Below are 144,179 nucleotides of genomic sequence, written 5' to 3'. Positions count from 1 at the left end.
GACGTACGGTATCTCGTAACCTGGCTTTTCTCCGTTCGGGTTTGAGCTGAGAGAAGTGAGTTTGTGTTGATGTTTCTTCCTGTGCCAGCACACCTCCATATGACCGTGATGTTCTGTTCCGTACCGCGACGTCCAATGTCAGTCGACCATCATACACGTGCAACTCACTGCACCATATCCCAAACATTTTTACCCGCTCACCCCTTTGATTTCCACAGCTGTTCCTGCCATCGGAGTTTCTTTTCAAATGGCTCTAAGCACTATGGGACTTAACATCTGAGGTCATCAGTCCCCTAGCCTTAGAACTACTTAAACCTAACTAACCTAAGGACATCACACACATCCATGCCCGAGGCAGGATTCGAACCTGCGACCGTAGCGGTCGCGCGGTTCCAGACTGAAGCGCCTGGAACCGCTCGGCCACTCCGGCCGGCAAAAAAAGAACTCGACGCACCACGAAGAATTATCCGAATGGGACGGAACGACGCACCATTAATGTGTGACGCTGCAGCGTTATTTCACCGCGGAGCTGGCTGGCAAGGATAGTAAACAGAGTACATGTCGGTACCAGGGTATGAAGCCTTTGCGAAGGTCATTTCGTGTACTCAGATGGTCCGCAGCTCGTGGTGGTGCGGTAGCGTTCTCGCTTCCTGCGCCCGGGTTCCCGGGTACAATTCCCGGCGGTGTCAGGGATTTTCTCTGCTCGTGATGACTGGGTGTTGTGTGGTGTCCTTAGGATAGTTAGGTTTAAGTAGTTCTAAGTTCTAGGGGACTGATGACCATAGATGTTAAGTCCCATAGTGTTCACAAGGCAACCTCCCCTTCGCACCCCCCTCAGATTTAGTTATAAGTTGGCGCAGTGGATAGGCCTTGAAAAAGTGAACACAGATCAATCGAGAAAACAGGAAGAAGTTGTGTGAATCTATGAAAAAAATTAGTAAAATATCCAAACTAAGTAGTCCATTTCAAGATAGGCAACATCAAGGAGACTGGGAGTCAAGGAGCGCCGTGGTCCCGTGGTTAGCGAGAGCAGCTACGGAACGAGAGGTCCTAGGTTCAAGTATTCCCTCGAGTGAAAAGTTAATTTTTTTATTTTCGGTTTATGTGACAAACTCTTACGTTTTCATCATTTTTTTTTGGGAGTAATTATCACATCTACAAGAAAACCTAAATCGGGCAAGGTAGAAGAATCTTTTTACCCATTCGCTACGTGTATAAGTTACATGTGCCGACAACATATTCCTGTCATGTGACGCACATGCCGTCACCAGTGTCGTATATAATATATCAGACGTCTTTTCCTGTGGAGGAATCGGTTGACCTATTACCTTGCGATCAAATGTCATAACTTTGCGAAAATAAAGAAAGTAAAATGTTCAGTCGGGGGAAGACTTGAACTAAGGACCTCTCGCTGCGCAGCTACTCGCGCTAACCACGGGACCACGACGCTGCTGAGCTCAGATTTTCCTAAATGTTGCCTATGTTACGCATGGACTACTCAGTTTGTATATTTTATTATTTTTTTCATAGTTCCATACAACTTCTTCCTGTTTTCTCGATTGATATGTGTTCAGTTTTTCAAGGCCTATCCACTGTGCCAACTTATAACTAAATCTGAAGGGGGTGCGATGGGGAGGTTCCCCTGTCAGAACCATTTGAACCATTTTTTTGTGTACTCAGATGGACAGTAACTACGGCTCCCCCAGGCTCGTGAACAATATACGGAGAGGTCTGCATTTGACAGAGGACGTTTACATGGGCTCAAAGAAGCCGGTTGGAGCAATCGGCGAATCGCTCGACATTTGAGTAGGAGCTATGCCACTATTCGACGATGTTGGCAGGAATGGATGGACCATGGCCGAACAAAGAGTCAAGAAAGAAGACAGAACGTGAGGACCGAGCAATCGTCAAAGAGGCACTAACAAGGGGAGGCCACGACGTTTGGAACACGGATTTACTGCAGACTTTCTACACTCATAGCACTCCGTTAGGACAACAAAATGTGTAAGCAGTAGCGCGTACTTCTCAATTGTTATTGAGAAAATCGCAACATATATATCTGTGCGTTGCCATTTTCACCATGAAGCGGCGGCATCCGAGTGGTTAGCGTTCAAGCCCCATAATCGCTGGATCGAGTCCCGTTCGTCAGGTTTTTTTTTTCCAACACAGTAATATTCTTTACTATCTATATTACAGTTGATATAATGGGAAAATTCGTGTAATCGGATGAACTTTTATTAAATTTACAATGTTATTTGGGAGTCTACAAATTTTTATTATCACTAATAATATAATATTCATAACTATAGACTAGTAAACGACAAAACGCATAAAATGATACTGAAAATGTATGCTTGTTCGTGACCTGGAAGGAGCCCGAAACTACTTGTTACCAGCAAGTTTTGACCGGCACAGACGGCTTTCGAAAGATGCACAAGTAATCGTCGCTTTCGACATTAAGAGTACAAGTTGCAGGATGGCTATTTCTTCCCGGTACATAAGCAAGGTCTCACCGCTATGCGAGTTAACCGTCAAATGATCGCCATTCCATCCCGGCTCGGGCCTGGCCCTCCCCTCGTTCTTCGAAAGCCGTGCGTGCCGGTCAAAACTTGCAGGTAACAAGTAGTTTCTGGCTCCTTCCAGGTACAAGGGATTTCTCAAATCACTGACAAGCATACATTTTCAGTATCATTTTATGCGTTTGGTCGTTTACTAGTCGATAGTTATGAATATTATATTATTTGTGATAATAAAAATTTGTAGACTCCCAAATAACATTGTAAATTTAATAAAAGTTCATGCGATTACACTTATTTTTCCCATTATTTCAGTTGTAATATACATACTAAATAATATGACTGTGTTGGAAAAAAAAGAAAACCTGACGAACGGGACTCGATCCAGCGATTACGGGGCTTGAACGCTAACCACTTTTTTTCTGCCACTTTGTTCTATATTGTTCGTTGACTTTGTTCGTGGCGGACGTCCTATGACACTTGTTCTGGTTGTTCGTTGATCCGTTCACTCAATTTTTTTTATTACAGAGGGTAGCTATTATATATATATATATATATATATATATATATATATATATATATATATATATATATATCGTTCGTTGAATTTGTTCGGAGCTGACGTCCGATGACACTCGTTTAGGTTCTATGTTGATCCATGCACTCAGTTTTTTGTTACAAAGGGTGTCTAACCCTCTGACCCAACATGCTGAGCTACCATGCCGGCGACCGGCGACCTTTCGGCTGCCGCCGCTTCATGGTAAAACTGGCAACGCACTGGTATATATTTGACGACCGAAATTATGTTGCGATTTTCTCAATAACGCTTGAGAAGTACGCGCTACTGCTTACACATTTTGTTGCCCTAATGAAGTACTACGAGTGTACGAAGTTTGAAGTGAATCCGCGTTCCAAACGTCGTGGCCACCCCTTGTAAGAGCTCCTGATTCATCATTGGTATCGATACGAAGTGCTTCGCTGACCAAATGACCATCAATAGAAAGGGGTCTGCGTTCACAACGCCCCTTGCGCCGAATACCATTATCTCTGTACGCCAACAAGCATGTTTGCAGTGGTATCGGCCACATTCGGCCTGGAATCTAATTGAATGGAGTAAAATTGTCTTCAGTGGTGAATCCCGCTTTGAACTGAGCTCCGATGATCAGCGAACCTGTGTCTGGAAGTTTCCTGGACAACCGTGGGATACGAACCTGACTGTCACGCGCAGCTAGGAGTGCCACTTCAATTCATTGCACAATCACTTCGGTTTTCAACCGTGGCAGCTTACAGCACAGCGGTACGTCGACGATGTTTTGTGGTCATTCATGGCAAGCCATCCTGGGCTTACATTTCAGCAAGATAATGCACACCCTAACACTGGGAGAGTTTCTCCTCCTTATCTTCGTGCTTGCTAAACCCTACCAGGGCCAGCAAGGTCACCAGGTCTCTCCCCAATTGAGAACGTTCGGAGCACTACGGACAGGGCGTTCCAACTAGCTCGGGATTTTGACGATCTAACGCCCCAATTGTACAGAATACGGCACGATATCCCTCAAAAGGACATACAACAGTTCTATCAATCAATGTCAAGCTTAATAACTGCTTGCACAACAGCCAGAGTTGGACCAACCCGTTATTGACTGCTCAGTTTGTGAAGCTCTTTCTCTTGAATAAATCATCCAGTTTTTTCTGAAATTGTAATCGTTTGCTTGTCTGTACATGTACGTCACATCTACCGATTTCCGTCCCATTTGGTAGATTCCTTTGCGGTGCGTCATTTTTTTCCACAGACAGTTTTTTATAGCTAAATTTTTATGTGAGAGTGGTCAGTTCTGATAGAGGTATATTACCTGTTCCGTTACCGCCTAGATCCCATACACTACTTCAATAATCTAGGATTGGACGTACGAGTATTTTGTAAGTAATCTCCTTTGTAGACATTGCATTTTGCCAGCATCCACCCAATGAACCAAAGGCTGGCATCTGCTTCACAGCCTACGTAATCTTTCATGTACACCTACATCTACATGGATACTCTGCAAATCACATTTAAGTGCCTGGCAGAGGGTTCATCGAACCACCTTCACAATTCTCCATTGTTCCAATCCCATATGGCGCGCGGAAAGAATGAACACCTATATCTTTCCGTACGAGTTCTGATTTCCCCTTATTTTATCTTGGTGACCGTTCCTCCCTATGTAGGTAGGTGTCAACAAAATATTTTCGCATTCGGAGGAGAAAGTTGGTGATTGGAATTGCGTGAGAAGATTCCGTCGCAACGAAAAAAGCCTTTCTTTTAATGATGTCCAGCCCAAATCCTGCATCATTTCTGTAACACTCTCTCCCATATTTCGCATTAATACAAAACGTGCTGCCTTTCTTTGAACTTTTTCGATGTACTCCGTCAGTCCTATCTGGTAAGGATCCCACACCGCGCAGCAGTATTGTAAAAGAGGACGTACAAGCGTAGTGTAGGCAGTCTCCTTACTAGGTCTAGGTCTAGAAAGTTGGTGATTGGAATTGCGTGAGAAGATTCCGTCGCAACGAAAAAAGCCTTTCTTTTAATGTTGTCCAGCCCAAATCCTGCATCATTTCTGTAACACTCTCTCCCATATTTCGCATTAATACAAAACGTGCTGCCTTTCTTTGAACTTTTTCGATGTACTCCGTCAGTCCTATCTGGTAAGGATCCCACACCGCGCAGCAGTATTGTAAAAGAGGACGTACAAGCGTAGTGTAGGCAGTCTCCTTACTAGGTCTGTTACATTTTCGAAGTGTTCTGCCGATAAAACGTAGTCTTTGATTAGCCTTCACCACAACATTTTCTATGTGTTCCTTCCAATTTAAGTTGTTCGTAATTGTAAAACCTAAGTATTTAGTTGAATTTACGGCTTTTAGATTAGACTGATTTATCGTGTAAAAGAAGTTTAACGAGTTCCTTTTAGCACTCATGTGGATGACCTCACAGTTTTCGTTATTTAGGGTCAACTACCACTTTTCGCACCATTCGGATATCTTTCATAAATCGTTTTGCAGTTTGTTTTGATCTTCTGATGACTTTATTAGTCGATAAACGACAGCGTCATCTGCAAAAAACCGAAGACGGCTGCTCAGATTGTCTCCGAAATTGTTTATACAGATAAGGAACAGCAAAGGACCTATAACACTACCTTGGGGAACGCCAGAAACCACTTCTGTTTTCCTCGATGACTTTCCGTCAATTACTACGAACTGTGACCTCCATTCCATATCCCCATAAATTATTACATCCAGGTATTTGTGGAAGTTGACTAATTCAAACTGGTACCCTTTGATATCGTAGTCGTAGTATACTACATCTTCGTTTTGTGAAATGCACTATTTTACATTTTTGAACATTAAGAGAAGGTTGTCAAACTTTCGACTATTATAAAGATTTGACTGAATACTTGTGCATTTTTTTACGTATTTCATTATAGATAACTACGTAATCTGAGAAAAAGTCTGAGTTTACCATTAATATTGCCTACTAGATGATTAACATACAACATGAGCCGCAAGGGTCGCACCAGAATATACGTAGGTCAGTCTTATGAACGTACTTATGTTAACGTACGTTGGGGTGGTGCCGAATATGATGTTTTTTTTCGGAAGACAAGAATCATTATATTCACTTGACTGCCTTCATCCATTGCTTTCAGTATGTGATGTTAGAAAATCACGATGTGGGTTTCACAAGACCGATGTTTGGTAACGAGGAGCTCATGCTGCTCGAGATATCTCATTACGTCTGAGCGCAGAATATTTTCTAAGATTTTAGAACGGATGGATGCCAAAGAAATTCGACAGTAGTTTTGTTGAACATTTCTGCTATCCCTTCTTTAGATGTGTGTGGCGTGTGATTTCTACTGCTCGACGTAGTTTCTTTTATTCCAGAGGTCTACGGTATGTTACGTTTAAAAGGGGAGCTAACTCAGCCGCAAGTTGTTTGTAGAATCTAACACGAGTCCCATCGGGTCTTGGGGCTTGGTTCAGTATAGATGTCACCCCTCTCTGAAGTGGGGAAGAATTAATTGGGACAGTATTCCTGGATTTTTCTTTGTAAAGGCTCATTAGAAAATGGAGTTCGGCATTTCTACTTTTGCTTTATTACCCTCAATTTCAGTTTTATGTCGTCCATGAGGAATTGAACACTAATTTTGGTACAACGTGTACGGTATTCAAATTATAAAAAGTTCCACTTTTTTACAATAATTTTATCTTGAAACAATTCTATTGGTCCGTATTAGCACACAAAAACAACAATACGGGATTGTAGGTCCGCCTTGATGCAAAACACTTTTGTTATTATTATTTATTTATTTATTCCCAAGCTAGTTTGCCGGCCGAAGTGGCCGTGCGGTTAAAGGCGCTGCAGTCTGGAACCGCAAGACCGCTACGGTCGCAGGTTCGAATCCTGCCTCGGGCATGGATGTTTGTGATGTCCTTAGGTTCGTTAGGTTTAACTAGTTCTAAGTTCTAGGGGACTAATGACCTCAGCAGTTGAGTCCCATAGTGCTCAGAGCCATTTGAACCAAGCTAGTTTCAGCGACAAATATCGACACCACCAGTTGGTTCATTGATTCTAAAACATACAGAAACAGCATATTTATAAAACACTGTAAAATGTTATTACATTTTTATTGTTTGGTCCCAGAATTGCTTTCTGTCACTAATTTCGTAGCACCATATTTACTATACATCAAAGCATCGTTTCACGATTGTTGCTGCTGTTTCCTTCATATTATCTGCGTTTTTTGTTGCCGTTGTTCTCGGCATGGACCATGTTTACTAACAGCCATTTATACAGTTGCGGATGACAAGATGTGTGAGTGGCTGTTATTAAACATGTTGTATGCCGAGAAAAACAGCATAAAAACCGCACATTGTTCTCGGCATAGATCATGTTTACTAACAGCTATTTATATGGTGCAAATGGCTCTGAGCACTATGGGTTAACATCTGAGGTCATCAGTCCCCTAGAACTTAGAACTACTTAAACCTAACTAACATAAGGACATCACACACATCCATGCCCGAGGCAGGATTCGAACCTGCGACCGTAGCGGTCGCGCGGTTCCAGACTGTAGCGCCTAGAACCGCTCGGCCAATACAGTCGGCCAGCCATTTATACAGTTGCAGATGACATGTTGTATGAGTGGCTGTGAGTAAACATGTTGTACTTCGAGAAAAACAGCATAAAAAAACCGCACATAATATGCCAGAAAGAGCGGCAACAATCGTAAAATCATGCTGTGACGTATAGTAAATGAGGTATTATCAAATTATTCACAGAAAACAATTTTGGAACCAAACATAATGTTTTACAGTGTTTCATAAGTTAGCTTTTTCTGCATGTTTTAGGATCATGGAACCCACTGATGAGGGCGATATGGCGAGATTTGTCGCAGAAACTAGTTTGGGAATAAATAAATAACAAAAGTGTTTTGCGTCAAGGCGGACCCACAATCCCATATTGTTGTTTATTTTTTACGTTCTGACGCACACCGCGCCACGCCTAAGCAAACGTTTTACGCAATGTCTTGCGGCCCGCACCAGGCAGCGAAAGACGCAAGCGTGTTCGCAGCGCGTTGCGATAAACTTCCCCACCTAGGAATACGTAGCTGTAGGCTACTGTCGACGCGCCGCGCTTTTCTTGTGAAGTTTTCCACAACGGTCTTAGGCGTGGGGCGGTGTGCGTCAGAACGTAAAAAATAAACAATAATATGGGATTGTGGGTCCGCCTTGACGCAAAACACTTTTGTTATTTATTTATTTATTCCCAAACTAGTTTCAGCAACAAATATCGCCATATCGCCATCATCAGTGGGTTCTATGATCCTAAAACATGCAGAAGTAGCTAACTTATAAAACACTGTTAAATATTAATACATGTTTGGTCCGCTGTTATTTTCTATCTCCATAAATGATCTTTTGGATAGGGTGGATAGCAATGTGCGGCTGTTTGCTGAGGATGCTGTGGTGTACGGGAAGGTGTCGTTGCTGAGTGACTGTAGGAGGATACAAGATAACTTGGACAGGATTTGTTATTGGTGTAAAGAATGGCAGCTAACTCTAAATATAGATAAATGTAAATTCATGCAGATGAATAGGAAAAAGAGTCCTACTCCATTAGTAGTGTAGCGCTTGACACAGTCACTTCGATTAAATATTTGAGCGTAACATCGCAGAGCGATATGAAGTGGGACAAGCATGTAAAGGCAGTTGTGGGGAAGGCGGATGGTCGTCTTCGGTTCATTGGTAGAATTTTGGGGAGGTATGGTTCATCTGTAAAGGAGACCGCTTAAAAAACACTAATACGACCTATTCTTGAGTACTGCTCGAGCGTTTGGGATCCCTATCAGGTCGGATTGAGGGAGAACATAGAAGAAATTGAGAGTCGGGCTGCTAGATTTGTTACTGGTAGGTTTGATCATCACGCGAGGGTTACGGAAATGCTTCAGGAACTCGGTGGGAGTCTGTGGAGGAAAGGAGGCGTTCTTTTCGTGAATCGCTACTGTGGGAATTTAGAGAACCAGCATTTGAGGCTGCCTGCAGTACAATTTTACTGCCGCCAACTTATATTTCGCGGAAAGACCACAAAGATAAGATAAGAGAGATTAGGGCTCGTACATAGGCATATAGGCAGTCATTTTTCCCTCGTTCTGTTTGGGAGTGGAACAGGGAGAGAAGATGCTAGTTGTGGTACGAGGTAGCCTCCGCCACGCACCGTATGGTGGACTGCGGCGTATGTATGTAGATGTAGAACATTTCTGCGACACTCTCGCTCTGACTAAATGGAATCTTTAACGAAGGGCAGGCACTGCTGGTCGGTCAGCAGCTGCCAATGCCCGCTAGAGTCGGGGAGGTCAGGCAGGTTGCATCAGCGGTGAGGTGCGGCGCTCAGCCACGTGGTCCAGGGTACAGAGGTCGCTTTTCCCGCTGGCCGCACGAGGCCGTCACGCACAGCTGCGGCTCAAAGTCCGATCCGTCGCTCAACACGCCACCCAGGGCCACGTCACGTCCACGTAGTAGGGAAGCAGCGGTGCCGGGAGCGGCCGCCACCTGTTGCAGGCCACTGCGGCGACACCTGCGCGCGCTTGACGTCACACCCGCTCGTCACGGACTGCGGCTGCGCCGTTTGTAGGTCTGGGCCATCTCTCCCACAGTGCTGACCTTGTTTAGTTAATGCACGCGCCGTACGTGGCGCGACTGAGAAGGCTGACGTGTCTATGGTACTGCCATTTCAACAACCCAACACACAACGAGCGACGGATACCAGCAATCCGTCGCCAGATCGTGCAATCTGCCCCCAGTTCTACAGTGTGTTTCACAATTCATGTTACACACCTCTAGAGGTTGTAGAGGAGTCTTGGTAGATCAAGTTTTATATGGGGACCCATGTCCAGAGACGTCATCCAGCGATGCGACAGAGCGTCTAAGATAAAGGCACCAGCGCTCGTAAATGTGTGATTCCGTGATGATGTTACAGACTTTATAGGATGATGTGAACGGTTAATTACTTGTACCAATTTCAAATAATGGTCCCTATACCGGAAACGAGTGAGTCGAAAGTTATGAGCGAAAATCGTTCTGATACCTCTGACAGTGGAATATATGCATTGGTACTGTTGTTGGTTAGACTGTAGGGTAAGCAACTTTCAGAGGTGGTAGTATGGAGCAAAACAAAGAAAAAATGTCCAATAAACATGGGCTCTAAAATGTATCGTTTAAGAGCTATGAGCACTTGTTAATAGAAATATGTTTCACAGTAGCGGAGATGAACAAGCGCTCATCGTTCTTCAGGTATGCAGATTACTGCCCATGTTTACTGGACACTTTTTCCTTGTTTTGGTTCATAATATCACCTCTGAAAGTTGTCTACATCTACATCTACATTTATACTCCGCAAGCCACCCAACGGTGTGTGGCGGAGGGCACTTTACGTGCCACTGTCATTACCTCCTTTTTCTGTTCCAGTCGCGTATGCTTCGCGGGATGAACGACTGCCGGAAAGCCTCCGTGCGCGCTCGAATCTCTCTAATTTTACATTCGTGATCTCCTCGGGAGGTATAAGTAGGGGGAAGCAATACGAAGTGCATACAAGTTCTAAGGCCTCCGATTTTTTTTCTAATTTACTACTCACCCGAAATCGATGAAACTGGCGTTACTTCTCGACGTAATCGCCCTGCAGACGTACACATTTTTCACAACGCTGACGCCATGATTCCATGGCAGCGGCGAAGGCTTCTTTAGGAGTCTGTTTTGACCACTGGAAAATCGCTGAGGCAATAGCAGCACGGCTGGTGAATGTGCGGCCACGGAGAGTGTCTTTCATTGTTGGAAAAAGCCAAAAGTCACTAGGAGCCAGGTCAGGTGAGTAGGGAGCATGAGGAATCACTTCAAAGTTGTTATCACGAAGAAACTGTTGCGTAACGTTAGCTCGATGTGCGGGTGTGTTGTCTTGGTGAAACAGCATACGCGCAGCCCTTCCCGGAGGTTTTTGTTGCAGTGCAGGAAGGAATTTGTTCTTCAAAACATTTTCGTAGGATTCACCTGTTACTGTAGTGCCCTTTGGAATGCAATGGGTAAGGATTACGCCCTCGCTGTCCCAGTCCATGGACACCATCATTTTTTCAGCACTGGCGGTTACCCGAAATTTTTTTGGTGGCGGTGAATGTTTGCTTCCATTGAGCTGACTGGCGCTTTGTTTCTGGATTGAAAAATGGCATCCACGTCTCATCCATTGTCACAACCGACGAAAAGAAAGTCCCATTCATGCTGTCGTTGCACGTCAACATTGCTTAGCAACATGCCACACGGGCAGCCGTGTGGTCGTCCGTCAGCATTCGTGGCACCCACCTGGATGACACTTTTCGCATTTTCAGGTCGTCATGCAGGATTGTGTGCACAGAATCCACAGAAATGCCAACTCTGAAGGCGATCTGTTCAACAGTCATTCGTCGATCCCCCAAAACAATTCTCTCCACTCTCTCGATCATGTCGTCAGACCGGCTTGTGCGAGCCTGAGGTTGTTTTGGTTTGTTGTCACATGATGTTCTGCCTTCATTAAACTGTCGCACCCACGAATGCACTTTCAACACATCCATAACTCCATCACCACATGTCTCCTTCAACTGTCGATGAATTTCAATTGGTTTCACACCACGCAAATTCAGAAAACGAATGATTGCACGCTGTTCAAGTAAGGAAAACGTCGCCATTTTAAGTATTTAAAACAGTTCTCATTCTCGGCGCTGGCGCTAAAATTCTATCTGCCATATGGTGCTGCCATCTGTGGGACGTATTGACCATGAACGCGGCCTCATTTTAAAACAATGCGCATGTTTCTATCTCTTTCCAGTCTGGAGAAAAAAAATCGGAGGCCTTAAAACTTGAATGCACCTCGTATATTCGACACCTCATCCAGAAACGCACTCTCTCGAAACCTGGACAGCAAGCTACACCGCGATGCAGAGCGCCTCTCTTGCAGAGTCTGCCACTTGAGTTTCCTAAACATCTCCGTAACGCTACCACGCTTACCAAATAACCCTGTGACGAAACGCGCCGCTCTTCTTTGGATCTTCTCTATCTCCTCCGTCAACCCGACCTGGTACGGATCCCACAATGATGAGCAATACTGAAGTATAGGTCGAACGAGTGTTTTGTAAGCCACCTCCTTTGTTGATGGACTACATTTTCTAAGGACTCTCCCAATGAATCTCAACCTCGTACCCACCTTACCAACAATTAATTTTATTTGATCATTCCACTTCAAATCGTTCCGCACGCATACTCCCAGATATTTTACAGAAGTAACTGCTACCAGTGTTTGTTCCGCTATCATATAATCATACAATAAAGGATCCTTCTTTCTATGTATTTGCAATACATTACATTTGTCTATGTTAAGGGTCAGTTGCCACTCCCTGCACCAAGTGCCTATCCACTGCATATCTTCCTGCATTTCGCTACAATTTTCTAATGCTGCAACTTCTCTGTATACTACAGCATCATCCGCAAAAGGCCGCATGGAACTTCCGACACTATCTACTAGGTCATTTATATATATTGCGAAAAGCAATGGTCCCATAACACTCCCCTGTGGCACGCCAGAGGTAACTTTAACGTCTGTCCATTGAGAACAACATGCTGTGTTCTGTTTGCTAAAAACTTTTCAATCCAGCCACAGCTTTATAGTGTCTACCCTACAGTGTTAGTAATAACAGAATGTTCAAAAATGTGTGAAATCTTATGGGACATAACTGCTAAGATCATCAGTCCCTAAGCTTACACACTCCTTAACCTAAATTATCCTAAGAACAAACACACACACCCATGCCCGAGGGAGAACTCGAATCTCCGCCAGGACCAGCCGCACAGTCCACGACTGCAGCGCCTAAGACCGCTCGGCTAATCCCGCGCGGGTTTACTAATAACAGTACCAATACATGTATTCCACTGTTAGGACGGTTTTCGCTTACAACTTTCGACTCGATCGTTTCCAGTGTAGGGACCCTTATTTCAAATTGATACATTTATCTATCCTTCTCTATCACGGAATCACCGTGTATACAGGGTGGTCCAATTATAGTGACCGGGCCAAATATCTCACGAAATAAGCATCAAACGAAGAAACTGCAAAGAACGAACTCGTCTAGCTTCAAGGGGGAAACCAGATGGCGCTATGGTTGGCCCGTTAGATGGCGCCGCCATAAGTCAAACGGATATCAACTGCGTTTTTTTTTTAAATAGGAACCCCCATTTTTATTACCTATTCGTGTAGTACGTAAAGAAATATGAATGTTTTAGTTGGACCACTTTTTTCGCTTTGTGATAGATGGCGCTGTAATATTCACAAACGTACAAGTACGTGGTATCACGTAACATTCCGCTAGTGCGGACTGTATTTGCTCGTGATACATTACCCGTGTTAAAATGGACCGTTTACCAATTGCGGAAAAGGTCGATATCGTGTTGATGTGTGGCTATTGTGATCAAAAAGTCCAACAGGCGAATGCTATGTATGCTGCTCGGTATCCTGGACGACATCATCCAAGTGTCCGGACCGTTCGCCGGATAGTTACGTTATTTAAGGAAACCGGAAGTGTTCAGCCACATGTAAAAGGTCAACCACGACCTGCAACAAATGATGATGCCCAAGTAGGTGTTTTAGCTGCTGTCGCGGCTAATCCGCATATCAGTAGCAGACAAATTGCACGAGAATCGGGAATCTCAAAAACGTCGGTGCTCAGAATGCTACATCAACATCGGTTGCACCCGTACCATATTTCTATGCACCAGGAAGTGCATGGCGACGACTCTGAACGTCGTATACAATTCTGCCACTGGGCACAAGAGAAATTACGGGACGATGACAGATTTTCTGCACGCGCTCTATTTAGCGACGAAGCGTCATTCACCAACGGCGTTAACGTTAACCGGCATAATATGCACTATTGGGCAACGGAAAATCCACGATGGCTGCGACAAGTGGAACGTCAGCGACCTTGGCGGGTTAATGTATGGTGCGGCATTATGGGAGGAAGGATAATTGGCCCCCATTTTATCGATGACAATATAAATGGTGCAATGTATGCTGATTTCCGACGTAATGTTGTACCGATGCTACTACAAGGTGTTTTACTGCATGACAGAGTGGCGATGTACTTCCAACATGATGGATGTCCGGCACATAGCTCGCGTGCAGTTGAAGCGGTATTGAATAGCGTATTTCATGACAGGTGGATTGGTCGTCGAAGCACCATACCATGGCCCGCACGTTCACCGGATCAGACGTCCCCGGATTTCTTTCTGTGGGGAAAGTTGAAGGATATTTACTATTGTGATCCACCGACAACGCCTGACAACATGCGTCAGCGCATTGTCAATGCATGTACGAACATTACGGAAGGCGAACTACTCGCTGTTGAGAGGAATGTCGTTACATGTATTGCCAAATGCATTGAGGTTGACGGACATCATTTTGAGCATTTATTGCATTAATGTGGTTTTTACAGGTAATCACGCTGTAACGATATGCGTTCTCAGAAATGATAAGTTCACAAAGGTACATGTATCACATTGGAACAACCGAAATAAAATGTTCGTACCTATGTTCTATATTTTAATTTAAAAAACCTTCATCTAAAATTGTGAGCCATGTGTTTGTGACTATTACAGCGCAATCTGTCACAAAGCGAAAAAAGTTGTCCAACTAAAACATTCATATTTCTTTACATACTACACGAATATGTAATAAAAATGGGGTTCCTATTTTAAAAAAAAGGCAGTTGATATCCATTTGACGTATGGCAGCGCCATCTGGCGGGCCAACCAGTATTTGAATTTGGATGCGATGTTGGCACTTATTGTTTCTGGTAAAAGTTCACCCATCCCATTAATAAAACTATCAATTTGGCACAAGGGTCCAAAGCCTGGGTTGTTGTTTAAAATATTTTAAACTTCTCTTTAAGTTTTCTTGGGAATACCCCCGGCAATGAGGAGTTCACTAGAATAATTTTATTCATTAACTGAATAAATTCATTCAACGCTAAACCTTGAATTTCAAGATTTTTAATACTTACAGGTAAATGGGAAAAACGAGTGCTAATTACAGCAATGTCCTATTTAATACCGGAATCATTAAAATCTTCCTTGCACTGGCAAACTGCCAAAGCCTCTGCAGTGTCGAAATCTTTTTCTACCCCTCTGATGGCCTCGAAATGTTCTTTGTAAGACAACACAGCTTCGACCCACGTACCCCAACGAGTCACCACTGGTTCGGCAGGTAAAGACACATTTGGTAGTTTTTCTTTGTAGGTCTGGATGCGAACAAGAGCCTTTAGAAACACTTTCTTTGCCGATGAAATCAGTTCATTTACATTCACAACCGTGGAACGTACTTCTTCAGCAAGATACACAAAATTGTGCGTGAGTTAATATCCTGTTCGAACAATAAATATATATAGTCAACTTCCTGTAGTGGTTAATCCGACTGAGAATCAACGTTCGTCACATGTGTTTGTGCTAACAAAAGTGTTTTGATGACTATACCTAAGAAAATAGACATATCTGAAGTCACAAGAGAGGAAGATTTTACTTATACAGTTAGCTTTCCCTTGTTTGAGGAAGATTATGATCAGGATTGGCCGAGAGCAGATCGTGTCATCGGTTGCAGCCGAACCTCTTTGGCACAAAAAGCCGAATTGTTAGTTTAATTGATGTTCTGGTACCGCGCGCCGCGGAATTTGAATCCCCGCCAGACGTCATGGACGTCGAAGACCCCTAGAGGTCTCTGCACCATCGCGCCGTAAGCTGTGGCGGCGCGCGCCTCCTGGCCCGCATTTAGTGTGAGGGCGCCACAGTGGAACACGTGGTTCCAGGGGCCAATAGCGGCGCCCTCGATAGAGTATTTAAGGGCCTGCCTCTCGCTCAGCCAGCTTGACCTTTTTGCTGCATGGTGTAACCAGTGGCTCCTGAAAATCAATCCTTCCAAGACCCAGGCAATCATCGTAGGTCTTACCACTCGCTCCTTCCGGCTCCTGGATTTCTCCCTTACTGTCTGCGCCCGTCCTGTCCGCCTCACCCCCACCCTCACCTACCTTGGCCTCACCATTGACCGTCACCTCACCTGGATCCCTCATCTCCGCTCCATCCAATCCAAAGCCCACAACCGCCTCCGACTCCTCAAACTCCTCTCCGGCCGGACATGGGGGTTGCACCCCTCTACCATCCTCCACACCTACAAATCCTTAATCCGTCCCATCCTCTGTTATGCCAGTCCTGCCTGGATATCTGCCCCCCCCCCCCCAAATTCTTTAAGTCCCTCCAGACCCTTGAGCGTCATGCACTCCGCCTCGCCTTCCATATACGCCTCCCGTCCCTCACGCGGATCCTCTATGATCTCATTCCTTTCCCCCATCTGCTCCTATTCCTCGAACATATCCGTATCCTCTGCACCTCCCGCCGTCTTGAACCCCGTCACCCCCTGGTTGCTCCTCTCCTCTCCGATCCCCGCCCCCTGCCACGTCTTCACCGTTGTGTCCCCCCTACCCTCCATCTCTACACCCTACATCTCCTTTCCCAAGGTGGCTTCCATCAACTCCCCCTCTCGGATAATGCCCTCTCTCCCTCCATTTACCCCTCCTATCAACTCTGATCCTCACTCCCCCTCCTTTCCTCTGTCCTTTTCCCGGGCTCCCTCTCCCCCCCTTCCATCCTCTTTCTTCCCCACCTCCCCTCTCTTTGCCCCCTTCTCTCCCCCATGTCCTTTTCCATTTCCCTCCTCTGCCTCCTCTCATTCCCTCTCACGTCTGCCCTTCTCCCCCTTTATTAGTCCTCTCCCTCCTTGGTTCCCCCCCCCTTTTCGTTTTTTCCTCTCCTCCCTCCTTGTTTTTCCCCCTCCTCCAGGTCCCCCCCCCCCATCTACCTTTGGCTCAGGAGTGTCGTCTTTGTGCTGCCACTTTCGTGCAGTGTTTTACAGTGCGTGTTTTACAGTGAGTGTTCCGTGTTGTGTTTTTTGGGACTGGTTGCGAACGGCCATCATACTGTCGCTGGGTGTGCCTTTTATCTCTTGCGAACAGAAACCAGACTGTCGCCATGTTTTTTAATTGTGTGACTACTATGTTACTTGTCTGATTCCTGTGTATTTTATCTACATTGCCAACCCCTTTTGCTTTCTGTTTTTAACTTTCCGAAATTTTACGCCATTTTACACTTTAAATCACCATTTTATCGCCTGTTTTTCCTTGTTTCTTTCTTCTTCCTTTATTTAAAAAAACGTATGTAGGCTGTAGAGCAGTGTAGTAAGCTGCTGCCAGCCCGCCCCCTTCGGGGGGAATTGAAAATCAATAAAGAAAAAAAAAAAACATGATACCTCTGACAGTGAAATATATGTATTGGGTCTGGGGTCTGTTGTTGGTAAGACTGTAGGGCAGGCAATTTTCAGAGGTGGTAGTATGGGCCAAAATAAGGAAAAATGTCCAGTAATCATGGGCTCTAAAGTATATGCTTTGAGACCTATGAGCACTTGTTCAACAGAAATATGTTTCACAGTAGCGGAGATGAACAAGTGCTAATCGTTCTTCAGGTATGTAGTTTACTGCCAATGTTTACTGGACACTTTTTCCTTTTTTTTGGTCCATAATATCACCTCTGAAAGTTGCCTACCCTACAGTCTTAGTAACAACAGTACCAATACATGTATTCCATTGTCAGAAGTATCAGGACGGTTTTCGCTTACAACTTTCGACTCGTTCGTTTCCGGTGTAGAGACCCTTATTTCAAATTGATCCATTTATCCTTCTCTATCACGGAATCACTGTGTATATACGTACGTTTAGGGCTATAACTTTGTCGCTCTGTAGCGTCGTTGGATGGTTATGGGTTGCTGTGTAAAACTTTGTCTACTACGTCCCCTCTACAACCTCTAGAAGAGTGTAACATGAACTGTGAAACACCCCGTACACCTACATAAGTATGCGGGGTGTTCGGAAATTCCCGTTACAAACTTCTAGTATTTGTGGAGGGGAGTGTAAACATAATATTTTGAATAGGAACCTGTGTCCGGATAGTTCAGATGTTCAACTCATCCACTTCTGCCTGAGGAATTAAATTAGGCGTGACGCAGTACAATTATTAGGTAAGAACCGGAAAGGAAACATAACGAAACATACATTCATCACTTTAGCACATTGGTTTGTATTGATAGTTTTTTTGTAAATAACTTTCCTGATAACTGTCATGCCTTTCCTTTATTCATATTTAACACGACGCGTTTCGGGAAATAATTCCCATTTTCAAATGCGTTTTCACTTAGTACTATGCCATTTTTACGTAATGTTTTTGATGTGTGAGGTTCTGTTTGGTTTTGTTGACTTTACTGCAATATATAAAAAACGCGCAGTTTTTAGTTAGTTATCGGTTTTTACATATAGTTAGTGGCGAAATTTTGAAGAACATGTACTTTCAGTTTTCTTATGGACCTTTTGTGCAGTCTCATACGTGTTAAACACCACACACAGTTTTCGGTGTACAGTATACATCGAGAATAACATATATAAACAAACAGTTACAAAGATCAGATTTTCACTCTGCAGCGGAGTGTGCGCTGATATGAAACTTCCTGGCAGATTAAAATCTGCCAGGAAGTTTCATATCAGCGCACACTCCGCTGCAGAGTGAAAATCTCATTCTGGAAACATCTCCCAGGCTGTGGCTAAGCCATGTCTCTGCTACATCCGTTCTTTCAGGAGTGCTAGTTCCGCAAGGTTCGCAGGAGAGCTTCTGTAAAGTTTGGAAGGTAGGAGACGAGATACTGGCAGAAGTAAAGCTGTGAGTACCGGGCATGAGTCGTGCTTCGGTAGCTCAAATGGTAGAGCACTTGCCCGCGAAAGGCAAAGGTCCCGAATTCGAGTCTCGGTCGGGCACACAGTTTTAATCTGACAGGAAGTTTCAGTTACAAAGATGTTTCTGTGTGTAGTTGACAGAGGTAATGTAACAGTTCTTCCAGAGAGTATGATATGCTTTTGTACAGAGGGTATTTATCTTAACAATATAAATAATAATTTGCTTAGCCGGCCGGAGTGGCCGAACGGTTCTAGGCGCTTCAGTCTGGAACCGCGCGACCGCTACGATCGCTGGTTCGAATCCTGCCTCGTGCATGGATGTGTGTGATGTCCTTAGGTTAGTTAGGTTTAAGTAGTTCTAAGTTATAGGGGACTGATGACCTCAGCTGTTAAGTCCCATAGTGCTCAGTACCATTTGAACCATAATTTGCTTATATCTATTTTACAGTTGTGCTTATTTGTACGTGTTACTACTTTTATTGAAGTATATTGTCAAAGCATCCGAAGAAATTCACTGATTCACTTTCAAGTATTTCGTTTAACATTTTATATTCATATTTTCTGTTATGTGAATATATTTCCATTTCTTCTAACAAATCCACTTTATGCCCCGTATTTCATCAATGCAGTACGTTGACGTTTTGCTCTGCTTTTCCAAATTGGTTATACGTGTGTCGCTATTGCTGATGTTTTGTGTCGGTTGTGTGTGTACGCTTTAATGTGCTCTCAGGAGCTGGTGTTGAAATTTCGTCCTGTTTGTCCCAGGTAGAGCATGGAGCATTCCTTGCATGTTACTTTGTATATTCTACAGTCTGAGTATGGATCATTAACACTTAAACATTACGTGTTGACATTATTCCAAAACAAAAAAGAGCCCAGCATACTGTACATACAGATTAGTACTGACGAATTACACCGGCGGCTCGATGTGGCGACAACCAACGTCGCCACAGACATTGTACTTAACGAAGCGTGTTCTGGTACACACTTTCTGTTTGTAGCGCAGTGGCCGGAACTCTTGCCAGCAAATCTACCTGCCTTTGCAGGAGTGCCGTAAATTAAACTTTGCATACGACTCCACGAGGAGTAGGCCATTGGAGTGCCCGATCGCGGCGGGCGTGCCGTTGGACCACCTCGACTGCCCATCTTTCATTCAGCAGACGTGGACGCGTTACACGCCTGAGCTGAGACCGTAGTAGAACTAAAACGGCGCGTTTCCAAATATTGATTCCTATTCAAAATATTACGTACTCACTACCCTCTACAAGTCCCAGGCCTTCGCGACGGAAATTTCCGAACGCCACTGTATAGCGCAAGGCGGATGGTGTAGCATAACAATGTTATCGATTTTCTGTCCTACTGCCTTCAGGTACGCGTGGGAAAAATGTCTTGTTTATGTGCCTAATCGCCTTCGTATTATTCTCACGATCCCTGCGCGAGATATAAACTGGTTGCGACACATTTGTCACACATTCTTTCTCTACTCAGTATTTGATAGGGATGTCAACTGTAATTTCTTGAATGACTTCATTATGCTGCAGTTGGAAGAACCTGTAATTTTTTATCTTATCATCACATCCATGACATAAGTGTCAACATTAGCAGCTGATTTCATTTGTAATCTAACAAAAGGCACACTGGACTGGGAAGCTGTGCCTTGAAACAACAGAAATTACTGCGCCTCTGCCTCGTTGTTATTGGTGTTCGTATTATTGCTAGCAGTGATTGCATGATATAACATAGGCTTCGTTTGAATGGTTGTCAGTGAACACCCGGGAACAAGTTATTGCGCATATGTAGTAGCTACGATGACACAGGAAACTCGTGCTTATTGTTTGCTCTGCTCATACGCTTGTCGTCGCATTTCTGTTTGGAAATTCGAGCGTCCTGAGGCATCACTTGACCATGTGCAGCACTGCGGCATGTTGTTCAAAGGGCGCATGCGGAGTTACTGTACTTGGGGAATAGTTTTGTCATTCCTATCCAGAAAGGAATGCAAAATAAGGAAGCAGTTCTTGGCATAACATTCATTTCAAAACTAGACTCTACAGCACAGCTACGTGTTGACTTTAACACACATTATTTTATTCATGCTTTGCAATACAGTTATGCAGCATTTCCAGTCAGGTTTAGATCTATACAGCACTGCAAAAATCTTGTTAGAGGGACCACAAAATTCTCGCATAAATAAAACAAACTGTTTCCAGAATGAGATTTTCACTCTGCAGCGGAGTGTGCGCTGATATGGAACTTCCAGGCAGTTTAAAACTGTGTGCCGGGCCGAGACTCGAATTCGGGACCTTTGCATTTCGCGGGCAAGTGCTCTACCATTTGAGCTACCGAAGCACGACTCATGCCCGGTACTCACAGCTTTACTTCTGCCAGTACCTCGTCCCCGTACCTTCCAAACTTTACTGAAGCTCTCCTGCGAACCTTGCAGAACTAGCACTCCTGAAAGAAAGGATATTGCGGAGACATGGCTTAGCCACAGCCTGGGGGATGTTTCCGGAATGAGATTATCAATCTGCATGGAAGTGTGCGCTGATATGAAACTTCCTGGCAGATTAAAACTGTGTGCTGGACCGAGACTCGAACTCGGGACCTTTGCCTTTCGCAGGCAAGTGCTCTACCAACTTTTTTTTTTTAAATCTCATTTTGTTCGTTTATCGTTCGTCGTATCTGCTCGTGGCGGACGTCGCAAGACACCCGTTTCAGTTCGTCGTTGATCCATTAACTCAGTTTTTTTTTTTATTACAGAGGGCAGCTAACCCTCTGACCGAACACGCTGAATTACCGTGCCGGCTCCAACTGAACCAACCAAGCACGACTCACGCCCCGTCCTCACTGCTTTACTTCTACCAGTACCTCGTCTCCTACCTTCCAAACTTTACAGAAGCTCTCCTGCGAACTGGTAGAGCACCTGCCCGCGAAAGGCAAAGGTCCTGAGTTCGAGTCTCGGTCCGGCACACAGTTTTAACCTGCCAGGAAGTTTCAAAACAAACAGTTGATTGTGTACACCAGAACTAAGGACAATAAGTTATTTTATGACTATTTCAAACTGTATAAAAGATTATCAAGGTTATCTGTGAAGTCAAGAAACTGTACAATTTGAGGTCTACACCGATGATTGGACTGGATTGTTTGGGGGAGGAGACCAGACAGCGAGGTCATCGGTCCTATGGGGTTAGGGAAGGACGGGGAAATAAGCCGGCCGTGTCCTTTCAAAGGAACCATCCCGGCATTTGCATAAAGCGATTTAGGAAAATCACGGAAAACCTAAATCAGGATGGCCGGACGCGCGATTGAACCATCGTCCTCCCGAATGCGAGTCCAGTGTGCTAGCCATTGCGCCACCTCGCTCGGTACACCGATGGGCCAAAACAATTATGATCACCTGCTTAACAGCTTGTTAGTCCGTATTTGGAATGAAATACGCCACTGATACTGCGAATCAGGGAACCGACAGTTTGTTGGTGGGTTTTTAGAGGTGTGTGGCATTAGATGTCTACGCACAGATCATGTAATTCGCGTAAATAACGGGCTGCTGATTTGCGTCCGCGGTGATGGCGCCCGATAGCGATCGGGATGGGTTCCACAGGATTTACATCAGGCGAATTTGATCACCGAGACATCAACGTGAGTTCAGAATAAAGCTCCTCAAATCACCGTAGCACGGTTGTGCCTCCGAGACACGGACCGAGCGAGGTGGCGCAGTGGTTAGCCCACTGGACTCTCATTCGGGAGGACGACTGTTCAATCTCGCGTCTGGCCATCTTGATTTAGGTTTTCCGTTATTTCCCTAAATCGCTTCAGGCAAATGCCGGGATGGTTCCTTTGAAAGGGCACGGCCGAATTCCTTCCCCATCTTTCCCTAATCTGATGAGACCGATGACCTCGCAGTTTGGTCTCTTCCCCCCCCTCCCCCCCCAAATCAACCCAACCCCTCTGAGACACGGACAGTTGTACTGCTGAAAGATGACATCGCTGTCGTGGAAGACATCAAGCATGAATGGAAGCAGGTGGTTCGCAGCTTTCAGCGTGTCATCGATCACTACCACAGGTCCCATGCAAGTGCAGGAGAATGTCTCCCTATAGCATAATACTACTCCCACCAGCCTGCGCCCGAAGCGTGCTGCACGTTTCGATCCGCCGTTCACCTCGATGACGGCGTTTGTGGAGACGACACTCGACCTAGTGTAGCAAAAATGTGATTCACACGAAGAGCCAACGCGCTTCCATTGATTGACTATCGAGCCCCGATCGTTCCGTATCCTCTGCAGTCTTAAGGGGAGGATTATTATCTTTTGGTTAAAAAAATCAGTTTTTTTAAAAGTGCATTTTTGGATCCATAAAAGTACAGGGTTATTACAAATGATTGAAGCGATTTCACAGCTCTACAATAACTTTATTATTTGAGATACACTCCTGGAAATTGAAATAAGAACACCGTGAATTCATTGTCCCAGGAAGGGGAAACTTTATTGACACATTCCTGGGGTTAGATACATCACATGATCACACTGACAGAACCACAGGCACATAGACACAGGCAACAGAGCATGCACAATGTCGGCACTAGTACAGTGTATATCCACCTTTCGCAGCAATGCAGGCTGCTATTCTCCCATGGAGGCGATCGTAGAGATGCTGGATGTAGTCCTGTGGAACGGCTTGCCATGCCATTTCCACCTGACGCCTCAGTTGGACCAGCGTTCGTGCTGGACGTGCAGACCGCGTGAGACGACGCTTCATCCAGTCCCAAACATGCTCAATGGGGGACAGATCCGGAGATCTTGCTGGCCAGGGTAGTTGACTTACACCTTCTAGAGCACGTTGGGTGGCACGGGATACATGCGGACGTGAATTGTCCTGTTGGAACAGCAAGTTCCCTTGCCGGTCTAGGAATGGTAGAACGATGGGTTCGATGACGGTTTGGATGTACCGTGCACTATTCAGTGTCCCCTCGACGATCACCAGTGGTGTACGGCCAGTGTAGGAGATCGCTCCCCACACCATGATGCCGGGTGTTGGCCCTGTGTGCCTCGGTCGTATGCAGTCCTGATTGTGGCGCTCACCTGCACGGCGCCAAACACGCATACGACCATCGTTGGCACCAAGGCAGAAGCGACTCTCATCGCTGAAGACGACACGTCTCCGTTCGTCTCTCCATTCACGCCTGTCGCGACACCACTGGAGGCGGGCTGCACGATGTTGGGGCGTGAGCGGAAGACGGCCTAACGGTGTGCGGGACCGTAGCCCAGCTTCATGGAGACGGTTGCGAATGGTCCTCGCCGATACCCCAGGAGCAACAGTGTCCCTAATTTGCTGGGAAGTGGCGGTGCGGTCCCCTACGGCACTGCGTAGGATCCTATGGTCTTGGCGTGCATCTGTGCGTCGCTGCGGTCCGGTCCCAGGTCGACGGGCACGTGCACCTTCCGCCGACCACTGGCGACAACATCGATGTACTGTGGAGACCTCACGCCCCACGTGTTGAGCAATTCGGCGGTACGTCCACCCGGCCTCCCGCATGCCCACTATACGCCCTCGCTCAAAGTCCGTCAACTGCACATACGGTTCACGTCCACGCTGTCGCGGCATGCTACCAGTGTTAAAGACTGCGATGGAGCTCCGTATGCCACGGCAAACTGGCTGACACTGACGGCGGCGGTGCACAAATGCTGCGCAGCTAGCGCCATTCGACGGCCGACACCGCGGTTCCTGGTGTGTCCGCTGTGCCGTGTGTGTGATCATTGCTTGTACAGCCCTCTTGCAGTGTCCGGAGCAAGTATGGTGGGTCTGACACACTGGTGTCAATGTGTTCTTTTTTCCATTTCCAGGAGTGTATTTTCACAATGCTTTGCACACACATACAAAAACTCAAAAAGTTTCTTTAGGCATTCACAAATGTTCGATATGTGCCCCTTCAGTGATTCGGCAGACATCAAGCCGATAATCAAGTTCCTCCCACACTCGGCGCAGCATGTCCCCATCAATGAGTTCGAAAGCATCATTGATGCGAGCTCGCAGTTCTGGCACGTTTCTTGGTAGAGGAGGTTTAAACACTGAATCTTTCACATAACCCCACAGAAAGAAATCGCATGGGGTTAAGTCGGCAGAGCGTGGAGGCCATGACATGAATTGCTGATCACGATCTCCACCATGACGGATCCATCGGTTTTCCAATCTCATGTTTAAGAAACGCCGAACATCATGATGGAAGTGCGGTGGAGCACCATCCTGTTGAAAGATGAAGTCGGCGCTGTCGGTCTCCAGTTGTGGCATGAGTCAATTTTCCAGCATGTCCAGATACACGTGTTCTGTAACGTTTTTTTCGCAGAAGAAAAAGGGGCCGTAAACTTTAAACCGTGAGATTGCACAAAACACGTTAACTTTTGGTGAATTGCGAATTTGCTGCACGAATGCGTGAGGATTCTCTACCGCCCAGATTCCCACATTGTGTCTGTTCACTTCACCATTAAGAAAAAATGTTGCTTCATCACCGAAAACAAGTTTCGCACTGAACGCATCCTTTTCCATGACTGTTGCAACCGTGCCGAAAATTCCAAGCGTTTGACTTTGTCATTGGGTGTCAGGGCTTGTAGCAATTGTAAACGGTAAGGCTTCTGCTTTAGCCTTTTCCGAAAGATTTTCCAAACCGTCGGCTGTGGTACTTTTAGCTCCCTGCTTGCTTTATTCGTCGACTTCCGCGGGCTACGCGTGAAATTTGCCCGCACACGTTCAACCGTTTCTTCGCTCACTGCAGGCCGACCCGTTGATTTCCCCTTACAGAGGCATCCAGAAGCTTTAAACTGCGCATACCATCGCCGAATGGAGTTAGCAGTTGGTGGATCTTTGTTGAACTTCGTCCTGAAGTGTCGTTGCACTGTTATGACTGACTGATGTGAGTGCATTTCAAGCACGACATTCGCTTTCTCGGCTCCTGTCGCCATTTTGTCTCACTGCGCTCTCGAGCGCTCTGGCGGCAGAAACCTGAAGTGCGGCTTCTGCCGAACAAAACTTTATGAGTTTTTCTACGTATCTGTAGTGTGTCGTGACCATATGTCAATGAATGGAGCTACTGTAAATTTATGAAATCGCTTCAATCATTTGTAATAGCCCTGTATTTATAATCCACCTCTGAAACGGTTTTTCCGAACACGGAACGGAAATGTTTGTTATTCTTTGGTGAACAAAAAAAGTGCCCCTGCCTGAAATCGGCCTTTTTCACGCACCAGTTTTTTTCTTTCGGACGACGAGTTATTGTACCGGTGCTTGGGAGGGAACACGCAAAATTCAATTTAAAGTTTGAACGCGTGTGTTTGGAAATTAGACCCCAAGCATTTGCATTCTGGTGCGAAGACTGTGGAGATTGCGACTTTCCTAGCAGTGAGCAGCTTCAAACGAAGGGTATTCAGCAATTCTGAAGACCATGACAACGATGGACGTCACCCTTGGACTCTATTCGATACAGTTCGCCAAACATTCGGAAGACCACCGGATTCAAGCGGCCGAAAACCGCTTGTCACCGGCCGTACGAGCGGCTCTGGAGCAGCACAGGATCGCCTAGATCGAGCAGAACGCCCTCTATGAGGAAGAGGAGGGACTAGTTTATGGACCGGAATAGCAGATTGAACGTAAGTTACATATATTGCATTTATATGTAGTCAAAACTTCAAACGCGTTTTTCTCGAAATGACTTTTTTTATCGCGCGGTGTGGTAACTTCAAATCTACTGAACCGATTGGCTTGATTCTTTGTTTCCGACGGAGCTAAGTAAATTGTCTATGATTTGTACCACTTTTATTCCGATCCATCAACTATAAATATTTTTACTTGGCCGACGAAGTCGAAAAATCGATGGAAAAACCCCTATTTTTCAAATGGCCGCCATTTTGTTTCCTATGGTCCAAATAACTTAAGCGACGTACGGATTCCCAAGGAATCTTATATACATCGCTAACGTCAACTCAATTCTGATTTCAGACGAGTCGGCTGACCTGTGACATATCGCGCGTGGAGGTCTACATCGAAACTTTGTTCAGTTCCGACGGCACTTCCGCCTTTGCTCTTCGACATTCCCGGTCGAAAAAATTCCATTTTGTAGAGCACATATCAACAAAAACATTTTGACCAAATTTGACATTGATATCTATAACATATCCCGAGAAAAAAATTCTCAAAGAACATGCTTTTTTCGTGCCAAAGATAATAAACCTCCCCTTAACTGACGATGTCGTTGATTCAACATGCGAACAAGTAGGTGTGTTCTGCTGCGGAGCTCCATGTTCAACAATGTACGATGAACGCTTTGCTCCGGAATACTTGTGCGTGCACCAGCATTGCGCTCTTTCGGCAGAGATGCCACAGATCACCATCCATCCTACTTTACAGAGCAGACAAGCGTCTGAACCCCACGTTCTGTGAAGAGTCGTGGACGTCCAACATTTAACGCCGAGAGATAGTTTTACTGTCCTTCTACCTCTTTCCCTACATGCCCACGACAGTAGCACGTGGACATTCTACCAGCTTCACCGTTCTCGAAATATTCGTTCACAGGCTGTGCGTATTAATAATCTGCCCATTGCCTAAGTAGCTTATCTCAATGAATTTCCCCATTTGCAGTCCATATCTTTTCTAGTGTGATTTCCTGACCGAGTTTGCTGTGCCTATATACTTTTGTTACCGCGTCACGTGGCCGCAACGCCACCAGGCGGAATCCAACGTCGCGTTGGGCAGTGGTCATAATGTCTTGGCTTATCAGTGTGTATTCTACTCCAGGAGTAAATATAAAGCCGTGTGGGGAGTTAAAACTATAAAACGTGGTATGCTCCCATGTATAATTTAGCAGAGAATAGCACTTAAGACTTACAACAGTAATTAAGAAATAACGTCAAGCCTAAAGGACTTAACAGACAAATGTCCTCTAATAGAAAAACATTGTGTTTCACAGAGGGCACATTTGTAAAAGCCTGTTAAAGCTATCAATATATCTGAAACAAAATATTTTATTTAATACTACTGACAAAATCTACCTGCTTAGTTATCTTCAAGTGAACGTTTATGTATGTTCGTATGTGTACAGAAGTAAGAGACCATACATTAAGGCATAACGGAAACGGAACATCAGAGAATACACCAAGAGCTGCAGAATTTCGTAAACCATACTAAAATGCATGATTTAGCTTACACTGCACATTCGCATGTCCAGATTCGCACTGAAGTAAGTGGTATTGAGCTTCTCAGTATGGTTTTCGGGTTGCCAATGTTCTTGGAGTACCAGAACTATATTCTCATGTTTTTTTCTTCATTATGGCATAACAACGCCATGCGTGCCAGAAAATGAAAACGTTAGTGAACAATCGAAAGTAACCAATAGTGTGGAACGAAACACTTTTTTTCAAATAAATTGATTGCCTCTAAGGAAAAAATTAATAAAAGCCACGTTTCCTTAGGAAACCGACAAAAACAACTTCAATGTTTTGCGAGACGATTAACGCTTGATTGATAGTAACATGGTAATAAAAAATGGTTCAAATGGCTCTGAGCACTATGGGACTTAACTTCTGAGGTCATCAGTCCCCTAGAACTTAGAACTACTTAAACCTAACTAACCTAAGGACATCACACACATCCATGCCCGATGCAGGATTCGAACTTGATACCCTAGCGGTCGCGCGGTTCCGGACTGTAGCGCCTAGAACCGCTCGGCCACCTCAGCCGGCCATGGTAATAAAGCCAGAAAACTGAAATTAATAACATATTTTAGTCTTCTGTGATTACGTGTATGTATTTTAATTCATTTGATAGCTCCCAGATACAGAAATCCGTTTTGTTTTCATTTGACGTGAGAGCTGTAATCGAAGAGATAGCAGCAAAATCACTAAACATAAACACAGGTCACGTGCAGACTACCCCCCCCCCCCCTTTCCCGGCGGGGTCAGGGATTTTCTCTGCCTCGTGATGACTGGGTGTTGTGTGATGTCCTTAGGTTAGTTAGGTTTAAGTAGTTCTAAGTTCTAGGGGACTGATGACCATAGATGTTAAGTCCCATAATGCTCAGAGCCATTTGAACCATTTGAACCCCCCACCCCCCACTACAACTCTGACTATTCTGCGCATGTGCGAATCTGGCAGCTTGGACGCGCCAGTAAAATTTTTCCGGGTAGCACCTGGCTGCTTGCTGCTACTGCGCTTACAACCAACACCCACACGTCAAATAGCCGGAAGTGGGAGAAGAGGAAGCTCATACGCGACTTCGGCTATGCGCATGCTCGTAAGCCAGCTTGCAACTGCTCAAACCAACTTATATACACAACAGCGGGCCAGACAAGCAAACCAACGCGTGGACAACATAAACTTCCTGGCATATTAAAACTGTGTGCCCGACCGAGACTCGAACTCGGGACCTTTGCCTTTCGCGGGCACAGTTTTAATATGCCAGGAAGTTTCATATCAGCGCACACTCCGCTGCAGAGTGAAAATCTCATTCTGGCATGTAGGACATTAGTTACAACCTTTTTCTAAAGGAAACACACAGATCAAGCTGCAGTAAATTTAGATGTAGGGCACAAGTGCGGCTCCAAGACGTCATGCAATCCCTCATGCGCAACAACATTTGACTAAAAGCCTTTAAATTTTTTGTTAGATCAGCTTTTAAGATTCTTAGATAATTTTCGGAAAATAATGTAGCATGAAAATAATGGTAAGGAATGCTATAAAATGCAACCTATGTTTAATACAAGACTTTTCCAATTCCCCGATTGAGGGATAGGCACGTAGGTGATATAGGAGACTGACTGGCTGCAGAGAACGTTCCAGCCGGGAAAAGGGGCCTATTTGCAGGCTGACAAAATCTACTATCAACAACAAATTGACAGTCATCTGTTATATTGCGTATCTGTCAACTTCCAAGGATTTAGTGTATTACCTGTCAATTATTCACGAGCAATTTTTGCTGTTATCTCTGAACCTACTGATCGCCTTTGGCTGGGGTGTGTTATAGTGGTTTCTCTGCTGAAGTTCTTTGGGGCATGGACGGCGAAAGCCAGGGAGGGGCGAGGGCATGTAGATGTCACTACAGACGTGTTTTTGTAAATTTCAAAGGAGTACAAATCCTTTGTTTTTTTTTCTTCTGTTCGAGGTTGCGATAGAGCAAAGATGATATAAATATATAGGGTAGTCCATTGATAGTGACCAGGCCAAATATCTCACGAGATAAGCGTCAAACGAAAAAACCACAAAGAACAAAACTTGTCTAGCTTGAAGGGGGAAACCAGATGGCGCTATGTTTGGCCCGCTAAGTGGCTCTGCCAGAGGTCAAACGGATATCAACTGCGTTTTTTCAAATAGGAACCCCCATTTTTTATGACATATTCGTGTAGTACGTAATGAAATATGAATGTTTTAGTTGGACCACTTTTTTCACTTTGTGATAGATGGCGCTGTAATAGTCACAAACGTATAAGTACGTGGCATCACGTAACATTCCGCCAGTGCGAACGGTATTTGCTTCGTGATACATTACCCGTGTTAAAATGGGCCGTTTACCAATTACGGAAAAGGTCGGTATCGTGTTGATGTATGCCTTTGTGGTCAAAATGCCCAACGGGCGAATGCTATGTATGCTGCTCGGTATCCTGGACGACATCATCCAAGTGTCCGGACCGTTCGTCGGATAGTTACGTTATTTAAGGAAACAGGAAGCGTTCAGCCACATGTGAAACGTCAACCACGACCTGCAACAAATGATGATGCCCAAGTAGGTGTTTTAGCTGCTGTCGTGGCTAATCTGCACATCACTAGCAGACAAATTGCGCGAGAATCGGAAATCTCAAAAACGTCAGTGAAGAATGCTACATCAACATCGATTGCATCCGTGCCATATTTCTATGCACCAGGAATTGCATGGCGACGACTTTGAACGTCGTGTACAGTTCTGCCACTGGGCACAAGAGAAATTACGGGACGATGACAGATGTTTTGCACGCGTTCTATTTAGCAACGAAGCGTCATTCACCAACTGCGGTAACGTAAACCGGCATAATATGCACTGCTGGGCAACGGAAAATGCACGATGGCTGCGACAAGTGGAACATCAGCGACCTTGGCGGATTAATGTATGGCGCGGCGGTATGGGAGGAAGGATAATTAGCCCCCATTTTATCGATGGCAATCTAAATGGTGCAATGTATGCTGATTTCCGACGTTATGTTCTACCGATGTTACTACAAGATGTTTCACTGCATGACAGAATGGAGATGTACTTCCAACATGATGGATGTCCAGCACATAGCTCGTATGCGGTTGAAGCGGTATTGAATAGCATATTTCATGACAGGTGGATTGGTCGTCGAAACACCATACCATGGCCCGCACGTTCACCGGATCTGACGTCTGATTCTCATATTCGTTATCTATACTACTTCCCATTAAAATTGCTACACCACGAAGATGACGTGCTACAGACGAAAAATTTAACCGACAGGAAGAAGATGCTGTGATATGCAAATGATTAGCTTTTCAGAGCATTCACACAAGGTTGGCGCCGGTGGCGACACCTACAACGTGCTGACATGAGGAAAGTTTCCAAGCGATTTCTCATACACGAACAGTAGTTGACCGGCGTTGGCTGGTGAAACGTTGTTGTGATGCCTCGTGTAAGGAGGAGAAATGCGTACCATCACGTTTCCGACTTTGATAAAGGTCGGATTGTAGCCCATCGCGATTGCGGTTTATCGTATCGCGACGTTGCTGCTCGCGTTGGTCGAGATCCAATGATTGTCAGCAGAACATAGAATCGGTGGGTTCAGGAGGGTAATACGGAACGCCGTGCTGGATCCCAACGGCCTCGTATCACTAGCAGTCGAGATGACAGGCATCTTATCAGCATGGATCGTGCAGCCACGTATCGATCCCTGAGTCAACAGATGGGGACGTTTGCAAGACAACAACCATATGTACGAACAGTTCGACGACGTTTGCAGCAGCATGGACTATCAGCTCGGAGACCATGGCTGCGGTTACACTTGACGCTGCATCACAGACAGGAATGCCTGCGATGATGTACTTAACGACGAACCTGGATCCAAGAATGGCAAAATGTCATTTTTTCGGATGAATCCAGGTTCTGTTTACAGCATCATGATGGTCGCATCCGTGTTTGGCGACATCGCGGTGAACGCACATTGGAAGCGTGTATTCGTCATCGCCCATACTGGCGTATCACCCGGCGTGATGGTATCGGGTGCCATTGGTTACACGTCTCGGTCACCTCTTGTTCGCATTGACGGCACTTTGAACAGTGGACGTTACATTTCAGATGTGTTACGACCCGTGGCTCTACCGTTCATTCGATCCCTGCGAAACCCTACATTTCAGCAGGATAATGCGCGACCGCATGTTGCAGTTCCTGTACGGGCCTTTCTGGATACAGAAAATGTTCGACTGCTGCCCTGGCCAGCACATTCTCCAGATCTCTCAACAATTGAAAACGTCTGGTCAATGGCGGCCAAGCAACTGTCTCGTCACAATACGCCAGTCACTACTCTTGATGAACTGTGGTATCTACATCTACATCCATACTCCGCAAGCCACCTCACGGTGTGTGCCGGAGGGTACCCTGAGTACCTCTATCGGTTCTCCCTTCTATTCTAGTCTCGTATTGTTCGTGGGAAGAAGGATTGTCTGTATGCTTCTGTGTGGGCTCTAATCTCTCTGATTTTATCCTCATGGTCTCTTTGCGAGATATACGTAGGAGGGAGCAATATACTGCTTGACTCTTCGGTGAAGGTAAGTTCTCGATACTTTAACAAAAGCCTGTACCGAGCTACTGAGCGTCTCTCCTGCAGAGTCTTCCAGTGGAGTTTATCTATCATCTCCGTAACGCTTTCGCGATTACTAAATGATCCTGTAACGAAGCGCGCTGCTCTCCGTTGGATCTTCTCTATCTCTTCTATCAACCCTTTCTGGTACGGATCCCACACTGCTGAGCAGTATTCAAGCAGTGGGCGAACAAGCGTACTGTACCCTACTTCCTTTGTTTTCGGATTGCATTTCCTTAGGATTCTTCCAATGAATCTCAGTCTGGCATCAGCTTTACCGACGACCAACTTTATATGATCATTCCATTTTAAATCACCCCTAATGCGTACTCCCAGATAATTTATGGAATTAACTGCTTCCAGTTGCTGAGCTGCTATTTTGTAGCTAAATGATAAGGGATCTATCTTTCTATGTATTCGCAGCACATTACACTTGTCTACATTGAGATTGAATTCCCAACCCCTGCATCATGCGTTAATTCGCTGCAGATCCTCCTGCAATTCAGTACAATTTTCCATTGTTACAACCTCTCGATACACCACAGCATCATCCACTTTGAACAGTGGACGTTACATCTCAGATGTGTTACGACCCGTGGCTCTACTCTTCATTCGATCCCTGCGAAACCCTACATTTCAGCAGGATAATGCACGACAGCATGTTGCAGGTCCTGTACGGGCCTTTCTGGATACAGAAAATGTTCGACTGCTGCCCTGGCCAGCACATTCTCCAGATCTCTCACCAATTGAAAACGTCTGGTCAATGGTGGCCGAGCAACTGGCTCGTCACAATACGCCAGCCATTACTCTTGATGATCTGTGGTATCGTGTTGATGCTGCGTAGGCAGCTGTACCGATACACGCCATCCAAGCTCTGTTTGACTCAATGTTCAGGCATATCAAGGCCGTGATTACGTCCAGAGGTGGTTGTTCTGGGTACTGATTTCTCAGGATCTATGCACCCAAATTGCTTGAAAATGTAATCACATGTCAGGTCTAGTATAATATATTTGTCCAATGAATGCCCGTTTATCATCTGCATTTCTTCTTGGTGTAGCAATTTTAATGGTCAGTAGTGTAGTTCACTTCTAAGCTGTGCAAATATTTCGGTATCTGTGTCTTCGTTATCATCAGGAAGTAGTGCGGTTAACAAACATTCTGCTGATTCCCTTTGTCCAACCGTCATTGAGCCATCCCACTTACGAATTGTGGACATGATAGTAGGTCTCTTAACCTTTTCAGTCAATAATTTATACGGGCTTCCCTTTACCTCAAATTGCATTTGCCTTTGTAGAAATTTTTTCCGGTGTTTTCCTTTAGTTTCCTGAAGCAATGCTTTCCAACGCATCTCAACTGCCCTGTGTTCATGGAGCCTAGCAGTGAGCTCTGATTGCCAAAGAGCACGTTGACAAGCTCTTCTTGTCAATCTTACCCTTCGCCTCAGCGTGGAACGTTCTGGGCTCCTAACTGTTTACCTTTTTCTTACGAATATAAATGTCGTGCGCTCTTTGCAAGTGTTCAGTTACTAGCTGCGCATCAACGTCTACATGTAAAGGAAGCGATTCCATTGGAAATGCTGTAAGGTAGGCAACCGAGCCATCCCAAACCGCTTTCCTGATGTGTAACCCAGTCTTGCTTTCCGCTGATGTCTCCCTGTGTTGTTGCCTTTTCCCCCTTCGATTCGATGACAATTGCATTATGGTCACTGGATGTTAGGTATGGGAGCACTTACCAACTATTAATCTTAGCTGCTGCAATACAGTTTGCTAAAGTGACATCTGTATTAGTGGTTACACCTGCTCGTCCCTCTAATGTACTCGGCTGGCCTTCTAGATTTAAAACAATGAGGTCCATTTCCTGTAGCGCGTCCTCTAGTATCGTCAGTTTGCCTACTGCGCTACAGAGAGGATTTTGCATTCGCGTCTGTTGCCACAAGGAGACACGCACCTAGCCCATATAGAGCAACCGCACTATATGCATAAGCTTACTACACCCCGCTTTGTCTGCGCGTCCTTCAGTTCTACGTGACCATGTGCTTGTCACACAGCTGTGCTACATTTGTCACAGGGAACATCCTACTTGTAACGACAATGTCAGACATTGCCTCATCGTGGCCAGTTGCTGTTAACACCAGCTGCGACATAGCCGCGTATATGAACAGTGAGCCAATACTGTCAAATGTTTTTGATTCCAGTCTTTGATCACAATATTAATTCTTTTTACGATGACCGGTTTCAGTCAGTAATGACCATCCTACACTTTAGGACATGGTGTAGAAAAGATCTGAGGATGGTCATTACTGATTGAAACCGGTCATCGCCAAAAGAACTGATATTGTGAACAAAGAGTGGAATAAAAAACATTTGAGTTACTGTTACCACATTCACAGGAAAATGTGATTACCTCTACGGTGCCGGCCGCTGTGGCCGAGCGGTTCTTGGCGCTTCAGTCCGGAACCGCGCTGCTGCTGCGGTCGCAGGTTCGAATCCTGCCTCGGGCATGAATGTGTGTGATGTCATTAGGTTAGTTAGGTTTAAGTAGTTCTAAGTTCTAGGGGACTGATGACCCCAGATGTTAAGTCCCATAGTGCTCAGAGCCATTTGAACCTCTACGGTACGGTTCTTGCAAACAGGTTGTATCAACACTCACCTCGTCAGTTAGTTTTCGCATTTGAGTCATAGACAGTTTACTTCGAGCAATATTTACCTGCATATCGTTATCCTTTTACGTGTTTCGAGTGTAAACAAAGCACTTCGGTGAGGAGGGGAGTTCTGGATCACAGCAAGTGCATTCATACCCCTTTACAAGATCCACGTACAAATACTCAATGTCGAATGGCTCTTTTCTCCTCGTGAACGCCTGCCGAAGGAGGTCACATAATGGTTGAAACTCTGTTGGCAAAGTGTATACTCTCAAAAGAATCCTGTTTAATGCGCCAGGTGTAGTATACTCACTCACTCACTCACTCACTGGTCATACCGCCTTCCATTCACCTTCAATACCTAGGCTCCTCAAATCAGCCTTCACATTGTCCTCCCATCTACGCCTCGGTCTCCCCACAGATCGTTTTCCGTCCAAGTGCCCTACCAGTACTCTGCGTGCTGCCCTGCCCTCATCCATTGGAGCTACGTGACCCGCCCATCGCAGCCTACGTGATTTAATAAAACTGATTATGTCAGGGCTTGAGTAGAGTTTGTGAACCTCTTCGTTGTGCAGTTTTCGCCACTCTCTGCTAATGTCATCCCTTTTTGCTCCAAAAATTTTCCTCAAAATTTTGTTTTCAAATACTCGAAACGGCTTTTCATTTTGCACAGTGAGAGACCAAGTTTCACACTCATACAGCATAACTGGTGGAATAATAGTTTTGTATATTCGAATGTTTAAATTCCTAGACAATATCCGTGATGAAAGTAATCTATTCAGTGAGAAGTAGCAAGCATTTCCCGCCCGTAATCTCTTCTTCAGTTCAGATTCAATCTCATTTCTTGAAGTGATGTCCACGCCTAGATACTTAAATGTGTTCATTTTTTCAAACTGCATGTCTCCAACTCTTAAGCAAGTGTAGTATACGTAATACATTTTCGTTTAGGATACCCAGTTCTAATAGTATGTCTAAGAGCAACTTTCAGTACACTGGGATACTCCAAACGACTTAACCAGACATTAACTTCTACATTATAATAAATTTTGTTAGTGTGCAAAAAAATGGTTCAAATGGCTCTGAGCACTATGGGACTCAACTTCTAAGGTCATCAGTCCCCTAGAACTCAGAACTACTTAAACCTAACTAACCTAAGGACATCACACACATCCATGCCCGAGGCAGGATTCGAACCTGCGACCGTAGCGGTCACGCGGTTCCAGACTGAAGCGCCTAGAACCGCACGGCCACACCGGCCGGCTGGGTCTCTATTCCTACTGCAGGTGCAGTGCCAATGTTATCATGATCATCACCATCTTTACCATACGTCCACGTAGTGTAAACGTGTGGAATGGGATAGTGAACCCTCAGCTCACAGGCCAATTTTTCATAGTCGGAACACTCAACGCGCACAATTGTCGCAACCTCTAACAGACTATCTTCCACGGATACAGAAGAAGTTCCTCTGGAGACTTGGAGAAACCTGTGGCACCAACATGATGTCTGTCCAGACCATATTGCACGAAGAACTACAGTTTGTCTTCACGGACTCTTTCCAGATAGTTGTGTTGGACGCAGAGGACCTTTATCTCGGCCGGCCCGTTCCCCGGATTTGACGCCCGTAGCCTTTTTTCTGTGGGGAAAGCTGAAAGACGGTGTCTACAAGGACATACCAACTACACACGATGAAATGCACCGTCGTATTACTGCAGCCTGCTCGGACAGCCCCGCTGAAATGCTAGCAAGTATGCAGCAATCGTTCTACACGAGACTGGAAGAGTATGTTGCCGCTGCCGGCGGTCGTTTGGAACACAACCTTTGATGGTCAATTGTCTCGTTACTGGTCATAATCCATGTAACTAGTGTATGCGCTTGTGTTTTTCTTTAGTGTGTGGTACAAGTGTCGGTGTGGGAACGTTTCAAAATACGATATCTCGTAAACGACTCGCACTAGAATCCTGCAACAAAACCATTGACATTCGAATTTACCCTACTTTTAGTTTGTTAATGCCAATGGGTATTGTTCCATTTAAAAAAGTGCATGTTTGCACAAAAGACACACTTCCTAAGTATTATTACAGTCTGTTGATTGGTTAACAACGTGAGCCCTGACGACCAATCCATTCCGTGAAAACCACACGTCAATAGTACTTTCCATTTCCGCAGTATTTGCGGTGCAAGTTTTAGGTTATTCTATAGTTTGAAGTCATACTGACCATTAATCGACCGTGACTGTTTCTAAAGTATGAAAAGGTTCTCAGATACCGCTTCTAGCCACAAAATTTATTGGCTACTAAACTATCTATTTAGCGACATGTTTCGAGGTGATACCTCATGATCAGGCTAAAAACATTTAACACAAGTGTATACAGATACTGAAGTCTTTACATGACTGTTGTGATCATCCAGTGGAGAGAGAGAAGGATAACCTACAATGTCACTTTGTATATTGGTCTGTTGTTCTCATGAACATTTTTGCAAAACTGGTAGAGGTATCTGAAAACCTTTTCATATTTAGATGATTCATACTGTATATAAAGATCTAGGCATAAAGTGAATTGGAGACTAATTTCAACTTCGTTAGGCGATAAGACGATGACATGTGCTAAACGATCGCGTATGTACCGTTGTTAAAGAGGAACGGGGATGCCAGAAACCAGAAGATAAGAGCAGTACACCAGCCAGTGCGCTGAGTCATGCGGCTCAGTCACAACACGCGGTACGGAAGCACGGTTGTGTCTGCCTCCTTAGCTCAGGGGCTAGAGCACTGGTCTTGTAAACCAGGGGTCGTGAGTTCGATTCTCACAGGGGGCAAACATTTTAAATAGAAGGAGGGTAACTAACTCTCACAGCCGGAGCTCTGCATGTGGACGTAGATGTCGTATAACAATTGGTTTGAGTACTGAACTGTTTGTATTTTATCCATAATGGTTGCAGTTGAGCTCCGTGACTCTTCGTTTACAGCGTGCAGAGTAATAATCGCTAACAGTGGCAATAATGTGACAATATTGAGACTGCGATTAAGGACGAGCTAGTTTGTTCAGCGGCCTAGTTGGTTTACGACGAACAGCTAAGGCGGCCAAGGAAGCTACTTTCTGCAAAACCGACGCCGTTCCCAAAAGGCGATGTTTCGTAATACCAAACGATGAACGGTGTGCTTCCGGAGCAATTCTACACCAGGCAGCGAATACACATTTCGGCAAAACTCGCAGCACCTGACGAAAACGGAAATTGTGAGTAGTGCGATACTACACAACATATTTACAGGTAAGTTCACGTAATACCGATAAGTCAGTAATTTCACACTACAAGTAAGGATGTAGTTCTTTTTCACTATGAAAGCTAAAAGCTCGTTTGTCTTTGAAGTAGTACATACCTTCTGGCTAATCCCCGGCATAATTTCTTCTTTACTACTGATGTTACCGTAAACTACTTTAGTACGCACTGAAACGGAATAACACTTGTGCTGATGTTAGCGCAGTGGATAAACGGAAATTTCAGGTTAAGTATGTGATTTGGAATTGGGGTGGAAACCGGTGAGGTTTTGTTATCAGCTTGGTGACTATTTTGTAAGCCGCCATTTGTATGTAATTCGAAATTTTCAAGTAGAAAGGGTACCAACTGACATATCAAAAGAGAATTATACATACGCACACAAAATGCTTCCTTTCATTTGAGCGCAGCGTGAGCTATTCTCGAGTATGTTGCACTTTGTACAGAAAAACATACCTCTCGCGAAGTGAGCACGAGGAGAAAATCCGGGGAATTTTGCACAGAGCACAACTTAATCATAGCTAACACTTGGTTCAAGAATCATAAAAGAAGGCTGTATACATGGAAAAAGCCTGGAGATACCGACAGGTTTCAGATAGATTATATAATGGTAAGACAGAGATTTAGGAACCAGGTTTTAAATTGTAAGACATTTCCAGGGGCAGATGTGGACTCTGACCACAATCTATTGGTTATGAACTCTAGATTAAAACTGAAGAAACTGCAAAAAGGTGGGAATTTAAGGAGATGGGACCTGGATAAAATGACTAAACCAGAGGTTGTACAGAGTTACAGGGAGAGCATAAGGGAACAATTGACAGGGATGGGGGAAATAAATACAGTAGAAGAAGAATGGGTAGCTCTGAGGGATGAAGTAGTGAAGGCAGCAGAGGATCAAGTAGGTAAAAAGACGAGGGCTAGTAGAAATCCTTGGGTAACAGAAGAAATATTGAATTTAACTGATGAAAGGAGAAAATATAAAAACGCAGTAAATGAAGCAGGCAAAAAGGAATACAAACGTCTCAAAAATGAGATCGACAGGAAGCGCAAAATGGCTAAGCAGGGATGGCTAGAGGACAAATGTAAGGATGTAGAGGCTTATCTCACTAGGGGCAAGATAGATACTGCCTACAGGAAAATTAAAGAGACCTTTGGAGAAAAGAGAGCCACTTGTATGAATATCAAGAGCTCAGATGGAAACCCAGTTCTAAGCAAAGAAGGGAAAGCAGAAAGGTGGAAGGAGTATATAGAGGGTCTATACAAGGGCGATGTACTTGAGGACAATATTATGGAAATGGAAGAGGATATAGATGAAGATGAAATGGGAGATACGATATGCGTGAAGAGTTTGACAGAGCACTGAAAGACCTGAGTCGAAACAAGGCCCCGGGAGTAGACAACATTCCATTAGAACTACTGACGGCCTTAGGAGAGCCAGTCCTGACAAAACTCTATCATCTGGTGAGCAAGATGTATGAGACAGGTGAAATACCCTCAGACTTCGAGAAAAATATAATAATTCCAATCCCAAAGAAAGCAGGTGTTGACAGATGTGAAAATTACGGAACTATAAGTTTAATAAGTCACAGCTGCAAAATACTAACGCGAATTCTTTACAGACGAATGGTAAAACCGGTAGAAGCCAATCTCGGGGAAGATCAGTTTGGATTCCGTAGAAATGTTGAAACACGTGGGGCAATACTGACCCTACGACTTATCTTAGAAAATAGAATAAGGAAAGGCAAATCTACGTTTCTAGCATTTGTAGACTTAGAGAAAGCTTTTGACAATGTTGACTGGAGTACTCTCTTTCAAATTCTGAAGGCGGCAGGGGTAAAATACAGGGAGCGAAAGGCTATTTACAATTTGTACAGAAAGCAGATGGCAGTTATAAGAGTAGAGGGGCATGAAAGGGAAGCAGCGGTTGGGAAGGGAGTGAGACAGGGTTGTAGCCTGTCCCCGATGTTATTCAATCTGTATATTGAGCAAGCAGTAAAGGAAACAAAAGAAAAATTCGGAGTAGGTATTAAAATCCATGGAAAAGAAATAAAACTTTGAGGTTCGCCGATGACATTGTAATTCTGTCAGAGACAGCAAAGGACTTGGAAGAGCAGTTGAACGGAATGGACAGTGTCTTGAAAGGAGGATATAAGATGAACATCAACAAAAGCAAAACGAGGATAATAGAATGTGGTCAAATTAAGTCGGGTGATGCTGAGAGAATTAGATTAGCAAATGAGACACTTAAAGTAGTAAAGGAGTTTTGCTATATGGGGAGAAAAATAACTGATGATGGTCGAAGTAGAGAGGATATAAAATGTAGACTGGCAATGGCAAGGAAAGCGTTTCTGAAGAAGAGAAATTTGTTAACATCGAGTATAGATTTAAGTGTCAGGAAGTCGTTTCTGAAAGTATTTGTATGGAGTGTACCCATGTATGGAAGTGAAACATGGACGATAAATAGTTTGGACAAGAAGAGAATAGAAGCTTTCGAAATGTGGTGCTACAGAAGAATGCTAAAGATTAGATTGGTAGATCACATAACTAATGAGGAGGTTTTGAATAGGATTGGGGAGAAGAGGAGTTTGTGGCACAACTTGACAAGAAGAAGGGACCGGTTGGTAGGACATGTTCTGAGGCATGGAGGAATCACAAATTTAGCATTGGAGGGCAGCGTGGAGGGCGACCAAGAGATGAATGCACTAAACAGATTCAGAAGGATGTAGGTTGCAGTAAGTACTGGGAGATGAAAAAGCTTGCACAGGATAGAGTAGCATGGAGAGCTGCATCAAACCAGTCTCAGGACTGAAGACCACAACAACAACAACAGAGGATTACCAGCAATCGTTCTTCCCACGTGCCATTCGCGAATGGAATCGGTTTTGGGAAGGGGGGGGGGGGGTGTTGCAGAAGCACTCTTCGCCATACACCGTTAAGTGGCTTGAGGGGTTTGATGTATCTGTACTGGTGTATGTCCTTCGGCAGCCAAGAAAGGAATAACAGCATGTTGGTCCTGTTTGGAAGCATTTGGTAATGACGTCGGCATATTTCACGTTTCCGCATTTGCCGCACGCATGTCGGAAAGCCACGATTACCACACTATAGACTCTTGCCTATATTTAGGTGATCATCCTGTTACAAACTTCTAGAACCTGTAGAGGGGAGTGAGTACGTAAAATTCTGAATCGGAACCCATGTCCGGAAGCGTACCGTTTTCGTACTACAAAGGTTTCAGTTCAGATGTTTAACTCATCCACTTCTGCTTGAGGAATTGAAACTATGGAGAATTTTGCCATCTCTGAACAACGTTTTTTAAACCGAACGGCATGTAGTTGCATTCAAACAGTCTGAATGGAATAATAATCGCTGTTTTTCGTTGCATCCTCTGGAGGCTCTGGTATTTGTGAATATGCCATTTTGCAATCACTGACATTAAAAACTGTGCTAGGGCAATATCGTTGTTGAAGTCTGCCATGTGAGGAAGTGAATATTTATCCGGCACTGTACAAGCGTTAAGTCCTCTGTAACTGCCGCAGAGGTGCCATATATTCTTCTTCTTTAAAACCATACTGTCGAAGAGTGCTATGACACCTTCCTGTATTTACTTCTCAATATCTGTCTTTGCTCGCAAATATTTTTCAGGTGGTGGTCTTCTTGTTTTTTTGCAGGTGGTAGTCTTCTTAGTGAGGTCCGAATACCGTTCATTGTGTCATGTTTGCACTACTTGACGGGACGTTGTCTCCGCTGTGATCTCCGAAAACTCTTGAATGATGCGCTCGAAAGGGCAGTTAATTTGCAGTGAGGTCTGGCGTCAGTCGAAAATAGTATAGGAAATCAGGTTTTGTAAGAGGCTTGATTACAGCCGCCATGACGAAACTCCATAGAAACAACTTGTTCAAACCATGGTCCATTTCAAGACGTTTCTTGCCATACGTCTGAATGCGGGAATTGTTGGCAGCTGTCAGCAACTGTGTGCTAGGAGAACCATCTCCTTCAGACAACGTTGTGGGTACAGACTACCGTTAGACCCTGTGTTTACCTGAAATGTGGATCCAGACACTTTGTCGCAAACAGACATCTCGAAACTGTTCCTTCCACGTGCACGAAATCTACCTTCAGTGGTCTGTCCGCTTGCGAGGAATGACTCACTGCTCTATTCATGTCAGCTAAACTTAATTCTTTGAAACCCGCCATAAATGAGATGCAGTGGCTTTTCGTGTTTCTTGTTCTAGGCACTCCATGCTTTACAGTAACCTCGGAATGCAGAACTGTTGTGAACTTGAGGTTGTAAGTTCTGTAATGGCGATGAGCGTCTCTGAATTGAGGCCTGTTGCACGTGTTGGCTTCATTTGCGGCCTGCAGAACGTTAGCATTATGAGCATTGTTAAAGAAGACTCCGCTTGATTAAAGTGGCTGCTGCCTCAGCGACACTGCCAAGAACTGGACTATTTGGTCCTGTAGCCGGTGAAAGGTCCGTTGTCCAAGGTGCGGCTGTTACCTGCGGCAGAAGCGGAGACTGGCCGTTATTCGTCGCTCAGTTATTCTGTATGGGGACTCGATCGAATTTCGTCCACAACCGCCACTGGTTCTCAAGGCGTGGCCTCCGACGCAGCACCAGCGGGCAGTCGGCAACGAGATGGAGAGAGGCATGGCCGAATTGGATTTGACTTTTAATGTTGTTGTTGTTGTTGTTGTTGTTGTGGTCTTCAGTCCTGAGACTGGTTTGATGCAGCTCTCCATGCTACTCTATCCTGTGCAAGCTTTTTCATCTCCCAGTACCTACTGCAACCTACATCCTTCTGAATCTGCTTAGTGTATTCATCTCTTGGTCTCCCTCTACGATTTTTACCCTCCACGCTGCCCTCCAATACTAAATTGGTGATCCCTTGATGCCTCAGAACATGTCCTACCAACCGATCCCTTCTTCTGGTCAAGTTGTGCCACAAACTTCTCTTCTCCCCAATCCTATTCAATACTTCCTCATTAGTTATGTGATCTACCCATCTAATCTTCAGCATTCTTCTGTAGCACCACATTTCGAAAGCTTCTATTCTCTTCTTGTCCAAACTGTTTGTCGTCCATGTTTCACTTCCATACATGGCTACACTCCATACGAATACTATCAGATATGACTTCCTGACACTTAAATCAATACTGGATGTTAACAAATTTCTCTTCTTCAGAAACGCTTTCCTTGCCATTGCCAGCCTACATTTTATATCCTCTCTACTTCGACCATCATCAGTTATTTTGCTCCCCAAATAGCAAAACTCCTTTACTACTTTAAGTGCCTCATTTCCTAATCTAACTCCCTCATAATCACCCGACTTAATTAGACTCCATTCCATTATCCTCGTTTTGCTTTTGTCGATGTTCATCTTATATCCTCCTTTCAAGACACTGTCCATTCCATTCAACTGCTCTTCCAAGTCCTTTGCTGTCTCTGACAGAATTACAATGTCATCGGCGAACCTCAAAGTTTTTATTTCTTCTCCATGGATTTTAATACCTACTCCGAATTTTTCTTTTGTTTCCTTTACTGCTTGCTCAATATACAGATTGAACAACATCGGGGAGAGGCTACAACCCTGTCTTACTCCCTTCCCAACCGCTGCTTCCCTTTCATGTCCCTCGACTCTTATAACTGCCATCTGGTTTCTGTACAAATTGTAAATAGCCTTTCGCTCCCTGTATTTTACCCCTGCCACCTTTAGAATTTGAAAGAGAGTATTCCAGTCAACATTGTCAAAAGCTTTCTCTAAGTTTACAAATGCTAGAAACGTAGGTTTGTCTTTCCTTAATCTTTCTTCTAAGATAAGTCGTAAGGTCAGTATTGCCTCACGTGTTCCAGTGTTTCTACGGAATCCAAACTGATCTTCCCCGAGGTTGGCTTCTACTAGTTTTTCCATTCGTCTGTAAAGAATTCGTGTTAGTATTTTGCAGCTGTGACTTATTAAACTGATAGTTCGGTAATTTTCACATCTGTCAACACCTGCTTTCTTTGGGATTGGAATTATAATATTCTTCTTGAAGTCTGAGGGTATTTCGCCTGTTTCATACATCTTGCTCACCAGATGGTAGAGTTTTGTCAGGACTGGCTCTCCCACGGCCGTCAGTAGTTCCAATGGAATATTGTCTACTCCGGGGGCCTTGTTTCGACTCAGGTCTTTCAGTGCTCTGTCAAACTCATTTTACTACAAGAAGAAGATCGTAACACGGTAATACAGCGAGTTTCAAAAAGAATGACCTGTTTTTCGACGGTAATGATTGCAAAACATGGGACGTGCCGGCAAGGAAAAGTGTGTTGTTTGAATGGGTGTGGCCTAGAGTTTCAGAAAATCGCCGTTAGATGTCAGTGCGTATTCTCAGTTTGCAGAAATAAGATGGCGTCCGCTCGACAGAAAGGGTTTTGTATGCTGCCCTTTGCAAAGAGTGAGACAGTGATTTCGGCCCAGCATGTTTTCGTCGGCATTTTGGCCTGATCGAAGAGACAGGTTGCTTGTGCAATGGTGGGAGTCCAGGTCGACATCGCGCATCTGATGACACGGTGGAAAGAATAAGGTGAAAGTTTGAGCGGAGTCCACGGAAGTCTACTCGCCGCGCAAGCGGAGAACCGGCAATGCCTCATACGACTGCCTGGCGAGTGTGCAGGTGTCGATTGGTCTATAAACCATACAGACTACAATTAGTGCAAGCTCTTCGAGTTGGTGATAAAGCAAAATGGTTGACTACAACAATGCTCTGCTAGCGTACATGGAAGATCATACGTTTTTCCCACAGTTAACTTTCAGTGGTGAAGCACCGACATAATGTGCACTCATGGATGCTCCAGAAACCACACGACGTTCCTGAACACGAAAGAACATTGTTTGTGTCATTTCTCATAAAAAAAAAAAATGTATGGTCCCTTCTTTCTTGAGGAAAACACAGTGACTGGAACGAACTATCTTCAGATGCTACAGAACTGCCTTTTTCCACAACTTCATGAGGCCTCCGATGACTTCGTTTTCCAACAAGATTGGGCTCCACCATGCTGGCACAACAATGTATATCAGTTTCCCAATGGCACTCTGCCTCAACGTTGGATAGGGCGCAGGACCCCGACATATTGCCCTGCAGTCTTGCCGTCCAAGGTGATTAGACATGACCTAGTAGATAGCGTCGCAAGTTCCATGCGGATTTTCCCGGATGATGCTGTAGTATACAGAGAAGTTGCAGTATTAGAGAATTGCAGCGAAATGCAGGAAGATCTGCAGCGGATAGGCACTTGGTGCAGGGAGTGGCAACTGACCCTTAACATAGACAAATGTAATGTATTGCGAATACATAGAAAGAAGGATCCTTTATTGTATGATCATATGATAGCGGAACAAACACTGGTAGCAGTTACTTTTGTAAAAATCTGGGAGTATGCGTACGGAACGATTTGAAGTGGAATGATCATATAAAATTAGTTGTTGGTAAGGCGGGTGCCAGGTTGAGATTCATTGGGAGAGTCCTTAGAAAATGCAGTCCATCAACAAAGTAGGTGGCTTACAAAACACTCGTTCGACCTATACTTGAGTATTGCTCATCAGTGTGGGATCCGTACCAGGTCGGGTTGGCAGAGGAGGTAGAGAAGATCCAAAGAAGAGCGGCGCGTTTCGTCACAAGGTTATTTGGTAAGCGTGATAGCGTTACGGAGATGTTTAGCAAAGTCAAGTGGCAGACTCTGCAAGAGAGGCGCTCTGCATCGCGGTGTAGCTTGCTGTCCAGGTTTCGAGAGGGTGCGTCTCTGGTTGAGGTATCGAATATATTGCTTCCCCCCACTTATACCTCCCGAGGAGATCACGAGTGTAAAATTAGAGAGATTCGAGCGCGCACGGAGGCTTTCCGGCAGTCGTTCTTCCCGCGAACCATACGCGACTGGAACAGAAAAGGGAGGTAATGACAGTGGCACGTAAAGTGCCCTCCGCCACACACCGTTGGGCGGCTTGCGGAGTATAAATGTAGATGTAGTTGTCTTAAGGGAAAGAGCCAATGTATCGAATAGACTTAAGCCACTCCCCATTAAAGAAATTACACCTTTAAGCGCAGTTAATTTGGTGTGTGTATGAAAAAGAAAACTGGAAATGCAAAAGATTGAAGCCAAAAAACTAAAGCTGGAGTATATGGCGAAGTCTACTGCCATAAAGGAAGAAGATAAACCGCAATCGGGAAGGAAGAATCTGTTGCAAATGTACAGGCAATATGTAAATATTGCTTTAAACACAGTGTGTGGCTAACCTGGCCACCACTGGGGAATATGAAAGGTCTGAATTTACTGTTAATAGCAATGGTAAGTGGCCTTATGTTGGAGTCCTGGCCGAAAAGGATACTTACTAACGTAAGGACATCACACACATCCATGCCCGAGGCAGGATTCTAACCTGCGAGCGTAGCAGCAGCGCGGTTCCGGACTGAAGCGCCTGGAACCTCTCGGTCACAGCGGCCGGCCTCCAACTTAGGTATTAGATATTTTATTACTATGTCACTGTAAAAGAACCTTTAAGACATTGTGATGTATTAACTGCCATCAAAGTTTTACTTAATCATACTTTAGCTACGTAATTTTTATTTCAAAAATCGTGTACAGTCACAGTCTCTGTAAGCGCTACTTATGCGCTGATTGTCTCGTTGTTCATACGTACTGCGAGAATGGATGACACTTCTTCCTGCTTCGTAGTGAAACACACGCGCGGAACACCTTTAATGGCGAGAAACAAGTTGTTCTTAATGTTTTTCACAAGATTTCAGAGAAAAAAACACCTTTGACGTTTTTCGAGAAATACTATCTAATAAATGTGTCATTATTTTAATTATATGAGTGACTTAACTGCCGACGCGGTAGCTCAGCGTGTTCGGTCAGAGGGTTAGCTCCCCTCTGTAATAATAGTAATAAAAGGAAACTGAGTAAATAGATCAACAGCGAGCTTGAGCAAGTGTCATACGACGTTCACCCAGGACAAATACAACGATGAATTACGAACAAAAATGATATACAAAAACCGGTAGCGTCGTATAACAATAATCATGGATGCTGGTGGGCGGTGGTTCGACACTCGTAGTGGTCTTTAAGTTTTTATGTTCGGTTTGAATACCTAAATCATTTAAATATGAAATTCGTCAAATATATGTTGATTAAATCAAACTTAACTATCATTTTTCAAGATAAATACATGTCTTCTAGTTTCTAATTGCATATCGCACGCAATATTCTGGTTTTCATTGTAAATATACATGATTAATTTTGGACATTTTTAAAAAGATTGTTAAAGATTGTTGAAGATAAGAAAACGTTACACAATTTTTTGGAGAAAAATGAAAAATCAAATACTCTTTATTATAATAGGTCCATTGCTTTGTAGAACAGATGTGGCTTCATACGAGCCAGAGTGATAAGCGTCGTAGAAACATAGACAACAATAATTCTCGCGGCATCGAGCACACTATAAAAATGCGGCATTTTTGCAGTTGTCACAGTAACACTGCAATTTGAATCAAGTAGAACTGATCTGGAGCGAAGTTAAGGGATTTGTCGCAAGAAATAACGACATTTAGGCTTCCAAACGTACTGGGACTAATGCACGAAGCTTTGTGACACATCACTGCCGAACGATGGCGAAATGCGGAACAAAAAAAATGGTTCAAATGGCTCTGAGCACTATGAGACTTAACTTCTGAGGTCATCAGTCCCCTAGAACTTAGAACTACTTAAACCTAACGAACCTAAGGACATCACACACATCCATGCCCGAGAATGCAGAACAGCACGTCATGAAAGAGGAGGCGGAAATGTGGACCTTTTGGTGGCTTGGGATTCTGTTACTGGTCGCCTTGTTATTAACGTAGCAGTACTGAAATTTACCGTATTGCTCAGAGTCGGATATGGAAGCCGTTCAGAGATTACCAGACGACACCTAGTGCGGCTTCAATATTTAACTACGTGGGAAATCAGGAGTGAGCTTTTACGGCACACATTGCTCATGCAGAAAAACTACTCTTATTAAAGTCAGGAATTTTCATCACTCCTGTTGGCTAAGAATGAGAGCTAAGAATGAGAGCATGTTATGTTTTGCCGGCCGGAGTGGCGGAGCGGTTCTAGGCGCTACAGTCTGGAACCGCGCGACCGCTACGATCGCAGGTTCGATTCCTGCTTCGGGCATGGATATGTGTGATGTCCTTAGGTTAGTTAGGTTTAAGTAGTTCTAAGTTCTAGGGGACTGATGACCTCAGAAGTTAAGTCCCATAGTGCTCAGAGCCATTTGAAACATTTTTTGTTTTGTTTTCCGTACGGTCACCTAAGAAGCCTATCGCCTGAGCTTTTTCAAATATGATTCCTTCTGTTTAAAATTAAATGACATTCAAAGCTGTATTGTTTCTGTGCTCGTATCTTTTTAGATCTTTACTGCAATTGTTCACATCACTGCAGGTTAGCTGGGTCAGTTGCCTGGACAGTTATGTCCAAGCTAACTGCGCCGGTAAGGCTGTTGCCCCGTATAATAGCTGAGTCTATGTACGCGTAACGCACAGCATAAAACGTATCCCCATTATCGTACTTGACTGTACTCGCGACAGCATGGCTTCCGCTCCACGTGAAACGAAATCCAATGAGGTTCCAGCAAACGCGGAAGAATACGTAGTGAAATGTTTGCTTCAGGTTTATTCTTATGATGCACGGAGTACAGAAGTCTATTTTCATGAACATCGATTGGTCTCATTTTTATTGCGCGGTGTGTGGTTCGATTATACTGTGCAATTATTTGCGGGAGCATACTGGTCCATTTGGGTGAGCCACAAAGATTGAATCGCATCCACATCTACATCTACGTGATTACTCTGCTATTCACAATAAAGTTGAAACTTCCTGGCAGGTTAAAACTGTGTGCCCGACCGAGACTCGAACTCGGGACCTTTGCCTTTCGCGGCAAGTGCTCTACCAACTGAGCTACCGAAGCACGACTCACGCCCGGTACTCACAGCTTTACTTCTGGCAGTACCTCGTCTCCTACCTTCCAAACCTTACAGAGGCTCTCCTGCGAACCTTGCAGAACTAGCACTCCTGAAAGAAAGGATATTGCGGCGACATGGCTTAGCCACAGCCTGGGGGATGTTTCCAGAATGAGATTTTCACTCTGCAGCGGAATGTGCGCTGATATGAAACTTCCTGGCAGATTAAAACTGTGTGCCCGACCGAGACTCGAACTCGGGACCTTTGCCTTTCGCGGGCAAGTGCTCTACCAACTGAGCTACCGAAGCACGACTCACGCCCGGTACTCACAGCTTTACTTCTGCCAGTACCTCGTCTCCTACCTTCCAAACCTTACAGAAGCTCTCCTGCGAACCTTGCAGAACTAGCACTCCTGAAAGAAAGGATATTGCGGAGACATGGCTTAGCCACAGCCTGGGGGATGTTTCCAGAATGAGATTTTCACTCTGCAGCGGAATGTGCGCTGATATGAAACTTCCTGGCAGATTAAAACTGTGTGCCCGACCGAGACTCGAACTCGGGACCTTTGCCTTTCGCGGGCAAGTGCTCTACAAACTGAGCTACCGAAGCACGACTCACGCCCGGTACTCACAGCTTTACTTCTGCCAGTACCTCGTCTCCTACCTTCCAAACCTTACAGAGGCTCTCCTGCGAACCTTGCAGAACTAGCACTCCTGAAAGAAAGGATATTGCGGCGACATGGCTTAGCCACAGCCTGGGGGATGTTTCCAGAATGAGATTTTCACTCTGCAGCGGAATGTGCGCTGATATGAAACTTCCTGGCAGATTAAAACTGTGTGCCCGACCGAGACTCGAACTCGGGACCTTTGCTTTTCGCGGGCAAGTGCTCTACCAACTGAGCTACCGAAGCACGACTCACGCCCGGTACTCACAGCTTTACTTCTGCCAGTACCTCGTCTCCCACCTTCCAAACTTTACAGAGACAGGTGGGAGACGAGGTACTGGCAGAAGTAAAGCTGTGAGTACCGGGCGTGAGTCGTGCTTCGGTAGCTCAGTTGGTAGAGCACTTGCCCGCGAAAGGCAAAGGTCCAGAGTTCTAGTTTCGGTCGGGCACACAGTTTTAATCTGCCAGGAAGTTTCATGTCAGCGCACACTCCGCTGCAGAGTGAAAATCTCATGCTGGCACAATAAAGTTCCTGGCAGAGGGTTCAATGTCCCACCTTCATGCTGACTCTCTACCGTTCCACACTCGAACGGCGCGCGGGAAAAACGAGCACTTAAATTTTTCTGTGCGAGCCCTGATTTCTCTCATTTTATCGTGATGATCATTTCTCACTATGTAGGTGATTGCCAACAGAATGTTTTCGCAATCGGAAGAGAAAAGTGGTGATTGAAATCTTACGAGAAGATACCGTCGCAACGAAAAACGCCTTTGTTTCAATGATTGCCACTCCAAGTCACGTATCATGTTTGTGGCACTATCTCCCCTACCTCGCGATAATAGAAACCGAGCTCCCCTTTGTGCGTTTTCGATGTCATCCGTCATTCCCACCTGATGTGGATCCCGCACTGCACAGCAATACTCCATAACAGGGCGGACAAGCGTGGTGTAAGCAGGGCTTTCAGTGTTCCGATCAGACTTCCCACGATACTCGCCTTCAGGGTGGGTAAGTGTCGAGTAGTGATGTATTCCACACCGCTCCATCAGAGTCTTGAAATGTCTTCTGTAAAACTCGCCGCCGTGGTCTGTTTGAAGGTTGTCTGGGCTTCGATATGCCCCCGTCTGCAGCAATTGTTCAAACACATGCGCGTCGTCCTTCCCTGTTTTCGCTTTCACGGGTAATGCCGAGCCAAATTTAGAGTAAGTATCAATGACCATTAAAATATATTTTAATCCGTTATTCACACGTGAATATTCCCTCTTGTCGACAAGATCTGCCTGCCGTAGGTCATCCAAACCTCTAAAGTCATAAAATATCTTCAAGGGTCTGTTTTGCGTGCTGGTTTTGTGCAGTTCTCGAACTACGGTCTCCATACTGCTGCTATGATACTGAAACGTCCCCTTAGAAAAATTATAAACGACTGTGCTGATAAACCTCTTACATTATTTGATTTTCAAACAACTGAGCAAAACTGAACGTACTCAGACATTTCTCTCTTTACTTATTCTGATCATCACTAAACTGACACACAATTTTTTTTTATTGTCTTATTTTTTTTATTTTCTTTTTAGCGCAACGCAATCTGCCTTTCAATAATCCCTACAAAAGAATGGCCCTGACTAACGATAACCTATACCTTTCCTGAATCACTCACCTCACAAAAATCTTCATTACTCGAACTGCTGCAATGCACCGAGCGCCAATACTGACAGCTTATTAAAAGATTCTAACTACTGAAGGCACTAACTACTGATAGGCATAGTTAGCAAATGGAAGATTTTGATAGAGAACAAACAATGTATTTACCTTAATAGTGTTCAAAAGTCATAATATATATATATATATATATATATATATATATATATATATATATATATATATATATGTTCATGACGTACAGTATTACAAATTTACTTTTTCTGACGGACACGCGTCCAGATCGTCCGCTCTCAAAACTCTGCCATCTCTCTCCCCTCATCAACCACTGCTGGCGGCTCACCTCCAACTGCGCAACGCTACGCGCTGTTCACATCTAACTACCCAACACTGCAATAGTGAATTTTCCAACAATGCCAACCAGCCAGAGACTGCACACAGCACAGTCAGTGATTTTCATACAGAGCGCTACGTGGCGTTACCGACATAAAAACCTAAACAGCATACTTACAATACCTCTGTCTCTAAGCTCAGAAATTACTGAAAAACTTCAATTGAATGAGCTGTATCACTAGAGGTAGCTGATGCCATGAGCAGTCATAGCGGATCTGTTAGCTCATTGGGGTCGTCATAATTGTAAATACACTGCGAGTGTCCATTGCTCACTCTTTTGTGCTGAATGTCAGTACCATCAAATGGTTCAAATGGCTCTGAGCACTATGGGACTTAACATCTGAGGTCATCAGTCCCCTAGACTTAGAACTACTTAAATCTAACTAACCTAAGGACAGCACACACATCCATGTCCGAGGCAGGATTCGAATCTGCGACCGCAACAGCAGCGCGGTTCCGGACTGAAGTGCCTAGAACCGCTCGGTCACAGCGGTCGGCGGTCAGTACCAACACCACTGCTGTTTGTTTCAGCATCCAATATAGGTTTCATAATGGATTCTTATTTCACATTGCTTCGGCTTTTTGCATTCTTACGCAAATATTTCACGATAATTTCCTGATCTTTTGGCGAATGCTTTACAGATTTTGTGGGTTCAGTAGACCTGGTGTTCTTTGAAACTGTCTATCGCTGAAGTGTATTGTTTTTTCATTTAAAGTTGTAGGCAGTGTGCCCAACATGTATGGTTTCTCACCACTGGCACGGAATGTTTTGTCTATCCTAGCGTCGCTGTGACGGTTAAAGAAATTGACAATAGCGTCCTCGTCGTCTTTGTGGAATTTCGCTGACAGTTTGTCGAGAGATTCAGTAACTGGTTTAAAGGTTTCTCGCAGTGTCCAGTCGAGCTTCAGTTGCCCTCACCTCAGCAGCTGTAACTTCTCTCGAACGGCTTCCGTGCCTCGATGACTTCATGCTTAGTCGACATCTCATTGTATACTAATCGGACTTCAATGCAGCATGAGGTTTTATATACCCATTCTTCTTCTTATGCTGCTCCCACTTTTCGGTAACAGCTATTATCCCTTCACTTATGTCGCCTACTTTCTTTTCAATTGCCTTAACCCGTTCATACAATGTCTCCTTCTCAAAAACAACTATTTCCCCTTCAGTTAGGTCGTTTAGTTTCTTCTCGATTACATTAACCCGATCATTCTGTGTGTTGTTCTGTCTCAGAAGGGTATGATAATACATCTCTAATTCCTTGCGTATGCTTGTAACTTTACGTTCGAGAATTTGAATTTTCGTGTCAATCTACAAGCGAATGTTCTGTCTATGCGCACACATCGTATCAGACTGAGCTGCTGGCATTAATGCGAATTTATCCATGGTGATGGGTATAGTGATGTGCTCACCTCTTTTCATGGCTATATACAATATAGGCCTATAGGAACTCCTGGAAGTTCCGTTCATACCTGCCATCATTCAGTTTCTTGTTTTATCAATAACTAGAAACCTATACTGAGAGTGATACCAACAATCTGCACATAGCTTTACAAAATCATTGAACGACGTATTGGTTCGTGAATGAGCCTGGTAAACGTATTTTTAATTCAGATTGGCCTGTTTGAATGCTATAATTAGGTTTGCATTGTCTCTCACCAGCTGGAATATGTCTGACTCAGATAGAATACACCAAGTGCCATATGGCGACCAAAACACAGATATCATCGAATTTAATCTTGGTTTTCCACAACACCATCGTCAAATATGAACAATGTGTTTGGCTTTACTCTTTCCGTTGGAAGGATATCACTGCTCTCACTGAATGTCGTGTATGTCACACCATCTATACCCTGCAATACCTCCTGTGATAGTTGATATGTGGGCTGAAACAGTGTTTTTAAAAAAACACATACACTCCTGGAAATGGAAAAAAGAACACATTGACACCGGTGTGTCAGACCCACCATACTTGCTCCGGACACTGCGAGAGGGCTGTACAAGCAATGATCACACGCACGGCACAGCGGACACACCAGGAACCGCGGTGTTGGCCGTCGAATGGCGCTAGCTGCGCAGCATTTGTGCACCGCCGCCGTCAGTGTCAGCCGGTTTGCCATGGTATACGGAGCTCCATCGCAGTCTTAAACACTGGTAGCATGCCGCGACAGCGTGGACGTGAACCGTATGTGCAGTTGACGGACTTTGAGCGAGGGCGTATAGTGGGCATGCGGGAGGCCGGGTGGACGTACCGCCGGATTGCTCAACACGTGGGGCGTGAGGTCTCCACAGTACATCGATGTTGTCGCCAGTGGTCGGCGGAAGGTGCACGTGCCCGTCGACCTGGGAGCGGACCGCAGCGACGCACGGATGCACGCCAAGACCGTAGGATCCTACGCAGTGCCGTAGGGGACCGCACCGCCACTTCCCAGCAAATTAGGGACACTGTTGCTCCTGGGGTATCGGTGAGGACCATTCGCAACCGTCTCCATGAAGCTGGGCTACGGTCCCGCACACCGTTAGGCCGTCTTCCGCTCACGCCCCAACATCGTGCAGCCCGCCTCCAGTGGCGTCGCGACAGGCGTGAATGGAGGGACGAATGGAGACGTGTCGTCTTCAGCGATGAGAGTCGCTTCTGCCTTGGCGCCAATGATGGTCGTATGCGTGTTTGGCGCCGTGCAGGTGAGCGCCACAATCAGGACTGCATACGACCGAGGCACACAGGGCCAACACCCGGCATCGTGGTGTGGGGAGCGATCTCCTACACTGGCCGTACACCACTGGTGATCGTCGAGGGGACACTGAATAGTGCACGGTACATCCAAACCGTCATCGAACCCATCGTTCTACCATTCCTAGACCGGCAAGGGAACTTGCTGTTCCAACAGGACAATGCACGTCCGCATGTATCCCGTGCCACCCAACGTGCTCTAGAAGGTGTAAGTCAACTACCCTGGCCAGCAAGATCTCCGGATCTGTCCCCCATTGAGCATGTTTGGGACTGGATGAAGCGTCGTCTCACGCGGTCTGCACGTCCGGCACGAACGCTGGTCCAACTGAGGCGCCAGGTGGAAATGGCACGGCAAGCCGTTCCACAGGACTACATCCAGCATCTCTACGATCGTCTCCATGGGAGAATAGCAGCCTGCATTGCTGCGAAAGGTGGATATACACTGTACTAGTGCCGACATTGTGCATGCTCTGTTGCCTGTGTCTATGTGCCTGTGGTTCTGTCAGTGTGATTATGTGATGTATCTGACCCCAGGAATGTGTCAATAAAGTTTCCCCTTCCTGGGACAATGAATTCACGGTGTTCTTATTTCAATTTCCAGGAATGTATTTAGATTTTTATTAATCATTTTCAGCAATTGTTTTTGAAGAGTGCCGATGTGAACAAATACTACACTAGCTGCGTAAATCTTGTTAACTTAACTGGTGTGCTATTTCTTCTCATCGGAAATCTTGTCCACCACAACCCGCCCAGCGCCACCCCAGTACATTCGGAATTCTTCTTTGTGCCACCTATAATTCCTTCACTCAGTCAAAGAGAGAGACTGTATGTGACGATAACTCAAAAAATAATAAGAGTCCTTCACAAACTTACGTTATACTAGAATTTCAAATATTTAACGAAAATTGCGGAAAAAATATAACATTAAAATATCGGCACTCGATATTGCCACCACATACACTGTACGTCGATACATCGAATAGAAGAGACGCCTTCATGTATCGATACATTTTGGGTGATATATCGATTAATGGTCGTATCGGTATTTTATGATCAGCCCTAGTCTAAAGCGTATCTCACAGGGCGTCAGATTCGCTACAGTATTACAAACTAGCTCATGCGACCGGTCCCTTCATGGATCTTCCGTCTGCCCTGCACAGAGCTGTGCGTGTTTTCAGTGATAAGATCCGATGCTATTTTTCTTGTGAGGCCTAGCAGAATTTCCTGCGTGGTACTAGCGCTGGTCAATCAGGAATCCTATTTGGCCACTGACGCCACAGCATCCAGGGCGGGAACTCTTTTAAGTTATTCGGAGACAGTGGCAGTTTTGGAAGCACTTAAGTTTGTCTCTAGCACTTACTTCCCCAAGATATTGATAGTATCTGACTCGCAAAGCGTTCTTAAAAACATTCAGTACAGTCGATGGAACAAAACAACCAATAGTTATATCTTGGATGTGATATCTGAATATATTCGCAGCACACGCACGGGCCGGACGATCCATTTGTTGTGGGTACCTTCCCACTCTGGCATCCTCTATAATGATGAAGTTGATGCATTAGCCAAACAAGCGGCGACCTTAGGCACTGTCCTGGATCTGCACCTACCTTATACAGACTACTTACGTGCAGTCAAGACAACAATGGCAGGAAATGTGGAACGTTTCTCAACAGACAAAAGGGGGTTATTACGCAGTGCTACAACCTCGGATTCCTTCACAGCCGTGGTTCATGAGGACACATCTGGGCCGATCCACGATTTCTACCATCATAAGACTCCGCTGTGTAGCCATGTATGGAAGTGAAACATGGACGATAACTAGCTTGGACAAGAAGAGAATAGAAGCTTTCGAAATGTGGTGCTACAGAAGAATGCTGAAGATAAGGTGGGTAGATCACATAACTAATGAGGAGGTACTGAACCGGATTGGGGAGAAGAGAAGTTTGTGGCACAACTTGACTAGAAGAAGGGATCGGTTGGTAGGACATGTTTTGAGGCATCAAAGGATCACAAATTTAGCATTGGAGGGCACCGTGGAGGGTAAAAATCGTAGAGGGAGACCAAGAGATGAATACACTAAGCAGATTCAGAAGGATGTAGGTTGCAGTAGGTACTGGGAGATGAAGAAGCTTGCACAGGATAGAGTAGCATGGAGAGCTGCATCAAACCAGTCTCAGGACTGAAGACCACAACAACAACAAGACTCCGCTTCAATCATGCCTCTTTCCCACAACATCTACATCAGATCAACGTTTACAGTTCACCAGCATGTGAGTGTGATCCTGAGTCGGAAGCTGATGTCAACCACATCTTATTTATGTGCCCCAAATTTGACCGTAAACGGTTGGTCTTTCTGAAGACATTGCTGAGTATGGGCTACCATCTTCCTCAATCAGCTTCTTCTCTTTTGTGTACTAAAGACGTTCGTCTATGTAAAGTGATAGTTAACTTCATCAAGAGTACTGGTCACAATCTGTAGGTTTTAATGGTGTACGTAAATTATAAATATGTCTTGCTGATGAAGATATTTCAGAATTTGTGTGAATTGTAAGCCAAGGCACTTTTAATTATTTTCCAATTAAATTCAATTTTTAAAACATTATCTACAAACCTGTAACAGTTAAGCTTTTTATTCTTGTAAATATGCATTTCTGTATTTGTTTATTCAATTATGTGTACATTGTCACTATGTGTTGCCGATGGCTAAACTGAGTACACACTCAAAGGCCAAATAAAAAAAATAAAAAAAATTAAAAAAGTTATTCTATTCCCACCGCAACCCGCCCACGCCCATCCCCACGCCCATCCCCACCCCCACCCCCACCCCCACCCCCTCGAGACCAAACGGAACGTCACGCGGCCGTCGGGCGACCTGCAATCTTTCTCAGACGACTGTAAAGAAACTATACGACAAACAAAATTGATTCCCTCGCATCTTATAGCTTCATTTCTCAGCTTCATGATGAACTGCGTATCATTTCGTTAATGGTCAAATTTACTGTGATATTGTGGGATTAAGTAAAATACTGCAAGAATTTCGGAAGCGCGCTTCCTCACGAGCTCGCGCGAGAGCGTAGAAGCCACAGTGAAATATTCACAAAATTCCTTGTATCTCGTAAGCAGTTTCAGATATCAAAACAAGATTTTAGCAAACGGCAGCACTCAAAGAGGAGGGTATTCCGCCACATGATTAATATGCGAAACTTCCATATCTAGAGCGATTTTAAGCGGCTTTTCAATGAAATAATGTAATATTTAAGTGGCATTGATAGCTAGTGAAACGAGAATTACTGTGGGTTTGGAACAACATATGTGAAGAAATTACAGTTTATTTTTTACCGAGTATGGACATATTCGTAAACTATTGACATGTCTTTGCATCAGTTGCTGTTTTATTACTGTGTCGCAATTTCAACCGCATTAAAATGTTGGTGAGATGAATATTTGTAAGCTCAGATGAATTTTGGCGAAAGAAACCGATTAGTGTGGTTAAAAGGAGCCTTACATATCAAAACTTGTTACTGATAATATTGCTCTGAAGAAAAATGAAGGTGATTATAAGTCTGGGGAAAATAAATCACCACTTCTGTTCCAGTTTAGGTGAAATCCTTTACCCCGTTGTATTCTTAATAACTAATGATATGGATTGAAACTGGACAACGGATTTTATTTCTCTATCTCAATAATCTAAAAATATCAAAACAATTAACAGCACATCCTATCCCTGTAATAATGAGGAATTGTACTTTTTCACTGCAAACATCTTTTAGCTTGCGAAAGACATTGGTAATCTGTTTACAGCTTGATAGGTAGTCGACCAGATTTTGAAAATTTAAATGTTTTCATATTTCTCAGACCATTAAGATACAAGACATGACCAGTGTCAATGCACATCATTCATTACTAAAAACACACTGGTGTATAGGATTCCATTTAAATTTCAACAAAGGTGTAGATTTATTTCCACCGAACTTCTTATTCCCTTAAATTTTCTTCAGGGAGATGTTATCGGTGGTGAGTTTTGAGTATTACGTTAGGTTCCCTTGTTACCACGTTCAAATCTTCTTCTTTCGGCAAAACACAGCAGAGTTTGTAAATATTCATGCCACTAACACTGTAGTGCAGTTGAAATTGCGACAGAATCATAAAACATCAACTGATGGAAAGACAAGTCAATAGTGTAGGAACCGCCCGTTTCTTGGTATAAAAATAAACTGCAATTTCCTCACATATGTTGTTCCAAACCCACAGTAATACGCGTTTCGCCAGCTATTGATGACGCTTAAATATTACCTCATTTCATTGACAAAATCTGTAGTCACTTGAATATCACACTAGATATGGAAGTTTCGCATATTAATCATATGGCGAAATACTCTCCTCTTTGCACACTATCATTTTCCAAACTCTTGTTTAAATATCTGAAACCGTTTATGAGATAAAAGAAATTTTGTGAATATTTTACTCTGGCTTTTTCGCTGGTTTGTAAGTTCGGGACGAAACTCTTTATGTACAACCCATTTTCTCGAGATTGGTAATAGATAGCAATATGATTCAAAGTTTAAAGTAAAATTCAGTATGTTAGCTACATCTCATACGCAGAAACATATGACCTAGCATGCACCAAACGAAAATTCATAGCGACCTGTATTTCTCACTGAAAACTTCCCAAAGTTCTTGCATTCAGAGACTACGCCATATTATTGCTACGCATGGTGGATATGTGGAAAATATCGTAATATAGAGTTTCCCAGACCGCAGCGCCATCTGTTGTTGAACATTGTAACTACTGTAATTTCGAAAGTTTGTCTGCCTGAAAATGTACTGTTGTCCCAAGCATATTGCAACAAACGGTGTATTTCTATCGCTGCTCGTTTAGTTTTTATTGCCGTTTCAAATATACCGGTCATTTTTGAAACACCCTGTATCAACGCCCGTTAGCTGCTGAAGGTATTAATACAATTCTAATTTCTGAGACTTTTCTCTTTCGCTCAGTAGACGTGGATGCGTTACACATCTGAACTAAAACCGTCGTAGAACGGAAACGGTACGTTTCCGGGCATGGATTCGTATTCAGAGTATTTTGTACTCACTCTCTACAAGTCCTAGAAGTTCGTAACGACAATTTTTGAACACCCTGCATCTCGATGGTTGCTCTATAGGATTGCGGATAATAGTCTGTCATCACAAATAAAAATATTGGTTTCGCAAAACTTCATTTCGTCATTTTCTAACTCAACAGTACGCTCTGCTACAACTGATTTCACCACCTTCCCTAGTCGACAAACACTTTTGTAGAACTTTTTTTTGAGAGGAGTAATAATTAGTACAGCAGTACACCTATATAACGAATTAAAATATCTGAAGCAGGTTCTCCAGAAAAACAGCTATTTAGGAAAAGAAGGAAATAGAATTCTGCGACCAAATAAAACCACACTGAATGACAAGGACGAAATACTACATCGGTAGAACACAATTACTCTCCCTCTTATTAGAAACATAACTGACGAGATCAATAAATTTTCAGGAACACACCATCAGTCTATTTTTAAACCAACAAATAAAGTCAGATCACCATCTTTTAGCGTGCAGGATTTATCGAATTCCACGTACACTTTGTGAGGTCTGCATTGCATCTACAAAGAGAAATGCGAACCTACGTCAAAAGGGGCACCAAAGTTTTAGTCGTTTAGAGAATGAGCTGTAGCAGAGCCTACTCTTCAGTCAAAAAATTCGTCTACAATAACAAACCATTATGCATGGCTACGTACAGAAGCCATATAAATATAGGGGCAATTTTGACATGCAAGAAGCAGCCATGAAATGTACTAATATACAGACAGCAGGTCTACAGAATTGATGGATAAGTTTTATCTTTGTCAGACAACATTTTGATTATTAGGTTTTATTTTTGACAAGGATTTTCTCTGCGAATCACACAGAAACTTCACCCACATCTCTTTTTCACGTTATTTATGACATTTTTCGATGTGTGGCTTGGCAGGCAACAATTCAGAGTCGAACCAAGAACACCTCTGAAGATGTCCAACGCAGCTCTGGGCGAAACATCCGGAACAAACAGTTTCACGGACCACGGCCATACCAGGAGATTCACCAGCAGGAAAGACAATAGCTCATGAAATCCTACACTGCACGATCAGTGGAGTGTGTACATGAGCAATCAGAAGCAATAATGTAATGGGAAACCAGTTCTTGGGAAACGAGATGTGGGAAACCCATCACGAACATACAGCGTTTGTTGCAGTTTCTGGCCCAGCAACGCATGCAGTTGCGGTTTTGGGCGCCAGGTGGCAGCAGTGAGCCGGCCGCGGTCAATGGCGGCAGCTTCCGCGGCCAATTGCGGTCCATCAGAGCAGGAAGTGGGGGGAAACTCGGCGGAGGGCGCAGGCCGCTCTGCGTCGTTCGCCTTCCCGTGCGTCACGCACGCGCAGTCACAGCAGCACCGTGTGAACCCCATAACCCACGCGCAGCTCAGCTGCCGCAGGACGACACTGTAGCTGCCCACTTTCAACCCAGCCTGCAAATCCCTCATCCATCCAACTCCCAAAGTACGCTAACGGTACAGGCATCTACCATATGGGTCCCCAATAAACCAATCGACATATGCCGAACAGGTGTCTTTCAGAGCCGGCAACCTCTAATTCTCTCAAGAGATTTTCTTAAAATTTACTTGTTTCAGTTGATGCCTTGTATAATCCTTGTATAATCCTTGCCTTTCTTCAGAAGGAATATTGTTTGTTGCAAGTCAAGTTGAGTATTTTATGAATTTTGTAGTCCTACTCGTATGATGCATGGCAGGGGTCTCTTAGACCCCGTAGCGCACCAGGTGCCTTTCCCATACTTATATTTTATCAGAACGACTTGTTAAAACAGCTGGATTACTAATAACAGTTATCAGTTTGGCGCAGTTATACTGTTTGTTGAGAGATCAGAAGCACTATAAAAGCTACAATCCAGTGCTCAGTCGAAGGTAAGTGTATTTCTCTATCTCAAACCACTTTCAGATGAACATAAATTTTGTGCCATAAACAGAATAAGTATTTAAGATACTATTATTCCTTACTTAGAACACAGTTGTACACCATGCTACCTGTCAATGCACAAGAACATCTGAGGTCAGCGCAGAACTTTAAATCATTTTTTACTGAATGTTTTGAGGATGAAGCTCTGTTTCATCAAGAAGACAGCACAGAAATTCGGACACTGATGGTCATCATGAAGATGAATCCACGTCGTGTAGCACCCCAGGTGAATCAAGCAGTGAAGAATTAGATGATACAGACTACAAAATTGCTGGTTTCCTTGTCTGTCCCGATGGAATTCAAATAGGTACCCCACTCATACAATTATAGTCGGTGGCGACTTTAATCTACCCTCGATATGCTGGAAAAATTATACGTTTAACGCCGGCGGCAGCATAAAATGCCAACCGAAATTATACTGAATGCTTTCTCAGAAAAGTATTTTGAACAATTAGTTCATGAGCCTACTCGAAGCGTAAATAGTTCCGAAAGCATACTTGACCTCTTAGCAACGAATAATCCTGGACAAATAGGGAGTGTCATGACCGATACAGGGATTAGCGACCACAAGGCAGTTGCTGCTAGGCTGAATACCCTAATGGTCATCATGAAGATGAATCCACGTCGTGTAGCACCCCAGGTGAATCAAGCAGTGAAGAATTAGATGATACAGACTACAAAATTGCTGGTTTCCTTGTCTGTCTAACCCACAACCATCAAAAAGAAACGCAAAGTACATCTATTTAAAAAAGCTGATAAAAATGCTCTTGACGCCTTTTTGAGAGACAGTCTCCACTCCTTCCGATCTGATCACGTAAGCGTAGAAAAGATGTGGAATGATTGCAAAGAGATAGTAACGACGGCAACTGAAAGATATACACCACATAAATTAGTATGTGGTGCTACTGATCCCCCATGGTACATAAAACGGGACAGATCACTGTTGCAGAAGCAACAAAAAAAGCATGCCAAATTTAAAAGAACGCAAAATCCCCAAGATTGGCAAAGTTTTGCAAAGTTCGACGTATGGCGCGTGCTTTAATGCGAGATGCTTTTAACAATTTCCACAACGAAACTCTGTCTCGGAATCTGGCAGAAAACGCAAAGAGATTCTGGTCATATATAAAGCACACCAGTGGCAAGACGCAATCAATACCTTCACTGCGCGATAACAACGGTGAAGCCACTGATGAAAGTGCCACCAAAGCAGAGTTATTAAACACGGTTTTCCGAAACTCCTTCACCAAAGAAGACGAAGTAAATATTCCCGAATTCCAATCAACAACAACTGCGAAAATGATAAACATAGAAGTAGATATCCCCGGTGTAGCAAAGCAGCTTAAATCACTTAATAAAGGCAAGGCATCCGGTCCAGATGGTATACCAGTCAGGTTCCTTTCAGAGTATGTTGGTACAATAGCTCCATATTTAGCAATTATATCCAATCGTTCGCTTACAAAGTTTCGTACCTAAAGACAGGAAAGTTGCTTAAGTCACATCAATACCCAAAAAGGGAAATAGGAGCAATCCGCTGAATTACAGGCCCATATCACTAACGTCGATTTGCAGTAGGGGTTTGGAACATATTCTGTATGCGAACAGCCGGCCGGAGTGGCCGAGCGGTTCTAGGCGCTTCAGTCTGGAACCGCGAGTACGCTACGGTCGCAGATTCGAATCCTGCCTCAGGCATGGATGTGTGTTATGTCCTTAGGTTAGTTAGGTTTAAATAGTTCTATGTTCTAGGGGACTGATGACCTCAGATGTTGAGTCCCATAGTGCTCAGAGCCATTTGAACCATTTGTATGCGAACATTATGAAGTACCGCGAAGAAAACGATTTCTTGACACATCAGCACGGATTCAGAAAATATCGTTCTTGCGGAACACAACTAGCTGTTTATACTCGTGAAGTAATGGTTACTATGGACAGGGGATGTCAAATTGACTCCATACGTTTAGATTTTCAGAAGGCTTTCGACACCGTTATTCACAAGCGTCTTCTACCCAAACTGTGTGCCTATGGAATGTCGCCTCAGTTGTGCGACTGGATTCGGATTTTCTGTCAGAAAGGTCACAGTTCGTAGTAATAGACGGAAAGTTATTGAGTAAAGCAGAAGTAATATCCGACGTTCCCCAAGGAAATGTTACAGGCCCGCTATTGTTTCTGATCTATATTAACGACAATCTGAGTAGACGGAGTTTCGTTGTGGAAATTGTTGAAAGCATTTCGCATTGTAAGGTCGTGAAGCCGTTATGAAACGATCGTCAAACTGACATGTATATTACCGGCTTGGGTATGTAAATTATTGGCATCTCAGTGGGGCCACATAGAGAGGGTACGAGTAATGACATCTGGTTGTACCTAAGATCATGTTATGCCTTATGTAAGAAGAAGAAATGTCTACCGTCAATGCCGAAATTCAACAACTGCACGATAGCAGCTTATCAGGACTGCAGGGTGCCGTCATATGACGTTGTCTCACAAAAAAAGTGAAGTAACCTGAAAGTGAGGAAGGAACTGTGGCGGTAGGGAGCTAAGTTTGGAGCGGTGAGGTGCTGGTATCAAAAGAAACACAGTCTAAGGCTAGCAATAAATTTATTAACAATTTCAGAAAAAAAGAAAATTCTTCCCAGATGTCCGCAAATTTCACATTGCAAATTTTTACTCAATAAGAAAAAACATCAACCTAAATAAATTTCAGTTTAACTTTACCGTGCGTCCACGTTGCACAAGATATTTTTAGTAAGCTGTTTGAAATAGAAAAATTTAAAAGGTGGAACAGCACTGTAATAATTAACGGCCCTCTAAATTTAGACAGAATGATCAAATAACACAATCCAATAAACAATAATTACCATAGTAAGTACAATAAAGAAGAAGGGCGGCTAACACAAGACCGAAATATTCCTAATCTGATACAAAGCAACAGGTCTCAGTACAACCAACACACTGTACGACGACTACAACCAACACACTGTACGACGACAATTACGTCAGGTTGGTGAAAGCTTAACTGGTAATCAGTAAGAGTAAATTACAACCTCCTATGTTTGACGCTGGCGCCGCAGTGCGTAACAAAAATTTCAGAATGACAACCTTCAAAGTAATTACCTGACCAGCACAGGCTAACAAAATTCATGGTCGAGTTTCCATTCAGCAAGGTGCTTATAAGAAACCATTGTTGATTATACCCGTAAAGCATCTTTTGAACCGCCACACAAGCCAGGGCTTCAGACACAAGAAAATGCTCAAAGAATTAATATAGGCACCAAGACTTGTACTTAACAGTAAGACGGCGTATAAAACAAACTTAAGAATGCAAACCAGAAATTGCACATCAATGCACATCAATGCACATACACAGAAAATTTCAAGGCACGATAACAGGAGTCTAATAACGGAACTCTACCATGTTCCAAAACAAAAACAAACAAGCGTCTACACGCTTAACACGGCGTCGTTAAAGTACCGAAAAATAAGCACTAGTTTAAGGTAAGCACTCCAGTGGCAAACCAATATTCAGACAGAGTGACATACAAGTCTCTATACAGCAAGACGTGTTCCGAAACAGTCATCACAAGAGTAACACGAAGTTATATCACTCAACAACTTCAATAAAGATCAAAATATACCTTCTTTTGCCGTGTTTTTCCTGGTATCAATGCTTGTTGTTTGCAAAGTCACTTCGTGCCCAGCACTTCACCTCAAAATGGCTCTGAGCACTATGGGACTTAACATCTGAGATCATCACTCTCCTATAACTTAAAACTACTTAAACCTAACTAACCTAAGAACATCACACACATCCATGCCCGAGGCAGGATTCGAACCTGCGACCGTAGCAGTCGCGCGGTTCCAGACTGATGCGCCTAGAACCGCTCGGTCACACTGGCCAGCAACTTCACCTCCTCCAGTAACAAGCTTTGGAGCCACAGCAAGACTCCAACATTAGTAAGATCATTTCGCATACAATCGAAAAAACTGAAACGTAAGCAAAATCAAGTTAAACAACGGTAAATCACAAACTACAACGTCCGCCCCCGGTAGCTGAGTGGTCAGCGCGACAGAATGTCAATCCTAAGGGTACGGGTTCGAGTCCCTGCTGGGTCGGAGATTTTCTCCGCTCAGAGAGTGGGTGTTGTGTTGTCCCAATCATCATCATCATCATCGACGCGCAAGTCCCCGTAGTGGCGTAAACTCGAAAGACTTGCACCCGGCGAACGGTCTACCCGACGGGAGGCCCTAGTCACACGACGTTTACATTTTACAAGCTACAACACAAATTTGACGAAACCAAACATTAAACCGTGCGAGGTGGCGCAGTGGTTAGCACACTGGACTCGCATTCGGGAGAACGACGGTTCAATACCGTGTCCGGCCATCCTGATTTAGGTTTTCCGTGATTTCCCTAAATCGCTCCAGGAAAATGCTGGAATGGTTCCTCCGAAACGGCACGGCCGACTTCCTTCCCCATCCTTCCCTAATCCGATGTTTGGTCTCTTCCCCCAAACAACCCAACCCAAACTATATACTAAGTAGAAAAAGTCTCAGTCTCGAGCGGCCAGCTAATATGCAACAGGATAAGCAATGTAATTTCAAAGATAAAATACCCATCCCGTAGTGGCCGTCAGTACTTAGCACAGTTACTCAAAATTTTATAATCAGTGACGTGCGTCGGTCGCGCTGTTTAAACAGAAGACGCCCAACCTTACACAGACATGAGCTTCCTGCCGGTCGTACAATAAAACAAGTTCAGTACATATACATAAAGTCAGTAAATAAACGAGGAAAACACAGATACACAGCCGCTCGCCGCTCAGCTCCGACCACTCAGCGGAGTAAAGGAGCTACAACTGACGTTTGACTGGCCAAACAATTTACTCAAGATATTTGACAGTAAGTAACCTCAAATGGAAATGGAAATGCCGTGTGGCTAGGGCCTCCCGTCGGGTAGATCGTTTGCCTGGTGCAAGTCTTTCGAGTTGACACCACTTCGGCGACTTGCGTGTCAAATCAAATGGTTCTGAGCACTACGGGACTCAACTTCTGAGGTCATTAGTCCCCTAGAACTTAGAACTAGTTAAACCTAACTAACCTAAGGACATCACAAACATCCATGCCCGAGGCAGGATTCGAACCTGCGACCGTAGCGGTCTTGCGGTTCCAGACTGCAGCGCCTTTAACCGCACGGCCACTTCGGCCGGCACTTGCGTGTCGATGGGGATGAAATGATGATGATGATATGGACAATAGAACACCCAGTCCCTGAGCGGAGAAAATCTCTGACCTAGCCGGGAATCGAACCTGGCCCGTTAGGTATGACATTCCGTCGCGCTGACCACCCAGCCACCAGGGGCAGACATTTCAAATGAGATACTCACACAAGGTACAGTAGTGTCACGTGCAAAACCAGTAAAGAACGTGAAAACAAGTACACAACCACTCGCTGTTTAACTATGATCACTGATGCACAAAGAAGGTAGTCAAAACGGCCGTATGACATGCCACACAATTTACTCAAGGCAAACAATCGTGAACAAATAAGAATAAGGTACAGCAGAACTACCAGTTAAACAGAAATACGGCAATGACAAGCTAGTTCTAAAAGCACTTTCACAGATTGAAGAAACGACATAATCACAGACCAAAATAGAAAAGTTCTCGCCGAAAACGAAGTGGTTAGTCGCTAGCAAAATAATAAATCCAATTCTTACGGTACAGGCAGGAGGTGCAGGAGTCCGCAGCTCGTGGTCGTGCGGTAGCGTTCTCGCTTCCCGCGCCCGGGTTCCCGGGTTCGATTCCCGGCGGGGTCAGGGATTTTCTCTGCCTTGTGATGACTGGGTGTTGTGTGATGTCCTGAGGTTAGTTAGGTTTAAGTAGTTCTAAATCTAGGGGACTGATGACCATAGATGTTAAGTCCCATAGTGCTCAGAGCCATTTGAACCATTTTTGAGGTGGAGGAGGTAAGTGTTTAACGTCCCGTCGACAACGAGGTCATTAGAGACGGAGCACAAGCTCGGATTACGGAAGGATGGAGAATGAAAGCGGCCGTGCCCTTTCGAAGGACGCGATTTAGAGAAATCGCGGAAAACCTAAATCAGATTCAGGGTTGAACCGTCGTCCGAATGCGAGTCAAGTGTGCTAACGACTGCGCCACTCCGGTCGGTCCGGTACATCTGGCCACATTGCGTAACTACTTCGATGCCCAACAGCTACTGCTTCCAACTATTGCCGCCAGCGGCAACCTTCTGCATGAGAGTGGCACCTTATCCACAGACACCGGGCGCGTACAGGTGTCCTCGTGGTTAACACTTCGCTCACAAGGAGAAAAAACTCCTCTATCCGTTTTTTTTTTGTTTGGTGTTATTTCATCCCGCTCGTCCTGTATTGGGGGGGGGGGGGGGGAGGGCTGCCAGCAGTACAACTCTACACTCTTCAGCCAAGAAAATTAAAAAAAAATATAATGAGAATATGCAAACATTTGGGACTGCTTTCTATTTCAAAGTAAAAATCAAAGATGGGCTGTTAAAAAACGAAAATACATTTCAAAAACACATCGCAGTAGGGTAAAATTTTCCTAACAAAAGCACTGAAGCATTGTACATTCAGTTAAAATCTGAAAGATGTGCACTAGAGTTAGAAGTATTGCCAGAGGAGAGCCTAAATTCCATAGGACTGAGGGATGTGGGTAGAAAGGTAGGGGTAGGAGTTGAGCTGGATAGTGAGAAATACAGTCGGTGGGAAAGGCAGAGGGTAAGGAGCAGTGTGTCGTCCTGGCAAGACAGTGGTTGCAGTAGGAAAGGGATTAGGAACGATGGCGAGGGAAAGGAGAGCGGAGCCCTGATGTTGATTGGGATACGAGGTGCGGCTAGAAAAAAAACGGACTGATGCTGGAAAAAACATTTATTTACAATTATTTACAATTTCATGTTATCTCCTTCAGTGTACTCTCCTTCTTGGTCTCTACACCGCTCCATACGAATTTTCCACTGTTCATAGCAATGCTGCAGATCATTTTCGGTAAGTCCATACATTACTTCCGTCGCTTTTTCTTTTACTGCTTCAACAGTCTCAAATCTAGTTCCTTTCAAAGCTGACTTGACTTTAGGGAAAAGAAAAAAGTCACAGGGGGCCAAATCAGGTGAGTCGGGTGGATGATCTAAGATGGGAATGTTGTGTTTTGCCAAAAACGTCTTCACTGACAACGCACTGTGAGCTGGGGCATTGTCTTGGTGAAGGATCCATGACTTTTTTCTCCACAAATCGTTCCGTTTTCTCCGTACTCGCTCACGTAGGGTAGCCAGAACGCTAATGTAGTAATGCTGATTCACTGTTTGTCCCTCTGGTACCCAATCAATGTGCACAATCCCTTTGATGTCAAAAAAACGATCATCATTGCCTTGAATTTCGATTTTGACATTCGTGCTTTTTTTTGTCGTGGAGAACCATCGACTGGCGTTTAGTTTCGGGATCGTAAGTAAAAAACCACGATTCATCGCAAGTAATAACATTTTGTAAGAAGGTGGGATCACTTTCAATGTTTTGCAGGATGGCAGAACAAATCATTCTTCAGCGTTCCTTCTGTTCAATTGTGAGACACTTTGGAACCATTTTTGAACACACTTTGTTCATGTTGAAACTTTCATGAAGAATCTGCCTAACACTTTCCTTGTCAACTCCTGTTAACTCAGACACTGCTCTGATTGTTAAACGGCGATCTTGTCGAACAAGTTTACCGATTTTTTCAATGTTTGCATCAGTTTTTTCTGACAATGGTCTGCCAGTGCGAGTGTCATCACTGGTGTCTTCGCGGCCATCTTTTAAATCGTTTAAACCACTCAAACACTTGTGTTCGCGATAAACAATCATCGCCGTACACTTGTTGTAACATTACAAACGTTTCACTTGCAGATTTTCCTAGTTTGAAACAAAATTTGATGTTAACACGCTGTTCTTTCTGTACACTCAACATTTTCCGACGCACAGACAAAACGTCAACTACTTAAAACAGACGCCACGGGCAGACTGAGTGCAGGAGGCAGATGAAACTCGAGCAGTAGGCGGAGCGAGAGTCACGTGACAGGCCACGCGACTTCCAGCCTTATTGCATTCGTTTTATTGTTTCACCAGTACTAGTCCGGTTTTTTTCTAGCCACACCTCGTAGGTGGAGAAGATCTAAAGTTGGTAGGAGGGAATAAATGTCGGGGTGGATCTCATTGTCTGGGGGAGGGAGTTGGTTGAAGTTTCGTTGGGATAGGATATGGAGTGCGTGTAGGCGTAAGGATGGAGGGATACGTTTGTAAAAACGCGGCAGCACACCAGGGTTGGTGATCAGAGGGGAGACATTCTACCCAAGCGCACTCACGTTTTAAATACACTTTCCCAGCGACTTTCCCGCCAAAGATTAGCTCACGACCAAAGCGGGCTCGATAACGTGCCGCGCGACAGTTGCACTGTGTAAGTAGGCTGTTTAGGTTTTTGTGTTGGTAACGCCACGTAGCGCTCTGTATAAAAATCGCTGAGTGCGCTGTGTGCAGTCTGTGGCTGGTTGGACTCTTTGTTGGAATATTCGTTGCTAACTATGCCTATCAGTAGTTAATGCCTTCAGTAGTTAGAATCTTTTATTTATCTGGCAGTATTGGCGCTCGCTGTATTGCAGTAGTTCGAGTAACGAAGATTTTTGTGACGTGAGTGATTCATGAAAGGTATAGGTTATTGTTACTCAGGGCCATTCTTTTGTAGGGATTATTGAAAGTCAGATTGCGTTGCGCTAAAATATTGTGTGTCAGTTTTGTGATGATCAGAATAAGTGAAGAGAGAACTGTCTGAGTACGTTGAGTTTTGCTCAACTGCTTGAAAATCAAATAACGTAAGAGTTTTTCCAGTACTGTCATTCTTTACATACAAAGGGGAAGTTTCAACTGGCGTGCACGGCACAGAGGCGAACTGAAGTTTCATGGTTTGAGAGGGTATGTAGTGTTATTTCACTGTTTTACTGTACGCATGTATTGATTAGGCTCAGAAAGATGTAAAGCCAAACGTATCGTCTCCTGGGGCAAGCAGCCCACAACAGTTGTAACTGCTCCTTAATTTCCTCCAGGCGGTGTGGCCGAGCGGTTCTAGGCGCTTCAGTCTGGAACCGAGTGACAGCTACGGTCGCAGATTCGAATCCTGCCTCGGGCATGGATGTGTGTGATGTCCTTAGGTTAGTTAGATTTAAGTAGTTCTAACAAGGGGAGGCCGCCAATTGCGAAATTCAGATTCGATTCATACTGCGCATAATAAAAGCTCATGGCCAGAGGTGTAATGTGGCAAAGCACCAAGATGCACTTCTCAGCCGTTGTCGAGAAAATCGACAGTTAAAAGAAACCGTTGCAGTGAAATACTCTCTACGATCATTAATTCCCTACAACGTTGTGGCGCAGCGGTAAGCGCTCTGGTTCGTAATCCGAAGGCCACTGGATCGAATCTCGCGCTATGCAACTTTTTTTTAGTATTTGTTTTTTTATAATATATATATATATAAGTTATATATATATATATATATATAAGTTATATATATATATATATATATATATAAGTTGCATAGCGCGAGATTCGATACGGAAGACGTAGAAACGATATTCCGAAACGAATACGTATAGCGTAAGTCAAACGTTCGGATTAGAATAGAGACCCCACGAACACAAATTTGCTGTGGCAGGTATGAAATATAAACTCCGTTACTCGTTTGTTACACTTGAATGACAGATGTTGAATGGGCCGAAACGAGCCGCCGCATAACAGCGTAGTTGCCTGCTAACTTCGAAAGAAGGTAGATGCGGTCCCTAGCGCAACTTATAACATTGTCGAAAATCAGTGCGGACGGGAGAGCTTTGGTACACCCTGTTAAAAAAAAAAACGGAAAAATGGAGGCGGTACAGTTGGAGAGCGATCCGCCTTCACCAACATGCATAAGCAATTCATTAATACTTTATATATATATATATATATATATATATATATATATATATATATATATATATATATATATATATATGAATTACAAAAAACTAATAATAAAATTGCATGGCGCGAGATTCGATCCGTCGACCTTCGGATTACGAACCCCAGCGCTTACCGCTGCGCCACGACGCTATAGAAAGTTACTAATCGTCGAGAGTATTTCACCGCAACGGTTTCTTTTAACTGTCGATTTTCTCGACAACGGCTGAGAAGTGCATCTTGGTGCTTTGCCACATTACACCTCTGGCCATGAGCTTTTATTATGCGCAGTATGAATAGAATCTGAATTTCACAATTGGCGGCCTCCCTTTGTAAGTTCTAGGGGACTGAGGACCTCAGATGTTAAGTCCCATAGTGCTCAGAGCCATTTGAACGAACTGAACCTTAATTTCGTGGATACTGGCAGTGGGGCGAAGTTAACGCCCGAGCTTGTCCCACATACATTCTATCGGGTAGACCTAGGGATCTTGCTGGCCACAGGAGTACTTCAGAATCGCGCAGATAGTACGTAAAGATACGTGCCAGCTGTGGGCGAGCATTGTCTTGTTGAAAAGTGACACCACGATACTGTCTCATGTGAAGTAACACACGAGGGCACTGAGCCGTGCCGTGTTACGATACCCCGCGACAAGCCCCACAAATGTTTATCTTTGGCCAGATGGAGCGGACACGAGGGTTGGCCCGCAGCGACGGCGGGAAGCGACGGGGACGTTGAGACGCTGTCGGAGTGAGGAGGGAAGAACGCGGGCTGCTTAACAGCGACAGAGGGTAAAGGTCGGGTCGGTCTGTGTTGTGGTCGCGTGGGCCCGTCCTGTGGATCCCGGGGTTCGTGCCTCGTGTGTAGCCCGAACGCACGGGGCGCGCTTCGGCGGCGATTAGTGAGGGCAACGTAAACGGATCTAGGTGAAACCGCCCGGCCAGCAGGAAGACATTGGTCGTTGGTAAGCGTGGGATGCTGCCGTCAGACTTCGCCTTGAGGAGCAGCCAGGACGCCTGGCGCTGCGGGCTTCTTCATCCCCGCCGTGACCTTTCTGCGTTATGCCGAGAGGGCAACTTTGAAAACTTTCTTCGCCGTTAATGCTTCGTTCTCACTAGATAAAAGACCGTGACAATATAATCTTGCGTGTGAATGCCTGTTATTTCTGAGGCCGTTTGCACTTCGGTCACCCCGCCCTATTCAGATTTGTCCTCGGAACTAATAAGTTTGTTCTGCCGAGGATTTGATAGTAAACGTATTAACAGTCGGATCGCGCTCACTGCTCTGCCTGAAGTGCCATTGATGTGTGCATTTCTCATGTGTATTTAACTTTAGTGTTCCTTTTTTTAAAGATAGATTGTTTATTTTTCTGACTGATTATTTTAAGGTGTGATTCCTTACTGCTTTAGTCCGTGAAGAAATTTTGCTGGTAGTTTATTCTTTTAGTGACGAGTTTTGTAGACGCTTTTGTATCAAAAAAATGGCTCTGAGCACTATGGGACTTAACTTCTAAGGTCATCAGTCCCCTAGAACTTAAAACTACTTAAACCTAACTAACCTAAGGACATCACACGCATCCATGCCCGAGGCAGGATTCGAACCTGCGACGTAGCGGTCGCGCGGTTCCAGACTCTATCGCCTAGAACTGCTCGGCCACACGGGCCGGCGCTTTTGTATCCTGACCGATCATTGCTTATGGGTACATGAGTTCTATTCAATCACGCTGGAGTGCCAAATTATTATCACCAACTGTTTGTCACGTTTGCCACCTTTAGGAGGTTGTGTGCGAAGTATTTACTGAGATCTTTTAAAGTACTGGAGGGAACCATTGCACTGTGTTGCCTTGTCAGTTAATCAGCTGTTATATTGTCACGTAGAAGAAGGTGTAAGTAGATGGATGACGAACAGTAACTTCACTTAACGAAGTTTTATTCAGCACTTGCATATACAAGAGCGCGGAGCGAACTGCCTCCGGCCTGATCACATACAGTATATAAACAGCTACAGAACATTCCAGTACAATGATTCTTGACATTTGTGAATACTTCTAGAATGTACTCGAACCGAATATAGAAATTAAAATTGTAGAGTTGAACTCACGACCCTCCATGCAACAGTCTAGTATCATAACCGCATCACCACGGCGGTACTCAGCTTCTTCTGCGACAATATCAGTATTCCTGATTGGTAGTTTCATTAGCAGTGAATAATCGTGTCCTGTCTCTAGAATATTTCCCGGCTTCTTTAAGTTAACTAAGAGTACTGAGCTTCTGCTTCGTTTAAATTAATCATTTGTATGATCTTGTTATCTGGCCATATAATGCACAAATTTATTTATGGGTTATTCATCTGTGTTTAATAGCTGTCTTTCACTTAGCACGTTTTGATTTGTTAAGTTTTCGAAAGGTTGCTGTATCTCCCTGGTGTTAGAAAATGGTTATTACTGTGTGTTGTTCTTGTATGAGAGAGTTTGCCCCTATCTCTGTAACTGCGGGGTTCCGTAATGGTTTATTATAGTAGCTCCTTTGTCGTAAAATATCTTAGCGCACTTCATTTGGTCAGTGAAATAATTACCGCTTCCCCTGCACTTTTGGGGGCGGTTCCACCAGTCGGCTTATTGTGTGGCTTTGTAATACATTTGGATGCGCACGAGCTTAACTGTTTGTTGTGACCCGAAATTTAAACCAAGTTTTCAGGGTTCTGGCATTGTCCACTCTTTAGTCAGTTAAAGGTAACTGGATATTGCGACGGGGCCTGTAGTGTCAGTAAATATTCGTATGTTTGAAGATTTGTTTGCGTCTATTTTCTAGAGAGATGAAGCACGTGCAATTGGGGTGCCCATTTATGACGCGTGTAAGGTACCCCTTATTTGCAGATAAGAGGGCATTTTACCTTATTTCCAGTTTTGCTATTTCACTTATGTGAAGTGAATGTATCATCGGTGCGGTACGTGAGGAGTAAGAAGCGAGTAGTAGGTTCGCACGCTGGCTAGCAGAAACGGTTGACCGTCCGGCGCTTTCAGAGGCAGTGGGATGAGGTGCCGATGCGGAAATCGCTCATGACATCTGCAAAGAGATACGTAGGGAAAGTGGATTTCTTCTGGCGCGAATCAAGTAATTGTTATTAAAAATATTTGCTTAGGAGGAATCTATGGGTCATAAATACTATCTCTCAGTAACTTTACAATGGCAGGAAACGTTTATATTAATAAGTAAATGAATAACTTTGGCGTAACCGAAGATGTACGATCTTATACGAACTATAACGATACTATGTTCAAGTTACAGACTGTACGCCATAGTCAGCAGTCGTCGATAGGATGCCTTTCAATCTAGTCATGCTGTTCATCATGCTCTCGTCTCGTTAACAGCTTATAGTCAGTGTGAACAAGTTCATTTCACAGTGCTTCTTAAATAAACGCACCATAATGGCATCCCTTGTAAAAATTATTTGCACAAAAAGAACTACTTCCTGCGTCATTACGTAAAACATGGCAGTATTGCACTTTCAGAATCCGACGGCGTTGTTGCGGCTGTGCATTGGGACTTAAAACTAAAAGAGCATCGCTACATAACAGATAGGAAGAAGTCTTATGCGGCAGCTCATTACGTCAGTTAGAGTACGGTCTGCCTTAATTATGACAAAACGCGGGTGGGAAATCGTGGCCAGTTATATTGTACGCCTGTTATACCAACATCTACGGGCTGATCGGCTAAACTGAGACATTTCAGGAGATTTAGTGAAAGTGGGGGATTCTTGCAGGCATCCCAAATTTTCTGGAGACGTTGGGACATGCCATCAGGCGCTGGACGGCTTGTTCATAAGCAGGGTATGTTGTACGTGTGTATGCTTTCCCTCATGTTAGATACCTCTTCACTAGTAATTTGCTCTAATCCAAGCATTGATGTTTAATAGTTTGTTTAGACATGTTCCGATGTCTGTGAACAGTTTGTTCGAGAACCAGAACTAGTTCTTTCTATTATCTTTCCTTAAAGCAAGCATTGAAACTTGATAATTTCGTCAGACCAGTTTTAACTTTCAAACAATTTGTTTTAAATCAAGGATTAATATTGTTGTAATTTCCCCTTAAGCAAACATTTGGGTGACTGATATTTGATCCCAAACAGCGTTAATGTCTTTCCAAATGTAGGATCAGTGTTTTGTATTAACTTGTCTGAATACAATGCTTAATAGATGGAATTAAAAATTATTTTCATTGAGTCAGCTGTGGGTTCTTGGTGAAACATTGTAAATTAACTAAATAAACACTGTTATTAGCCTTGTTTCATAAATTTTATTATGGTTACTGCACAACCTAGGTTTCGGGTTATAAGTCCATTTTCAAGTACATTACTGATTCCGGAGATGATTAAGCAACGATGAACGTGACGAGAAGGCAAAGATAAATATCTCAACTTCTTAATGTATCGATCCTTGGTTTAATGTAAAATTACTTCAATGACCATTTTCTGACAAATTACATATGTAATTACACAATTCAGCAGTTACACTAACATGATTAAACATACCTAGGAATAATGTTATGCATCAGCCTAGAACTTTTTATCTACTGATGGACTGGGGCCTAAAGTTTTACTTCTGTCTCTTTTAGATGGTATCAAAACTCCCATATAGAAGTAAAGCTTTGGGCCTCCATTCATCAGTAGATAAAAAATTCTACGCTGATGCGTAACTTTATTCCTAGGTATGTTCAATCATGTTAATGTAACTGCTGTGTTGTGTAATTACATATGTAATTTGTCAAAAAATGGTCACTGAAGTAATTTTACATTAAGCCAGTGTTCGATACATTACGAAGTTGAGATATTTATCTTCACCTTCTCATCATGTTCATCTTTGTTTCATCATCTTTGGAACTAGTAACGTACTTGGAGATAGGCTTATAGCATGGATATCAAATTTGAATAGGGAAAGATATCAGTTGGACTACATCCTGATGCAAAAAAGGTTTAGGAACTGTTTGAATAATGAAGTTGAAAAAAGTCTGGAAAGGTAACGCAAAAGAAAAATCTAAACATAGGAAGACTCAAAGAGGTAGGAAAGGCATCAGATTTGGAAAACGGATTTATGAAAAAATGGGAAAGAGGTAGTGTTGATGAAAGTGTTAATGACAAATGGATAAAAATGAGGGAAGGACTCATGGACTCTGCCAAAGAAGTACTTGGAATTAGAGTTCCCAAAGTACCAGGAAAGAATGGATAACAAAAAACATGTTGAAAAAGACAGAAGACCGGAGAAAGTGGAAAAATGTAGAAACTGAAGAAGGCAAAAGAGGTACAGGAAACTGAATAATGAATTAAGAAGAGGAACTGAAGAAGCAAGGGAAAAATGGATGAAACAGAAATGCGACGAAACAGAGAAAATGGAGAAAGAAGGAAAATATGAAATGATGTGTAGACTAGCTAGTGAAATAGTTTTTGAACGTAAAAGAAAGAGGAATAACATAGAAATAGAAAGAGCGGATGGTACTCTAGCAGAAGAACCACAGGAGGTTTTAAACAGATGGCAAGAATATATTGAATGTCTGTAAAAGGGGGATGATACAAAGAAAAAATTAAGGTTGAAGAGGAGCAATATGTGCCGGAAGACGGAAAGGGATTCGCCATATTGGAAGCAGAAGTAGAAAAAGCGCTGAAGGAGATGACGAATATGAAGGCATGTGAAATTGATGATTTTCCAGCGGAACTGTTGAAGAGTCTGGGAAACAAGGCAAGAAAGGAAATAGTCTACCTCTTGAATGAGTTATATGACAAAGGGAAATAGCCTGAGGACTTCCTTGCAGCAGTTATGATACCAATAGACAAAAAGAGAAACCCTAAAAAATGTGAAGAGCATAGGACCATCAGTCTAATCTCTCATGCAGCTGAAATGTTGCTGGGAGTGTTGAATAGAAGACTTTATGCAAAGCTGGATAGAGGGATTGCAGAGGAGCAGTTCGGATTTAGAAGAGGAAAAGGAACAAGAGATGCTATTGTCCTGTTAAGAACTATAGGGGAAAGATATATGGAAAAAGGTAAAGAAATCTTTTCTGTTTTTATAGATTTAGAAAAGGCTTTTGACAGAGCTCAGTTGAACAGGCTGATGGATATTTTGAAGAGGAAAGGAGTAGATTGGAAAGAGAGACGACTAATACAGAATCTATATTTACATCTACATCTACATCCATACTCCGCAAGCCACCTGACGGTGTGTGGCGGAGGGTACGTTGAGTACCTCTATCGGTTCTCCCTTCTATTTCAGTCTCGTATTGTTCGCGGAAAGGATTGTCGGTATGCTTCTGTGTGGGATCTATACTCTCTGATTTTATCCTCATGGTCTCTTCGCCAGATATACGTAGGAGAGAGCAATATACTGCTTGACTCTTCGGTGAAGGTATGATCTCGAAACTTCAACAAAAGCCCGTACCGAGCTACTGAGCGTCTCTCCTGCAGAGTCTTCCACTGGAGTTTATCTATCATCTCCATAACGCTTTCGCGATTACTAAATGAACCTATAACGAAGCGCGCTGCTCTCCGTTGGATCTTCTCTATCTCTTCTATCAACCCTATCTGGTACGGATCCCACACTGCTGAGCAGTATTCAAGCAGTGGGCGAACAAGCGTACTGTAACCTACTTCCTTTGTTTTCGGATTGCATTTCCTTAGGATTCTTCCAATGAATCTCAGTCTGGCATCTGCTTTACCAACGATCAACTTTATATGATCTTTCCATTTTAAACCACACCTAATGCGTACTCACAGATAGTTTATGGAATTAACTGCTTCCAGTTGCTGACCTATTTTGTAGCTGAATGATAAGGGATCTATCTTTCTATGTATTCGCAGCACATTGCACTTGTCTACATTGAGATTCAATTGCCATTCCTGCACCATTCGTCAATTCGCTGCAGATCCTCCTGCATTTCAGTACAATTTTCCATTGTTACAACCTCTCGATGTATCACAGCATCATCCGCAAAAAGCCTCAGTGAACTTCCGATGTCATCCACAAGGTCATTTATGTATATCGTGAATAGCAACGGTCCTATGACACTCCCCTGCGGCACACCTGAAATCACTCTTACTTCGGAAGACTTCTCTCCATTGAGAATGACATGCTGCGTTCTGTTATCTAGGACCTCTTCAATCCAATCACACAATCGGTCTGATAGTCCATATGCTCTTACTTTGTTCATTAAGCGACTGTGGGGAACTGTATCGAACGCCTTGCGGAAGTCAAGAAACACGGCATCTACCTGGGAACCCGTGTCTATGGCCCTCTGAGTCTCGTGGACGAATAGCGCGAGCTTGGTTTCACATGACCGTCTTTTTCGAAACCCATGCTGATTCCTACAGAGTAGATTTCTTGTCTCCAGAAAAGTCATAATACTCTAACATAATACGTGTTCCAAAATTCTACAACTGATCGGCGTTAGAGATATAGGTCTATAGTTCTGCACATCTGTTCGACGTCCCTTCTTGAAAACGGGGATGACCTGTGTCCTTTTCCAATCCTTTGGAACGCTACGCTCTTCTAGAGACCTACGGTACACTGCTGCAAGAAGGGGGGGGGGGGGGGGGGCAAGTTCCTTCGCGTACTCTGTGTAAAATGGAACTGGTATCCAATCAGGTCCAGCGGCCTTTCCTCTTTTGAGCGATTTTAATTGTTTCTCTATCCCTCTGTCGTCTATTTCGATATCTACCATTTTGTCATCTGTTCGACAATCTAGAGAAGGAACTACAGTGCAGTCTTCCTCTGTGAAACAGCTTTGGAAAAAGACATTTAGTATTTCGGCCTTTAGTCTGTCATCCTCTGTTTCAGTACCATTTTGGTCACAGAGTGTCTGGACATTTTGTTTTGATCCACCTACAGCTTTGACATAAGACCAATATTTCTTAGGATTTTCTGCCAAGTCAGTACATAGAACTCTACTTTCGAATTCATTGAACGCGTCTCGCATAGCCCTCCTCACACTACATTTCGCTTCGCGTAATTTTTGTTTGTCTGCAAGGATTTGGCTATGTTTATGTTTGATGTGAAGTTCCCTTTGCTTCCGCAGCAGTTTTATAACTCGGTTGTTGTACCACGGTGGCTCTTTTCCATCTCTTACGGTCTTGCTTGGCACATACTCATCTAACGCATATTGTACGATGGTTTTGAACTTTGTCCACTGATCCTAAACACTATCTGTGCTTGAGACAAAACTTTTGTGTTGAGCCATCAGGTACTCTGTAATCTGCTTTTTGTCACTTTTGCTAAACAGAAAAATCTTCCTACCTTTCTTAATATCTCTATTTACGGCTGAAATCATCGATGCAGTAACCGCTTTATGATCGCTAATTCCCAGTTCTGCGTTAACTGTTTCAAATAGATCGGGTCTGTTTGTCACCAGGAGGTCTAATATGTTATCGTCACGAGTCGGTTCTCTGTTTAACTGCTCAAGGTAGTTTTCAGATAAAGCACTTAAAAAATTTCACTGGATTCTTTGTCCGTGCCACCCGTTATGAACGTTTGAGTCTCCCAGTCTATATCCGGCAAATTAAAATCTCCACCCAGAACTACAACATGGTGGGGAAATCTACTCGAAATATTTTCCAAATTATCCTTCAGGTGCTCAGCCACAACAGCTGCTGAGCCAGGGGGCCTATAGAGACATCGAATTACCATGTCTGAGCCTGCTTTAACCGTGACCTTCACCCAAATTATTTCACATTTCGGATTTCCGTCAATTTCCTTCGATACTATTGCACTTTTTATCGCTATAAACACGCCTCCGCCTCCACTGTCCAGCCTGTCTCTGCGGTATACATTCCAATCTGACTTTAGGATTTCATTACTGTTTACGTCTGGTTTCAGCCAACTTTCTGTCCCTAGTACTGTATGGGCATTGTGACCGTTTATTAATGAGAGCAGTTCTGGGACCTTTCTATAGACGCTCCTGCAGTTTACTATTAGCACATTAATATTGTTATTTCCTGTTGCATTTTGCCTATTCCTACCTTGCCGCGTCTCAGGAGGCGTCTTGTCGTGCCTAGGGAGGGAATTCTCTAACCCAAAAAAACCCACATGTGCACTCCACACGTACTCCGCTAGCCTTTACACCAGAAAGCCAGGATAAGGATTGGAAATGAAATATCAGAAGGAAGCAGCATTGGACGAGATGTTGGACAGGGTTGTTGCCTTTCCCCGCTGTTGTTTAACGCCTACCTTGAAGAGACTATTGTGCAAGGCTTAGATGGGGAAAGAGGAATATGTATTGGTCGAAAGAGAATAGAATGTAGAAGATTGGCTGATGGCATGGAATTAGTGGCAGAAAGTGAGCGGACAGTGAATAACATGCTGAAAGATCTGAATGAAGCTTGTGTGGAATATGGGATGCAAATAAACAGAGCAAAAACAAAGAGTATGGTCACCAGTGCAAGACGCAGACCGTCCAATATTAAAGTAAGACAAGCTACGGTTAGTCAAGTAAGTGCATTTAAATATCCTGAAAGCAAAATAACCGAAGACTTGAGATGTTACCAGGAGGCATTCAGCAGAAAGAGGAGACTGTTATGTGGCAAATTAGCTAAAGGTCTAAGGAAAAGGTATGGCAAATGTTTTGTCTGGAATGTGGCACTATATGGGACAGAAACATGGACGCTGAAACGAGAAGATGAAAAAGAGTTAGAAGCATTTGAAATGTGGAAGTAGAGGAGAATGGAGAGGATAAGCTGAATGGAAAGAATGAGTAATGAAATAGTATTGGAAAGGGCTGGTGAGAGAAGATGTCTACGAAGGATATAAGAGAAAGGAAAATGAACTGGTTCGGACATTCATTCATTGAGAAGGGAGTGCTTGATAGCAGATGCTTTAGAAGGACTAGTTTGTGGGAGAAGACTGAGAGGAAGAAGGAGATACGAGGTGATAGACGATATAAAGGGAAGAGGAAATTACACGGACCTGAAGAGGATGGCAGAAGACCGGACAGCCTGGAGAACTACCATGTGAAAAACTGCCTTTTGGCAGAACACTAATGATGATGATGGTGATGATGATGATGATGATGATGATGACCCTGTACCTGCCGTGACCAGAAACGCCTTACAGGTAGATCCAGGTAGGCAATTATTTCGCCTGTTCGACTGAAAGCATTGTCTGCACACTGGTGCAAGAAATTCTTGGAAACAGCATTTTTTCCCCGGTAAGTGCTCTGAGATACTCCTCTCTCTAACAGCTGCAGGTGGCTTCCAAGCCCCGAATGTCCACTGCAAGATTTTCTGTTAACTAACAAAACCGCCTCCTTGTTCTTAAACTGTTCGAAGGAGAGCTGCCATAAAAATGCCACATGCATTAACAATTTACATGAGCTCATCAACGCCTGCTCATTTTGATAACTTTCTGTCGTCTCACAGAAAATAACGTCTGGCGTGTAACAACAATATTAAAGAATAGCCTTAAATATGAAAATATGTGAGAGAGTGTCTTGATCTCTCTCAATATTATAGAGTCGGGTATAAATCCAAGTGTTTAAATTTAAAGGTAACTTTGTAAAAAAAAACTGAAATTAAAAGTTCGTATTTTAGTCTGATGAGAGCTTCGTTGGCAAACTTGCACAACACAGCCGTTGCATTGAAGTTATTCGAATTTAGGAGCAAGACAGAAGTCGAGTAAAACGTTTGGTTCCAGTTATTGTGCATGTTGCAGTTCTTGAAGAATTTTTGGAGATGAATTCGTCGTCAGATAGAAAACGTCTCAAGCGCCGGTGCTGAAAAAGTAGCAAAAGTTAAAATTGAAAACCAACGTTAACAATTATTGGCTTAACAAAGAAAAAGGTGATTATTTTCACTGTATTGCTTGTCCGCTATATTTTAGAGTATCTGATAGCGACAAAAATGACGTTAATACATGAACATTACTCAAGGAAGAAGAGGACATATTTTTGAAAATGAATTCTAGTGAGAAGCGGATGAAGATTTTTGGGTGTCAGAGAAAACGTGACCTGTCTGTGTACCCGTACATCATTGTAATGCTGCTTCGAAAAAGGATTTTTGGAATCATGGGTAACTCTAGGCAAGCTAAGAGAAAACATTTGCCAATGTCCACATTAGAAATTTAATTAATAGTAAAAATAAACTCATTTAAGTGACTGTAGTTTGCTGTTTTCTCGACGCTGAAGAAGGTAAGGTTCTGCTAAAAAGGCTGAAAACCGAGCAGAAACGTCAATAAAATGAAATGCAATGGTTTGTTCCAACTCAAACATGTTTACAGGGTGTTTAAAAAATGACCGGTATATTTGAAACGGCAATAAAAACTAAACGAGCAGCGATAGACATACACCGTTTGTTGCAATATGCTTGGGACAACAGTACATTTTCAGGCGGACAAACTTTCGAAATTACAGTAGTTACAATTTTCAACAACAGATGGCGCTGCAAGTGATGTGAAAGATATAGAAGACAACGCAGTCTGTGGGTGCGCCATTCTGTACGTCGTCTTTCTGCTGTAAGCGTGTGCTGTTCACAATGTGTAAGTGTGCTGTAGACAACATGGTTTATTCCTTAGAACAGAGGATTTTTCTGGTGTTGGAATTACACCGCCTAGAACACAGTGTTGTTGCAACAAGATGAAGTTTTCAACGGAGGTTTAATGTAACCAAAGAACCGAAAAGCGATACAATAAAGGATCTGTTTGAAAAATTTCAACGGACTGTGAACGTGATGGATGAACGTGCTGGAAAGGTAGGGCGACCGCGTACGGCAACCACAGAGGGCAACGCGCAGCTAGTGCAGCAGGTGATCCAACAGCGGCCTCGGGTTACCCTTCGCCGTGTTGCAACTGCGGTCCAAATGACGCCAACGTCCACGTATCGTCTCATGCGCTAGAGTTTACACCTCTATCCACACAAAATTCAAACGCGGCAACCCCTCGGCGCCGCTACCATTGCTGCACGAGAGACATTCGCTAACGATATAGTGCACAGGATTGATGACGGCGATATGCATGTGGGCAGCATTTGGTTTACTGATGAAGCTTATTTTTACCTGGACGGCTTCGTCAATAAACAGAACTGGTGCATATGGGGAACCGAAAAGCCCCATGTTGCAGTCCCATCATCCCTGCATCCTCAAAAAGTACTGGTCTGGGCCGCCATTTCTTCCAAAGGAATCATTGGCCCATTTTTCAGATCCGAAACGATTACTGCATCATGCTATCTGGACATTCTTCGTGAATTTGTGGCGGTACAAACTGCCTTAGACGACACTGCGAACACCTCGTGGTTTATGCAAGATGGTGCCCGGCCACATCGCACGGCCGACGTCTTTAATTTCCTGAATGAATATTTCGATGATCGTGTGATTGCTTTGGGCTATCCGAAACATACAGGAGGCGGCGTGGATTGGCCTCCCTATTCGCCAGACATGAACCCCTGTGACTTCTTTCTGTGGGGACACTTGAAAGACCAGGTATACCGCCAGAATCCAGAAACAATTGAACAGCTGAAGCAGTACATCTCATCTGCATGTGAATCCATTCCGCCAGACACGTTGTCAAAGGTTTCGGGTAATTTCGTTCAGAGACTACGCCATATTATTGCTACGCATGGTGGATATGTGGAAAATATCGTACTATAGAATTTCCCAGACCGCAGCGCCATCTGTTGTTGAAAATTGTAACTACTGTAATTTCGAAAGTTTGTCTGCCTGAAAACAGTACTGTTGTCCCAAGCATATTGCAACAAACGGTGTATTTCTATCGCTGCTCGTTTAGTTTTTATTGCCGTTTCAAATATACCGGTCATTTTTGAAACACCCTGTATGTTGTATTACCCCTGTCTCTGCAGCATGTCAAGGATTGAAAACAAAAGAGTGGTAATTGTAGATTACTAGTATATGTCTAAATTTTACACATACATGAATTAATTCAGGCTTTAGAGATACCAGTATTGAAATAATCTCTACTTTGTAAAATTTAGAAGTGTCAGGTTTGCAAAATAAGTTAACATCTTAAGAAAAAAAAAAAACTTGGCTACTCTAATCGGAGTGTTATTCAAATATAATTTAGAAAATCAAGTAAAGGAATTTTACTCTCAGTTTGGTGGGTAGTTGCATGTGGTTGGCACCACGATTGAAAATCTATTGCTACGGTCGCAGGTTCGAATCCTGCCTCGGGCATGGATGTGTGTGATGTCCTTAGGTTAGTTAGGTTTAAGGAGTAAGTTCTAGGGGACTGATGACCTCAGAAGTTAAGTCCCATAGTGCTCAGAGCCATTTGAACCATTTGAACCAAAATCTATTATTTGTGGGAATATTTTTCTATAAGAGATGAAAGCATCAAAATTAGACAGAGTGACGTTTCTGTCAAACATTACCTTTCAAAACGACTGACGAATCTGAGAAAACATCTGGAGTGCAGGCATCCAACAACAAATTTAACCATTTCATAATTGTCACCATCACTACAATACGTTCTGCTTCTGAAATGTTTCGTTATTCATTGCGAAAACAAACACATTGTTAACATCTTAAATCTTAAGCAAACCAAAATTCAGAATGATTTCCTTAACCATTTAAAACATAGCTACGGTAATCCGATTTTGTTGGTTTCATTGAACTTCAAGTTATATGTAGAGTCTATTACACAAATAAAAGTTTTCTGAAACCTATTTCCTTGTTGGATCTGAAATGTTGGAGTCTATTACTCGTGACTAGTAGTTTAATTAGTCCCTACTCACTACTCTTTCCAGCTCTAAGTGCAACCTCGTTCAATAGAAGCGACAGTGCTACATTACTTCACGTACCTTCTCTCCATTCTGTCTCTCGATTCTTTTTGCCCAACGGGCCACTTATAATGAGTAAATATGTTTGATCCACAGATTTAATTCAATGATGATTTACAAGTTTATTTGCAACCAGATTTTAATTCAGGAATAAAGGCTGTAATTTATAAATAATTTCGGATCACAAACGTATTAGGGCATGCTGTAAACATGTCGCGAATGACTAACCTGAACATTGTCTCGAGAGAACAATATTATTATTTGAGACTCAGTACGTCCATATCCCGTAAGCTCTGCCGACCCACCGTGTCAGGTTTAAATATTACGTCCGACACACACTAGCCTGTATTTTTAAAATCTTTGTCGGCCGACTTCTAAAAATTGGGTGTTCTAGAACAGATTTCTAATACTCATTCTGAAAATAACTGCCGTGTTGTTCAGTCGTGTTAGAATTTTTCAGAAAATAAGATGCCATATTTTAAAGATTTCAGTAGGTCAAACACAAACATTAAAATAGAACTCTAACAGTCCACGGGTGTACTGCCGGTTCACAGTGTCCAACGGGCACAATATTTCGGCGATCAGACATGTCGCCATCGTCAGGTGCGCTGAGGAACTGAGCTCCTGAGGGCGGGCGGCCGATTTAAATCCCCTCCCCTCCCCCCCCGCGGGCCGCTCTCTTCGCCGTCCGCGCCCACGCGCCGGCGGTCGCGAAGACGTGGGCGTCGGAATCTGTCGTAGCATCGATGTGCTTGCTACGACCGCCTTGGTCGCCAGTTCGTACTTCTTGCTGAGAGTCTTCTTAATTATATTCAGTGCCGACAGTGAGCGCGGACGCTTATAAGCGTCAGCCGCAATCTCGGTTGATAAGGTCTTCCCTGGTGCGAATTTCGACAGCCTCCCTTCTAACGCTGTCCCAATATTTAGAGGTCTGAGCCAGGATCTTGTTACGCTCATAATCCATCTCGTGTTTCTCGGACAAACAGTGCTCTGCTACCGCCGACTTAATTGGATATTTCAGTCGAGTGTGCCTTTTATGTTCTCGGCAACGATCTTCGATGGTGCGTATTGTTTGTCCGATATAAGTCTTCCCACACTCACGGGGAATTTGGTATATTCAGGCGTTCCTCAAACCGAGGTCATCTTCCACAGTTCCCAGTAACGCCCGTTCCTCGAGGAACATTAAAATAGTTCAGTCAACGTCTACATTTTTATAATTATTATTTTTTAGACATACCTAATTACAAATGTAACGAAAACTTCTCTTTAGAACCTTATGATTATTCTGTTACATTTAATTTCCAAACTCTCGTATTATTTATTTGCTTGTAGAACCTTAATCTCTACTGTCCCTATTCAACATCCAATAAAGGTTGGCCATCATACTTTCATTCCATCTTCCCTGAATGTTGTTCTCCATCCCCTTAGTGTCGTACTAGAAGCGCTCGTCTTACTCTCCGTTATGAACCTCCGGAAAAAAATTAGTACATACCTTTAGAGGTTTCCAATTCACTAAGGATTTACTTTGCAATAGTCTTAAGGAGTACATGAAATGATTACATTTACAGATCACAAGGTACCAGGTATCGACACATGCTGAAAGAACCATAACACGTGGTCTAGCCCCCATGGGTGGCAATGCAGGCGTTTATTCAGAAAGCCACTACTTTGAGCAGCGTGCAGCGCCGCAGCTTGCTGGCGCGCGGTCTGTGTGCCGGCCGCCGGCGACAAGGGAACTCGGCCTTCCTCCGCCAGGTTCCGCCGCAGGAGAACAAGAACGTCGTACAGGGGCGACGCGCCGCGCCGCCATTGAGACCCCGCTCCGAATGTATTATCGATTTTTTTAGTTTTTTTATTAATAATCACTATTTCGTTAACGCTTTCGCTGCGGCTGACGCTTATAAGCGTCCGCGCTCACTGTCGGATTACTCAGTCTAGTTGCAGCGTTAATCTTTTGTTTTGTGTGGTCGGTTATCGAACGTATATTGTTCGTAATGGCGGCTAATGAACCGACACCTGGTCCTTCCAATGTGAAAAGGAGCAGGAAAACTGTCAAATTGACAGAGGAACAGTTACTTACAAGGGAACCTCCCCATCGCACCCCCCTCAGATTTAGTTGTAAGTTGGCACAGTGGACAGGCCTTGAATAACTGAACACAGATCAATCGAGAAAACAGGAAGAAGTTGTGTGGAACTATGAAAAAAATAAGCAAAATATACAAACTGAGTAGTCCATGTGCATGATATGCAACATCAATGATGACGTGAGCTCAGGAGCGTCGTGGTCCCGTAGTTAACGTAAGGAGCTGTGGAACGAGATGTCCTTGGTTCAAGTCTTCCCTCGAGTGAAAAATTTAATTTCTTTATTTTCGCGAAGTTATGATCTGTCCGTTCGTTCATTGACGTCTCTGTTCACTGTAATAAGTTTAGTGTGTGTTTTGCGACGCACCGCAAAACCGTGCTATTAGTAGACGAAAGGACGTGTCTCTCCAATGGGAACCGAAAACATTTGATCGCAAGGTCATAGGTCAACCGATTCCTCCACAGGAAAACACGTCTGATATATTCTATACGACACTGGCGACGGCATGTGCGTCACATGACAGGAATATGTTGTCGACCCACCTAACTTGTACACTTGGCGAATGGGTAAAAAATTCTTCTGCCTTGCCCGATTTAGGTTTTCTTGTGGATGTGATAATCACTCCCAAAAAGTGACGAAAACATAAGAGTTTGTCACATAAAGTGCAACAAATTAATGCAACAGTTTCACAGTCGCACAGTGTTCCCTGTGCTCTGTCAAAATATATTTTTAACGTTTTCATACAACGTCCCCATACTACGGCGCAGTTACTTCGCATCGGACGGACAGATAATAATTGCCTGAAAATAAAAAACTAAACTTTTAACTCGAGGGAGACTTGAACCCAGGACCTCTCGTTCCGCAGCTCCTCACGCTAACCAAGGGACCACGACGCTCCTTGTCTTGCATCCTCCTTTATGTTGCCTATCTGGCACATGGACTACTCAGTTTGCATATTTTGCTTATTTTTTTTCATAGTTCCACGCAACTTCTCCCTGTTTTCTCGATTGATCTGTGTTCAGTTTTTCAAGGCCTATGCACTGTGCCAACTTATAACTAAATATGAGGGGGGTGCGATGGGGAGGTTCCCTTGTTAGTGTACTAAACGACAATGATTTTCTGTGCAGTGAAGACGAGGCACACCACGGAGATTGTCATTCAGAGGGTGCAGAAGAATTGCAGAGTGATGATAGCGTGGAAGCACAGCTTTCGAATCTGTTTCGTGACAGTTCCGCTACTAAACTGACGACCTCTAACAGAGTCAATCTTAAAAATGCGCATTTGGAGTAAATATAATTTCAAATGAATCCAGTTTCCTTTTTCCCTTTTTTTCCTTCGTAAGAATTTGCGTTTTGGAATCCAAATTGTTTGAATTGTATTTTTTGTTACATTATCAACAAATCACGAACATTTGAATGACGTCTGTGACCCCTACAGGTGTCAGACAGCAAACAGACTTTAAAACATGACCACAATACAGTCGAAGCTTATTTGAAGCAATGTATCTAAGGTGTCATCATTAAGTCAGTATAGAACATGATCCTACAGAACTTTCAAGGTCTTGACGTGAGTCTATAGCTCAGGTGTGCTTAGGAGCGTCAGCTCCGAGCGGTGCCTGCCGTTTCAGTGTTACCGGCCCGCACTGGATAGTTGCACGCCTGCACCGATGCCGCAGCGAAAGTGTTAATTACCTTACAATTACGGTTACGGTAATTGATTTGTCTTACTGGAAGGTTTCATTTTATAGATGTGATTTTGCTCTAATTCTTTTTAAAATGGCTTTTCCACAATTGCATGTTTTACTTAGCTAGACTAGGAGCTTCACTTTATTAGTATTTGCACTAATATGTATGGATTTTGTATGGATCTAATTCCACGTACAGTATGTCAGTACATGTTTTATTGTCAGACGCTCGTTTTGCCATGTGAAGAAATTCTAATTAGAGTACGCATACCGCATTTTAACCATTTTTGGGATACTGGTTAATCATGTACCCTCTGGTGGCCTGAGTTTCTTTGTATAAATAACAAACGCGTTCTGATCACCACCAGCACTTACTGTGTATCTACACGTTTAGTTTGACGTTGATACTGCATCAGAATATTTTATGGTATGTATCGCTGGTAAACATGGCTGTTACCATCTAAACACTATCTTTCTTATGCAGCAGCAGGCCTTTTATATATTTGGCGTCAACAAACTGAACTTAGTTGGTTACGCACTGTTTTTGTTTGTAACAGATCTGAAAATGGCAGTAGCCGAAACCGGTAATACTGAAGACGGACCTGTAAAAGGAAATAGTAGTGACTGGTCTACGTACTTTCACAGGTACTCTTCCCCCACACCCTCCAGATATCCACCACGTTACAAAGCGGTCTGCTTTCGTATCTCCCTATACAACCACACCTAGCCCACTTTGAAGAGGTTTTGAATGTGGATCCACCATGCGTTACGTCAGAGATAGGGTTTGAAGGTGAAGATACTCAATAGGTGAAGAGGGGGGGGGCAGCGAGGGGGTGTCTGAAGGTGGATCCACATCCTAGCGGCATCTGTCATCCCTCCCTCCCTCCCCACCCGAATAACAAACCGATACACAACATCACACGCAGAAAAATAACTCGATTGCACTAGGTGTTTACAATTTTACTGCATTTACGAGAAGATTTAGAGTACATTACCTGAAGTGGTGATGTGATCACGTGAGCGAAAGTTTCGGCATATACACAGAGCGACGTGCTTCCAAAGCTCCTTGAAATCAGTTCGCTTTCTAACTTAGTAGAACTCTGAGGACGTTGGTGAGGATCGATCAGTGGTGGGTCGAGCTGCCTTTTATTCTTCTTTACGATACTTGTCACCTTCGTAGAAAGCAAATACTCCCACATTAGTCTCCTGAATCAGCATCGTTATGTGGTTCAATGTGTGATGTTTGAGAATTTAACTTATCTCCCCTAAATGTAGAACATGTGGGGTGAGGTTTGTGATAGTTGGTCTTTAGCTATTAAGCAACGTCCTGAGAAACCATCTGCAGGCGGATTCCTTCATGAAATTTCAATGAATTGGAAACAACCCTGTATTGGACGTTGACAGAAATCAACTGGGAGAGTTGAAAATGTGTGCCCGTCTGGGACTCGAACCCGGGATCTCCTGCTAACTAGGCAGGCGCTCTAACGCCATAGCCACCGAGGATGTGCTTTATGCTGTCGGTGTTAAGGTGTTTAAACATTTGTTTGTGAATTTGATCAGTTCCTGGAGCTGCTAAAGGCCTGCGGAACTCCCATACACCAAGTGGAACATCGTTGGATTCCAGGCCTTGGGTCCGCTAGCCGTTTTCCAGTCAGGAAATTGGGATGGTAATTAGTATATGAGCACATTTAGCGTAGACTGCCGAAAAACTCAATAATCATCGGATCAGTACAGGTGCTGCCATTGATGGAGAGGCAGGGAGTTATCGTGGACGGTTGGTGGCCACAAATGCGGCTGAGTAGTCCACACTTGAGACGATGAGGTGTCGGCTGTTCTGTATCATACATGCAGCTTCCATCTCTTTCTCCCATTTAGTTAAACTGCGCCTTCGCTCGCAGTCTCTATAAAATCTATTAAATATTTCGTTGAAAGAGTGTGTTATTCAAGCCTCCATCCACAATGATCGCTGATGCTTTTAGTGCAACTTATCGGACGTTGGTGTAAATCCCTTCCAAAGAAAAAGTTATTCGAAATTCCCGTATATCAACAAGTGAGCTGAACGACGCTTTGAGTTATGTAGAGGACTTTTAGAAATGTATCGTGAAAAGTTGCTACCGACTGCGAGACCGAGCTAACGGTCCGTGACTGTAGCGCTTCCCCTTGGAAAACTAATCTAATAACAAAATTATGCAACTATTGTGACTTCAGCTTGCTTTGGACACTCAACTAGTCTGGACGCGTATAGTGATTAACAGCAGTTTTGTTAGATGTGTGTTCCATTTTTGGCTGCCATTACGGCTTGTATTAATTTAAAGTCATTTATAACGAGACTGTGGATGTCTAAATATTTTTCTCTATTTCTTCTGAGTGTCCTACATCAAGAAAAATCTGAATTTCAAGATATGCAACATATTTATTTCTGCAAAAGTCTGAGTTTGTGCATGTTGAGTACTGCCAAAGAGTTCTTGGACATTCAATTCTGGTTGTTTCCCAGGAAATCTGCCATCAGTCAATTTATCAGTAGAAATATGAACCCATTCTTATCTACATTAAAATCAAGGTATCCAGAAATGACATCCATAGTACAGTAATTCCACTTGTACAGGCAGAAGATTCTACGTGCGAAAATAAAGCAAGATCATGTTTCCAGCTGATCAAAGGGAACTTCGGTTACCAGTTCATCGACTTTCAGTAATTCTCTGGGATATTGTGAGCTAATAAATAATACATGCATGCATGTAAATAAAGCATTTTAATAATGCTTTCATCATTTTAAATAAAATCGCATGCCACTTATATACTTTAAGCTATTTCTTCATACCACCATAGCACAGTGTTTTGGAAGCGGTCGCCTAAAGAATGGGTCATCATTCCTTCTGCATTCGGAATAAAAACTGTCAACAGCGTATCTTGTCCAATTCCTTCGATGTACTCTTGACTGACTTCAAGAGGAAAAGCATTGGAGGTGGATTATTTTTCTTCAAAGCTACCATGTGGTGGGTTGGTTGGTGGTTGATGGTCTGACAAAGTTATATCGAAGTGGTCGCCCTGGACACGCACTGGATGAAAGGCGAGATACTTGCGCTGGAGGCTGTAGTGCCTATGGTTAAGTATGTTCAATGGGTTGCACTAAAATTATTTGCTGTAATACTTGACCCCTGCTAGATGTATTTTTGCTGCCGCCCAAAAGATGGTGGACACTGAAGTCCCCCAGTATGAGGCAAGGTAGAGGCAGCTGTCCCATCAACTATACCAGTTCTTTATAGATTAGTCCTGTGCGTGTAAGTAGTACATACTGTTACTATAACTGATAAATGGGCATGAACAGACAAAGCTAAGAGCATATGAGCATGCAGACTCCTCCAAATGTTCCCTCTCTGATAACGCCATTTTTCATTGTAGAGGGTTTAGTTTCTGAGAACTTTCACTCCTCAAGTGCCACGCCAACTGAAGAGAAAATAGCCATTAAAGTCTGGCTAATTAGCGATTGTAGCCTTCACAGTTCAATCGACAGCGCAGGTGGGGGCTGTCAGGTAAGCTGGAGCAGCAGGATTCGTTTACACCTTCAGTTTATCCTTATCCTCGTGGGGCGTTTCCTATATGGACATCCTCCACAGAATAGGAGCGTTGCTAGAGGAGGAGGACAAGGCAATACATCGATGGGGTGTTTGCCACCAGTTCTATGGTACTGGGGGTCGAGAGAGTTGGTGTCCTCTCCCCGACTGAAAAATAGTAATTGACATTTGGCCAACGCCAGGAATGCCTGAAACCTTGATATCGCACTTGATGTGGGGTTCGTCGTCTTGGTAAATGAAGTCATACTTCCTCGTAACACCTTGATATAACAATGGTCAGGTGTTTAATGAGCCTGTATTTTCTTTGCCCTCTCGAAAACGGAACATAAGAGGGAATGAAGGAGGCATTGTTCTCAGCAGTATACACGTGCAGAGGGTTGTTCGCAAATCCGTACTCGTGCATCATTCTTCTGCACATCACACAAGAAGCCTCGTTACTACAGCAGGATGTATCCAAAGTCACTGGAAGGCGAGAGTGAACCCTGTTCATTTTATTATGGGAACTTATATCACCTAGCTTTTCATAGGCTTTTAGAGCTTGTGTGTTAATGTTTAAAGCTTTGATCAATAGGTCTCTTGTTCTCAATTGCATCAACTTCTGCCAACCTATCCTCAATACTTTCAAAAACAGAGGTTTCATTTTTGCTAAAGCTTCTCCATCAGGCCTGCAGCATACCAAAAAGTGACAAGCTGTCTCCTTGCCAGACTCCTACCTTGACATGACATGACATGGGAAGAGATTTAAGGTTTCTGCATAAAAATGTTTTGTAACTACTAATGCGGCCACGTTACCACGTTCACCAGTGTGAGTGACGATTTTAGGTGAGGTGCACTCAACATTAGTCACCACCACCCTGACGAAAAGTCAGCATACCTATCTCACAGATGGGGACGAATGTTGTCATCCCATCTACTGCAGTTAGGGATGAGGTCTGACTTCACAAAATGTCACCACTCTTAACACTGGAATCAGAGGATGGTGGGTAGGTCTCCATTGAGACAGAGCCACCCTGATTACAGAGTGAAAGACACCTTTCTGCGCTGAAAGCGGCATACCATAACCTTCTCCACTGGAGAAGGAAGCCATGTGTTATAAGGCTATGTCCGATGCACAGCCAGGTAAGCAGAACCTCCTTCCATCATTGGGGCTGATATTAAGTCCGTCAAGCCTGCGTGGTCATCTGTTAGAAAATCAGATGAGAATGTGCAACGGGATGGGACACTGACAGACAACACCATTACAACATGTTCCCTTGGTAAGTTTATCAGCCATGTTGTTCCCCTGTATCCTGATGTGACAGGTTCCCAGCAAAAAGATCACATCCTTGCCACGGCGTTGGAGCCGCTGCAAGGAGTCACTGATAGGCAAAATCAACTGGTCTGCTGGATGCAATTGATGACGTGCTTGTAGTGCGCTAAGCGGGTCAGTACAGGCAGGAGAGCTTGTACAGACAACTCAGGACATTCTCTTGCTGGGGTCCATCACATGAACAATAGTTCAACCGTGGCACTGAAAATAGAAGAAAAAGTTGTAAAAACGTCACCTGCAGTACAAGTTCTCGTAACGTGTCCAGCTTAAAATCACTTTGGGCATCTGAAGAGACCAAGGTGGCAACGCATTCCATCCCTGACTGTATTCAAATGTCTTTTAGATACAGATTCTTGGAGTAGTCAGCAGCATATATCCCAGACAGTTTGGTTGAGTGGAGCCGATTCCTGAACAACCATCCAAAGTTGTGTTAGTCCATTCCACTAAATGCCAATAACTGAGGTGCCAGCGAGATTTTCAGTGGCTATTTAGCCAAAAGACTGAATCTAGAGTGGTGGTTCACCAGGCCTCTGCACCCAGGCCCTGAACTGGGTTGGTCCAAAAGGCTCCAATCGATATCTGAATGCCCTCTCGGCGGACAGCATCTAACATCTTGAGGTAGGACCTAATGGCCAATCCACAGATCACGCTGCCATACTCTACATATCAGCAAACAAATGTCCTATAAAACTGCAGATGGCCAGGACCTGCCAGCTTCCCATACTTTTCTGCTAAGGCATTTCAAAATATTCAATGACTGGAAGCCCTTTGTTCGTAGGTCTTTCAGGTGTGGGAGCCAAGTTAATTTCGAGCCAAACAAACCCAAAAAAGCGCAGTACACCGAAAACGCAAAATCTGACAGCATGAATCCTGCAAGGCTGTCCATAAATCCGTAAGAATACGAGGGGCTGGAGGTCTCTTCTGAACAGCACGTTGCAGGGCATCCCAAATTTGCTCAATCATGTTCGGAGAGTTTGGTGGCCAGAGGAAGTGTTTGAACACAAAGTGTGTTCCTGGAGCCACTCTAGAAATTCTGGACACATGGGATATCAGAAATTGCGCCAGTCCGTCGGAATGCACAATGGACACGAATGGATGCAGGTGACTCAAATGGATAATTACACATGTGTCACCTGTCAGAGTCGTATTGTACGTATCAGGGGTCCCATACCACTCCAACTACACATACTCCACACCGTTATAGATCCTTCACCAGCTTTAACAGTCCCCTGGTGACATGCAGGGTCTATGGTTTTCTCCATATCCGTATATGTCCACCTGCTCGGTACAATTTCAAATGAGACTCGTACAATCAACATGTTTCCAGTCAACAACAGTCCAATGTCTGTTGACACGCCCAAGTAATTCATGAAGCTTTGTGTCGTACGGTCTCTGAAAGCCTATATCGATGTTTCATTTAATGGTATGCAAGTTTACACTCGTCGATAGCCCAGCATTAAAATTTGCAGAATTTCCAGAACGGTTGGCCTTCTGTCATGCTGAACGGCGATCTTCAGTCGTCGTTGGTCCCCTTCTTGCAGGATCTTTTTCTGGCCCAGCCATGTCCGAGGTTTGACGTTTTACCTGATTCCTGATATTCACGGTAAACTCGTGAAAGGTCGTACAGGAAAATCCACTTCACGGTTTCTGGGAGATGCCGTGTCCTTTCGCTTGTGCGTCGACTGTAGCACCATGTTCAAAGTCTTAAATCTTGATAACCTGTCATTTTAGCAGCAGTAACCGATCTAACGACCGCGGCAGACACTTGTCTTATATAGGGGGTTGCTGACTGGGGAGCTGTATCCTGCCTGTTTACGTGTCTGTATTTGAACATTCATACGTATCCCAGTTTCTTTGGCGCTTCAGTAACTCTGCACTTTCACGACACCTGTATTTTCCGTCCTTCACGTAAGTCTGCAGGGTCCCTAACCATCATCATAGCAGGTAAGCCCGCCTTTGATAAATTTAAGGATGTCACACAACGCAGCCTCGATTGAGTAGCCACCTAAAGGTTCAGAGCCCAGAAGCTTAGATAATCTTACTTTGAATTCGCAGTTTCAACAAGAAATGTTCCGTCACAAAGTCGTTTGTAATGGAATGTACTCAACAGTACCCTCCAGCGCCTTATGAATGTAGAAACGGGAGACCTGAAAGCTTCTGTGTTCTCTATTACAATGAAAGTGTTATGGTACAGCTCCGATGAGTGGGCATAGGCACTGCCCGGCAGTGAACTATGCCATCAGTAGTTTAATGAGATCGTTACATAGGGACCCACGACCAGATAGGGAAACAAATGTCGACCCATGTAGAGCCCTGCATGCCTGAGCAAACCTTATATTGTGGGCGGGAGGGAGGCAGCGGCAGGTGGTCCACTAAAGACAACCTCAATGGCCATTCACCTCGTCAGCATGTAGCACACTAAGGTTGAGGTTTTTTTTTTTATAGATAGGTGCACGTTCCTGACGAGCTAGGCAGCAAAGTCAAGGTTCTTGTTCTCCGAAACGCGCAACATTCCACCACTACACCACAAGATGGGCGCTGAATCATGTCCAGAGCTTCGAGTGACAGAGGACATGTATTTACCAGTCCCCAGCTCAGGAACCTAGGATCACAAAGCCTGTACCCCGCAAATTAAAGCTGAGATGCTGGAGAGGGGAGTATGGATGAATTTGCTCTGACTCAGCAGAAATCACCTTTATGTCACTAACTGGAGACTTTTCCCCTGAGTGTCACCACACTATGGCAGCGACCACCTGTCATAGCAGCCACTGTACAGTCTTGGTACACCAGACTGGGCAGCCATCTATCCACACACTTGAGGTTACAGCTCTGACACCAGCATTGTGATCCTCCATTTTCAGGTGGGACTAAAATTTTGAGGATACCTGACAATGCCCTGCGATGAATACGCTGCCATACTGTGATTTGGATGTTAACATAAATCCATTCTAATGTGTAGAGGATCGCAGCAAGTGGTGGGTGCACTATACACAACCTGCGACGTCCTTAGCGGCCCACACTTCACTGAAATGTAGTAAACTTGAGATCAAACCCTACGAGAAGACCAAGCCAAGAAGGCTCAGGTAGAGGATGCGAAATGAGTTAAAACTGACAAGTGCCATGAAAGTGGAGTCCTAGGATAAGACTGGGTAAGAGTTTGTTTTCGCCTCTTAATCCCCGACAGTGCATGGGCAGTACTGCAGGAACTGCAAGTCAACTACGTGGGGATTATTTAGCGGCTCAACTTCGGTTGTTATATCAAAAATGGCGTTAGGTCATTATGAAACTTACAGCATTCATTCCAGCATAGTCTTCTACGGCAGAAACGTGACTTAGCAATGAGCTAGAAAAATTTGATGATTTTATCATCTCACGTGGTCAATATGAAACTGTTGTATATTAATTTAGAATTTTATGTTATCTTCAGCTGTTAAAATGCAGAATAAAAACAAATGCAGTACTAGAAGTAAGACTTCAGAGATGCTGTAATGTACATTTCGAGCTTATTGTCTTCACTTGAGGATAAAAAGATATGCCAGATTATATTCATCAATTAGATGGGCATCTTCGAGGATGAAGGTGATAGAGGGGGTGGGTTAACTACTTGCCAAACATAGTGAAACACAGCTCAAAGAGAGGCAGCTGTGCAGGACGATTTAGAGCTAGAAGGAAAGAGTAGCTGAAACGTTGTACAAAATACCGAATTACATTTATTGGCTTATGTCTTCCACCGGATATGAGGACATAATTACGTTGTACCTTTCGGAAAGTCTATTTTTAAGTTTGAAGAAGACAAAGCGGGGATTAGTGCTACATAGACGTATCAGTAAACATGACGCTCATCAATAATTCGGGGAAATCTGAACGAGAGAAGTATGTGTATCGCTTTTTCGGTTTGAAGGAGTTAATCCCAATGGAAGAGCAAAGATACGATCTTTCAAAGTAGTGTAAGACAGACAGTGATGAGGCCCCTCCACGCCCGCTCCAACGTGGTGACCAAACCAAAAGTTCTACTGTCACCTCCGTAAACATGTTATCTAGTAGGTGGATCACTGGATGCTGGGCTGTGATGATGTCCGTGCGTCTGGGTAAGACTACGCATTAACACGGTCCATCAGGTGATAGATAGTGGACGAAACGCGAGTGAGGGTAGCGATTTGAAGAGCAGAGGGAAAAAAGTGCCATGGCTCGTGCCGTGGGAAAAAACCTCTGCGACAGTGGGATGGGTAGTAAGAGCAGTAGTGGCTTACTATCTGCGATAGCTCATGCAAGGTTGGATTTGTTAGTATAGGTATCATGCATCATTACCGTGACAAGCGATGGCGATGTGTCCCAGTTGCTGCAGCTGCTACATTCCTGGAACAATCAAGATCGTTATACAGTAGTGAGAGATCAGCCATAGATCATCTCACTGTGTGGGGGATGTGTGGAGCTTGTTTGCATGCAGTGTACGGTACGGCTTCCCTGTGTGGTGCCAGTTATTCGGCAGTGTATTTCAACTGGATATCCAGTAAATGCGTCTGATTAACAGGGGTTTGCCTGTGCCGTTATGTTTGCGTATGCTTGGCCATAGATGTTATGTCCTTGCAAGTATGTCTTTTGGTCTTTTATGTTTCCATCTATGGTTGTGGTCGTAGTTCCCCAGATTCAGAATAAACGGGTTCTGCGAATGTCTGTAGTTTCTGTATAGTCTTGTGGTGAGTTTGTGGATTACCTCCGTGAGAGTCTCAAGTCGGTATTCCCTGTGAAGGTCCGCGATGCGTGTGTATCGTGGAGCATTGCTTATGATTTTGAGTACTTTGTTTTGTATGAGCTGCAGACGGCGCAGGCGTGTAGGCGCAGCGTATCCCCAGACGGGAGCTGCGTACGTCATCAGGGGTCGGATAAGTGTCATGTACATGGACCTCGACACCCTTCTGTTCAGTATGCTACGCCTGTTGAGCATAGGATATAGCTGTTTGAGCCTCGCGCTAGCTCGGTTGGTCATGTGTTGTATGTGGTCCCCCCAGACTAATTTCCGGTCCAGCCAGACACCGAGGTATTTGACTTTCTCGCGGAAACGTATTGGACGTGCATGTAGAGTTATTGGTCTGCAGTAGCGGTGTTTGCGCAGTTGGTTCGGTCTTTTAGTGAACAGAACGGCTTCGCACTTGTCGACGTTTACTCTAACACGCCATTTCTCCAACCAAGGCTCGGCCACTCTGAGTGCAGTCTGTAGGCGTGACGTAATGTTTGATGGTTTCCAATCTTGCGCGAGGATGGCGGTGTCATCCGCGTAGATTGCCATCATTGTGTTGTGTGTGGTTGGGAGATCGTTTATGTAGAGGTTAAACAGTAAGGACCCTAGGATGCTTCCCTGGGGTACTCCCGCGTGTATACCGTGTTGTGCTGATTGTTTTCCCTGCACGTCAGTGTTGAAGCTCCTGTCTGTGAGGTATGAGTATTAGACGCAGCAGCCCGTCGGGGAATCCCGCGTCGCTGAGTTTGCTGATGAGGCCGTTGTGCCATAGACGGTCGAAAGCCTTTTCGATGTCCAGGAACACTGCTCCTGTAGCTTTGTTTATGTTGAAGCCATGTGTAATATGTTCAACGACCCGTAGGAGTAGTGTTGGGGAGTGGTGATTCCTGAAGCCGAATTGCTCCGGTCTCAGGATGTCATTTGTTATGCAGTGCCTAGTGATGCGTTTGAGAATCACCTTCTCAACAACCTTACTGAGCGAGCTCAGAAGGCTGATGGGTCGGTAATTTTGTGGGAGGCTGTGGTCTTTCCTCGGCTTCCTGAACATCAGGACCTTGGCTGTCTTCCAAAAGGCGGGGAAGTGTTGGTGTTTTAGTATGGCATTCGTTATGTGTGTTAGGTACTCAATTGCTTTATCCGTGAACTCCTGGAGGACACGGTTTTGAATGCCATAATGACCAGGGGCTTTCCTAGCAGCGGAATGCATTATAGCCCAGGAGACTTCGGCTGTGCTAGCATGTCGAATGTCGTCGCGCGATGGTTGAGCTAGAATGCGTTTAACCTCTTGGTCAGTAGCAAGTGTGAACGCTGGATCTGATGGTACCAGTTTCGGTGTGAATGACGCAGCGAGTGTTCGGGCCATTAGTTCCGCTTTCTCTTCTGCTGAGTATGCAGGTCCGTCAGGCCCTTGAAGCGTTGGGGTGTATATTTTCTCCCTGGTGAAGTGTCGGGCTAGTTGCCACACGTCGGGTCGTGTGGTGTCCAGCCCTTCGAGTTTTTGGTTCCACTGTTGTGTTCTATGTGTTTGTATTTTATCGTGTATGATGCCCTGTAGTCTGTTAATGTGCCGTTTGAAGTACGGGCGCCTGGTGCGCTGCCATTGTCTCCTGAGGCGATTCCTCTAAGATTAGGCCCAGGATTTCCTGGGCAGGGCCGCACTGCGTTGTTGTTAGGTGCGATCGTGTATGGTGCCTGACATTGCGTCCTGGACGGCGTTGGTGAGGGTTTCTACTGCCTCGTCAATTTGTGCTGTTTCGTTAATTTCGTGTATAGGTGGGATGTGGCTATCAAGCGTTTGCTTGAACAATGTCCAATTCGCACGCCCGTAGTCCAACATCTTGCGTTGTTCCGTGTGCTGCAGTGTTTCCTCAATGTATAGTAATACAGGTTGGTGGTTTGAGGGCAGATCGTTTTCAACGGCGACGTTGAGGTCGCTGTAATGCCCTTGATGAGGGCCATGACTATCACGTCTGGCCTGTGTCCCCTCTGATAGGGAATGTGCGTCGGTTCAGTCGGCGCTAGTATAATGTAGTTTCTGCCTAGCGAATGTTCGTACAGTTTTTTGCCGTTGGGATTTCGTATGCGTGAATTCCATTCTGGGTGTTTTGCGTTCAGATCTCCAGCGACTATCACTCGCGGTGAAATGTTGAGTAATGTACTGATATCGCGTGTTGAGATGCCTACAGGGCTGTTGTATACCGATATCAGTGTGGTGTAGGCTCCGTTGAACTTGACTGACGGCCGTAGCCTCGATTTTTTCCAGTTCAGGGAGCTCTATGTGTGCTCAATGTCTTTGTGTATGACGATTGCAGTTCCACCTGCCATGGCGTCGCCCGGTCGGTCGGTACGATAGACACAATAGTCAGGAAAGTTTAATTGTTTGTGCGGTTTAAGTTTAGTCTCGCTCAGTAGCGCGACAAGATTCCCTTGCGCTCCATGAACGCAACAAATTCTGCCCTTTTGTTGTGGATCGAGTCTGCATTCCAGAACAGCATCTGTGATAGTGTGTGCGGGTCTGCGTTATGGGCCGGGTGTGGCATATTAGTCATGTAAGGGTGTGAAAGAGTGTTGTGATGGCAATGTGTATGACAGCCCAGTATTGCCCGGGTTCGGCGCTCATGAGCTGGGTGATGAGTGTAGCGACGGCCGCCAGCACCTTGGTAAGGATTTGAACGGTCGTGTGTGTCGGCGGAATAGTGTTTCCAGTATTCCCCAAGTGGTGTGTTGGTGTTGGGTGTGGCAGCCTGAGGTGCTGTTGTGGAGTTAGCGGCCGCTTGTGCTTGTATTGGCGTGTTAGGAGCGGCATTTGTGCTTTGTGACAGAGGTTGTGGCGCCTGTGTTACTTCTGTGGTGAGGGGGATGGTAGTGTGAGTTACAGTCTCGGTGTCTTGTTGACTGTTTTCCTGTGTGTTGCTATTCTGTTGTTGCTGCGTGGCCTGTTGTGATTTCGTGTTCCCCGCCCTGTGTTTGCGTGTGCGTCTATTCCTCCTCTGGGCTTGGGGTTCGTGGGGTTCTTGTGTGGATGTGTTTTTCTGTAAATGGTGCGTTTCTTCGCAGCACGTGATTTCCGGGAGTGGGGTCGTGTTGTTTGGGGGCATAGGTGTTGGTACCGATGCTTGTTGGGCTTCAGGTGTTGTCTGTGGCTGTTGCAGCGGTTGTTTCACGTGTGTGTGTGTGTGTGTGTGTGTGTGTGTGTGTGTGTGTGTGTGTGTGTGTGTGTGTGTGTGTGTGGGTGGGTGGGGCGCTGAGGTTCCGCAGCCTGTGCCGTTCCGCCAGGGCGTCCAACCGTGGCAAACGTTACGCCCTTCCTTACTGGGTTCGGCGCTGGCCTTGGGCGTGGTATGTCGTACAGTACCCTGCTTTTGTCTTGTTTTCGCTTCAGCGCCTGTTTGTATGAGTTGCACTGTCTGAAGCTTGCCGCATGGGGCCCACCGCAGTTGGCACAGCGTCGCTGGTTTGGCTGTATTTGTGTGCATGTGTTGGATCTGTGATTGCCAGCGCATCCGCGGCAGCGAGTTGCCAGGCCGCAGCGGAGGGCCGAGTGGCCGAACCGCTGGCAGTTGTTGCATTGTTGGGGGGCGTTGGGTGGTTTGTAAAGTTCTACACGTACGTCCATCCGCAGAAAGCTCTGTATCTGCAGGATGGCGCGGGAATCAGCCGTGTCGGCTAACTCAAACATGTAGTGTGTTAACGGTGCGTGTGTACGGAATCCTGTCATCCGGGAGGCACTTTTACAGTCTAATGCCAGATAACAAAGGGCCGCATGTACTGTCTCGTTGGGGGTACTGGGATCCACTCCCTTGATCACGTACTGCTGGGTTCTCCCGTCCAGCGTTCTGTACGTCTAATGTTCGATCTTCCGATCTTTGAGGAAGGTCAGAAGATCTTTGTATTCGTTGTCTGTGGCAACGTACAGTGAGGCCCTATCCCCCGAGTACTTTGCATGTAAGGTGCTGTTTATGTGCCTCTCCGCGAATGCAGTGTTAAGGGCACTAAGGTTACCGTGGTTTTGTATAACAACTGGGGGGAAACCAGTCTTGTGTTGTGTGGGCACTGCTGTGGCTTTGTGTGCTTTGTTGTTGTTGTTCGCCACAGCTGTGTTTGCGTTTTGTTTTGTGTTAATGTTGCTAGCCTGAGGTGAGCTAGCGGGTGTAGACAACAGCGCCTTTCGGTTGCCTAGCGAGTTTGGTTGCTCGCTTGTTAGTGTTGGTGTTTTTTGGGTCTGCGTTTTGGGCCCTCCACCTGCCAGGGCTCTGTGTAGTAGTTTTCTGTGTCCACATCCGCCGCCGCCGCTGCCTCGGTCTCTTGAGGCTGCGACGTCGGTGGGAGAATGGTACAAGACTGTCCAGTGACAGGTGAGTGTAACGTGATGTTGAGTAGTTGTTTTTGTGGGAGAGACGTCCGCCCCGAAAAGTTCGGTGATTAGCCGGCGCGACTCAAGCTGCTTTTGCGCTTTCGCGCCAAGCTGTCGAGCGTCGCCAGCCGCTCCCTTGCCTTCGGTAGCGGGCGGGGCGCGAGTTTCGGCGGGTGCAGTCGATCCTCACGCCTCTTGTGTTGCAGTCTTGCTGCGGGTGATAGCAGGGGAAGTGCTAGTAGCGTCCGCCATCTCGTACTTAGGATTATTTATTGGGTGGGAAGGGGGAAACGACAGTTTTTCTTTTCTCGAAAGGCGAGAGAAGTGTTATTTGTTCCCTATGGAAGTGGGTGGTCCCTACTTTACGCTAACATGCGCTGTTCGTGTAAGCGCGGCACCTAAAGGAGGTACGGAAGAAGAATGGCCTGCAGCACGCGGGCTTGGTCCCGTAGTGTAAGAAATTTTTACGGAGGAAGATTATTCGAACAAGGCTGGTTTTTTTTTGTTTTTTTTGTTTTGGTTTTAGGGCGCAAAACTTCTATGGCCATTAGCGCCCGGTCCGTGACTTAGGAAACAGTAAAAAACCGAAATTGAAAACCAGCAGCAATGGGAACGAAAGTCATAAAATTGGAGAAACTAAAAGCAGAAGGAAGGCTTAAAAATCCACTACAGAAAGGGGTTGGTTGTTCCCAAAAAAAAGCTTCAAATGACTGACGTCATTTCACTGGCACTAATAAACTTGAGAACGCGGTCGGCTGAGCGCGTGTCATCCGCTAAAATCGACGATATATCAGGCGATAGCTGTAGACGGGAGCGTAACGGATTAAAATAGGGGCACTCAATTAAAAGGTGTCTTACCGTCCACAGCTGAGAGCAGTGGGGACAGAGTGGGGGAGGATCGCCGCTTAAAAGATGTCGATGGCTAAAAAGACAGTGCCCTATCCGGAGTCTAGTTAAAATCACCTCCTCCCGACGACGCGTTCGGGTGGAAGAGGTCCAAGCACAAGGAAGAGCTTTTATGTCCTGCAATTTATTATGGGTAAGTGTCGACCAATGCGTGTGCCATAAATGAACAACACGTCGACATAGAACGCTCCGTAGATCGGCGAAGGGAATCGATTGAATAGCTGGCCGAAGAAGAGAGACTGCAGCCTTGGCTGCAATATCGGCCACCTCATTTCCACAGATACCAACGTGTCCCGGGAGCCAGAGGAACGCCACCGAGACGCCCCCCAGGTGGAGCAAGCGCAGACAGTCTTGAATCCGGTGGACCAGAGGGTGCACAGGATAAAGAGCTTTGAGACTGAGGAGAGAGCTGAGAGAATCTGAGCAGATAACGTATTGTATCCGCTGATGGCGGCGGATGTAGTGAACAGCGTAAAGCTCCGCAGTATAAACCGAACACTGGTCGGGAAGCCGAAAGTGATTTGGGGTGTCGCCAACAATATAGGCACTCCCTACACCTAACGATGTTTTCGAGCCGTCGGTGTAAATAAATGTGGCTTCCGTCATTTGTGCACATAGAGCAGCAAATGCCCGGCGATAAACAAGTGAAGGGGTACCATCCTTGGGAAATCGACAAAGGTCACGGAGCAGGCATATCCGGGGACGGAGCCAAGGCGGTGCTGTGCCCCAAGTTGTCAAGAAGGTTTTAGGAAAGCGGAAGAAAAGAGAATGGAGCAGTTGACGGCAGCGGACTCCCGGTGGTAGTAGGGAGGAGGGGACGGCCTGCGTACCCTACATCAAAGGCTGTGGTTGTCCCGTCGGTCGTCAGTTGTCTGGTAATCTGGTTTGGACAGTTTTTGACTCCATTTGAGTGACAGCTGTACTAATGTCATTTATTCAACCAAGGTAGTTATGACCCAACTTGAGCTACAGTTGATGAAGGTAAAGGAATATACAGAGTTTAAACGGGAAGCAAGGTGAGCCTGTATCATGAAAACTGCTCCCTCAAGTACCTATACTTCTCAGGTCATTGTACTGGGATAAATTACAAGGAATGCGACTAGGGACATTACCACTCCGTTTCAAGTGCAGAAAAATTTGTAGATTTTTATTCACCACAGACGAGTTGTAAATTACACATGAAGTACAATAATTAGTTATTAAACAGCTCTGCAAAGGATTAAGCCACTAAAAATTATTGATAAAGTTTTGTTTCTTTCTTCGTGCTCTTGGTACTGACATATTAAAACGAACATTTTTGGAATTTTATAGAATGTGACAAATGGGCTCAACATGAATTTACTTTTATCTGTAGTAATCATCGTCAATAACATTTGCGAAAAGCTTCGTTAATTTACTGAAAAATTTAGAGTAAAGTTTAATGAGATTTTAAAAATTGATGGTTTACATCTAAAACTAGTGCGCAGCCTTCACTTGCGGCCCGTCTTCGGCATCAGCTCGTAGTGGCCGGCTGTGCTCTTCCGCTTGGAGGCCCGCCTCCGCTGCGGCCCTGGCGAGTCCTGCCCCAGTGGCCCCCCTTCCTCTGCCTCTGCCCCTGCCCCTGGCTCCTGCTTCCCGCTGCCCTCCGCCAGCGCTGCCCCGCCCTGTGCCGTCTGCTGCCCCACCAGCTGCGCACTCTCTCCAGCTTTCCGCTGCTGCTGTGGCTGTGGCTGTGGCTTCTTCTGCAGCCCGCCGAACGCCGAGGAGGCCACCGCGGCTAGAGGCCCGAGTGTCCAAGCAGGGGGGCCCACATCTTGTCCCTGGCCCTGTCCTGTCCCCTCATCTGGCTCTTCACACACTGGATGCTCTGACGCTTTCTGCTGCTCTTCAGGTGGCTCTTCTGGGATGCTGTAGGAAGAGCAACGATACGAAACACTTCATTACTTTGGACATGTAGCTACTGGTGAGATTTTCGCTCCTGTATGAAACCGATCTGAATTAAGTACCATCATCTACATCTACATGATTACTCTGCAATTGACATTTAAGTGCTTGGCAGAGGGATCATCGAACCACAATCATACTATCTCTCTACCATTCCACTCCCGAACAGCGCGCAGGAAAAACGAACACCTAAACCTTTCTGTTCGAGCTCTGATTTCTCCTATTTTATTTTGATGATCATTCCTACCTATGTAGGTTGTGCTCAACAAAATATTTTCGCATTCGGAAGAGAAAGTTGGTGACAAATTTCGTACATAGATCTCGCCGCGCCGAAAAAAGTATTTGCTTTAATGACTGCCATCCCAACTCGCGTATCATATCTGCCACATTATCTCCCCTATTACGTGATAATACAAAACGAGCTGCCCTTGTTTGCACCCTTTCGATGTCCTCCGCCAATCCCACCTGGTAAGGACCCCACACCGCACAGCAATATTCTAACAGAGGACGAACGAGTGTAGCGTAAGCTGTCTCTTTAGTGGACTTGTTGCATCTTCTAAGTGTCCTGCCAATGAAACTTAAGCTTTGGCTCGCCTTCCCCACAATATTATCTATGTGGTCTTTGCAACTGAAGTTGTTTGTGATTTTAACACCCAGGTACTTGGTTGAATTGACAGCCTTGAGAATTTTACTATTTATCGAGTAATCGAATTCCAACGGATTTGTTTTGGAACTCATGTGGATCACCTCACACTTTTCGTTATTTAGCGTCAACTGCCACCTGCCTTACCATACAGCAATATTTTCTAAATCTCTTTGCAACTGTTACTGGCCTTCGCATGACCTTACTAGATGGTAAATTACAGCATCATCTGCGAACAACCTAAGATAACTGCTCAGATTGTCACCCAGGACATTTATATAGATCAGGAACAGCAGATGTCCCAGGACGCTTCCCTGGGGAACACCTGATATCACTTCAGTTTTACTCGATTTGCGGTCTGTTACTAAGAACTGAGACCTTCCTGACAGAAAATCACGAATCCAGCCGCGCAACTGAGACGATAGCCCATAGGCCCGCAGCTTAATTAGAAGTCGCTTGTGAGGAACGGTGTCAAAAGCTTTCTGGAAATCCAGAAATACGGAATCAACCTGAGATCCCCCGTCGATAGCGGCTATTACTTCGTGCGAATAAAGAGCTAGCTGCGTTGCACAAGAACGATGTTTTCTGAAACCACGCTGATTACGTATCAATAGATCGTTCCCTTCGAGGTGATTCATAACGTTTGAATACAGTATATGCTCCAAAACCCTACTGCAAACCGACGTTAATGATATAGGTCTGTAGTTCGATGGATTACTCTTATGTTACAGAAACTGTCCGCTAAGGTTGTTTTGGCTTAATGACATTTTAATATTTTTGTGGGATCTGAAATTTAAAAACCTCACACCGGCCTGATTTAGCTTCACTAATCAGGATAGTAAAGAGCATGCGTATATTAAGGGAATTTCCATTCACAAAGCAGGCTTATCACATTCACACAGTTCAATACTGTTCTATCATGATTAAATTGAGCCTAACTTACATTCCATAAGGCAGTGAAGTAATTTCGAAGTCTCGGTGCGATGAAAATCGTCAGTCGCTCTCCAGAAAATATTTGTAATAGTTACTAACTTTTGGTGACCACATGGGGAAGACGGGAGATCTGCTGGTAAGACCGTGTTAGCCCATTTATTTGAAGTAATAAACTGGATATCTTTAGCGTACAAAACGGCAGGTTCGTCCATTGTAAATCAGACGTTCATCCACTGATCCCGTGCAACACAGAGTAGTAAGCAGACACTGTCAATAGTAATCAGTTAAATAATACGCGAACACAGTTTAGTTCATGTATTAAATTCCTTCTCATACAGAATCTCATCAAGATGGCGACTAGCTCAACAATACATACATATACATCTTCGTTCTTTCACGGCTAATCGGCACGATCTGAATCATTTTTTTCATAAGAGAAAACAGAAGCTATTCCATGGAGCAAATGCACGCTCCAAGGAATAATAGGGCTTGAAACTACTTTGCATTGATAATCATCGTATATTAAAGTTTAGGAATCGGTAAGGTAAGAAGAGATATTTCGAGATATGTACCGAGTTATATAATTTAAAAAATTTCTGAAAATATTGCGGAGAGACCGCTGCAAGAGTCATTACAACATCCGTCCTACTGCCAAGGTAGACAGCTTTCTAGATAACGACAACGTTGAACATTCCTGGCTCAACGTTTACTTGCAGGTGTGTCCACAGGCTAGGTAGGTGCAGCATGAGGGGGTGGTCTGGGTAGAGAAAAGTTGCCCCAGTAAACTCATTTAGCCATGCTAAGAACTATCTGTAAAAGCTGGTTCCAAATTTAATTTGTTTCTTCAGGTCATATTCCAAATTTTCAATGAGGTAGAAAGTATGCAGAATATTTGAGGAGAGTTCTAAAAGAAATAGTGTAGTGGAAGAACTTTGTAGGAAGTTGGAATTTAAACTACAAGAAAAAGAAATAATTTAAAATCTCCTTTGTTCCTTTAATGCACCTCTTTGAAAACGTACGAGAATTGTACAGTCATTGCAGCTTATGACATACGATGTAGAAGTTTTCTGAAGTGAGGGAACGTTTCATGTCAACACGTCCACGTAGAAGATCATTCATTCAAAATTTTCTGAAACAACTGGAGTATGCACTGATACCTTCCGCTAGTTTCAAAAATGAGAAAAAAATGGACAAACAAATATGTATGTTTCGCAAATAGATTTCCGTTTGGCACAAAGTCTATACAAAACAGTATTTTTTCCTCTATTTTAAGAGCGAAATTCTTCGTGTTTGGATATGCTCCTTCCAGACAATTTCATTATGTATTGCTGACACCTATTTCGCAGCTAGCAGTTAGAATTAACGTGTTATTGTTGGCCCATTTTTAAGCTCTAGATTTTCTTTATGACTGATTCTGTCATACTTCATGTACAATGTTAACTACTTCATATTCGCTAGCTGCAGTTTTATCACTTGTCTTACACGGAATAAATGCTTTTACTCGATGAAAACTCATGTGGAAGTTCGCGAATGCGTAACCTTTTCATCATCGAAAGTGCTGCCATTGTTCCGCATCTCAGATGCAAAATGTGGAGCAGTTTGTCTCAATACACGGAAGGGGTTGGTTAGACGCTAAGCAATAGAGATGTGGTGCAACGGAAGTATGTTTAAAATTAAGTGGCCTGATAACTGAGGTTCTGCACAGCGTCGGCCGAGGAAGGAAGACACGGGAAACACTGAAAACAAGGACAGGGTGATGACATGTGCTAATATATCAGATAACGTTCAAGGCACTAGAAGGTGGCCGTACATGGCAGAAACTTGAGAGGAAGACAGTGATTCGAAAACATGCAGCATGTAACTGAGAATGTAGGATGCATGTGCTATACCGAGAAGTGGCTGGCGGGACAGGAATTTGGAGGAAGCTACATCGAAATGGTCAGAAGACGGGTGACGTAATGGAATGTTATTTCACGTGGTATTTGATACTTTTATTACTATCAATGTTTCAAAACTGCTGTATTCTATAAAAAGGAACCATTCCAACAAAGTTTAATTTGAGAATAGGTACAAATCTGTATAAAATTTGCTTCTAAAATCAGTAACGAGTTGCCTAAGAGCATTATATGTTTAAAATTTCTTCCTCCAGGAAGTACCAAGTATCACCTCATTCTTTGAAATATGCCATTGAGTACAGTGCTTACGTGCAGCAACACCTAACGGCCGTACACTCAGCTGTTTGTACTACAGCTTTATCTCAGATCTCAGGCCGAGAGTATCACAGTTCTATGGTGACGAAACAAGGTAAGTTCTTTCTTAAAGAGGTTAAGCGAGAGATGCACAGTACGAAAGCATTATGGTGCTACTTCGAAGTGGAACAGAAGATTCAGCAGTGCTGGCAGCCTACCCCCTGTGGCTGCGATTTCAAGCCCCCTGAGATAACAGGCGGACGAGTGCTCACATCTACATCTACATGGTTACTCTGCAATTCACACTTAAGTGCCTGTCAGAGGGTTCATCTAACCCTTTTCATACTACTCTACCATTCCACCCTCGAATGGCGCGTGCGAAAAAGGAACACCTAAATCTTTCCGTTCGAGCATTTCTCTAGTTTATTGTGATCATTTCTCCCTACGTAAGTGCGTGTCAACGAAATATTTTGGCATTCGGAAGAGAAAGTTGGTGATTGAAATTTCGTAAATAGATCTCGTCGCAAAGAAAACCGCCTTTGTTTCAGTGACTGTCACCCCAACCCTCGCATCATATGAATGACACTCGCCCGTATTGCGCGATAACACGAAACGAGCTGCCCTTCTTTGCACGTTTCCGATGTCCTCCGTCAATCCTACCTGGTAAGGATCCCATGCCGCGCAGCAACATTCCAGCAGAGGACGGACAGACAAGTGTAACGTAGCCTGTCTCTTTAGTGGGTTTGTCGCGTTTTCCAAGTATTCTGCCAACAAAGCGGAGTCTGTTTCGCCTTAGCCACAATATTATCCCTGTGATATTTCCAATTTAAGTTAAGTAATTTTAAACATACTTTTGTTGCACCACATCTCCAGTGCTCATGCTACCTTCAGTCTCCGTCGTCAGGCGTGATATTTGCCGAAGTGTGGTGTCGCTAAATAGCACACTAGGCCCAAGCCGAGTTTGTCTAGCGTACCGGGACGGTTGGAAGCAAGAGTCAGTTCAGTTCAATAGCTGCTTCTGTAACTTCTGAGTTTTCGACCGACTAATCGTTGCGTATCCATTTATAAGCGGAAGTAATTTCACTCCACATACTTGACATTTCTGTAGTACAATTTAATGAAAGCAACTTTTGTCCCGTCAGGTCGAGCAGTTCTTGGCCCAAAACAGTGTCATCTTCCATCCTGTGTTGGAACCTTTTCTTGTGCTCAACGAACGATGTATCGTTTCCATTTACAAAACTTACACCTGCCTAATACCGTGTATGGCCCTCGAGAGTACGCCGAAGTGCCGCAGCACGACGTAGCATTGACTCCAGTAATGTCGTAGTAGTTCTGGATGGAACTGTCACCATGAATCCTGCAGGGCTGTCCGTAAATCCGTGAGAGTACAAGGAGGTGGAGATCTGTTGTGAACAGCAGGTTCCAAGCCATCCCTGATATGCTCAACGTTTATGTCTGGGGATTGTTGGCCAGAGGAAATGTTCTAACCCTGGCGGGTTTTCCTGACGACCCTTTTCAATTTTAGACTTGTGGGGTGTCTCAGTGACCTACTGGAATTGCTCAAGTCCGTCAAAATGCACAATGGACATGAATGGGTGCAGGTGATCGGACAGGATTTTTTTTTTTGTGGTTTTAGGGCGCACAACGTCAATGGTCATTAGCGCCCTGACTACGTTAAGAATGCGCCGCGAGGCACAAGTTTAAAACAACAACTAAAAGGGAAAACACGATAAAAGACAGACTGACAGGCATAGGATTAAAAAACAGCATCATCAAATGTCCTTAGAGAGGTTTGTCAAATTGATAAAACGAAGAACGCGAGCAGCTGCTCGTGAGTCATCCGCTAAAATGGCATCTAGAGTACATGGCAGGCTAAGATCAAGACGCAGTGTGTTAAAATCCGGACAGGACATTAAAATGTGGCGGACCGTCAGCAATTGCCCACATGGGCAGAACGGCGCTGGCGCAGCCGTCAGCAGATGGCGATGGCTGAACCGGCAGTGTCCAATGCGTAACCGGGCCAAAACGACCTCCTCCCGCCGAGAAGGGCGGGAGGAGGACGTCCAAGCCGCGGGAAGAGGTTTCAAGGCCCGAAGCTTGTTGTCTGTAAGTGCAGCCCAATCGGCATGGCACAGCGATAAAATGCGCCAACAAATTACCCTGCTACAATCCGACGAAGGGACACAACAAGAAGCTGTCCGAGGCTGGAGGACCGCAGCCTTGGCCGCGGCATCTGCAGCTTCGTTCCCAGGGATACCGACATGGTCAGGGACCCACATAAAGCTAACTGGAGAACCGACGTCCACCAGCTGCTGAAGAGAGCGTTGGATCCGGTGCACGAAAGGGTGAACCGGATACGGATCACTGAGGCTCTGGATGGCGCTCAGGGAATCGGAGCAGATGACATAAGCAGAATGTCTGTGGCGGCAGATGTAAAGAACAGCCTGGTAGAGGGCAAAGAGCTCAGCTGTGAAGACCAAACAATGGCCATGGAGCCAGTATTTGAAACTTTGTGCCCCGACAATAGAAGAACACCCGACCCCGTCATTGGTCTTTGAGCCATCTGTATAAATGAAGGTCATATTGATGAACTCCGAACGAAGTTCAACAAAACGGGAGTGGTAGACCGAACCGGGGGTAACCTCTTTTGGGAGCGAGCTGAGGTCAAGGTGAATGCGGACCTGAGCCTGGAGCCAAGGTGGCGTGTGGCTCTCGCCCACTCTAAAGGTTGCAGGGAGTGAAAAATTAATGTGTTGAAGGAGGTGACGAAAGCGAACTCCAGGGAGTAGCAGGACAGAGACATACAACCCGTATTGACGGTCGAGAGAGTCGTCAAAAAAGGAACGATAAGACGGGTGGTCGGGCATTGACAGTAGCCGACAGGCATACCGACAAAGCAGTATATCGCGCCGGTAGGTGAGTGGCAATTCGCCAGCGTCAGCATGAAGACGCTCTACGGGCTAGTATAAAACGCTCCGATCGCAAGTTATAAACCCCGATGTTGTATGGAGTTGAGGCGGCGTAAGATGGATGGCCGTGCAGAGGAGTATACGAAGCTCCCATAATCCAGCTTGGAGCGGACGATCGACCGATATAGACGAAGTAGGACGGTTCGATCCGCTCCCCACGACATACCACTGAGAACACGGAGGACATTTAAAGAACGGGTACAACGGGCAGCCAAATATGACATGTGGAGACCAGCTAAGTTTCCTGTCAAATGTAAGACCTAAAAATTTTGTTGTCTCCACGATTGGGAGAGCAACGGGACCGAGTCTTAAGGACGGTGGGAGAAACTCTTTGTAGCGCCAGAAGTTTATACAGACCGTCTTCTCGGCAGAAAAACGGAAGCCATTGGCGACACTCCAGGAGTAAAGACGGTCAAGAGCAGGCTGAAGACAGCGCTCCAGGACACGTGTACACTGCGCGCTGCAATAGATGGTAAAATCGTCCACGAAAAGGGTGTCTGACAGGACAGAACCCACACGTACCCTGAACTGTCGATCCATTAAAAAGGAACGAATAAAAAGAGGGAGGCGACCGCGAAGGCCCCATGTATGCATGGTGCGGAGAATGCCCGGCCTCCAACAGGTGTCTTAAGCCTTCTCCAAATCAAAGAACACAGCCGCGGTCGGGCGCTTCCGCAAGAAGTTATTCATAATGAAGGTTGACAAGGTAACCAGATGGTCAACAGCAGAGCGGCGCCTACGAAATCCACATTGTACATTGGTAAGTAGGCGTCGAGACTCGAGCAGCCAAACCAATCGAGAGTTAACCATTCGCTCCATCACTTTACAGACACAGCTGGTAAGCGAGATGGGTCGATAACTGGAAGGCAAGTGCTTGTCCTTCCCCGGCTTAGGAATCGGGACAACAATAGACTCGCGCCAGCATTCGGGAACATGTCCCTCAATCCAGATGCGATTATAAGTACGAAGAAGAAAACCTTTACCCGCAGGAGAAAGGTTCTTCAGCATCTGAATATGAATAGAATAAGGCCCTGGAGCGGAGGACCGTGATCGGCCAAGTGCGTTTTCGAGTTCCCGCATGGTGAATGGGGCATTATAACTTTCACGATTCAAGGAGCGGAAGTTAGGTGGTCTAGCCTTATCTGCCTGTTTGCAGGGGAGGAAGGCAGGGTGGTAATGAGCGGAGCTCGAAACCTCTGCGAAAAAGCGGCCGAAGGCATTGGAGACATCCTCAGGGGCCACAAGGACGTCATTCGCGACCGTCAAGCCAGAAACTGGTGAGTGGACCTTAGTGCCAGATAGCCGGCGCAGGCTACCGCAGACAACAGAAGGAGTAAAACTGTTGAAGGTGCTTGTGAAAGCAGCCCAGCTGGCTTTCTTGCTTTCTTTAATAATACGACGACACTGTGCACGTAATCGTTTATAATTGATACAATTCGCCACTGTAGGGTGGCGTTTAAAGGTGCGTAAAGAACGTCGACGAGCACGTAAAGCGTCTCTACATGCTGCGGTCCACCAGGGGACCAGTACGCGACGTGGAGAAGAAGTAGAGTGAGGGATGGAATATTCAGCAGCAGTGAGAATGACTTCCGTGAGGTGTGCGACCTGACGATCGCAGCTTGTGAAGGTTTGATCCTGAAAGGTCGCCCTGCAAGAGAAGAGCCCCCAGTCTGCTTTGGAGATGGTCCAACTAGATGAGCACGGAGAGGGGGTATGATGCAGGAGATGGATAACACACGGGAAGTGGTCGCTCGAATATGTATCAGAAAGTGCATACCACTCAAACCGGCGTGCAAGTTGGGGAGTACATATAGAGAGGTCTAAATGGGAATAGGTGTGAGATGTGTCCGAAAGAAAAGTAGGGGCGCCAGTATTGAGGCAGACAAGATTGAGCGGGTTGAAAAGGTCTGCTAACAGGGAGCCCCTCGGGCAGGATGCTGGAGAGCCCCAAAGGGGATGGTGGGCATTGAAGTCTCCAGTTAACAAAAATGGTGCAGGTAGCTGAGCAATAAGTTGCATCATGTCTGCCCTGGTAACGGCAGATGACGATGGAGTGTAAACGGTACAAATGGAAAATGTAAAAGTGGGGAGAGTAATGCGGATGGCAACTGCCTGCAGGCCGGTGTGCAACGTGATGGGATCGTAGTAAATACCATCCCGGACCAGCAACATAACCCCTCCATGAGCCGGGATACCTACCACAGGGGGTAGGTCAAAACGCACAGAGGTGTAGTGTGCCAAGGCAATTTGATCGCATGGGCGTAGCTTCGTTTCCTGGAGGGCTACGACGAGCGGACAGTGCAAGCGGAGCAGCAACTTCAAGTCCTCTCGGTTGGAGCGAATGCTGCGAATATTCCAGTGAATAAGTGCCATCGTAAGAAGAAAAGGAATATGAAAGAAGGGGTCACCTCTAAGGGCGCTGAGGGCCTGGCTTCGAGCGAGCACTGCCGCCGCTATCAGTAGGCGGACAGTCATCGTCCATTGGGTCTATAGGTTCATCGGCCATCTAGGGAAGATGGCCGGGAGGGGGAGCTTCCTCCGCCGGTGATCGGCCAGATGTTCGGCTACCAGCGGTGCGGCCAGGCGAAACGGATGACGGCCTGGGGCGGCAACCGCTGGGTGGCGCAGGAGAAGAAATGCGCCGTGGCAGAGAAGAACTGTGCTTCCTATGAGCCTTCTCGGAAGGACGTTTGGTGGAAGTACCGGTCGAAGGCTGGGAGGTCGAGGTACGTAGGTAGTCTGCACGGGACGGTTCCTTCTTGAAGGCCCGTGCATCTGACTTCGGGGTCTTCGTCTTAGCAGAAGCTGATGAAGAGGCTGGTGTCTGTGGGGTGATGGGAGGAAGAGGAGACGTCGACCGCGCGATCTTAGCACTGGCCGAACGGACGACCGTGGTGCTTAAGGTCAGATCGCATGTCTGGGTTGCCACCTCCCTGGTAGTCCGAGGAGCGGCGAGGACAGTACTGTATTTCCCCGCTGGGAGCAGCGTGGGCTTCCTACTAGCCAATAGCTTGCGAGCAGCGGAGGTGGACACTTTCTCTTTGACCCGAATTTCTTGGATACAGCGTTCATCCTTATAGACAGGACAGTCGCGGAAGGATGCGGCATGGTCACCCTGACAGTTCACACAACGAGGAGACGGAGGTGGACAGTCACCCTCATGGGCATCCCTGCCACAAGTGACACATTTAGCCGCATTGGAACAAGACTGTAGAGTGTGATTGAAACGCTGACACTGATAGCAGCGCGTAGGTGTCGGGACATAGGGGCGAACAGATATAACCTCGTAGCCCGCCTTGATGCGCGATGGCAGCTTAACACTATCGAAGGTCAAGAAAAGTGTCCGGGTCGGTACAAGGTCATTGTTGACCTTTTTCAAGACCCTATGGACAGCCGTGACGCCCTGCTCAGCGAGGAAAGACTGAATCTCCTCGTCAGTCAATCCGTCGAGGGAGCTAGTATAGACTACACCATGAGACGAATTCAAAGTTCGGTGAGCCTCCACCCGGACAGGGAACGTGTACAGGAGTGTGGCCCAAAGCAGTTTTTGTGCCTGAAAGGCGCTCTCAGTTTCTAGTAATAAGGTACCGTTACGCAACCTGGTACAAGATTTGACAGATCCGGCTATGGCATCTACACCCTTCTGGATAACGAAAGGGTTGACAGAGGAAAAATCCTTTCCGTCCTCAGATCGAGAAACGACGAGGAACTGTGGGGCAGGCAGTAGTACTTTTGCCACTTGTGGCTGGTCATGTCTCCGTTTTTGGGCAGAAGTCGAGAGAGATGAGTGAAATCGATTGCGGAGGAATCCCCCATGATTGCCAGCGTCTCCGATGGCGCGCTCCTTCCTTGTGGGGACCCTCTCAGAGGGCACTCCCGCCTTAGGTGAATGTTTACACCTCAAGTCACACCTCCCGAGAAACAGACGGAGGGACCAATCGGCATGGTCAGAAGGTATCAGCTCAGGCAATCACCCCTCCCTGGGCCTGGCCTTTACAAGGGGGTACGTGCGTGCCTTACATGTCTACCCCGGGCGGGGAATTACGCGTTACCCCGTCACCGGCTACGCGTGCGAACGCGTGGGTCGGCCTTCAGACACGCACAGGCAGGAAGGAATAAGAGGGAGAGAGAGGACAGACTGTCCCAAACGCAGAGACAGAAGAGGGCGAGGGCGAGGGAAAGAGGGCGAGGGCGAGGGAAAGAGGGCGAGGGCGAGGGAAAGAGGGCGAGGGCGAGGGAAAGAGGGCGAGGGCGAGGGAAAGAGGGCGAGGGCGAGGGAAAGAGGGCGAGGGCGAGGGAAAGAGGGCGAGGGCGAGGGAAAGAGGGCGAGGGCGAGGGCGAGGGAAAGAGGGCGAGGGAAAGAGGGCGAGGGCGAGGGAAAGAGGGCGAGGGAAAGAGGGCGAGGGAAAGAGGGCGAGGGAAAGAGGGCGAGGGAAAGAGGGCGAGGGAAAGAGGGCGAGGGAAAGAGGGCGAGGGAAAGAGGGCGAGGGCGAGGGAAAGAGGGCGAGGGCGAGGGAAAGAGGGCGAGGGCGAGGGAAAGAGGGCGAGGGCGAGGGAAAGAGGGCGAGGGCGAGGGAAAGAGGGCGAGGGCGAGGGCGAGGGAAAGAGGGCGAGGGCGAGGGAAAGAGGGCGAGGGCGAGGGAAAGAGGGCGAGGGCGAGGGCGAGGGAAAGAGGGCGAGGGCGAGGGAAAGAGGGCGAGGGCGAGGGAAAGAGGGCGAGGGCGAGGGAAAGAGGGCGAGGGCGAGGGAAAGAGGGCGAGGGCGAGGGAAAGAGGGCAAGGGAAAGAGGGCAAGGGAAAGAGGGCAAGGGAAAGAGGGCAAGGGAAAGAGGGCAAGGGAAAGAGGGCAAGGGAAAGAGGGCAAGGGAAAGAGGGCAAGGGAAAGAGGGCAAGGGAAAGAGGGCAAGGGAAAGAGGGCAAGGGAAAGAAGGCAAGGGAAAGAAGGCAAGGGAAAGAAGGCAAGGGAAAGAAGGCAAGGGAAAGAAGGCAAGGGAAAGAAGGCAAGGAAAGAAGGCAAGGAAAGAAGGCAAGGAAAGAAGGCAAGGGAAAGAAGGCAAGGGAAAGAAGGCAAGGGAAAGAAGGCAAGGGAAAGAAGGCAAGGGAAAGAAGGCAAGGGAAAGAAGGCAAGGGAAAGAAGGCAAGGGAAAGAAGGCAAGGGAAAGAAGGCAAGGGAAAGAAGGCAAGGGAAAGAGTAAGGAAGAGTGAGGTGGAGAAGAGCAAAGAAAGGAAGCAACCAAAGGAAGGAAGAAACGAGAAGTGAAAAAGCAAAATGACCGCAAATAGAGGTCGTGGAACCGTCCGTCTCCGGACGCAGGCGCTAACGATCCCCTTGAGGGGGTGGGACTCCTTTTAGTCGCCTCTTACGACAGGCAGGAATACCTCGAGCCTATTCTAATCCCCGGACCCGCAGGGGGGGGGGGGGGAGATCGGACAGGATGCTTACGTACAGGTCACCCGTCAGTCGTATCTAGGCGTATCAGGGATCCCGTATCTAACTGCCGATGCCCCAAACTATTAAACAGCCTCCACCAGCGTGAACAGTCCCCTGCTAACATGCACGGTCCACGCAGTGATGAGGTTCTGTCTATCCCCTTATACATCCATCTGCTCAATACAATTTGAAACGAGACTACTCCGACTAGGCAGCATGTTTCCATTCAACAATCCCATGTCGGCACTGTCGGGCCTAGGCGAGGCGTAAACCCTCGTGTCGTGCAGTCATCAAGGGTATACGAGTGGGCCTTCCGCTCCGACAGTCCATATCGATGTTTCGTTGAATGGTTCGCACGCTGACACTTCATGGCCCAGGATTTAAATCTGCAGCAGTTTGCGGAATGGTTGCACTTCTGACACGTTTTTCTTCAGTCGTCGTTGGTCCCGTTATTGCAGGATCCTTTCCCGGCTGCAGCGCTGTCTGGATCGGATGTTTTACCGGATTCCTGGTACTCATGGTACAGTCGTGAAACGGTAGTACAGGAAAATCCTCACTACATCGGCACATCAGATCTTGTGTCCCACAGTTCGTGAGCCAACTAACACCACGCTCGAACTCGCTTGAATGTTGATAACCTGCAATTTTAACAGCAGTAACAGAAGTAAAAATTGTGCCAGACACTAGTTGTCTCATTTAAGTGATACCGACCACAGCCCCGTATTCTGCCTGTTTACGTATCTCTGAATACTCATTCCTATACCAGTTCCTTTGGCGCTTCAGTGTACTACGTTCTTTGAAGGTGTTAATACACCCATGTCCCTTTGAGAAGTAAAGAACTTCCACAATCCTTACGGTTTTGTGTGTGAGGGATTCTATAAAATCTAATCTATTCTTGAAGTCTAGCTTCCATGTAGTAGTTATCAGCAACAGACACCTTTCGAAATAAACTTGTGCGTGAAATGCTTGTTCAGTATGAAACGTGTCCTGAATGGTCAAATGTGATTAAGTAGCTGGAAAGCCGTTAGTCCAGTTGTGGATAGTTATGAGGAAAATCCAGCTCACTTACCCTCTGAATGCCGATGTCTCGCCGACGGATGACCGGAAGACTCCTGTCGCGGAGCACGTGAACAGGCCCTCAAGGTCAGGCCCCGGGAACAGGCCGGCCTCCTCCTTCGCCGCCTCCGCCTCCTCCTCCTCCAGCACGCTTCTCCCCTCAGTGGCCTCTTGAGGGATCTCAGGTTCTGGTGGCACGTCCCGTGAACTCTGGCCTTCAGCTCTGGAGGGGCTGGAGGCGGCGCTGGAGGATGGCCTGGAACCCAGCATGCTGCCCTCCCGAGAGCAGGGGGCGCTGTGCAGGAGGGACTAGGCTGTACTGTCTGCTGACCACTTCCGGAAACAGCTGTTACTATATCGTATCATCTCTTACCAAGTCATCCCCAACACCTGCTTGCTATCTTCGTATCTAATCGACAGTGAAGCTTTAAGATTTCTCTCGCCCCACTTAGTCATTAGAGGCATTTAAGTCATTTCCGACAAGATTATACTAGCTGGTAACTTAAATTGATGGTATGGCGAAGTTCAGATACTACAGCACGGCTGTAATACAGGGAATACCTCTTAGTTGCCAGCTACGTTTCTGTTTAATGGGATCAAGTACTGGAGAGACCAATTCCAACCAATGTACACACACTGGACAGTTCCCATTGCTTTGGCAGACGGCAGCTCTATTTTAGTCAAACAAATTGAGAACGACCTTTGGAACGAGTCCGATACAATCAGTGAACCATTTAACAATGCAGACTCGCTGGCAGCAGTTCACATAGCTGTGCCCAAACTCACGTGGGTAATATTGTGAGGTGCTCGGGATGACAGGAATACTCTCACTGTACGCCTTGTACTGTCGAGTATGAAACAACCTTACGTATCTTCCAGTAGTTATTATTCACATTTATCAGCAGAATAGTTCGGCTGAGACTGGTAATGTAATTCGTAAGGTTTCTCACTGGTTTTCAAACTGTGCCAACGATCTGACCGTTTAAGAACTCCAGTGCGTATGCTTCTGCAGTGTTCCTGTACCCCATGGCATGTTTAGTCAGACGATTTAAAAAAATGTCTGCCTATCCTGCGCATATGCAACAGCCAATATCATTACTGTTAGCCAGCAGCAGTGTCACAAGTACACTGCCTTTACTGCCGTAAGGTTTTAGTTTCCTGCTTTACACATCTCTGCCTAGCTGCTGCAACGATTTTGTCAGATTCGTTTACAACACCATTCCTAACTTGTCCAGTGCAGCTAAAACATGCCAAATACCAAGGTCCATGGAACAGGCCCAGGTGTCACCATACGGAGTCTTCCACTCTATTGGTGGCGGTTCTGCATCCAAGGGGCATTGCGGCCTCAGGCAGTACAGCCATGGCTGCAAGGTTTCCTACATGGCAGGCATAAACAGTATGACAACGCAGATCCGGTCAGGCTCACCGAAGGCGCCAAAACCACCAGAGGATGTCAATGCGGCTGCACTACTTTACAGCAGCAGGCACATGCTGTGATGTGGAGTGTGACAGTACCACCCCACTCTCTGGGTTCTTCGTGTGTGTGTGTGTGTGTGTGTGTGTGTGTGTGTGTGTGTGTGTGTGTGTGTGTGGGGGGGGGGGGGGGGGGAGAGGCGGCTACAACGCAACTGTATCCAGTGTCAAGTTATCTACGAGCTGCACGCGTTACTGGGCGCTCTACAATGGACTACAGTCGTCTGCAAATGCTGAGTACTTGGTGGATGCTTAGAATATGGGACGACCATATTAATTCGTTTAGGACTTTACTAATTATTAGCCAACTTTGATGTTTCACACTTATTTACTATACTGTTAATAAATTTGATGATTCAATTGTTCCACTTCGTAGTTTTATACCCCGCGTCACACAAACTTGGTGTAATGTAACACGGCGACGCCTGTCAGAGCAGGTTCCCGCTCCATGCCAACCACACGAGTATCTTAAACACTCAGCATATTTCACAATGTATATCACCACAACTCAGGCAATCCACACATGAATACGGTGTCACACTCCCAGGACATTTGCAAAAGAGCACATGTATTGAATTCATCTATAGCTCCATCTACACGAGCTTTCTGCAGTTCATACTTACATGCTTGGCGCTAGGCCTCCAAGGTATTTCTCTACGGTTCCACTCTTTACCAGCGCCTGGCAGAAACTAACATATCTTTCCACGCGAGCTATTATTTATTTTATTACGATGGTCGTTTCTCCCAGTGTAGGGAGCGTAAATAAAAGGCTTTCGGATTCGAAGGAGAATATTTGTAATAAATATCGAGAAAATGCCTAACAACGCTTCTGTTTTAATGGTTGTCACCCTGAATCTCAAATACGTGACACTACCCTCTTTCGCGATAGTAGGAATCCAGCTGCCCTTGTAAGAACTTTTTCGGTAGCCTCCGTCAATCCTATTTGGCTAGTATCCCCTAACGCACAGCAGTAACCTCGTAGAATGAAGAAAGGATTAGTGGAGCCAGTCTTAGTAGTAGAGTTGCTTCCAAGCGTTCTGCCAGTAAAACGCTGTCTTGATAGCTTTCTCCACTACATTTCTACGTGTTTAATTACGAATAACGTAATTTAAATTAAAGCCCCTGGGTATTTCAGTTCACACCCTTTCAATTTGTTTCGTTTCTCCTGTGCCCGAAAGCTGCTGGTTTCCTTTTATTACTTCGGATAACCTCAATTATTTACGGTCAACTGCCACTTATGGTACTACACATTTATTCTTTATCTTCTCAATTTTATTCCGATGATGAATAGATGGTAAATAACAGTATCTCCAGCAAAGACACTAATAGGGCTGTTAAACTTCCTCGTTTATCCCTTCTATAAATTATTACAGCGGCGGGCCCCTAACACCTTTCTGGGCAACACCAGGTGTCACTTCTGTTTTACTCGTTGAGTTTATCGATTGCTACCGACTGACCTACCTCACAAGGAATCACTGGTTCAGTCGCAGAAATGAGGTTTTACTCTGAAGAGACTTTGTAATTAGAAGCCTCTTGCGACGAAAGGTGTCAAAAGTCTTTTAGATATCTGGAAAATCTATTAAATTGAGATCGTTGTCGATAGCATTCATTACTTCGTGAGAATGAATATCTAGTTGGTTTGTCACGAACGCTATTTTCTGAATCCCTACTGACTGTCAGTACATATTTCTGGTCAAAGTAATTGATTATATTCGAACACCGTGTCTGTTCCTAAACCCTACTGCCTATCGACGTTAGTGATGTGCGGGTATAATTCAGCGCATTACTCCCGTTACCTTTCTTTAGTACTGGTGTGACCTGTGACATGTTTCGTCAAGGGAGCATACTCTGGTATGCTGTAAGGTCCGGTCGACTCGCCTTTATTAGATGAATGAAGAAGCTTCGCTACACAGTTTTATTTAAGTCACTCATGCTTGCAGCTTTTCTTGATTCGAATTATGAAGTATTTATTTCGTCTTCGGTGAAGTAATTTCTGAGAATTCTGTTTAGTAACTCCGCCCTAGTGGCACTGTCGTCGATATGACAATTCCTGTCGCGCAGTGGACGTATTTATTGTGTTTACCGCTGGTATACTTTACGCACGACCCAAATTTTGTGCATCCTTTTAAATCTGGCATGCTTTTTGTATCATGGATGATCAGTTATCTGGTATAAATCTCCATTGCCATAGATACCGTTTTTTGAAATTAAGCTAGATGTTGTCGATGTTTATATCTCTAGTTTGTAAAGGTATGAGACCTAGGAAAGCGTCAAGAAATTTTGCTTCTTTAAAAAAGTGTATAATTTGAATTTATTCTTGGTGAATGTGTCGCTCCAACCATGTGGTCACTAATCCCAGTTTCTGTCATGATGCCCTATTCCGTCAGGGTTCTTTATTACCAAGAGCTGCTGTATGTTCTAACAGTTTACAACGTCGAGTGGGCTCGTGAACTAATAGATGGTTGGCTGGTTGTTGCGGTTAAAGGGATCAAACCGGCTAGCTATGGACATGGGGAAAATTTACACCTTGCTCTCCAAGTTGGAGGATAGCTCATCGTGAGACTAAGGAGGTGGTCTCTATGAGAAGGGCTTGGAGCCATATTTGGACGATTTTGGGACGTTAGTCAACACCATCCAGTTTGTGACAAGCAAGGAACGCCCATAACTGGGTGGGGGGGGGGGGAGGGGGGATGCTGTTTTAATTTGAAGTGACCCACTCATTTTTAAGGTGTCAGCAGCATCTCCCAACTTGTCCTCTATATTCTCTACGAAGAGTTAAGGCTCTATGGCCAAAACTCTTCCTCTGTCCTTTTACAATACAGGAATTGGGGGAGTACGCCTGTAATTGTTTTTGACCATTATGCTCGTGACACCAAGTCGGGGAAGGAAACATTTTGAGGCTGTACCTCTGCAGTGAACTACTTTCCTTCTGGAGAAACTATTGAAGCCATACGACCACCAGGAGTGAGCTTCATATGCAAGCGATGTCCCAGGGGAACAGCTCAGAGCAAAATGGCTCGGACGAGTACTATGTTGATAACATGCTACAGATTACAAACAGCACACTGAGAAAAGCCTGAGAGGTCATCAGAGGTTGTTCTTATACCAGTCTATCATTTAGTGGTAACAGCATGTTCTCAAAATTTTACTTATCGATTTTACTTATTTGTTGTAATGACTGCATTACAGATCCTTCAGTTTCTCTCGAGACTGGACACACTCGTGATCTTAGGTTACATGTGCCTTCTATGACATGCAAATTACCAGTCTTTACATAACCACTCTGCACATTGGCTGAGTTACATTTTACATACTACTCTGTGACGTTTTATTTGCTGATCAGTAATGTGTGAATAGTATGCATTTTTGATTGATCTGATGTACTGGTTTGTAAGCACTGAGTGGTTTTCAAGGACACAAGCACAGTTCTTATGTTTTTCGTTATTTTCTTCTGTGTGTGCTACAAATCTTGTGATCTTGTGATCTTGTTATTTAGTCTCCCAGAGATCTGTGAAAAATGGAAAATGGTAAGGAATGGAACTGATTACGTACAGCCGATGGCTGTAACTATTCCTTCCATCAGGTATTTGACAGCGATTGCGCCGCTGTCTCCCCTCCCGTGCCTGTGCTCGCCGGCCGCTAGTCAGACCGTGTCCCCCCTGGACCCACCTGGCTGACCAGATCTCGTCACTGGTGCTGGGGGAGAACATGACGTCGGCGGCGACGTCTCAGTTTTGAGAGCTTTACAGTTTTGACTGAATAGCCACTATGTGCATCAAGAAATGCAGTCCGTGCATCAAGAAATGCAGTCCGTGCATCAAGAAATGCAGTCCGTGCATCAAGAAATGCAGTCCGTGCATCAAGAAATGCAGTCCGTGCATCAAGAAATGCAGTCCGTGCATCAAGAAATGCAGTCCGTGCATCAAGAAATGCAGTCCGTGCATCAAGAAATGCAGTCCGTGCATCAAGAAATGCAGTCCGTGCATCAAGAAATGCAGTCCGTGCATCAAGAAATGCAGTCCGTGCATCAAGAAATGCAGTCCGTGCATCAAGAAATGCAGTCCGTGCATCAAGAAATGCAGTCCGTGCATCAAGAAATGCAGTCCGTGCATCAAGAAATGCAGTCCGTGCATCAAGAAATGCAGTCCGTGCATCAAGAAATGCAGTCCGTGCATCAAGAAATGCAGTCCGTGCATCAAGAAATGCAGTCCGTGCATCAAGAAATGCAGTCCGTGCATCAAGAAATGCAGTCCGTGCATCAAGAAATGCAGTCCGTGCATCAAGAAATGCAGTCCGTGCATCAAGAAATGCAGTCCGTGCATCAAGAAATGCAGTCCGTGCATCAAAGCTCTCATGAAGCCGACGCCGCCGAGAATATAGCTAAACTAAAAGAATTCCATAACACCCTGGTTCAGAAGCTAGAAACAAAGGCCTTGTCAACGGAACTTCGGGAGAAACTCTGCAAATTGTGGGACCGGCTTCATGAGAGCTTTGATGCACGGACTGCATTTTTTGATGCACATAGTGGCTATTCAGTCAAAACTACAGAAGCCCTCAAAACTGAGACGTCGCCGCCGACGTCATGTTCTCCCCCGGCACCAGTGACGAGATCTGGTCAGCCAGGTGGGTCCAGGGGACACGGTCTGACTAGCGGCCGGCGAGCACAGGCACGGGAGGGGCGGCGGCGGCGGCGGCGGCGGCGGCGGCGGCGGCGCTTGCGACGTCTGCGGCTTGGGCGCGGCGATCTTTAGCTGCTTTAAGCGCCCCCTGACGTCGCGCGTGTCTCCCGAGGACTCTTCATGCAGCGACAGGTCTCGCGAGCTGCCGTCGTCGTCCGAGCGCCCCTGGCCCTCGCTGGCCGGACTGGAGCAGCTCTCCGGGGTGGACAGCTGCCGCCGCAGCGGCGCGCGTCCGCCCTGCTGGAGGCGCTTCTTCACTGCGTCCAGCAAGCGGCTCTCCAGGGTGAACGCCCTGTGAAAAAGTCAGGCTCTTCACTGACTAATCGTATCTATGACCAGGAAACACACAGGATGGTCAGAAACTGACTGAGAAAGAAGTAGCAGGGTAGGTCGTGCTGTGAGCTGAAGAAAACGATTTCTGTACGTTGCGCCAGTCTGAAGTTGACTAGCACCGAAGTTACCCAGTGAGGCAACGGCACAGTTCAAGTGCCTGCCTATGCAAGCTCTCATAGCAATGATTATGGCTTAACACACTGCTCAGCCTTTTGGTTGGGTTTTGTTGTTACTGTCCCACATCCAGTTCTTCCGTCACTTTTTCCGATTCAGGGAACGGAATTACGAAAACGTTCGAGTACACTAGCTGTACACCACCTCTAATTTGTGCGCACATTGGCCTCAGCGCCCAGTTTCACGGCTAATTAACTCTGGAATGGTAAAAACAATTTTTTATGTCTGAGCACCGCAAAGGATCTTACGAACATTTCATACTGCTTCTGGCCATCCTGCACCTAACGGCTATAACGTTTTGGCAAGGTGTTCAATATTTTTCTGCGAAACTATAACCAAAAACTAAAACTCAATTTCTAATTTTAATGAAAGCTGTCAGTTGTTCATCTGGAAACTGGCTTATCCTGAATGTGTTTATTAGTGTAACGGTTTTAACACTAACATGTAGTAACTGGAAACTTTAACGTTTACTACAAATGCTGGCTAAAAGATAACTTTCATTCTCGTATAATTCAAAGCTGTACATATTTTACGCTTTATTCATTGCAGCAAGCGGAACCCAAATACTATCTTGAATCGCTAACGACTTCTCGTATTAAGCACAAAAACGTGAAGCATTTCATATTCCACTTTATGCAAATCCTTTTCCAGTCGCCGTGGACTGCTGGATTGAAACTGATCTGAAACACACTTCGTCCAGCTGAGTATCTTCACGCTTTACGCGGTATTGCTTAACGTGTTCACTGTCATATGCTGCGTTCATTATAGCTGATGGACACAGAACTTTAAAAACCGAACTCCATTGAAATTTTCGAAGAGTTATGTCTGGGGTCTTTAAAATGTCGAATTATCTTCCTTTCAAACTCTGCCTTAAATCTAAGCAGCGTCCTCTTAAATGTCTAGGCCGAGTATTCAGTGAGATGAATTTCACACCATGCCTGATTTTTGGCATTAGATACATTTGCTTACACTTTACATAAAATGTCCGATTTCAGTTTCTCGGCAACAGGGCGGCACACAAAATGGTTAAAAGAAAAACCTATAAATATTGTTCTCCATGTTATGGCAAATCTCGATGTAGCTTACATGAAGACGAAAAATTTGACGTATTTTCTGGCGCCTGAACCAGAACTACCTCTGTCATTGTGGCACACTAACTACAGAAGCAGCATGCATTTTCGGTTTGTACACTGAATGTAACTTCTGAAGTTAATGCTGCCTTTCTTTAATGGGAAACTGCGGAATTTACGGGAAGTGCGAGTATGTTGTCTGTCACGCTGCCTGACAGTGAACCACCCATAAAACATGCTCTGACGTCGAAGGACATCCTTGCACACAAGTGCATGTGGTGTGTACGTGCGTTATTACAGCTGCAATTCTATGGCGGGCAGGGCTCCCACAACAGTGCACTGTTTACTCGTGTTTACCATCTGAGGTATGATGTATGTAAGAAAAATTAACAGCTGCAGATGTTGACTGATCACTGCAAGAGCGCTGCTCCTTTTTCATGGGGGTGGGGGGAGGCGAATGTCTCGTTGGGGGTATCCATTTGGCCAGTTGCTCGAATCTTGCAATACCCAGATCTGTGGAGCATGCAGATGACACTGGTCCAGTGTTTTACTGGATGTGAATGTGACGGCAGGTGCGCTCTTAGTCAAGGCTCCAGTCCACCCCGTCTGACTACCAAGATAGTATCACCCGATTGTGCAGCACAGATAAACCCTTCACATCACCACCTGCCGTGGACTACTGACAAGGGAACCTCCCCATCGCGCGCACCCCCCCGCCCCCCAGATTTAGTTATAAGTTGACACAGAGGATAGGCCTTGAAAAACAGAACAGACCAGACCAATCGAGAAAACAGGAAGAAGTTGTGTGGAACTATGAAAAAAAATAAGCAAAATATACAAACTGAGTAGTCCACGCGCAAGATAGGCAACATCAAGGATAATGTGAGACCGGGAGCGCCGTGGTCCCGTGGGCAGCTGCGGAATGAGAGATCCTTGGGTCAAGTCTTCCCTCGAGTGAAAAGTTTACTCTTATTTTCGCAAATTTATGATCTGTCCGTTCATTGATGTCTCTGTTCACTAATAAGTTTAGTGTGTTTTGCGACCGCACCGCAAAACCGTGCGATTAGTAGACGAAAGGACGTGCCTCTCCAATGGGAACCGAAAAAATTTGAACTCAAGGTCATAGGTCAACCCATTCCTCCACAGGAAACACGTCTGATATATGCCATACGACAATGACGGCATGTGCGTCACATGACAGGAATATGCTGTCGACGAACCTAACCTGTACACTTGGCGAATGGGTAAAAAGATTCTTCTACCTTGCCCGATTTAGGTTTTCTTGTGGATGTGATAATCACTCCCAAAAAAAGTTTTGAAAACTAGAGTGTCACAAACTGCAACAAATGAATGCAACAGTTTCACAGTCGCACAGTTCACTGTGCTCTGTCAAAACATGTTTTTAACGTTTTCAAATTTTTCCGTGTGTAGACCGTCAAATCCTGCACATGTCAAAGAAAATCTGAAAATGTCCTTGAATTTTTGAGAGCTAAGTTTATTATGTGTGAGCGCCTGAACTTTGATAATTGTCTGAAAATAAACTTTTCACTCGAGGGAAGACTTGAACCAAGGACCTCTCGTTTCGCAGCTGCTCACGCTAACCACGAGACCACGGCGCTCCTGAGCTCACAACCTTTATGTTTCCTATCTTGCGCATGGACTACTCAGTTTGTATATTTTGCTTATTTTTTCATAGTTCCACACAACTCCTGTTTTCTCGATTGATCTGTGTTCAATTTTTCAAGGCCTATCCACAGTGCCAACTTTTAACTAAATCTGAAGGGGGTGCGATTGGGAGGTTCCCTTGTGAGTAATGTAGCACTGTTCAGCTATTAATTACTGTTCAGCTATTAATTGCTGTTCTGCACTATCCTGTATGTCCAATGGCGATCAAGGCAGTGACTTGGGACAGTCTCCCGACTCCGAGAGTCCCCATTGATGTTACCTCTTGTGCCATGATGCGGACAACCATCAGATACAACTTCAGACGCTGGCTGGTAGTGATCGAATAAACTGATGGCAAAATGCACGTGAGAAATACACTGCTTCATGTGTTGCCCTTGTGCAACAGTATCGTGGTATAATTTTCCAACAGGAAAGTGCCTGTCCACACGTGGATGTTTTGCATATGAACAATGTCGATTATGAGGTACTGCCATGGCCCGTAGGATCCCCGAATCTGCCTCCAGCAAGACCAGTGTAGGACCACTTCTGATGTTGGTTTCGTCCTAGTACCAGTATCGTGACAGTGTAGGACCAGTTTCAGCACTTTTGTACTAGCTTGCCTCGGGAGAGGTATGACTGCTTTAACACCCTTCCCAACCCAATGTGCATTAATCCAGGCCAGAGACCACAACATAATTCCGGTAAGAGGGTGATTTGCAGTAATTTCTTTGTAAATCTGACTATTTTGTTATGACTAATACCAATACACGCACTCCAACCCCTGGAATCCCCTTTCACCTCCCACATCCCCTCCTGGCTGCTGCTAAGTCAGGCAGTGGGTTTTTTTTTTGGTGGGGTTTAAGGGCACTGAACTACTGAGGTCATTAGCGCCCAGTCACAATTGTTAGAGCACATAGAATCTAGTAAAACTCAAGGGGAGGGGGGGGACACCAGGAAGTCCTTACAAAGATGCAGATAAAATAAGTAAAAGAGTTAGATGTCTTTGGACAAGCCAGTCAAAGTTATAAAACGAAGAACACTAGCAGCTGCTCGAGCGTCATCAGCTAAAATATCCGGTAAAGTAGATGGCAGGGACAGGACAACACGAGATTGACTAAAGCGGGGACACGACAAAAAATGGTGCACTGTTAATGCTTGACCACAAGGGCACTGCGGGGCTGGGTCACCAGAGAGCAGGTAGCAGTGGCTAAACCGGCAATGCCCAATCCGCAACCTGGTCAGAAGGACCTCTTCTCGCCGAGATGGTCAGGAGGAGGTTGTCCAAGCAGTTGGGAACGGTTTGACTGCCCGGAGCTTGTTTCCTTGAAGGGATGACCAAGTATCCCACCACAACGATACAAGCCTCTTACAAACAACCCCACTAACGTCAGATGACGGGATACAATGGGAGGCTGGCCGAGGCAGGAGGACTGCAGCCTTGGCTGCAGCATCAGCAGCCTCATTCCCAGGCACTCCTACATGTCCGGGAACCCACAGAAAACTGACAGGAGAGCCATCATCAGCGAAAGAATGGAGGGACTGCTGGATCCGTTGCACCAAGGGATGGACTGGATAAGGAGCTCCACGGCTCTGAAGAGCACTGAGTGAATGAGAGCAGAGTACATATGATGAATGGCGGTGGAGGCGGGCATACTGAACGGCCTGATGGAGAGCAAAAAGCTCGGCCGTAAAGCTGTAACATTGGTCGAGGAGCCGGTATTTAAAGGTGACGGCACCGATGACAAAGGCACAGCCGACATCGTCAGTTTTGGAGCCATCGGTGTAAATAAAGGTGTGACTGGCAAGTTGTGCACGAAGTTCGACAAACCGTGAGCAATACACTGCAGCCGGAGTACCCTCCTTCGGGAGCGAGCTGAGGTCGAGATAAATATGAACCGGAGCCTGGAGCCAAGGTGGTGTCGGGCTCTCACCCTCTGAAAGTTTTTTTTGTGGTTTTAGGGCGCACAACTTCAATGGTCATTAGCGCCCAGACTACGTTAGGAATGCACCGCGAGTCAAGTTTAAAACAGCAACGAAACGGAAAACACGATAAAAGACAGACTGACAGGCATAGGATTAAAAAACAGCATAATCAAATGTCCTTAGGTTTGTCAAGTTAATAAAACGAAGAACGCAAGCAGCTGCTCGTGGGTCATCCGCTAAAATGGCATCTAGAGTACATGGCAGGCCAAGATCAAGACGCAGTGTGTTAAAATCCGGACAGGACGTTAAAATGTGGCAGACCGTCAGCAATTGCCCACATGGGCAGAACGGCGCCGGCGCAGCCGTCAGCAGATTGCGATGGCTGAACCGGCAGTGTCCAATGCGTAACCGGGCCAAAACGACCTCCTCCCGCCGAGAAGGGCGGGAGGAGGACATCCAAGCCGCGGGAAGAGGTTTCAAGGCCCGAAGCTTGTTGTTCGTAAGTGCAGCCCAATCAGCATGCCACAGCGATAAAATGCACCGACAAATTACCCTGCTACCATCCGACGAAGGGACACAACAAGAAGCTGTCCGAGGCTGGAGGACTGCAGCCTTGGCCGCGGCATCTGCAGCTTCGTTCCCAGGGATACCGACATGGCCAGGAGCCCACATAAAGCTAACCGGAGAACCGACGTCCACCAGCTGCTGAAGAGAGCGTTGGATCCGGTGCATGAAAGGGTGAACCGGATACGGATCACTGAGGCTCTGGATGGCGCTCAGGGAATCGGAGCAGATGACATAAGCAGAATGTCGGTGGCGGCAGATGTAAAGAACAGCCTGGTAGAGGACAAAGAGCTCAGCTGTGAAGACCGAACAATGGCCATGGAGCCGGTATTTGAAACTTTGTGCCCCAACAATAAAGGAACACCCGACCCCGTCATTGGTCTTTGAGCCATCTGTATAAATGAAGGTCATATTAATGAACTTCGAACGAAGTTCGACAAAACGGGAGTGGTAGACCGAACCGGGGGTAACCTCTTTTGGGAGCGAGCTGAGGTCAAGGTGAACGCGAACCTGAGCCTGGAGCCAAGGTGGCGTGTGGCTCTCGCCCACTCGAAAGGTTGCAGGGAGTGAAAAAATTAAGGTGTTGAAGGAGGCGACGAAAGCGAACTCCAGGGGGTAGCAGGGCAGAGACATACAACCTGTATTGACAGTCGAGAGAGTCGTCAACAAAGGAACGATAAGACGGGTGGTCGGGCATTGACAGTAGCCAACAGGCATACCGACAAAGCAGTATATCGCGCCGGTAGGTAAGTGGCAATTCGCCAGCGTCAGCATGAAGACTCGACGGGACTAGTATAAAACGCTCCGATCGCAAGTCTTAAACCCCGATGTTGTATGGAGTTGAGGCGGCGTAAGATGGATGGCCGTGCAGAGGAGTATACGAAGCTCACATAATCCAGCTTGGAGTGGACGATCGACCGACCGATATAGACGAAGTAGGACGGTTCGATCCGCTCTCTACGACATACCACTGAGAAACACGGAGGACATTTAAAGAACGGGTACAACGGGCAGCCAAATATGACATGTGGAGACCAACTAAGTTTCCTGTCAAATGTAAGACCCAAAAATTTTGTTGTCTCCACGAATGGGAGAGCATCGCGACCGAGTCGTAAGGACGGTGGGAGAAACTCTTTGTAGCGCCAGAAGTTAACAGACCGTCTTCTCGGCAGAAAAACGGAAGCCATTGGCGACACTCCAGGAATAAAGACGGTCAAGAGAACACTGAAGACAGCGCTCCAGGACACGTGTACGCTGCGCGCTGCAATAGATGGTAAAATCGTCCACGAAAAGGGAGCGTGATACATCAGCTGGGAGGCAATCCATTATTGGATTGATCGCTATGGCAAAACTGAGCCCTGTGGCACTCCATTCTCCTGGTGAAAGACGTATGACAGGACAGAACCCACACGTACCCTGAACTGTTGATCCATTAAAAAGGAACGAATAAAAAGAGGGAGGCGACCGCGAAGACCCCATGTATGCATGGTGCAGAGAATGCCCACCCTCCAACAGGTGTCGTAAGCCTTCTGCAAATCAAAGAACACAGCCGCGGTCGGGCGCTTCTGCAAGAAGTTATTCATAATGAAGGTCGACAAGGTAACCAGATGGTCAACAGCAGAGCGGCGCCTACGAAATCCACATTGTACATTGGTAAGTAGGCGTCGAGACTCGAGCAGCCAAACCAAACGAGAGTTAACCATTCGCTCCATCACTTTACAGACACAGCTGGTAAGCGAGGTGGGTCGATAACTGGAAGGCAAGTGCTTGTCCTTCCCCGGCTTAGGAATCGGGACAATAGACTCGCGCCAGCATGCGGGAACATGTCCCTCAGTCCAGATGCGATTGTAAGTACGAAGAAGAAAACCTTTACCTACAGGAGAAAGGTTCTTCAGCATCTGAATATGAATAGAATCAGGCCCTGGAGCGGAGGACCGTGACCGGGCAAGTGCGTTTTCGAGTTCCCGCATGGTGAATGGGGCATTACAACTTTCACGATTCGAGGAGCGGAAGTTAGGTGGCCTAACCTCCTCTGCCTGTTTGCGGGGGAGGAAGGCAGGGTGGTAATGAGCGGAGCTCGAAACCTCTGCGAAAAAGCGGCCGAAGGCATTGGAGACATCCTCCGGGGCCACAAGGACGTCATTCGCGACCATCAAGCCAGTGCCAGATAGCCGGCGCAGGCTACCCCAGACAACAGAAGGAGTAAAACTGTTGAAGGTGCGTGTGAAAGCAGCCCAGCTGGCTTTCTTGCTTTCTTTAATAATACGACGACACTGTGCACGTAATCGTTTATAAGTGATACAATTCGCCACTGTAGGGTGGCGTTTAAAGGTGCGTAAAGCACGTCGACGAGCACGTAAAGCGTCTCTACATGCTGCGGTCCACCAGGGGACCAGTACGCGACGTGGAGAAGAAGTAGGGTGAGGGATGGAATATTCAGCAGCAGTGAGAATGACTTCCGTGAGGTGTGCGACCTGACGATCGCAGCTTGTGAAGGTTTGATCCTGAAATGTCGCCCTGGAAGAGAAGATCTCCCAGTCTGCTTTGGAGATGTTCCAACTAGATGAGCACGGGGAGGGGGTATGCTGCAGGAGATGGATAACACACGGGAAGTGGTCGCTCGAATATGTATCACAAAGTGCATACCACTCAAACCGGCGTGCAAGTTGGGTAGTACATATAGAGAGGTCTAAACGGGAATAGGTGTGAGATGTGTCCGAAAGAAAAGTAGGGGCGCCAGTATTGAGGCAGACAAGATTGAGCGGGTTGAAAAGGTCTGCTAACAGGGAGCCCCTCGGGCAGGATGCCGGAGAGGCCCAAAGGGGATGGTGGGCATTGAAGTCTCCAGTTAACAAAAATGGGGCAGGGAGCTGAGCAATAAGCTGCATCATGTCTGCCCTGGTAACAGCAGATGACCGAGTGTAAACGGTACAAATGGAGTATGTAAAAGTGGGGAGAGTAATGTGGATGGCAACTGCCTGCAGGCCGGTGTGCAATGTGATGGGATCGTAGTAAATATCATCCCGGACCAGCAACATAACCCCTCCATGAGCCGGAATACCTACCACAGGGGGTAGGTCAAAATGCACAGAGGTGTAGTGTGCCAAGGCAATTTGACCGCATGGGCGTAGCTTCGTTTCCTGGAGAGCTACGACGAGCGGACGGTGCAAGCGGAGCAGCAACTTCAAGTCCTCTCGGTTGGAGCGAATGCTGCGAATATTCCAGTGAATAAGTGCCATCGTAAGAAGAAAAGGAATATGAAAGAAGGGGTCACCTCGAAGGCCGCTGAGGGCCCCACTTCGAGCGAGCACTGCCGCCGCTATCAGTAGGCGGACAGTCATCGTTTATTGGGTCTACAGGTTCATCGGCCATCTTGGTAAGATGGCCGGGAGGGGGAGCTTCCTCCGCCAGTGAACGGCCAGATGTTCGGCTACCAGCGGTGCGGCCAGGCGAAACCTATGACGGCCTGGGGCGGCAACCGCTGGGTGGCGCAGGAGAAGAAATGCGCCGTGGCGGAGAAGGAGAACTGTGCTTCCTATGAGCCTTCTTGGAAGGTCGTTTGGTGGAAGTACCGGTCAAAGGCTTGGAGGTCGAGGTACGTAGCAAGTCTGCACAGGACAGTTTCTTCTTGAAGGCCCATGCATCTGACTTCTGGGTCTTCGTCTTAGCAGAAGCTGATGAAGGGGCTGGTGTCTGTGGGGTGATGGGAGGAAGAGGAGACGTCGACCGCACGATCTTAGCACTGGCCGAACGGACGACCGTGGTGCTGAAGGTCAGATCGCATGTCTGGGTTGCCACCTCCCTGGTAGTCCGAGGAGAGGCGAGGACAGTACTGTATTTCCCCACTGGGAGCAGCGTGGGCTTCCTACTAGCCAATAGCTTGCGAGCAGCCGAGGTGGACACTTTCTCTTTGACCCGAATTTCTTGGATACAGCGTTCTTCCTTATAGACAGGACAGTCGCGGGAGGATGCGGCATGGTCACCCTGACAGTTCACACAACGAGGAGACGGAGGTGGACAGTCACCCTCATGGGCATCCCTGCCACAAGTGACATTTAGCCGCATTGGAACAAGACTGTCGAGTGTGATTGAAGCGCTGACACTGGTAGCAGCGCGTAGATGTCGGGACATAGGGGCGAACAGAAATAACCTCGTAGCCCGCCTTGATGCGCGATGGCAGCTTAACACTATCAAAGGTCAAGTAAAGTGTCCGGGTCGGTACAAGGTCATTGTTGACCTTTTTCAAGACCCTATGGACAGCCGTGACGCCCTGCTCAGCGAGGAAAGACTGAATCTCCTCGTCAGTCAATCCGTCGAGGGATCTAGTGTAGACCACATCACGAGACGAATTCAAAGTTCGGTGAGCCTCCACCCGGACAGAGAACGTGTACAGGAGTGTGGCCCGAAGCAGTTTTTGTGCCTGAAAGGCGCTCTCAGTTTCTAGTAATAAGGTACCGTTACGCAACCTGGTACAAGATTTGACAGATCCGGCTATGGCATCTACACCCTTCTGGATAACGAAAGGGTTGACAGAGGAAAAATCCTTTCTGTTCTCAGAGCGAGAAACGACGAGGAACTGTCGGGCAGGTGGTAGTACTTTTGTCACTGGTTGCTGGTCAAGTTTCCGTTTTTGGGCAGAAGTCGAGAGAGATGGAGTGAAATCCATTGCGGAGGAATCCCCCAATATTGCCAGCGTCTCCGATGGCGCGCTCCTTCCTTGTGGGGACCCTCTCAGAGGGCACTCCCGCCTTAGGTGAATGTTTACACCTCAAGTCACACCTCCCGAGAAACAGACGGAGGGACCAATCGGCATGGTCAGAAGGTATCAGCTCAGGCAATCACCCCTCCCTGCGCCTGGCCTTTACCAGGGGGTACGTGCGTGCCTTACATGTCTACCCAGGGTGGGGAATTACGCGTTACCCCGTCACCGGCTACGCGTGCGAATGCGTGGGTCGGCCTTCAGGCACGCACAGGGAGGAAGGAAGAAGAGGAAAAAGAAGAGAGGGAGAGAGAGGACAGACTGTCTCAAACGCCGAGGCGGAGACCAGAGAAGGCAACGAGGAGAAGGCAACGAGGAGAAGGCAACGAGGAGAAGGCAACGAGGAGAAGGCAACGAGGAGAAGGCAACGAGGAGAAGGCAACGAGGAGAAGGCAACGAGGAGAAGGCAACGAGGAGAAGGCAACGAGGAGAAGGCAACGAGGAGAAGGCAACGAGGAGAAGGCAACGAGGAGAAGGCAACGAGGAGAAGGCAACGAGGAGAAGGCAACGAGGAGAAGGCAACGAGGAGAAGGCAACGAGGAGAAGGCAACGAGGAGAAGGCAACGAGGAGAAGGCAACGAGGAGAAGGCAACGAGGAGAAGGCAACGAGGAGAAGGCAACGAGGAGAAGGCAACGAGGAGAAGGCAACGAGGAGAAGGCAACGAGGAGAAGGCAACGAGGAGAAGGCAACGAGGAGAAGGCAACGAGGAGAAGGCAACGAGGAGAAGGCAACGAGGAGAAGGCAACGAGGAGAAGGCAACGAGGAGAAGGCAACGAGGAGAAGGCAACGAGGAGAAGGCAACGAGGAGAAGGCAACGAGGAGAAGGCAACGAGGAGAAGGCAACGAGGAGAAGGCAACGAGGAGAAGGCAACGAGGAGAAGGCAACGAGGAGAAGGCAACGAGGAGAAGGCAACGAGGAGAAGGCAACGAGGAGAAGGCAACGAGGAGAAGGCAACGAGGAGAAGGCAACGAGGAGAAGGCAACGAGGAGAAGGCAACGAGGAGAAGGCAACGAGGAGAAGGCAACGAGGAGAAGGCAACGAGGAGAAGGCAACGAGGAGAAGGCAACGAGGAGAAGGCAACGAGGAGAAGGCAACGAGGAGAAGGCAACGAGGAGAAGGCAACGAGGAGAAGGCAACGAGGAGAAGGCAACGAGGAGAAGGCAACGAGGAGAAGGCAACGAGGAGAAGGCAACGAGGAGAAGGCAACGAGGAGAAGGCAACGAGGAGAAGGCAACGAGGAGAAGGCAACGAGGAGAAGGCAACGAGGAGAAGGCAACGAGGAGAAGGCAACGAGGAGAAGGCAACGAGGAGAAGGCAACGAGGAGAAGGCAACGAGGAGAAGGCAACGAGGAGAAGGCAACGAGGAGAAGGCAACGAGGAGAAGGCAACGAGGAGAAGGCAACGAGGAGAAGGCAACGAGGAGAAGGCAACGAGGAGAAGGCAACGAGGAGAAGGCAACGAGGAGAAGGCAACGAGGAGAAGGCAACGAGGAGAAGGCAACGAGGAGAAGGCAACGAGGAGAAGGCAACGAGGAGAAGGCAACGAGGAGAAGGCAACGAGGAGAAGGCAACGAGGAGAAGGCAACGAGGAGAAGGCAACGAGGAGAAGGCAACGAGGAGAAGGCAACGAGGAGAAGGCAACGAGGAGAAGGCAACGAGGAGAAGTCAAGGAGAAGGGAGAGAGTAAGGAAGACAGTGGGGTGGAGAAGAGCAAAGAAAGGAACCAACCAAAGGAAGGAAGAAACGAGAAGTGAAAAAGCAAAATGACCGCAAATACAGGTCGTGGAACCGTCCGTCTCCGGACGCAGGCGCTAACTAGCCCCTTGAGGGGGAGGGACTCCTTTTAGTCGCCTCTTACGACAGGCAGGAATACCTTGGACCTATTCTAATCCCCGGACCCGCAGGGGGGCCTCTCTGAAGGTGGTAGGGAGGGCAAAATCCAATTGTCGAAGCAGGCGACGGAAGTGGACTCCAGGGGGCAGCAGGGCAGACACATACAACCCATACTGACGGTCGAGAGAATCGGCGAAGAAGGACTGGTAAGAGGGGTGGTCGGGCATAGACAACAGCCGGCAGGCATACCGACAGCAGTACGTCGCGCCGGTAGGTCAATGGTAATTCGGCAGCTCCAGCATAAAGACTCTCGACGGGACTAGCGTACAAGGCTCCGGTCGCAAGACGTAACCCCGATGGTGGATGGAGTTGAGACGGCGTAAGAGGGATGGCCGAGCAGACGAGTAGATGAAGCTCCCATAATCCAGCTTCGATCGGACTGGACCGATACAAGTGAAGCAGGACAGTGCGATCCGCTCCCCAAGATGAACCGCTAAGAACTCTGAGGACATTAAGGGAACATGTACAACGGGCCGCCAAATAAGAGACATGTGGAGACCAACACAGTTTCCAGTCCAATGTGAGCCCTAGAAACTTAGTTGTGTCCACGAATGGGAGAACAACGGGACTGAGATGTAAGGATGGCGGAAGGAACGCTTTATATCGCCAAAAGTTGATATTAACCGTCTTCTCTTCAGAGAACCGGAAGCCATTTGCCATGCTCCATGAGTATAGGCTGTCTAGACAACACTGAAGGCAGCACTCCAGGAGGCATGTTCTCTGGGCACTGCCGTAGATCGCGAAGTCATCGACAACGAGGGAGCCTGAGACATTGGGGGAATGCAATCCATAATTGGATTGATCGTGATGGCAAAAAGGGCTACGCTCAAGACGGAGCCCTGATGCACTCCGTTCTCCTGGAGGAAGACGGAGGACAATGCGGAACCCACACGTACCCTAAACTTTCCATCTGTTAAAAAGGAATCAATAAATAGCGGCAGGCGACCACGTAGACCCCACCCGTGCATAGTGCGGAGGATACCTCCTCTCCAACAGGTATTATAAGCCTTCTCCAAATCGAAGAACATGGCTATCGTTTGGCGCTTTCGCAAAAAGTTGGTCATGATGAATGTCGGCAAAGTCACAAGGTGGTCAACAGCTGAGCGGCGGCGACGAAAGCCGCATTGAACATTGGTAAGTAGCCATTGAGAATCAAGAATCCGGACTAACCGAGCGTTAACCATGCACTCCATCACCTTAAAGAGACAGCTTGTAAGAGAAATGGGGCGGTAACTAGAAGGAAGGTGTCTATCCTTCCCAGGTTTGGGTATAGGAACAACGACGGCGTCACGCAAACGCATGGGGACCTGATCTTCGGTCCAGACGCGATTGTAGGTACGAAGAAGGAAGCTTTTGCCTGCCGGAGAAAGGTGTGCCAGCATCTGAACGTGAATGGCATCTGGCCCCGGAGCAGAGGACCGGGACCGGGCAAGCGCACGTTCGAGTTCCCGCATAGTAAAGGGGGCATTATAAGTTTCCAGATTGAGCGAGTGGAAGGAAGGTCGCCGAGCCTCTTCTGCCTCTTTCCTGGGAAGGAAGGCAGGGTGGTAATGGGCGGAGCTTGAAACCTCCGCGAAAAAGCGGCCGAAGGCGTTGGAGACAGCCACAGGATCAACAAGGACCTCATTACCTGAGGTCAGGCCAGGTACCGAGGAGTGGGCCTTAGTGCCCGACAGCCGGCGCAGGCCATCCCAGACGACAGAAGAGGGAGTAGAACTGTTAAAGGAGCTGGTGAAAGAGGCCCAAAAAGCTTTTTGCTGTCTTTGATGACTACGGCATTGCGCTCGGAGTCGTTTGTATCCAATACAATTCGCCAACGTAGGATGGCGGCGAAAGGTTCGTAAGGCACGTCGTCGAGCACGGATAGCGTCTCTACAAGCCTCATTCCACCAGGGGATGGAAACGCGACGTGAAGACGAATAGTACGAGGAATGGAACGTTCGGCAGCATTGATAACAGCCGCGAGGTATTCGACCTGTCACAACTGAGAAAATCGTGGTCTGGAAAGGTCGCCAGGGAGGAGTAAAGTCCCCAGTCAGCTTTCTGTATGTTCCAGCTCGAAGGACGTGGGGATGGGGTGTGGTGCAGGAGACGAACGACACAGGGGAAGTGGTCGCTCGAATAGGTGTCAGAAAGGACATACCACTCGAACGACGGGCAAGAGTGGTAGAACAGATGGAAAGGTCCAAGTGGGAGTAGGTATGAGTAGAGTCCGAGAGGAAAGTCGGGGCGCCAGTACTGAGGCAGACAAGATTGAGATGGTTGAAGACATCCGCCAAGAGGGAGCCTCTTTGACATGATGCAGCAGAGCCCCAAAGGGGATGATGGGCATTGAAGTCGCCAAACAATAAAAACAGTGGAGGAAGCTGAACAATCAGGTGCATCATGTCAGCCCAACTAACTGTGGATGACGATGGAGTGTAGACGGTACAAACGGAAAACAAAGGCAGAAAGAGTAATACGGACAGCTATTGCTTGGAGTGGGTTGGTCAATGGGATGGGATGGTAATAGACATCGTCCCGAACAAGCGACATGACCCCACCATGAGCTGGAATACTGTCCACAGGGGTGAGGTCATACCGCTCCGAGGTATAGTGGGTAAAGGCAATACGGTCAGTTGGGTGCAACTTGGTTTCCTGGAGACCAAGGACGAGCGGACAGTGCAGGCGGAGGAGCAGTTGTAATTCCTCCTGATTAGATCAAATACCTCTTATGTTCCAATGTAACAAAGCCATCGCTAGTCAGAAAAAAGGGGGAACGAGAAGGGGGAAGAGCTGGTCACCTCGACGGCCGCGGAGGGCCAGGTTTCGAGGGAACAATGCTACAACTGGCGGGAGGTGGATCCTGTTCCATCAAGTCGTCGCCAGCTGCGGCCCCTGTCCCTGGTTGTGTAGGAGGGGCAGCATCATTTGCCGACGAGAGGCCAGCTGAGCGCCTGGCAGCAGAGCATCCCGGCGAAACTGAGGACAGCCGGGAGCAGCGACTCACGGATGGAGCGTCAGACGAAACGCGCCAGGGTGGAGAGGAGGATAGAGTACTTATTGGAAGTCCGAGGAGGCACAGGGATGGTGGGCTGGACCCGAAGGAGGTCCTCATGCGCGGGGTCCGTTTTGGAACGCCGGACCTCGGAAGCCGGGGTACGGAACGTTTCCCCAATGGACGCCTGAGAAGAGGATCGCTTCTCAGGCGGCGGGGGGGGGGGGGGAGGAGTAGGAGGAGGAAGAGGAGGAGGAGTGGCCCCATGGGCAGATGGGGCTGGGGCCGCGGGGGAGGAGGATTTTGAAGGGAGGGACGTGGGAGGTGGAGGCATAGACCCCGGATGGGGGAAGAGGTGGAGGGTGGACAGGATAGGGTTGAGGATACTGCGGAAGGAGTGGACACGGCTGAAGCAAATGAAGTTGTCAATGGCACGGGATGGAGGCGATCATACTTCTTCCTGGCCTCAGAATAAGAGAAACGATCCCAAGTTTTGAGTTCTTGAATCATCTCTCCTTCTGATATGCGGGGAAATCTAAAGATCTATGCGAGTGGATGCCACGACAATTAATGCACCGAGGTGGTGGGGTGCATGTATGTTCCTCACAAAGAGTACGTCCACAATCGCCACAAAGAGGCTCAGCCTCACACCGTGACGAAATGTGCCCAAAGCGCAAACACCGAAAGCAGCGCATAGGAGGTGGGACGTAAGGTCGCATGTCGCACCGGTAGCACATCACCTTTACCTTCTCCGGGAGAAGGTCCCCCTCGAAGGCGAGGATAAAGGTCCCGGTGTCGATGCGATGGTCTTTGGGGCCGCACTGGACTCGCCGGACGAAATGCACGCCTCGGCGCTCCAGGTTGGCCCTGAGCTCATCATCAGATTGCAGCAGGAGGTCCCGATGAAAAATAACCCCCTGCATCCTATTTAGTGCCAGATGCGGGACAATGGACACTGGGATGTCCCCTAGGCGGTCGTGCGCCTGGAGCGCCGCCGACTGTGTGGCGGAGGTGGTCTTGATAAGAACGGACCCTGAACGCATCTTGCCGAGAGCCCGAATTTCCCCGAAGACTTCCTCAATGTGCTGAACAAAGAACACGGGCTTGGAGGTGGCGAACGTCCCCCCATCGGTTCGAGAACAGACCAAATAGCGGGGGAAGTACTTCGCCCCAAGCCGGCAGTCCTGTCCCTCCTCCCAGGGAGTGGCCAAGGGGGAAAGGGCAGGAGAACCAGAACTAGAAACGGTACCTTTTCTTTTGAAAGACTCGGCCGCAGAGCGACCTGATAAGTGTTGACGTTTCATTTGCGAAATGTCCGCCCCGATACCACCGACTCCGACCAGGGGCTCTCCCCACGGGCGCCACCCAGCCGCAGCAAGGGCCACCTGGCAGGATGACCGTTGCCGGGAGTCGTGATGCCCCAAGGAGACGGGCATCTACTCCTTGGCCGACGTGGGGAGGGTGCAGCTCAGGTATCGGCAGTACGATCCCTGTGTTGTCAGGGGGCTACAACCTAGAGGTTACATGACGACCCTACCACAACAGGCTGGCTACCGTGCTGGACTTCTGGTGCCATGGAAAGTCCATCATGATCGTAGGTGCAGATGGGGACACACTATGGGCATAACTTGTACAACCCATCACGCGTTTAGGCCCAATTTGAGCAATAGTGGGTATGGTTACAACGCCGGTACAATGCTGAGTGCCAAGGCCTTAGTGCACTTAGGACCAGTGGTACACCACTTAAGGCGTCCTTCCCCAAAAGGCTCGTACTTTTGTAGAATTTTGAAAAATGGAGGTCAAACCCCAAGGGGGACCATCACATGAAAGGCTGAAATGGTGGAAACTCCTCTTAGTCGCCTCTTACGACAGGCAGGAATACCTCGGGCCTATTCTTACCCCGGACCCGCAGGGGGGCCCATAGGGGGAGAAAGGGAAGGGTAGAGCCAGAGGTGAGGGGTGGGGCCAAGATGGGGGATGGGGAAGGATGCGGAAAGGGAAGGTATGCAGCCCGGAAAGGAAGGAGGGCCACATTAGCTCGGGGTCCCGTGCTCGCTACACACGTATCCACAAAAGAGTTGTGGACCCCCTGGGGGAAGGCAGTGGGTGTCTGTAGTAAACGGCGTCACGGCACTGCCTGTCAGTTGGCGCTGCCCCTGCAGTGTTAGTGCTCACGCACTCTAAACTCATCAAATGTTTTTGCCTGATGTGAAAAATGCTATGTTCCACTGTCGTACAGAGGCCATGTTAAACTTGGAAAGTTAGAGCTGAGATTGCAAGAAGGCAACATATCGTAATAGCTCGTTTAAATATTCATGAATTATGAAGGTAAGCGAAATGTGTTTATAATAGCCCCAACAAACCTAATATGCCACTGGTAACAAGTGTAGGTTCTGAATTACAATCACGTTACTAAACCAAAACAGAAGTTCAGTCATATCAGGAGACCTGATGAGAAATAAATATCGATACAGATTGTGAGATCATTTTCAAAAAGTTTTAAGTAGTGGCCAAAAGTGTTTAGTGACGCCAAATCAAGCTTTTATGACATACAATTTGGGATATGAAGAACAAAGCAATTTTCACCCGAAGTAACCTATCTGGAATAAGTTGATTGGTCGCTGATTTATGAAGAGCGCGGTTATACGAATAGAATTTGCCACAAACTTCATAAAGACTGTGTAAATGTCATCACGACTGTTCAGCTTTGTCCTGTAAGCTGCTTTGTTGAGACAGCGGCCATCTCCGCTTACAGTTGGCAGTTCACGTGACACCAGTCTGTACTCTTTCGTCGTTCCTAACATATCGCCGACAACGTCTTACTGGTGCAGAGAATGAGCAGAACGTTACCTGCACTAACCCCAGTTGCCAGGCATCGATGTGGTGCACTACGCTGCGGCGACGTTGAGACATGTCGTGCAGCTGGAATCCCCGATCTCACTGCATAACCCGATGCACGACAGCTCACTGGGTCTTCACTGGTGGATAGGTGGTTGGCGTACAGCGTAAGATCGCAGTCCGTGGGAAAGGAGAAAGTGTGAACTGGCCAGTTATCTCCCCTCACG

General features: G+C 45.8%; 2 protein-coding genes and 1 non-coding gene across 3 annotated transcripts; all 3 read left to right on the top strand.

The window, feature by feature from the left end:
• Positions 1-38,085: 38,085 nt before the first annotated feature.
• Trnat-ugu lies at positions 38,086-38,158 on the top strand. The gene has a single exon. It is a non-coding gene; the product is annotated as a tRNA-Thr (tRNA).
• Positions 38,159-61,361: 23,203 nt separating this feature from the next.
• LOC124775234 (ribosome-binding protein 1-like) lies at positions 61,362-119,916 on the top strand. Its single transcript, XM_047250072.1, has 4 exons — positions 61,362-61,540; positions 110,109-110,263; positions 117,354-118,307; positions 119,825-119,916. The coding sequence occupies exons 1-4, from the start codon at positions 61,362-61,364 to the stop codon at positions 119,914-119,916; spliced, it is 1,380 nt and encodes a 459-aa protein (XP_047106028.1).
• Positions 119,917-127,524: 7,608 nt separating this feature from the next.
• Positions 127,525-137,931, top strand: LOC124775233 (uncharacterized protein DDB_G0290685-like). Its single transcript, XM_047250071.1, has 2 exons — positions 127,525-127,549; positions 136,622-137,931. The coding sequence occupies exons 1-2, from the start codon at positions 127,525-127,527 to the stop codon at positions 137,929-137,931; spliced, it is 1,335 nt and encodes a 444-aa protein (XP_047106027.1).
• The last annotated feature ends 6,248 nt before the right edge of the window (positions 137,932-144,179 follow it).

This window comes from Schistocerca piceifrons, chromosome 2 (genome assembly GCF_021461385.2).
Source record: "Schistocerca piceifrons isolate TAMUIC-IGC-003096 chromosome 2, iqSchPice1.1, whole genome shotgun sequence".
In the NCBI taxonomy this organism is placed as follows: Eukaryota; Metazoa; Arthropoda; class Insecta; order Orthoptera; family Acrididae; genus Schistocerca; species Schistocerca piceifrons.
This window is presented reverse-complemented; position numbering and strand designations above follow the sequence as displayed.

What these genes read in the sequence shown, in the direction of transcription:
- LOC124775234 (XM_047250072.1), top strand. Translation starts at nt 61,362, where the DNA reads ATGGCGGCAGCTTCCGCGGCCAATTGCGGTCCATCAGAGCAGGAAGTG. An exon ending in AGCTGCCGCAGGACGACACT is followed by an intron (nt 61,541 to 110,108) that starts GTAGCTGCCCAC and finishes TTCTTCCTCCAG; the next exon opens with GAAGTACCAAGTATCACCTC. An exon ending in GAAAGAAGGCAAGGGAAAGA is followed by an intron (nt 118,308 to 119,824) that starts GTAAGGAAGAGT and finishes TCTGGCCTTCAG; the next exon opens with CTCTGGAGGGGCTGGAGGCG.
- LOC124775233 (XM_047250071.1), top strand. Translation starts at nt 127,525, where the DNA reads ATGTTGTCTGTCACGCTGCCTGACA. An exon ending in GTCTGTCACGCTGCCTGACA is followed by an intron (nt 127,550 to 136,621) that starts GTGAACCACCCA and finishes AACGAGGAGAAG; the next exon opens with GCAACGAGGAGAAGGCAACG.